This window comes from Rhinatrema bivittatum, chromosome 4, assembly GCF_901001135.1.
Source record: "Rhinatrema bivittatum chromosome 4, aRhiBiv1.1, whole genome shotgun sequence".
NCBI lineage: Eukaryota > Metazoa > Chordata > Amphibia > Gymnophiona > Rhinatrematidae > Rhinatrema > Rhinatrema bivittatum.
Window position 1 is genome coordinate 446,337,745 of NC_042618.1, and position 144,179 is coordinate 446,481,923.

The 144,179-nt window shown below is 43.5% G+C and overlaps 1 protein-coding gene across 1 annotated transcript; it reads left to right on the forward strand.

Moving 5' to 3' along the window:
- The first annotated feature begins 14,399 nt into the window (after positions 1 to 14,399).
- Positions 14,400 to 63,628, forward strand: EPYC (epiphycan). The gene is given in 7 exon segments (XM_029597619.1): positions 14,400 to 14,561; positions 37,155 to 37,314; positions 40,288 to 40,446; positions 43,985 to 44,187; positions 49,011 to 49,028; positions 49,030 to 49,107; positions 63,444 to 63,628. Coding segments are annotated over 7 exon segments (951 nt in total). The 3' UTR covers positions 63,615 to 63,628.
- The last annotated feature ends 80,551 nt before the right edge of the window (positions 63,629 to 144,179 follow it).

A 144,179-nucleotide genomic window follows, 5' to 3' on the forward strand; every position in this document is an offset into this window, starting at 1 on the left:
TGAAGAAATATTTCTGTCCAAGTGTTTTTCTTTATAAATCCGTCTTTATTACCAACTATATAGTTGAAATTACACATGCAATAAAAGATTGGGCTGTATAGTTACTAAAGATACAAAAAATGTATTAATTCTATGTTTAATAATACAGTATATAATAGTAGAGCACATAGATCAAGTGTACAAATACAAACATATTATGTAATTAAGATCAGCATATACACCTACATCATTAGGTAAAGGAGAGGAATTGCTGATGAGGCAATTTTTACATTTTATGAAAATGATTACTTAAACTGAATAAATTTTCTTAATTTTAATGTATCATTAAATATAAAAAAAAAAACCCCAAGGAAAATTTGAATGGAAGTGCATGTGAAAAAGCATAAAACTAATAGAGGGCTTGTTACAGTACTGCTGTACTTTCCTGTGGCATGTTGATGTTTGATATTGTAAGAATAAATATAGAGGGGCCTTTACCAATAAGTCCATGCACATAATACCATATGTTAACCTGCTATTGAAGAATGACAGCATTAAGTTAACCTGAAAAGAAGGTACTGTTTATTCACTGTCACAAATGTAAAGGAGAAAATAGAAAGAAAAATCCTACTGTGTTTATTCCCACAAACGGTTAACCATCTACCAATAAGTGATAAAGCAATTAATTACCACAGTTGGAATAAAACAGAACAGGTGATAAACTTAGTTCTCTTTTTTCTCAACCTTTTAATGCAACTAAGGTATTTCAAGTGATTTAACAATTTAATTGCATTGCACTGAGAATATTTCAATAAACAAATTCTACACCTAACCTGGTATTTAGCAACAAACATGGAAAATAAGCAGAGCTGAACGTTTATTCGTACAGCTGTCAATACTGTGTCTTTGTTTCAAGGAAGTACAGGAGCAAAATGAGTGCCTTGTTCTGTTCTGCAGCCCCAGAGGAATTTCATATCCCCCTGCCTAAATCTGAGGCAGAAAGAGCTTCTTTCAGTGACACAACATTTGACTTGTCTATCAGCATATTCCTATCCAAAGGAAAAATCTCATGAATTCATGATAAGTCATGTTACTGGCTGCAAATAATACAAATTAATACTTGAATAAGCAATATGTGCAGCAAAATAACTACATTCTCCTACATTGCTGTTTTGTATTTGCTAACTTCTGCATCTTTTCCAAAGAAATAAATAACGTTGCAACGCCCACTGGCTCCTTCTACCCTCGTCCCGGCATTTACCGCTCAACCTCAGAATTTCTCGTTAACAGCGGTCCTCCCATTATTAACTCAGTCTGACGCATTCTTTGGTAGATAAATGGCCACAGCTTTTATTTTAAACATACAAAATAACTCTCCTGGATAACCCGGGCTGGTGGCTTGTAAATCTCGCTGCCCGCCTCCGTAACCGAGCAAGGCAGCCTGTCTCAGTCCGCCCCCCGCCGTGCTCCTAGCAAGGGGGCCATCACTTTATGCCTTCCGACGCCACCGGCTACGTGCCCTTACGTGGTGACACCAGCACCCTGTTCCGATTCTTGCCCAACCGGCCCGGGTACCCGCCTCGCACAAAGCTGTGCCAAACATGTCATTATTGAACAACAATTCAACACGCTAACTAACAACGTACTCTGACTGATATGCATTTTTTTCTTTTTTTTTTTTTAACGAGTAACTACTGCTTGTACCCCTGCTTGTACCGCTCTTGGGTGGGTGGGTCTCGGTCGGGTGGGCGATCAAAAAGGCCGCGAGCCTGGCGTCGTGTCCCTTTAAAGTGGGACTGACGTCACGGGTGCGCCGCCGTCGCTCCTGGTGACGTCTCTCCTTCTGCCTCCTGGCCGTGCTCCTGTGCGGCGCCCCGTGTGGAAGCAGCAAGGTGAGTGGGGGCTGGGGGGGCTGTGTTGGGCGGTGCTGGTTCCCTGCCCTGGGCTGTGTGGACGCCTTCTCTTCCCTTTTTCCCCGGGACAGCGTCCTGAGCCGCCGGGGGTGCTGCCATTAAGGGCGGGCTTCGGGCATCCGCACCGGGCCCGCCTATTAACGTTGCAACGCCCACTGGCTCCTTCTACCCTCGTCCCGGCATTTACCGCTCAACCTCAGAATTTCTCGTTAACAGCGGTCCTCCCATTATTAACTCAGTCTGACGCATTCTTTGGTAGATAAATGGCCACAGCTTTTATTTTAAACATACAAAATAACTCTCCTGGATAACCCGGGCTGGTGGCTTGTAAATCTCGCTGCCCGCCTCCGTAACCGAGCAAGGCAGCCTGTCTCAGTCCGCCCCCCGCCGTGCTCCTAGCAAGGGGGCCATCACTTTACGCCTTCCGGCGCCACCGGCTACATGCCCTTATGTGGTGACACCAGCACCCTTTTCCCATTCTTGCCCAACTGGCCCGGGTACCCGCCAAAACACGAGGTAGGGAAACCCTTGCCTCGTGTCCCCCATAAAATATTAAGCTGTGACCGTTTTACTTAGCTAGCTCCTCTATGGCGTCCTGTAAGGTGACATTGAATATGTCGTATCCGATGTCAGATAAGTGTACCTTATCCGTCCGGAACAAGCCCGGGGACATCTCGTCTGCCCACGTATGCTTTATCTGTTTTCCCCCAACTTTTTGTATCCACACCCTGATTTGCCTGTTCACCTTTTTTCTCCCGCGGCCCCATAATTTGGAATCCTTGAATTTTGGCCTGGGAATAATATCTGACCAGCATACAACCGCCCTTGGGTATAATTCCATTATTTTTGCTATGTCAGATTTGACCCATCAAATCAATTGTATACCAGTTACTGTACTTAAGTCGTTGCCTCCCAGATGTAGGATGATAATGTCGGGCGGCGCCCACACTTGCTTCCGGTGCTGTATGAGCGGCAGCAATTGCTCCCAATGCATGCCTGGCGACCCTATCCATTCGATACGCCAATTCCTTAATGCCATGCCCAAGTGTATTCCGTAAGGCCGGTTACGAGCTCGCTTTGCCGCCCATCGGACGTATGAATGCCCGATAATCCATGCCGTATTTATTCCTTGCTGCTCTTCTGCAAGAAACAATCAACAATACATGTTAATGAGGCAATATCACGGCTTGTTTTCTGTCCCCACCTTGTCAAGGCAGACATATAAATTGACAGCGCTAGATTTCCACCGGCCAATTTTTTTTTATGGCTTCGGTTTGTAACCCTGCTGCGCCGCGCTTGTAGCGGCGCCGATCCTGAAGGAATGAGAGGTGAACTTTTTTGGGTCCAATTCCATCTCCACGACTGCTGCTCTTAATACCGCGGTGAATTGGAACCTGGTGAGTGGGGAACAATCCTCATGTATCATTAGGTGCGTTCCGCCCTTCGGCCGTATCCTCATATAGTTTTCTAAATTGCGTAATGGGCAGGTTGTGCACTTTGGTACTGCTGAAAGCGACAGCGATGTTCCTCGCCCTTCTTGATCCATTTTTGATCTTGGTATGGTGATTATTATTTTTTCTGGAGTGTATTGCACGCTATCTCGCCTTATACCGCTCCCTCCATTGTCTTTCTTGTTGTTAGCTACTAACTCGCTGATTTGGAATGCTCCGAAGAAAGCCAGTGAGAAGGCTAGGCGGAACAGTGCTACCTCGAACGGAGAGGAGCAGGCGGCCGGTAGCCATTTCAATAATGTCCTCAACATGTTGTGTGTAATGGGGTGCCTGTGATCCCTGGTTGGGACCGCTTGCCTGGCCCATCCTGACATTAACTTTTTGATGAGAAATGACTTAGTGGGTTCGCCCCACCCGCGCGCTTTGAAGAAGAATGCGAAACCCGCCATGCTTTTTGCCACCGCATTTCGTGTGATGCCGACCTCCTTGGACGCCACGATGAAGTTAACCATTAAGTCTCCGCTGACGGGTCCAGATTGCCATCCATTCTCCTTCAAGAACTTGGCCACAGTTTCGTATCCCCGGCGGTATGCGTTCCACGTGGATGTTGCCAGGGATCTGCGTATTAACTCTTGCGTACTTGGCGACCAATGTTCCATAAGCGTGTCGGCATCTCTGTTCCCACTTTGTCTGCTGTCGGTACCTGCTTGTGAAACAAATGCAACTTATCACGTGATAGGGAATCCGCTGCGCCGTTGTTTATACCTGGCACGTGCTTAGCGCGTAATGTAAAGTTATTCTGCAATGCTTCTAGTACGATTTCCCTTAATAAGGTGACTACGGCAGGGCACTTGGCCGATTGTGCGTTTAATACCTGGACGACGGCCTTGTTATCAGTCCAGAATATTATGTGTTTATTTCTGATCCTTTCGCACCAGAGCACTAGCGTCACCCAGATTGGAAAGAGTTCGAGAAAAGTGATGTTCCTCGTGAGGCCGCTCGCTATCCAATCTTCCGGCCACTTCTCTGCGCACCACCACTGTGGATCCCTAAAGGCTAGAGGATGGGAATAAATAAAAAAGCTTGGGGGTAACCTGCACGGAGCGGCAGTTACTACCTTGGGAAGCTTGCTGGGCAGACTAGATGGACCATTTTGGTCTTTTTCTGCTGTCATTACTATGTTACTATGTTAGTAAAGATTTGTTTTAGGGGTAATTTGTTCTCATACTGTCTTTATTTGAGATGCATTTATTATGTTGTTTTGTTTCCTGTATTCTCCTCAATTTCTGCTCCTCCTCTTATTTCTTGATCTTTAGAGTGAGAGTATGATTTTGTATATTTAGATTATTTTATCTTATTTTGATCTTGTTTCTTTACGACTCTCTCATTATTACTGTGCAAAGTTCATTCTTTATATATTTGAAAAATTTAATAAATACAAAGTATAAAAAAAAACTAAGCCAAGAAACAAATGCAAGCCGCCTGATCCAAGAAAACTGGTCCTTAAAGGAGCAACTTGGGAAGATGCCTCAGCCTTAGAAGATCATCCACCGACAGATTTACCAAGTCCACAAACCATGGGTGATGCAGCCACTCTGGAGTTATGAGAATCACTCTCCCCGGATGTATCTTGATACACAACATCCTATTAGTGGTCAAGGAGGAAAGATGTACTGCAGAATCCCGAATGACCACGGGAGAACTATATCATTGAGTTCCTTTGCTCCTTCTGCCTATGACTTAAAAAGCGGGAAGCTTTGGCTTTCCACTTCAATGCCAACAAGTCCAGCTGTGGAATGCCCCTCTGGAGCAAATGAGCATCATTGCCTCTTCTGCCAGCTCCCAGTATCCGGGGTCCAGCACCTGTCTAATTAGAATGTCTGTCTGAACATTGTCCACGCCGGTGACATGAAACGCCACCATGGCTGTATTCAAATGGGCCTCCAGAAAGACCATGAGACTCCTGTTCCCCCTTTGTCGGTAAACCTAAGCTACCATCGACACCTTGTCCAATAGGATTCTCAATGCTCAATCGTGTAACCATGGAAGAAAGAAGAGTAACACGTTTGCAAATTGTCCTCGTCTACAAATGGTTAACGACCACGACACCTCCTCTGCTGACCACTGGCCTTGTGCTGCTTGATCCTGGCAAATGGCTCCCCAACCTTTCAGACTGGCATTGATGGTCACTACCATCTAACCTGAGATATCCAAGTCTATACCCCATCCTTTGTGAGCCTAGTTTGGTACCAAAGCTGGCTCCTAAGCACTCCAGTGGCTGGGTCAAAACCAAGTTGCTTTTCGCCACAATCACAACCAACCCAGGATCTGTAACATCTGCAAAACATGTTGAAACAACTGCTGACCTAGGTCCTTTGACTTCATCAAAATTAGCCAGTCAAACAAATAAGGGAACACTAAAACACCTTCCTTTCATAGCGCTGTGGCCACTGCTATCATCACTTTGGTGAATGTATGTGGAACCATCATGAATCCAAACAGGAACAAGGGAAAACTGAAAATATTCTCCGTTCATCATGAAGTAAAGGAATTTCTGATGCTCATCTCTAATGAGAATATGCAGATGTCCTTCTGTGAGATCCAGAGAAACCAAGAACTCTCCTTTGCACATGCCACAATCACGAGCATAGAGTCTCTATTTGGAAATGTGGCACTCTCAGAGCCGGATTCACCTTTTCCCGATCTAGAATGGGCAAATAGCGTCCTTCTTTGGGAACATGAAATAGATGGAATACTGTCCTCTGCCCCACTCCTTTGGAGGCCTTGAGGTGTCATAGATGATTTAGTGCAGAATGAACCACCTCTCATTTAGTGTGGAAGGTACATGGGGAGTTCATGTAGGTCTTGGCGACTGAATGAACAAATTCTCAGGCATAGCTGTCTCTTATGACTATGAAGACCCGCTGGTCTGTTGTTATCCTGATCTGCCCCTGGCAAAAGAGGAACAACTGCCCCCCTTGACCTCTGGAGAAGAGTGGACCAGCCGCACTGCATACTCTTTCTTCCTCCTGCACCAGAATCTAAGTTGCCATGTGTGGGCCTGCCCATTACCCAAGGGCTTTTGGGCATGCTTATGCAATCCATGAAAGAACTGTATCTTACCAGACCCTTGCCTGGGAAGTTCCTTTTGTTAGGTTATTTTTTTGTTTCTTTTGGCTTATCCTTTGGCTTCAACTCGCTCCAATGCAAAGCCTGAATTGTGCTAGGCGATGCAGTTGTGTTCAGCTCTGCCACAGAGCACAGGAATGCCATCCATGAGTCCTTTCCACATCAACTGCTGAGTAACACTCAGCATGTGATCTATCAAGTATCTGCTGCAGGGAATCCACCCCTGGACCTGCCTTTGCAGGAACTTCTGCCCTCACCTCCTATATGCCCTGTAAGGACCCTAGTCTCCAAGCATCCCTGATGCAGCAGGAGAAGAGTGATAAAGGCCTTCAGTGGGCTGCCTCAGCTATAGTGTAGCTGTCCTCCACCTACTTGTCAGATCTCTCCCCCCACTCCACTGTTCTTGCCTTTGGAAACCTTCTTCCCGAAGCTGAACAAAAGCAACCTCGGGGGACTGGAAGAGAGGAAAAGGGAAAGGAAATGGCAGAAGGGAGATCTGAACACCCCTCAACTGCCCATGCGGCCTCTTGAAGATTGCCATTCACCTCTGCAAACTCCATGTGTCCAACGCTGCTATGTACCTAGTGTGCCACTGATCTAATCCCCTCAGCATGCCTTCAGCCCTCAAACTGGGTTGCTTGGCACAAGCAGACCTACCCTAGACCTCCCTGGGAACTTCTTAAGATCCGATGTGTATATGTGTATACATTTGTGCGTGCAACTCGGCGTGCACAAATGTATGCCCGATTTTATAACATGTGCAGGCAGCCGCGTGCATGTTATAAAATCCAGGGTCGGCGCGCGCAAGGGGATGCACAATTGTGCAACTTGCACGTGCCGAGCTGCACAGCCTTCCTCTGTTCCCTCCGAGGCCGCTCCGAAATCGGAGCGGCCTCAGAAGGAATTTTCCTTCTGTGCCCCTACCTTCCCTTCCCTAACCCGCCCCCCAGCCCTATCTAAACTTGCCCCCTGACCTTTGTAAAATAAGTTGCGCCTGCCTATGGGCAGGCGTAGGTTGCGCGCGCCAGCCGAGTGCCAGTGCGCGATCCCCCGGCACGGCCGCTGTGCTGGAGGCCTCGGTTCCACCCCTCCCCGCCCTCGGACCGCCCTGCCACTCCCCGCCCATTTTTTCAAGCCCCGGGACATACGCGCATTCCGGGGCTTGCACTTTCGCCAGACCTATGCAAAATAGGCTCGGCATGTGCAGGAGCGTGTATTCGGGGTTACGCATATAACCCTTTTAAAATCCGCCCCAATATATAAAGTATGGGGGATAAGTGGCATCCCTGTTGCACATCCCTATGGATAGAAACAGCTAAAGATTTACCACCGTCAGCCAGTATGTAGGATATCGGGTTATTCTATAAAAGAGATATGCTTCTAACAATGTCTCCTTGAAATCCAAATCATTTAAGAACTGAAAAAAGGTAGGCCAAGAAACCCGATTAAAAGCTTTTACCAAGTCAAAATTCACTGCTATAGATGGTGTTTGCTATAGGCTATTGCTGAAACTAATTTGATAATATCTAGTTATTTATTTTATTTAAAATCTTTTCTATACTGTCGTTAATTTAGATACCATCACAACGGTTTATATAAAGGCACAAATGGTTATATTCAATAAAGAACTGGGATATACGAGTATAATGGTGCCAAAAGGTTTCGGTTACAACAAATTTCAAAATAAAGACTATTTGATTGAGTGTCACAAATCTTGTTCTTTTCAAAAGTGTGTTGTATACTATTAATTAACATTAAAATTGAATGCTGACTGTTTGAAGTGTTACTGCCAGTTTTATTTCTCAACTTATTCTCCGTTTGTTTTGTAGAAAGCTTGTTTAAAAAGCCAGGTTTTTAAACTTGCTTTGAAAAGTTTGTAATTGTTCTGTAACCTTATTTCTGGGGGCATGCTATTCCATAGAGAAGGTCCTGCCAGGGACAGTGCTCTATCCCTCACTTGTGTAAGTCTTGCTATTTTTACAGAGGGGACAGTTAGGAGGGCTTTGTTGGCTGATCTGAGATTTCTTTGTGGGACGTGTACATGCAGTGCTGTGTTGAGTCACTCCGATTTTTCATTGTGAATTAGTTTATGTACTGTACAGAGTGCTTTGTATTGTACTCTTTGTTCAATGGGGAGCCAATGTAATTCTGCTAGAGTTCCATAAATATGATCTATTTTATGTTTTCCTGTAAGAATCAGTGCAGCAGAGTTTTGTAATAATTGAAGTGGTCTTATGGTGGTGTATGGTAGACCTAAGAACAGGGCATTACAGAAATCAGTGCTTGCAAATATCAGAGCTATGTATACCAGCCATTCAAGCCTTTACAAACCCCACTTGATTAAGAGAAATAATAGATGGGAACACTAAATTTAACCTATCAGTTAAAATTTTTGCATAGAGTTTTAAATCACAGTTTAATAATGAAATTAGTCTGTATAAGGATGGTTGGGAGGGATCCTTCCCAGGCTTTGCAAGACTGTTATATATGCCTTGTTAAAATCTTTTGGAAATGCTTCTTTGGCCAGAGCATCTGCGTAAAAAAGACTCATTCGTCCTATGATCTGATCCTGTAATATTTTGTAATAATCATATGAGAACCTGTCTGGGCCTGGGGCTTTGCCTTGTTTGCTTGCTCTGATAGCATTCATTATCTCAAAAGATTGAATTGGTCTGTTTAAATATGCCAGTTGTTGTGCTGTAATTTGTGGAATAGACAGGCTCTAGAAAATAACATCTTCCTCTACTATTCCCCGAGCCTATCATCAGATTACAGAGTCTCATAAAATTTTTTCAAGGTCTTGCAAATATACGGACGGTGAACTGCCCACATACCCTGAGGGGTTTTCAGTCTTTCTATATAAGTTTTACCTTGTCTAACCCTCATCACATTAGCAAGGAGTTTGCTTGCCTTGTTCCCATATTTGAAAAATGTATGCTCAGAGTATTGGAGCATTCTTTGTGCCCGCTGGTATAAATAGGCATGCAAACTAGCAAGAGTGGAATTATATTCTGATTTGGTCTCTGCGGAGAGCTGCCGGATCATGTTGTTTTTAGCCATTTTCAATTTGGATTTAGTTGGAGAATCATTCCATTCAGGCATTAATTTCTGCTTTTCAAATATTAAATTATTTCCCCCCTGAGAACAGCCATACTAGTTTCCCAAAAGAGACCCGAAGCAGAAGCATGTAGGTAGTTCTGAGAGGCAAATTGCACCCATTTGGACAGGAGAAATGACTGAAAGTCTTTATTCTGTCTCAAAAAGGACGGGAATCTGCACAAACGTTCTCCCCTTTCAGTATCCTCCATTTTAATATCTATCCATATAGGTGCATGATTGGAAACACTAGTCGTGCCGATGGTTGTGGCATGAATTTGAGAAAATAACTCTTGTGAACCTAAAACAAGGTCAATCTGTGATAAAGTATGCAACATTATCCAAAAATCCAATATCTGTAGTTGGTCAATACCTCTACTCCTAAGCGAGTAAAGTAATCTAACAATCGAGGGGTCATAGACCCAGTTAAAGTCACCCCAATTAACCAATCCTTCCTATGTACTGTAAGGAAATTCACCAATCTGTCAAAAAACTCATGACTGTATATATTAGGACCATATAAGTTACATAACGTGATATCTTTACCTTTCAGCTTTCCCACAAGGACCATTTATCTGCCCTCTGGGTCTAGAAATTCCTTTTCTAATAGGAAGGACAATTTCTTATGGAACAATATTGCTACTCCAGCTTTTTTTCCTACAGGGGAGGCATAGTGTAAAGACTCCACCTACTCATGCCTCAATTTTTTACTCTCTGCATCTGTTAAGTGGGTTTCTTGGATGCAAGCTATATCCACTTTGGACTGCTGAAGTGTCTGCAGTACTTTGGTTCATTTAATGGAACTACCCAGGCCATTGACCTAGGCCATTGACTGATGCTATCACCCAAAATCATATATTTCAGCAATGGTCCAGGATCACTTAATGTTCGTATTTTATGGGCCCCCAAGCCTGGGCCCACAACTTGTCCAAAATTGCCCTCATGTTTGTAATGAAAAAGGAACCTATCCTTTGTTATTTGACACCCCTCTACCTTCCAACCATCTGGAACCCTTAAGAGTGCATACACTCCTCTCTAACCCCATTCCCTCCATCCCCCATCTCTCTGCCCTACCCTTTCAACTATTCCCACAGTTGAGGACGCCTTGATAAGGAGCATGAAGCACATTTTAAATGTGTACAGGCACCATCCCCCCTGAAAGTGCTGATAGAGAAAAGACAGATAAGGAGAAAGAGGAGAGAGAGGAGAGAGGGAGAAAACCCTTCTCTCCTAAGTCATGAACCCGGTAAAAAGAAGAGATATAGGCCAGTAGAAGAAAGAGAAAGACACCGGAATTAAGAATGAAATGTGATGGCAAAACCAAACGACGGTATATAAAACTTGGTAAGTAAATAAATAAAATAAAAATAACAAAATAATAGAATGACCCAAGACCCAGTCCATCATTAAAGAAACTCTTGCGGCCTAACAGAAACTTCCAAAACACCTCACAGCATAACTAGGTCCAATAGTCCACATGAAATGCATCTCCAAAGGACTCGCTCAAAGGAGCCGCCTCCGCATGTCTCCACATAGGTCCAAAGTGAGATCTGGCATAAAAGGTGGACCCATAAGCAGGCTGCAAAGGGGCTGCAAACATTTTTTTTTGTTTGGCTTTGCCCAACGGAGACAGGAAACAGATGTTACATGCTCAGTAACACATCCTGTCTCACTGCCCAACTCTCCGGCTGATCCCAGGCACCCAGCAGGAATGATAGGGGTATCGCGCCAACAATTTGTCTGTTTTCAGAGGGTTCTTGACAATGACAGGCCCCATAATTTTGCAGAGGAAAACTGTTCCGGCGCAACCCCCTCACTTGTCCAATACTAGGACCTTGGTTCGCTGCCACAGAGACCGTGTGCGATCAGTCTCCTCTACTCTTCAAAAGTCACTGAGGCTAATGAAGCTCTTCAGGCCAATGCGAATGAACAGTGTCCCTGTGACTATGAGTGCAGTGAGGTGCCAACTGAAGCCCCCCTGTGCATGTTGCCAGTGGGCTGGACAACTTTATTAACATTGTTGAACAGGAACAAGAAACACTGGCTCAGCAGCCATTTTCAAACTTAGAATAAATAATAATGAGAAAATATAGCAGTAACTTACTGCTCATGGTAAGCCATCCACAAACACTTTCACATCTGCTGTTTCAACAAATGCATGTTCTTTACCAGCATGCCACATTCTGAGCTTACTACCAACAACCAAACCTCGGTTCCCCACCTTAGAAGATCATCAACTACTGACTATATGTAGGGAACTTCTCAATGTGTGGTTATGTGCGGGCAGGCTTTGACCCACATTACAGAGAAGATAAGTACCGATTTGAAGAAGCGCCATATGGGAGTCGGGGTGACCACCAGGGGGAGTAGAAATTAAGAATTAGATATAAACCAAATAAAATTAAATAAAATATTTGAAAAAATCATTTTGACAATAAAGACGGCAGCCATACAAAGAGATAAGCACATGGTGCTTATTTCATGTATATGGCTTCTGCACATAACCACACATTAAGAAGTTCCCTACATATAGTCAGTAGTTGATATTCTGAGCTTAGTCAGGTATTGTAGTTGAAATCACATCTGCTTTTGGTTGAGCTCTGCACAGATTGGGGTGAACAATTTGCAGCACTGCATGACATGTGAAGAAAAGACTTGAAATAATCTAATGGAAGCATCCTGCTAGGTTAACTCCCGCTTTTTCTGAAAAGCTTGCATCAGCTGTTGTTTATGAGGCCAGTTTCAGACCTTGGCTATGATAATGCGAGGCTGGTTAACTCTCTCTCATCTGTTCCCTAGTCGATGGGCTCTTTTGATATGCAATACCCTGGTGAGCTCCGTTAGGGCCAGGGCCTCAAGCAGCCATTTTTCTAAAAAGGATTCTAGATTCTTATCTTCTACAGACTCTGGCAGACCCATTATCCTTATGTTGCTGAGCAGTGACCTATTTTCTAAGTCATTGATTTTATCTGCCTGGATGCTCAGAGTCTTTTCAAGTGCTGCAATTTTATTTGTAATCACTAAGGAATCATTCTTGAGACTTGATAGTCAACATTCAGTGGTTTCCATTCGCAGGTGCAATTCAGAAATGGCACTTTTGAGATCTAGAAACTGCACCAATACATCTATAAATCTAGTGTCCAAAGCAATGACTGCATTTGTTACCTGTAGTGCAAGTTCAGCTAGAGTGTTGCTATTGAGGGAAGGAGAGGAAGGTTTCTCTGCAGCAGCAGCCATCTTGTCTGAGATGTCCTTCGCTTTTTCTTTCTCCTTTTTTCCCCCTTTCAAGGGCATAATACCTGGTGATTTTTGCATGTATTTGTCTATGGACATATGTCCAGTCTGCCAATCTATTAATAATTAGCAAAGGGTCACAAATGCCGGTGATATTGGATGAGAATGGGGGAATGGTGCCTGGAGCCTGACCCCACATGTCTGCCCAGGCTCACCACATCACATGACTCTTTTTTTTGAACTTTTTAAAACTTGCTTTAAAGTGACACTTTACCCTTACCCCAACAGGCAGTAAAACTAAATAGTCAAAAAAGATACTTCCCTAAAAGTACTTCTGGCACTGGGAAAAACTGGAGCTTCCACAGAAGGGAGGAACAGGCAGGGTTTGATAGAGCCAGCAAACCCTCCTGAAGATCCGGGCAGAAGCCAGAGAAGGGCCACCAACCCCCTACTCACCCTACTCTACCAGGGAGGGATGGCCCTAAATCAGGACCTAACACCCCTGGTTTTAATCTTTATCTCCACAGACTAACTACAGGTGTTTGCATTTCTACCATCTGCTGGAGATCAAGAAATATTGAGGGACTGCAGGTGACATGCTATCTTAAGTAGTACAATGTCAGTAAAGCTTTTCTTCTCTGTCTCCATCTACTGGTAGGGATAAAAAACCCATGCATTTGGATTGATCTGGGGTATGAACAGGAAAATAGTTTGGTAGCTAAATGCTATTGTAAGAATGGAAAGGTTGTACATTTTTCTTTCATGAGTCTCTGGAAAAATGTATAATCCAATCTTAAGGCATATATACACTTGATGAAATCAGAAAGTGTTTCTTTATTGTGTTTTGTTGAAGAAAAAAAGCTAAAGGCCAAGTACTTTAAATTATGTAATGAATATGAAATCAGGTATTATTATTAAATTATGCAGTTACCCAATTATTACTAAAATTATAAATATTCTATATCAGTAGTAAATTAAAAATGTATACAAAATTTAGGGACACATTTAAATTTTGGGAAAGAGTACAGGGAAAAAAAAAACCCAACGAAAAGCCCACAAGTCAGTTTGATTGCCCAATTTTGCAATAGCGTATCTTCTGGACAAGAACTGAACTTCCTGCAACTTTCTGGAAGGTAAACATTTTGACAGAAAAAAATGTCACTGAAGCAAAACTGTATGTAAAGCCCTATTGACCCTTCTACCTAATGTTTTTTTAGAGAAAAGCAGTGGTGTTTGTTATATTTTTGGCTGATAATGCTTTTTCCTGGAGCCCAGCAGATTCCTGCCATGCTCAGCTCTGTCACTATGCCGGCAAGATAGACCCCCACGGTGCTTTCTGTGGAAGGCTTTTCTTGCATAGCTTTTTTTGCTTTTTTTTCCCCCACAGACGGTTTCCCCTTCCTGAAACTGCAGGAAATTACATCCACGGGTTCAAGACGCACTATTTTAGAAATGTGTAGGCAAACTGACATGCAGACACTTTAGCACTTCATTTTTGCTGGAAACTTAAATATAAAAAGATTAGCAACTCAATATGAATTTGTGCTGACGTATTTATATCATTTATATTTTGTTTTATATAGCAAAGGATTGAAGAATGAAGACTTCTGCAATTTTTTTTCTGGGACTTATCTTTAAAGCTGTTGTGGCTGCACCTCCAACAGACTCCATAAGCTATGACTCTGAAACATACAATGTAAATTTAGAAGACTTTAACCTTTATGACTACGATGAAAATCTCACCGTTGACCAAGGAGAGGTACTCTGAATTTTAACATTTTACTTTCCCCACTATTTCTTATGGGCCCAGTATTCAAAGATATCCTCTTATCCAAGGCCTAAATTCATCATTTTGCTATAAATATAGCAAAAAATAGTGCCCGCAATAAAAAAGGGACATGGTTAGAATAATTGCCTGGTACCACACCTCATAGGTGTGTTATTGCAATGTGCATTAAATTTATCAGACACATTTTATTTTCCCATCACATGCTGTGTGTGAGAGAAAGAGAGAGAGAGAGAAAGAGTGAGGGAGAGCAAGAGCCTCTGTAGAGGCTCACCAAAAAGTTAACTATTTATACCACTGTAAGAGGGGGGACACTAGTAACTTGGGGTGAGGTTTGTGGGGTGAGTTGGGTTTTGGGCAGCAGTTTTACAAGCACAGTCATACGTATGAACAGCACAGTTACCATCAGTGAAGATTTAATGTGATTTGGGGTGTGAAAGGTGAAAGAAGAGTAGGTTTGCAGTTAGGTAGAGAGTGCATCAAGCAAGGTAGAGAGAGAACATGGTGCAAACCTACTCTTTTCACCTTTCATCACTCCAAATCACATTAAATTAAATTAAATCTTCACTGATGGTAACTGTGCTGTTCGTACATATGACTGTGTATGTAAAACTGCCCCCCAAAAACCAACTCACCCCCCAAACCTCACCCAAAGTACATAATGCCCCCTCTTACAGTGGTATAAAAAGTTCAGATATAAGTGAGCCGCCACAGAGGCTCTCTTTCCCTCCCTTCTCTCTTTCTCCCTCCTCTCCCTTCCCCCTCTCCTCTCCTCTCCCTCTTCCTTCTCCCCCTCCTCTCCCCCTCCCCTCCCTCCCTCGCTCCCTTCTCCCTTCCCGAACCACAATTTGTGATAAAAAAAATTTCGGCCGGTAGTTATTTCCAGCATTGCTGTGCGTTACTCTATCGCATGCCACACTAGCTGACCCTCATTTCCATTTACGCCACCCAAACTCCTCCCAAACCCCTCCCACTTGTATTATTTACTTATAAAATTTCTATCCCGCCCAATTATCTGAAAAACGTTCTAGGTGGTTTCCACAGTAACATACATAATCATAAAACAAACAGCATAAAACAATACAAAATATAGAACTAAAAAATTCAAAATATTCTTAAAACTAAGTTAATTAAAAGCTTCCTTAAATAGGTAAGCTTTAACCTGCTTCTGAAACAATTTATAATCTTCCATCTGCCGGATGCTTGTTGGAAGCTCTTTCCAGAGAGCAGGGGCCACCCATGAGGCTCTTCTTCCTTATCTCCTTCAACTTAGACCTTCTAACTTCTGGCACATTAATAAAAACATACCATCTGACCTCAATGCCTGCTGAGGTATGTACCAAAAAGCTAGACTTTTCAAATACCCTGGGCCCTCCCCATATAATACTTTAAATGTTACTGCTATCAATTTAAATTTAACGCTCTGAGTAAAAGGAGCCAGTGTAATTATATCAATACTGGGCTAATATGTTTTCTTAGGGGAGTCCTGGTAAGAAGGTGAGCGGCTGAATTCAATACTAATTGTAAAACTTGAAAATAACATTTAGGTAAACCTATATATAATGCATTACGGTAATCTAAAGTAAAGAATACAAACGTTTGAATAATCATCCTAAATTTGTTCCTATCCAACACATTTTGCAAGCACTGCAATTTCCCAAGTTTGAAAAACCCGGTTTACAGGCTTACAGCTCAGGCCAGAGAGAAAATTCTGCATCCAAATGCACACCCAGGTCCCTTTCATACTAACAACCAGAAAGGACACCCCACCTAAAATGAATTGCGAAGGCATATTATTTCCAGTCTCCCTTGTAATACCCAAGACCTCTGTCTTGGATACATTTAGTAACAATTAATTTCTACCCATCCAGTTTTTTTTTTAATAAAAACCTGCTGAATGAATTTAACTGTATCCGCAATTGCCCCCCTCAATTGAGAAAACCAACTGAATGTCATCTGTGTATACCATAAAATAGACACTCAGTTTTTGAAACAGCTGACAAAGAGGGAGCAGGAACAAATTAAAAAGTACTGGGAACAAACAGGAGCCCTAGGAACTCCTGCGGAGACCAAATTCTAAGTGGAATAATCCTCATCAATCCATACCTGTTGAAAGTGGCCTTCCAAAAAAAGAACTAAACCATCGGTGGACAGTACCTCAAAACCCTACCTCAGTTAGCCTTTGTTTTAAAATGTTGTGGCACAAAGAATCAAAAGCTGAAGGCATGTCGAGCACAACTACCACAAAGCAGAGTTGCTTACCTGTAACACGTGTTCTCTTAGGACAGCAGGATGTTAGTCTTCACAGATGGGTGACACCATCCGATGAAGCCCAGCACAGAAAACTTTTGTCAAAGTTTCTAGAACTTTGATTGGCACAATGAACATGCCTAGCATGCCACTATCCAGGCGTCCACATGAGGTCCCCCTTCAGTCTCGTAATATAGAATTCACGAGCAAAAAAATAAAATAACAAACCATAGGAGAACCGAACTCCACGAGCTGGCGGGTGGGTTTCCTGAGCACTAACATCCTGCTGTCCTAGAAGAACACCTGTTACAGGTAAGCAACACTGCTTTCTCCTAGGACTAGCAGGATGGTGGTCCCCACAGATGGGTGAATACCAAGCTACAGGCTGATTCCTGTAACAACCATGACCAACAGGCACCGAACCGGGTGCTAACAGGCACAAAAATAACTGTGGTGCTGTTGGTAACATAGGGAGACAGCCTGAACCCAAACAATGGGCCTTAGGCAGGGAGAAATGGGTTTAAGCCTGGAAGAGGTTGCAAAGGACAGATTGGCTGAAGCTCCTGTCATGATGATCATCCCAGTCCAAGCAGTAGTGAGCAACAAACATATGTAGGGAACTCCACGTTGCGGCCTTACAGATTTAGGCAATGGGAAATGCTCGTAAGTGGGCAACTAATGCCGCCATGGCTCTCACAGATTGAGCGGTTATGCGGCCTCCAAGCTGAAGGCCTGCCTGCGTGTAGCAGAAGGAGATAACAATCCGCCACTCAGTTGGACAGAGTTTGCTTGTCCACTGCAACATCTAGCCTGTTCCTGTCAAAGGATATAAAAGGTTGTGTGGACTGCCTGGGGTCTGCTGAGCGTTCAAGATAGAAAACTAAAGCCCTCTTGCAATCCAAACTATGCAGAGCCCATTCATCCTGGTGAGAATGGGGCCTTGGAAAAAAGGTGGACAGAATGACAGACTGATTAAGATGAAAATCAGTCACCTCCTTATGCAGGAACTTAGGGTGCGTATGCAGGACCACCCTATCATGAAAGAATTTTGTGTAGGGCGGATATATAACCAACGTCTGAAGTTCACTAACCCTGCACACTGATGTGACTGCCACCAGGAAGAGAACCATCCAGGTTAGGAACTTCAGATTACAGGAGTGCAAAGGCTCAAAAGGGTCATGCATGAGCTGCGCCAATACTACATTGAGGTTCCAGCACACAACAGAAGGCTAAAAGGGAGGCTTCAGTGGAAGCAAGCCCCGCAGAAATCACCCCACAGTGGGTTGCACAGAGATGGGCATACCACCAACTCCCTGATGGTAAGCGCTGATGGCACTCAGGTGCCCTCTGACCGAGTTGGTCTTTAACCCAGCTTCCAATTGGTGCCACAGATAGTCAAGCAACTTCAGAGAGGGGCAGGCAAAAGGATCCAAGCCATGACCCTTGCACCAGGTGGAGAACCTCCTCCATTTCAGTCGATAAGATTTCCTGGTGGAAGGCTTCCTGGAAGCTACCAACACCTGAGGCACGTCATCAGAGAGGTCTAGGGACTGCAGGACTAAGTGCTCAACATCCAGGCCGTCAAGGCTAACACCCGGAGGTTTGGATGGTGCAGTCTGCCCCGATCCTGTGTGATCAGATGAGGAGAGGTCCCCAGAAGGATGGGTTCTCTGACTGACAGGTCCTGAAGAAGCGGGAACCAGATCTGTTTGGGTCAATAAGGGGCCACAAGGATCATGGTCCCCTGGTCCTTCTGGAGCTTCAAGAGAGTCTTCATGACCAGCAGAAGAGGAGGATATGTGTACAGGAGATCCGTGTCCCAATATCAGGCAAAGGCATCCAAGGCTGGAAGACCATCTGCCCTGAACAAGGAGCAGAATTTGCTCACTTAACTGACTATTAAGAGAAAGAAGAGCTCTGCTAGCAGTACCTCCTGATGCGCTACCAGTCCCCAAAACAGGCATGGAGGGCAATTTGGTGGGATATCCAATAGGTTCAATTGATACCCTTGACAGATGATGGAAAGAACCCACCTGTCTGAGGTTACACTGGGCCACTGGTTCACAAAGAACCACAGCCTACCCCCGACCGGAGAGTCCACCATACTGGGTATGGGTGACTCACCTACGCTCCCTATGACTCAGTCAAAATCCTGTCTCTGGAGTTGACTGTAGCGCAAGCTGGGGCTTGGGGGCTCTCTGTTGCCTGGGACAGCCGTGGGAGCCCTGATGGTGTTGACGGGCGTGAGGAGGTGGAGGATAGTACTTATTTTGGTAAAAGAAAGACTTCCTCTGACCCTGCCTCACTGGCCTCCTAGAAGAGGAGGACGGGTCCAGATTGTAGGCGGAGAGTTGGAGGGTTTCATGGTAGTCCCAAAGTTTGCACACAGTGTCCCTTACCCTATCTCTGAAGAGATTCTCCCCAGTACACAGCAAGTTGGCGAGGAACAGAAATGGTAAGCTGAGGCTGGGAGTTGAAGCAGGGGCTGGAACTTGTAGAGCTTCACCATTGTAAAAGAGAGTTCACCAAACTAAAGAGCTTGATTAGCTTTCTAACTGCTGTGCACAGCTTCCTCATTCCTAGCACCCCATTTTAATCTGGCATTCGCCAATCTAGTTCACGGGAGAAATAGCCCTCATCTCTATTCTTGGCCTTTTATGGCCCCTTGATATCATTGCCTCCAGCTTGCCAGTAAGCATCAATGCTAAGGCTTCAGCCTCTCATCTCCCAGCCGTTGCCAGTTCTAATCCAGCTAGTCCCTTCTCTTAACATCACTTCCCTTTCCGGAGCAATCTCTGGGCACCTGGGATCTAGTTTCTGGTGGTATTTCTATGCGGTCTGGCATGTTGATATTCTCTTCTGGTTCCTATGAGCGTTCTTCTGGTCTATAATCTTCCCAAACAAATAAATATTGTAGTTTGCTTCTCACCCTTCTGGAATCTTGAATAATTTTGACCAGATATTCTTTATGGTCTTGGAGCAAGACTGGGAAAGGAGGCATCTGAGTATGCCCTGGAAAGGATTTCTCAACAAAAGGTTTTAACAGGGAAACGTGGAATAATCTATAAATTCCCAAGGAGTAAGGTAGTTCTAGCTCCAATGTAATTGGGGTGACTTGACGGACAATGGAATACAGACCTGAATTCTAAAGGAACTCAAATACAAAATTGCACAATCTGGTACTGGTAATACAATCTATCAATCAAATCTGCCTTTCTACTTGGGGACTGGAGAGTAGCCAATATACTGCCAATTTTCAAGAAAGGTTCCAGGGTGACCCAGGTTATTGCAGACCAGTAAGCCTGAAATAGGTATTGAGTAAAATGGTGTAAACTATTGCTAAGAATAAAATTACTGGTCACAAGGATAATCATGACCTATTGGGAATAGCCACCATACATTTAGCTAAGGGATGTTATGCCTTATTAATCTCCTAGAACTCTCTAAAGGTGGGAACAAGCATGGGGATAAAGATGAGCCAATCAATGCAGTGTACTTGTATTTTCAGAAGGTATTTGATAAATACCCTTATGAGAAATTCCTTGATAAATTAAAAAATCATGGGATAGGAGACTATATTTTACTCGGGACTAAAAGATAGGAAACACACAGTAGGAGTAACTGATCAATGTTTCCAGTGGAAAGAGGTAAATTGTGGTGTACCACAGGGATAGTATTGTTTAACTTAACGATCTGGAAAAGGGAGCTATTTATTTGTTTATTGATTGATTGATTTTTATATACCGACATTCGAGTACACACATCACATCGGTTTACAGTTGCTATCAAATGTACAAATTAAGAACATTTGCATTTCCAAAGAATAAATAGATGTAACTTCATAAAATTCATATAAAAACTATAAAAGAATTAAGATAAAAATTCTAAAAAGTGTTTAAAAGTAGCAGAAAGATATAAAAGTTATAAAAGAGAAACACAGTATCCAGTTTGTTGAAAGGCTTGTTGAAATAGCCATGTTTTAAGGTTTTTTTTAAATGTCAATATTTGTTTCAAGCCTAAGGTCTTGTGGCATTGAGTTCCACAGTTAAGGCCCAGCTATGACTGATCAAAGTTGCAGATGACACCAAAATATTCAAAGTAATCAAAACACAAACAAAGTATAAGCAACTGTGAAAGGAGCTTGCCAAACTGGGAAACTGGGTATCTAAATGGGAGATAAAATTTAATGTGGACAAGTGCAAAATGATGCACATAGAGAAAAATAATCATTTAGCATTTGTTTATATACCGAGGTATAGGAGACATTGCCTTCACTCTGGTTTACATTATAACAAACCAGTTACATTTAAATCCATAACAGTATAACAGTAAAAAATAGAATCAGAACAATAACTTAGTAATGGACAATAAATACATTAAATATTAGAAATATGATTGTATAAAAAATCTTGCAGGGGGACGGTTGATACCGTAACAAAGTGAGAAAGGTTTCTGTGAGTCAGGGCAGATGACGTAGGAGGGGGATTGCTCACGTAGAATGGAACGTACAGAGGATGAGATCAAAGATTTATGTTATGCTGTCATTGGGTGAGCAACCATTGCAGGACTGTGATAGTAGCCAGGTTTTAAGTTCTTTTTTAAAAGATTTAACGTTTACTTGTGAATTGAGGTGATGAGGTAATGAGTTCCATAATTTTGGGCCGACGATGGAGATGGCTCTATTTCTTGTGGAGGATAATTTGGCTTGTGGTAGTGAAGGAACATCCAGCTGAATTTTATATGTTGACCTTGTTGTACGTGAAGATTTATGTAAATGTATAATATTGTCCAGGGCGGTGTAATCTACTTTATGAATTGACTTGTGTAGGATTGTGAGGATTTTGTACTCTATTCTTTTTTCGACCGATAACCATTGTAAGTTGTAGAGTACTGGGGATATGTGGTCGGATTTTCTTTTGCCAGTTAGAATTCTGGCAGCTGCATTTTGGAGTAACTGCAGTGGTCTTAAGGTTGATTTAGGAAGGCCAATTAGAAGGGAGTTGCAGTAGTCCAAACTGGAGAAGATGAGGGCTTGAAGAACGGTTCTGAAGTCCTGGGGGTGAAGCAGTGGTTTTAGGTGTTTGAGAATTTGAATTTTGTGGAAGCCTTCTCTTGTTCTTGTTGTGATGTGTTTTTTGTAATTTAGCTCATTATCTAGCCAAATACCAAGGTCTTTAACGTTGTCTTTAAGATGAATTTGAATGTTGTCAAATTGGAAGGGTGGAGTGGATGTTGTACCAGAGGTTTTTCTTGTCATTAAAATACATTCTGTTTTGCTCATATTTAAGCATAATCTTAGCAATTTAGCAATTTAGCAATTTAGCAATTTTCGTATTGCATCGAGGTGTGAAACTGCTTTTGACAATGCGTCTTCTAAAGACGAAGTTATAGGAATGAGCAGTTGTATGTCATCAGCATACATGTAGAAAATGATGTTAAGGCTTGAGAGGAGTTGGCATAAAGGTAGAAGGTAGATATTAAAGAGAATAGGTGATAAAGCCGACCCTTGAGGAACTCCTGTTTCCAGGGGTATGGCCTCTGATGAAATGCTGTTGTAGGAGACTTTGAAAAACCTGTTATTGAGGAAAGAGGTAAACCAGTTACGGGTTTTTCCAGCGAGACCGATGGATTCCAGGCTAGAAATAAGCCTTTTGTGGTCCAATGTGTCAAAGGCTGCTGACAGATCGAGGAGGATCAGAAGGTGATCTAGTTTGTTATCGAAGCCTCTTAGTAAGGTATCAGAAAGATTGAGTAGAAGGGTTTCTGTACTGAGGTTTTTCCTAAAACCGTGTTGTGTGGGAAATAGTATATTGTGGTCGTCAAGATGTTCGTTTAGTTGTTTCAGAACCGCCTTCTCTGTTAGTTTAGCAAAGAGGGGTAAGTTTGAAATTGGGCGGTAATTGTTTAAATCTTCTGGGTTCAGGTTTTTTTTCTTTAGTAGTGGCGTGATTGTAGCAATTTTTAATTTGGTAGGAAGCTCGCCCTCTATAAGAGATTTGTTGATGATTGCTGCTATTGTTGGGGCAATGGGATGAGCGATTTCCTTTAACGTTCTGGTCGGGATGGTGTCCATGTCATGACGTGCAGGGTTTATTTTTTTCAGCATTTTCTCAGTTTCCATGTTGGAGATAGGATTGAATTCAAGCCAAGGACTTATGTTTGTTAATGTTTGCTTTTCTATGATAGATGGGGTGTTGAAGGCATCAGTTATTTTTGAAATTTTGTTCTTGAAAAAGATGGCTAAGTCTTGGCTCAAATTTTTGGTTACAGATGTATTGGGGTTGTTGTTATCGGCGATGATGTTGTTTACTAAGTTGAACAGGGATTTAGATTTGTTGGCGGAGTTATTTATTTTTTTACCGTAATAATAACGTTTCGTGTTCTGAATAGTTTTTTTGTAGGCGGCTAGTTGTGTGCGGTATTTCTGCTGTAATAAGGGCTGTTTGTTTTTTTGCCATTCTTTTTCGATTTTCCTGAGGGCCGTTTTCATGTTTTTTAGAGTGGTGTTATACCAAGGGTTTTTTTGTTCTCTTTTATTCTTTAAACGTTTGATTTTCTCTGGGTTAATATTGTTGGCGGTTTCTTCAGTAATTTGATGCCAGGATTGGATAGCATTATTTATGTTAGAAAGGTCGAGATTAGCCAGCTGATACCCCAGTTCTTGTAGGAGAAGATCAGATTGAAATGGAGGTCGGTATTTGAAGAAATTTTGTGTATCCTTGGTGTTAGTTAAATTGTAATTTATTTGAGTCTTACATAGTAGTAGATGGTGATCAGACCAGGGAACTGGACTATGGAAAATTGAGGTATTTGAGAAGTAGCTATTAGTGAATATTAGGTCCAATGTGTGACCTGCTTTGTGTGTGGGGTTGTGCACTTGTAGGAAGCAATTTAAGCTTGAGAGCATATCTAGAAAGGTTTTGGAGTTTTGAGATCTTGGGTTGGTATCTATATGGAGGTTGTAGTCGCCAAGAATGATTGTAGGTTTTTTCAAGTTAATGTAGGTAATAAGGAACTCAAGGAGTGGAGAGATGTTACTATCGAGAAGTTTAGGAGGGCAATAGACAAGGCAAATTTGTAGGTTTGGAGAGTCGAATAGTGCTACTTCAAATTGTTTTGGGAGATTATGTGAGATCATTTTCATTGAAAGATGTTTTTTGATAAGAAGGAGAAGACCGCCTCCTCTTCGGTAATTGCGAGGGATTGAGAAAGAGTCATAGGCATTGTTGTCAAGTTGGTTCAGTAAGGCTTGATCGGTGTTTTTGAACCAGGTTTCTGTAATGGCGATGAAGTCAGGGTTTTTTTCTTGTAGAATATCAGATATTAATATGAATTTTTTGGTTAATGATTGTGCATTGATGAGGAGGAAGGTGATGCAAAGTAAAAACAAAGTATAAAACATAAAAACTATAAAAGAATTAAGATAAAAATTCTAAAAAGTGTTTAAAAGTAGCAGAAAGAGATAAAAGTTATAAAAGAGAAACACAGTATCCAGTTTGATGAAAGGCTTGTTGAAATAGCCATGTTTTAAGGTTTTTTTTAAATGTCAATATTTGTTTCAAGCCTAAGGTCTTGTGGCATTGAGTTCCACAGTTAAGGCCCAGCTATGACTGATCAAAGTTGCAGATGACACCAAAATATTCAAAGTAATCAAAACACAAACAAAGTATAAGCAACTGTGAAAGGAGCTTGCCAAACTGGGAAACTGGGTATCTAAATGGGAGATAAAATTTAATGTGGACAAGTGCAAAATGATGCACATAGAGAAAAATAATCATAACTTTGTTGGTAATTTTCATATGGGTGTAAAATCTGCAGGTACTTTTTATCCACAGACTTTATAATAACTTTCAAGATGAAAGTATGTGTGTGATTTAGCTTTGAAAATTACCTAAGGAATAGTACTCGCACATATTTACAACTACTAATATGTGTAGGCAATTTTCTCAGATAAATTTAGCAGCATACAGAAGGGGAGTTAGGAGAAATCAAGGAATGAAATGGCACAGTGTTCCTTTCCTCTTTTGTAAGTATACAGGCCGCAGAATGACCAAGCCAAATGCAGGTGCAGAGGAGCATGTTAGTAGGTGGGTAGTGAAAAAAAGGCCAAACCAATGCTTACCTCATAAGCCCATGGACAGCTCCACTCAGTCTGTCCTCTCTGAAACCCTCTCCTGGACCTAGGTCTCTCCTTCCCAGCCACTATACCTCATTTCACTTCATGTGGTGTGCTGAGTTGGGGTTGCAGATTGGATCACCATTTTGACCCCATGTTGGGAATGCCTGGATCATGTGGTCATCTGCCACATTGTACCCTCGGCCATAGTATGTCACGGTTCTCAGTGTCTCAATTTTCACACTTCGGTGTGAGCATTAAAAATGGTCCATATTTTGATATACATTTTATGATTTTCATGAGAAGGATCTCCAAAAGTCAAAGGCAAGTCACAGGTTTCTCTAGACATCCTGGAAAAAAAAAATCACAAAGGTAGGATAAAAATGTGCAAAAAGCCTGTAAGTCAGTTTGCTTGGACAACATTGGAAACAGTCCATCATTTGCATACGGATTTAATTTCCTTCAACTTCTGTGTAGTTTGTCATAAAGAATATTGCAAACAGCCTTGGTCTGATCCCATATGGCAATCTTATGTTTTAACCAGACATAAAAAGCAAACCTAAAACTGGCCTATGTAGAAATAAAGTTTGTCTCAAACAAAACTGATGAGCTGCAGAACACAATCTATGAACCTTCTGATCTAAAATCACCACTTGTGAAGGATGGAGTGTGGTGCAAATCATTTTTTGTGCAATTAATTTACTTTTGGAATTCATGGAGATATACAGAGAGCACAAAGCAGTAAAGTCAAATTACCACTTGTTCAAAATCTGTGGTGTTTCATCCAATCAAAAAAGCACAAATTAAAAACCCGTGATTCATGAAATATGAATTTCAAGCTCCCAGCTAGTGAGCCACAGTTTATTTTTTGCTTTTGAAATCCTAGACAGTAATTTGCAGATTGTAATACAAAGATCGCTTTTGAAAGCTTTTAATTAACATGGAGTTATTTGTCCCATCTCTGTGCACAAACAGTGCTAGACAATATCATATCAGACCACAATTATCACCTGCAGTGGTATTTATTCAAGAACTGGGATTTAATTTCCAAATGAGAGGCACAGACTAGATGATCGTGCCAATTAAGCAGTATGTTCTCTGCCTACTGAGAAAATGAGTGCTTTTCACGAGCCTTCAAATGCCATTATAAATGCATGCACGCTAAGGTCTGTTTAGAAAGAGAGGAGTCCCAGAAGAGTCTGGGCACAGGCTTCACTTTCTGTTAGTGATTCACTAAGATGAAGCTGCCTGCTAGGAAGGACGTCACTTGGAAACCGCCTTCTGACTTCCTGCTGCACCTCTGAACCCCCTCTGAAAGGAGTTCACCATTTCATCTGTCAGACTGGACTAAGAAGAAACCTAACAGGAAGAGTGCGAAACCCCTGAGCTCATTCATTGGGGCAAGACTGGGAATAGAGAGAAAACCGTTCACAAACTTATTGTGCCACTTCCTTGAAAAGGGCTTCTTTTGTCTCATCATTCCCGGAGGAAACACAGAGATGCCAATTTAAAATCGATCTGATGACCCCTGCTGCTAACAGCAGGTAGATTTTATAACATGCATGCGTGCGTCCATGAGCACGTGGTTCCCAGCGCACACACATGGACGCGCCAATTTTATAACATGCGGTGCATGCAAAGAGGGGTGAATTTATGCAAAGTCCACACAGCAATACAATGGGGCCTTCCCCAGTTCCCTCTCAGTGCACCACTAGAGCTAACCTACCTTGGCTCAAATTTTTTATTTTATTACTTGCTGCTCCTTGGGAGCAGAAGTAATTTACGCATGCCAGCCGGCTGCCAGTGTGTGCTTCCCCGGGATTTACGCGCGCAGGCCTTTTAAAATCCGTCCTTAAGATAGCAGAAGCATGACCTAGTAGTAAGCATTCAAACAATTCAATGAGTGTTGGGGCTGCCTGAATGAATGGCAAACAGGGTAATATTAAATACTAGAAGTCCTAATAATAACACAGGCAACCACACAAGTGGATCTGACTGGCAGGCTGCGATGACAAAATGAACTAGCAGCTGGGTCTATCAGGCAGGCTAAAAGCACAGTAAATACATGAAGTCCTAGTGGAAACATAGGTGCTCATGTAACTGGCTCTTTCTGGCAGGCTACACAGAAGACTTAGGTCAGATGTTCGGGCAACAGCCATGCTAGTCAGGGACGTTTTAAGCCCTGGGCAAATTGTTCTGTGTATGCCTCCTTTTATCTTTTCCATATTGAGGCCACCATCCCTCTGCTCCCCAACTCTCCAACTCTAGCACTCATCTCCTTCCCTCTCCACCATTAATCTGGTGCTGCTGGCTCCTTGATGCAGCTTTCCTCTCCTGTGCTGGCTGGCGGGAAAATAACTGCATGCTGACTCCTCCTTGCAGAATATATGGGCAGATGCAAGTGCACCTCTGCTTTCTTCCAGCCCAAGTGGGCTGATACCTTGCCTCCTTCTGGCCCATGTGAGCCAACACAAGCATGCCTGTGCTGTGTGGTGGGAGACAGTTTCTTCCTTCTGACCTGTGCGGACTGGCGCAAGCATGATGCTAAGGGTCTTGTGTTGTGGGAAGGACCGGGACAAGGATATTGGGTGCCATAGGTGAACCTCAGCTGGCACAAATACAAACCAAACTTTCAATACCATTAAGGTAGAAAGTAGGGAATTTAAAACTGATGTTATCATCCATCTGGGGACCAATGACCTTGCTAGAAAAACAGCATCCAAACAGCAAAGAGAGATTTCCAGAAGCTGGGGAAGAAGCTTAGGCACATGGCTCAAACTATTCCCTTGTCAGAGGTATTACCTCTTCACAGAAAGGGAAGAGAAGGATTAGGTCTTCAATACGTAGCTCATAACCAGGTGTAAAGAAGAAGGTTTTGGATACAATAGAGATTGGGGCAGTTTATGGAATAATAAAAGTTTATACATCGAAGATGGTCTGCATCAGTCTGTAGTAGAAAAAAACGATCCTAAGTGAGAAACTCAGAACATATGTCATCATGCATTTAAACCGAAGGACTGGGGTGGCAACCCCAGCACATTGAAATACAGGAATTGGGTGGAGAAAAGAACAAAATTAGTCCACCTTTAGGAAAAAAGTGTTAAAAAAAAAAAAGGTGTCTGGGAAGAGCAGCAAACCAAGGGGAAAAAAAAAAACCGGAAAGCTGTGGGCACAAATGCTCACAGTCTGAGCAACAAAGTTCCAGATTTGCAGGCCCTAATGATGGAGGCGGACTTGGATATTGTTGCTATTACAGAGATATGGTTCAGTGAGTCTCATGAATGGGATACGGCTATAACCTGCTGAGGGAAGTCGGAAATGGCAAAAAAGGGGGAAGAGTATCTCTTTATCTTAAAAACAATATCTTAGTAACTGAAATGCAAGTGGGAATAAGAAAGAAGCACTCTGGGCTGTCTTAACATCAATGGTGGTGCTTCCATTTATACTGGTGTAGTCTATGGGCCTCCAAATCAGACAGAAGAACTGGACAGAGATCTGGCTGAAGACATCCAAAACGTGGGAAAAAGAGAGAAATGTTGCTCGTTGGTGATTTAGTGGTTAAGATGGAAAGAAGAAGTCAAATGAAGGTCAAAGTCATGGATTTCAGAAATAAAGACTTTGAAAAGATGAAGTACTTTGAGGAGGAGTTAGAAGGATGGAAGCCGATGAAAGAAGTAGGACAACAGTTGGCTAAATTAAAAGGGGCTATATTAAGTCAGGCAGCAAGTCTTTATGTAAAAAAAAGTAAAATAAGAGGAAAAGAAAACCAGTATGGTTCTCTAAAGAGGTGGCTGAAAAACTAAAGGCAAAAAATTCAGTGTTCAAAAAGTATAATGGAACACAAAAAGAAGCACACAAGGAAGAATATCTGGTGAAGAAAGGAGGAAGGCCAGAGATAACCTCTTCAATTTAGGGCCAGAATAAAAAGGGCCTTATAGTTCCCTAAGGCTAATCTCACTGTGTCCTGGCCCTCTAACTCTTGTCTCCATTCACCACACTGTTAGCTACTGGGGTGCCAGGCTTCCATCGGCTGAGAGGAAGACAAGCCTCCAGGGCCCTAAGTGCGCAGTTGGTGGGGATAAACACAGTCTCTCCACTCCCACTCGACCTTACCCACTGTGGTAGTTCTCACTCCAGTAGATCTCAGTAGGCTGGTTCTCCATTTCAGAAAGAACTGGAAAGAAGCATGAAGTGGTGTTCAAAACAAAATAAGTTTATGATAACTCCTAAAAACCTGATACAAAGCAAAAATAGGAACATCACAAAATAGAAAAATAAAAATCTTTGACTATAAATGAAATGAAACTCCAAGTGCCTTAGGGGTTCATTTTTAAAAGGATTTACATGCCTAAAACTGGGGTTTATATGTGTAAATGCACTTTATCCGTGTAAATGGGCTTTTGAAAACTGCTATAATAGTACGTTAAATTTACCCGTATAACTCCTTTGAAAATTACCTCCTTCATCTCTCTTTTTCTGATTCTGAGTCAATGTTCCTTCCTGATGACAGGAGAGCTTGAAATAATTTCTACTCCAGAAAGTGGGTAGGAAGATGGTGGTAAAAAGATTTCCTCTCAACTAAGAATAAAAGAAAAACGTCTCCAAAACAGTCCTTATGTGGGACCCAAGTGGCAATCCCTCATGGCTGGAGGCACAAACTTCGTCTGATTCCAGCCTTTTAAAATCACTTCTATCTTTATTTGGTAATTACAGCAAACAAATATTAGTAGACGGTCTTATCTTCAGAACAGTGTATTCTCATTACTCACAATTTAGTACTGCTTCCCTCAGTACTCACAGCTTCGTTACAGCTTAGTGTTTGGACAGCTTTATTCTACAGAAGCTGCCTTCCTCCTGGAGACCTAGGCCTGGTCAGACTATCCCCACCTGGATCCCAGCTCTTATTCCTCCCCTGCTGGGTCACGTCCACAGAGCGCTATCTCTCGCAAGTGGAACTAAGGTGGACCAGGCATCTAGCCTGCTCCTGCACAGGTTTAAGGGTGAAAATAAGGGCACTCCATCACACCTTACTTCTGACAACTATTGTCCCCACTTCAAATGAATGCAGGGCAAAGTAGCACTCTGTCCCAATCTCCTCAGGCAGGGTTGAAAAGCTCTTCTGAGCAGAGAGTAGGTCAAAAACAAAACCAACTCTCTCAAAAGGTAAAACCTCTCCTCTTCTCTTTCTCTCACAAAGGACAATCCCTTTTCCAGGTCTATAAAAGCAACTGGCAAGCAGGGAAAAGTCCTACCTCTCTGAAAAAGGTTGTGGGGTCTGATTTTGGGGAACCATCAAAACCACTCTTCACCCTTCAAAAGTAAAAAAAAACACAAAACAAAACACCCCACAGATTGCACATGCTCAACCCAGTTTATATAGGCACAGCTTGATCTATCCCAGCATACTGGGTGCAGAAAAATCTTAGGGATGGTCTTAGAAATGCAAAAGCCTTCTCCCTATACCTGGCCAAGGGCAAACAAGTGGAAAGAGAACAAAGTACTTTTTATATAAGATTGAAAGGAGACAATTATCATTGTGTGGAGAAAGATGGAGGCAGAAACATTAAACAAACACTTCATTTCAGTGTTTACTAAAGTGCTTGAGGAAGGACCATTTCTGGTGGATAACACCCTGCTGCCCCCTTTTTCGTCTTTGCATTTCCAACCCTTTCCTCTTACGATGCTATCCCACCCCATCCCTATCCTCAAGCACTACACCTCCGCAACCTGTTTACTCCAGCCCTTTACCTCCTATGAACACCGCAGATCGCTACTCCCCATCATGACCTCCCCATTCACCCAACTAATTGGCCTCACAACCTTCATGATCCTCCTCCTAAATGCACAGTCCATCGTCAAAAAAAGCTGTCTTACTTAATGACATCCTCACTGATGATAGCCCCGACATCTGCGCCATCACCGAAACTTGGCTCAAGAACTCCGACTCAGTCCTAATAAACCAACTCCCAACCGACCTATATAACATCTTCTCCATTCCCAGACTCAAGAAAAGAGGAGGAGGCCTCCTGCTTGCCGCTAAAAAGAAATTCAACTTTACTATTTCCCCCCCCCCTCCCACAGACTGGAAATTGGCTTATTTAAATCACCCACGCTCCAAATCTGCCTAATTTACGCCCCCTGGGCTCCTTGAAAACAACATGTCCCCCTTGATCGAATACATCACCAAATACCTAGATATAAACTCTACTGCGATTATCCTCGCAGATCTTAATCTCCATGTTGACCCTGTACCCCTATCATCCTCATGCGACTCCTTACTTTCATCCCTAAATGCCCTAGGCTTTAAGCAGATTATCTCTAACCCCACTCATAAGGCAGGCCACACCCTGGATCTCATCTTTACCAACTCCCTGATCCTACCCGACCCTCCCACTTGCCAACCCATCCCCTGGTCTGACCATTTCCGCATTGAAACTACCTGCTCCATTAAAGACACTCTCTCTCCCACACTCTCCAAGAAGACAACTCATTTCTGTAGACCTTGCAAAACAGATGACCTCATCGCAACCCTCTTCTGCGAACTCGCCAAACTGGACCTTACTGACGCCAAGTCCGCCCTTTCCTCATGGTATCAACTCACCAACACAGTAGCCAATTCTGTCTACCCTACACAATCCTGAGAAATCAACCCTGCAAATATTAAAAAACAACCATGGTACACCCCAGAGCTTAGAACCATGAAACTCAAACTCAGGAAACTTGAAAAAAGCTGGCGAAAAGAACAATCCCCCACCCTTCAAGCCATGTTCCGATCCCACCTCCACACTTACAGGATTGCCATCGATAAAACTAAAAGGGACTTCTACACCCAAAGGATCCATCAACTTCAGTTTAACGCCCGAGCCCTCTTTGAATTTGTTGCTACATTAACTAAAGCTACCCCCACCCCCTCCCCTGACACTGATTACAAAACTAAATGCGAAGAGCTTGCCCTATATTTTCACAAGAAAATAGAAAGAGTTATGGCACGTTTCCCCCCTTCTCCCACATGCCCCAATTCCCCTACTACAATCCCCTCCACTACCTCGCCCACGCCTACCACATCCCAAGCAATAAGCACCCTTGCCATACTCGAATCATTCGAGACCACCACACATGTTGAGATAGAATCCATCCTTAAGAGAATCAATCCTGCTGTGCATCCCTCTGATACCATTCCCACCAAAACCCTCCATACCATCCCTAACATTATCTCCAAGCCCATTGCTAATATCATCAACAGCTAAATATCCTCTGGCATTGTACCAAACCTACTTAAACAAGCCATAATAAAACCTATTCTAAAAAAACCCTCCTTGGACCCAACAGACCCGGCCAACTATCGTCCAATCTCTAACCTTCCCTTTATTTCAAAAATCCTATAAAAAATTAACAGGCAACTAACAAACTACCTAGATGATCACCACATCCTCTTCCCTTCCCAATTCGGTTTCCGCAGACACCATAGCACTGAAACCCTTCTCATCTCCCTTTCTGACTATATTCTGAAAGCCCTCGATAAAGGCCAATCATACATCCTTGCCATCCTGGATAGATCCGCCGCATTTGATACGGTTAACCACAACATTCTATTAGAGCGCCTAAGGGAAATTGGCATTTCCAGCTCCGCACTCTGCTGGTTTCAATCATACCTTACCAACAGACAATACAGAGTGAAAAGTGGGCTCTGTGAATCAAAACTCATTAACCTGCTGCAAGGTGTTCCCCAAGGTTCCTCCCTGTCCTCCACCCTCTTCAATATATACCTCCTTCCCCTCTGCCATCTCCTATCTGAGCTCGGTCTTCCGCACTTTATATATGAGGACGACGTTCAGATTCTCATTCCCATAACCGATACTCTACCTAATGACATGAAGACCTGGGAATCAGCCCTAGCAGCCATCAGCTCCCTGCTCTCCGACAACTACCTCATGCTCAATACCTCCAAAACAGAGCTCTTATACATCTCACCCCACCATAACAACCCCAACCCTCCCACACCTAACACACCACCCCCCACCATCTCCTTCTCCAAACACATTCGCAGCCTAGGCGTCACCCTGAACAACCACCACAACCTAAAAAAATTAATCAACTCTACCCTTAAAGATGGTTTCTTCAAGCTTCACATGCTAAAAAAACTGAAACCTCTACTTCATCTTAATGACTTTCGCACAATCCTCCAAGCCACCATACTATCCAAACTTGATTATTGCAATGCCATCCTCCTAGGCCTACCTAAAAATGCCCTCCAGCCCCTTCAGATGCTCCAGACCTCTGCGGCACATATCCTTACTAATGCCCACCGATATGATCACATCACCCCCGTCCTCAAACACCTACATTGGCTGCCTATCACATCATGGATTATATACAAATCCCTCACCATCATTCATAAATCCATTCATAATCACGTCCTGCCCTGGTTCAAAGAACACCTCCGATTTCGTACCCTTGGCAGACCTACCAGAACCCAACACTGTGTGACACTGCAAACACCCTCGCCTAAACTGACAAAACTTAAGTCTACCAAAGAATGTGCCCTCTCCATCGCTGGGCCTGCCCTTTGGAACAAGATGCCACCTAGTCTTTGCCAGGAACTGTGCCCAAAAAAATTCAAACAGCATCTCAAGACCTGGCTCTTTAAACAGGCATACACCTAACTGACCCTCTATACCCAGCCTGTTTCCTCTCCACCTCTTTGTAAATACCCCTGCATAATTTTCCTTAAATTACCCTCTTATCACTTCCGGTAATACATAATCCCTAAATCCCTTTAGTCCTCCTCCCTGTTTATACATCCCCGCCTTTTAGGTCTCAGTGAATTTCTCCTTAACATGTTCTATTTTCCTGTACATTTCCCCTGTACAGTTCCCCAGTACATCTCCCTTGCACATCTCCCTTCCAGGCCAATGCATCCCTTGCCACCCCCCTTGCTTGTAATATATACCCCTTCTACATTGTTAATTATTACTGTTGCTCTCTTAATCCTGTTACTACGTTGATACCTGTTCATTGTAAAGCCTCTTGCTGCATTAAGTTACCTGTAAACCAGGGTGATGTTCCCAACGTAACCCAGCATATAAAATGCTTAAATAAATAAATAAATACATGCAAAACCCAGACTTTACCAACACGGAATAAGGTACCACAAATTAGATATAAAAATGTTTAGGCAAAATCCGAATTCTTCTTTGATCTGCGGTTCATGTAAGAGCAGAGTGGATCTTCTTTTTTTGTTCCCCTTACTTTGCCTGCTCCAGACTCATGCCCCCTCTCTCCTGTTCCCTGCACGCTATATGGGAAAGGAGGGACTGGAGCAGCAAACAGAGGGCTGTCCTCTGCTCTCTTGAGATTTGGGGCCCAGGTCACCAGAGTCACTAGGGCAGAGTCCTATGTGCTCATGCAATGGCCCACTGCTATGCAGGACCCAGGGCAGCTGCCCATTTTGCCATAGGTAAAAGCAGCCCTAATGCTAGTATTTGTAGCTATTTAGATTATTATGCGTCCATTGATTCTGGTACTGTTCCTAACCCACTAAAACAAGCCATCCTTAAACCCACCCTAAAAAACCTAAACTTGACCCAGCTGAACTTACTAATTACCGCCCCATCTCCAATCTCCCATTTATTGCAAAAATATTAGAAAAAACAATTAACCGCCAGCTCACTATTTAGATGAACACCAAATCCTCTCCGCGTCTCAATTTGGTTTTCGGAAGTTACACAGCACGGAAACCCTTCTTCTTTCACTCTCTGATTACCTGATCAAAAGTCTTGATAAAGGGTTATCCCATCTACTAGTAATACTAGATATTTCAGCTGCATTTGACACCGTGAACCATCAGATCTTACTCAAACGACTTTTCGAAGTTGGAGTAACCGGTCTTGCACACAATTGGTTTAGCTCTTACCTTTGCAACAGAAACTATAAAGTCAAAATTGGCAACTACGAATCTCAGGAAATTCCCCTCTCACAGGGAGTCCCTCAAGGCTCCTTACTCTCATCTACTTTATTTAATATTTACCTGCTACCCCTCTGCCAGCTCCTCTCTAGCCTTAAGCTACCTCACTATTTGTACGCCGACGATGTACAAGTCCTTATTCCTATTACTGAATCTATACCCAAAGCTCTTGAAATCTGGCAAGCTACTCTCACCTCAATTAACAACCTCTTAAACTGTATTCAACTTGCCCTTAACACCACAAAAACGGAACTCATTGTTATATCACCTCCTACATCATTACATACTACGCCCATAACACCTACTATTCCGCCAAGCACACAATTCTCCTCCCAAGTCCGGGACCTAGGAGTCCTACTTGACGACCAAATGTCACTGAAAAAATTTATTAATGCAACACTCAAAGAAAGTTTTTTCAAGATCCACACACTCAAAAAACTCAAACCATTATTGCACTTTTCTGATTTCCGTACTGTGTTACAAGCCATGGTCTTTTCGAAAATTGACTATTGTAATGCTCTGCTATTAGGCCTACCCAAAAGCTCCTTACACCCGCTACAAATCCTGCAAAATACTGTGGCTCGTATCCTCACCAACACTACCTCAAAGGAGCACATCACCCCTATCCTTAAGGGGTTACACCGACTCCCTATTCACTCTCGCATACAATACAAGGCATTATCACTCATCCACAAAGCTCTCCACAATCCTGAAATTAACTGGTTCTCTAACTCATTACAATTTTATACATCTAACAGACCAACTAGAAATCAATACTTAGCCACCCTGCAAACCCCCTCTCCAAAAACATTTATTTATGCCTCCACTAAAGCCCGCGCCCTGTCTCTCGCTGGCCCCATGTTATGGAACTCCATGCCCTCTGAGTTGCGTCTAGAACTGTCCACCAAGTTATTTAAACACAAACTCAAGACATGGTTATTCACTCAAGCTTACACATGATTCCAATCTCCTCCTCCATAGCTTCCATCTGCCAATCCTCTCATTCTTTATCTTGCCTCTTTCACCCTATCTTTTCTTCTCCTTATAACCCTAGAGGTTCACATAGGTATCCACTATCCAGGGATATCTGTGCCACCCGCCTCTAATGATGCTTTCCTGTTTCACTTTTATCACCTCTCCTTACATGTAACGTCTGTCACAGCCTCTCTCTCCCAACTTTTTACTCTATCTCCTACCATCCCACTCCCCTACCTTCCCTTCATACTAAGTTATTTCCACCAATGTTAATTTTTAAGCTATTTTTAAGTAATATCCTAAGTTGTTTTATCTATTAATTACACTTTGCTATGCATATTTAATTAACTTAAGCCTTGTTTGCCTCCTCCACATTCTTGAGTTGTTCATTGTAATAGTTTAACTTTTTATTATTTTGTTTTATGTATAATGCTTTGGCGTATAGTTTATTAACCTTTACTATCTTATTCTATGTATAACGCTAAGGCATATGTTAATATGTTCTCTGTACACCGACGTGATATCTTGATAAGCGGCGGTATATAAAAACCAATAAATAAATAAATAATAAATCAATCAATATTATAAAGCTTTGCAGTTGGACATGGGAAGGGAGTGGTGCTGTTTGTGAATTAAGTGGAGGAACCTAGAAGCTCATCTGCCCGAGATGGTAAAGAACAAATTAGAAAGACAGCAAAAGCTGTCCTAGATAAGGAGATATTTCATTTATTTATTTATTTATTTATAGATTCTTTTATACCGCGGTACGTATAGTTATACATCACCTCGGTTTACAGTAAAACGATAAATTAGCAACAGGCTTTACATATAACAATTAAACAGATATATACCTTACAAGTCATCGCATTCTAGGGCTGGCACCTGGGATATATCATTGCAGCATGGACAGGAATAATTGGGCACACTGGATAGAATTGTTCTTTTTTTTCGCTCTCATATGGCACAACATTAAAAAAAGTCATATTTTTAAAATTTTGTTAAATTAGGCATGATAAAATGTGCAAACATTTTATTATATAAAAGGTCTGCCTGAGGTGCAAATTAAATTTTGAAAGCAATGATTTTGTAAATTGCAACACAAATTTAGTCAAAACAAAACAGTCTATCAGGGTACAGTATGTGTTCACATTTATGCTGTCAGTGACCTCCTGTGGTAGACATCAGTAAATGAAGCTCAAAAAAAAGGTACTAATATACAAGCAATAAAATATTTGCCTAATTATGTAATTGTATTCCTCAGATAGAGATTAGAACTGTATTGCCTACTGAGCACAGACAGATTCACTCTTCACAGCAGCTTCCGGAGGACTCAGATGAAGAAGAATCAACCCCAAAACTCATTGATGGTTCTACACAAGGGCCTACGACTCCTGGGGTTCTTGGGCCTCAAACAAATGCAGGTTAGTATTCTCAATGTTCTGTAGCTTCTGATGGTATCAATAGAACCAGCATGGCACCCACTGAATACTTATTTATTCTAAGGTAGACTTCAGTTTTCACAGAAATCAGCTGAACAACAATCTCAAATAGAGATGAGGAGAATTTTCAAAGAGATTTACCTGGATAGATTGGCCTGGCTGAAAATTGTAAGCTCTGACCACACCCTGGTCAGACCTTGATACAATGCATCAGGGATTGCTCTTAGGGTTGGTTGTGTTCAATAACTTTGATAGTGATACTGCAAAGAAGTTAAAGGGAAAGTTTTCCTTTTTTGGCAGATGACACTAAGAACTGCAACAAAGTGGATAACCCTGAAGGAAAAGACAGAATAAAAAGTGAACTAAAGAAGCTTGAGAAAGACCAATTCTCAAGCTTCTTTAGTTCACTTGGCACTTAAGAGTCAATGCCAAAAAAAAGTACAGTGATGCACTTGTGGTGCAGAAATTAATGGGGGTGTATGCAGTAGGTGATGTGAACCAACTAGGCAAGGGATGTTGGTGTAATAGTGTCAGATGATCTTCAAGGGAACGAAACAGTGTGATAAGGTGGTGGCCAGAGCCGGAAGGAAGCTTGGATGCTTCTTTAAAAGGTCATTAGTGAGGCCACGCTTGTTATGTTTTGGAGGCCATATTTCAGAAAGGATACAGAGAGGCTAGAAATTATCCAAAGAAGGGCAACCAAAATGTTGTAGGGTTTGTACCAAAAGCGCCCTGTGAGACGAGACTCAAGGAACTTATTATGTATACCCTAGGAGAGAGGTGAAACGGTGGAGGGGGAGATGATAGACATTTAAATACTTGAAAGGTGTTAATGCACAGGAAGCCAAGCTTTTTTTTCAATGGAAAGGAAGTTTAGAAACAGAAACATGACAGTAGAAAAACCATCACATGGCCCCTCTAGTCTCCCCATCCATCCAATTTATGTAGCCCCTTTACAATTCCCATCACTCCCTCAGAGATTTCCTACATTTATCCCATGCTCTCTTGAATTCATATATCGTTTTCATCTCCACTGGGAGGCTGTTCCATGCATCGACCACCCTCTCTGTAAAGAAATATTTCCTAAGATTATCTGCTGGGCAGGCCTTTTTGGTCTTTAGCTACCATCATTTACTATGTTATCTCAGGGGGTGGTTTTTAATAGCCCAGTGCTGAGAATACATACCTGATGCCTTGTGTGGGTGGGTAAGAAGGGTAACATAGTGAATAGTTGTGAAAATGTCATGTACGCATGCTGTTTTCCTCCCCTGACCTACACACACACACCCCTGTTAAATTGTTAGCATCCATCTCTCAACTAAGGCAATTTCAACAGATGATTAAAAATTGTAGGCCTGTATCTAATATTAATAAGGCACACTTGTCATTATCAGCATAAACACAATGAATATATGAAAATCATGTAATATGTTCACTTTTTTAGAACAACAAATATAAGGGGCCTGATGATATTCTTGAATGATTGTTTTCACAGGACATACATTTGTTTCTATTATGTATAATCATCAGTCTATAATAGCAATGGAATGTACAAGAGTGGTAACTTCTGCAAATTCCATTGACATAACTATGTCAATCAGTAGATACCCCATTTCTATTGACTGCCATAATCCATTGCAGAGCCTCATCTGCAGACAAACACCTGCCCAATAAATTTTCCTAACCTGATGCCACAGCTGCATTCTTCAACTTCTTTTGTGTTGCTAATGCTTAATAGTACACCACCACTTGTTTATAGGGAATTAAAACCAGAAACCCCTGTAACTTTATAATGGAGAGATAATAGTGATTTTGTGGAAAACATTTCATGTTAGTATAATTTGAGCTGTAATTATAACTTGCATAACTTTTAACACTTTTATATTTTTTTGCTCACCACTTCTGAGCCATTCACACACTAAATGGCACAATCATATGATTTACTGTTAATCTTTGTTCAAGGGTACTAGGTTTTGGAATGCATTCAGACACAAAATAAGCTTCTGAGGCTCATGTACTAACATCCATTTTATTTTTATTTCACAGGAGGGGCTACATTTAGGAAAAACATACAAAATCAGCTATTTTGCACATCTCCATAGTAAAACATTCATGCATAGTCCACTACATGTGAAAGTTTACTTAAATTCATAAATAACGAGTTGCTGCATGCTGGTTTTCCCAAAAAAATATAAACACATCTCAGGGAGCTGGCCTCAGAGCTCAGATTTATGTGGAAGATTTCTGCATGGCTAATTTGCATGTGTAGAAAATTTCCCCGTGATCAAGGCCTCTAAGCCATAGGAAATCCTACGGGTGTAATACATCAGCTTCATCCTGACACTATCTATCACAGCCGTACATGCTTCATTCCCAGTTGCCCCACCTACAGCACTTTAAAGAACGTAAACTGAATTTTACAAATTTTCTTCAAGAAATCAGTATTTTAAACTTGGGGAGGCCAATAGTATTTATCCAGCTAAGTAGATGGCTGGATATCTTGGGGGCAGGCATAGGGTGGATCAGGGAAGGACTACTTATATAGTTACCTTGACTGAATAAGTGCCGATATTCGCACTTATCCAGTTAAGTTAACCAAATATGTTATGCATAACAGTGCCACTGAATAGCCCTTCTAAGTTAGCCAGATAAGTTATATACCTGATTCACTAGGGTTTTTCCCATAGACACAAAATGTCCTTTACTTTTTTCTGTCCAAGTGCCATTGGAATGCTTCTGTCAATTTGTCAGGAGTTGCTGTAACAGAGGGGCTGAGTTACTAACACCAAGACAGAACAAAAATGCTTCTGTGCATGGCCAAAGGGCAAGATAAAACTTGCATCTGCTCTGCACGGTAAGATGGGAGAAAAGCCTTAATGAATCTGGCCCTTAGAAAGCTTGTTATCTTTGAATACTGGACCCACAGTAACTATCACATTCTATTTTATTTTCTAGGTCTTCCAACCTGCCTTCTTTGTACCTGTTTGGGAAACACAGTCTACTGCGATGATCACGAGCTGGCTGCTGTCCCTCCACTCCCTAAGCAAACTACTCACTTCTACTCCCGTTACAACAAAATCGGAAAGATAAACAAAAGTGACTTTGCAAACCTAAGTATGAACTCCAACACTGACAATACAGCTTTAGTTTTAAATATAGTTATAGTAGCTACTATTGGCCCATTCATCCTGCCCAGTTATTCCTGTTCACACTGCAAAGAATTCATCCTGGCTGATGGTCACAGAGGTTTAATTGTTTATAGGGTATCACTCCTTAGCCACTTCAGTTTTGCTGTCTTCCTCATTGCTTCATTACTATCATAGATAGATGGGCAGTATTTCAAAAAATGCAATCACCCACTCACCTAGTGTGCATTTTCTGGGCTGGTGAGACAGGCCAGGGAGCAGGAGGCAGCAGAAGCATATTGGCCTCAGAAAACAGCAGTGTCGAGATGAAAGGAGGTGTGGGGGTCTGGGAAGAGAGTGAGACGGCTGAGGGGAGAAGAGAGAGAGAAAATGAGTGATGGAGGAGGGAAGACACAAAAGAGTGAGGGGGATGAGAGAGAGCCAGCAGGGAAGACAGGAGGAGAGAGACTGAGACTGAGACTGAGGGACAGGAGAAAAAAAAGAGTGGGGAGGAGGAGACTGGACTGCAGTAGGGGAAGGAGAGGAAGCGAGATGGAGGGGGGACAGAAAATGAGAGAACTGCGCAGGTGGCTGGAGGAAAAGAGAGGATTGCATCCTGGATAGGATGGAGATAGGAAATAAGTGTGGGGTGGAGAGGGAGAGAGCTGAATTGGGGTGGAGTAGGAGGTATGTGCACTCACCAACGGGCCGAAACAGTACAGTGCGCTCCGGTGGAGCGCACTGTTAACCCGCATTTAGACGCGCGTTTTCGACGCGCTAGCTTTACCCCTTATTCAGTCGAAAACGCGCGGCCAACCCCCCCGAAACTATTAGCGCCTGCAACATGCAAATGCATGTTGATGGCCCTATTAGGTCGATTCAGTAAGTAAAATGTGCAGCCAAGCCACACATTTTACTTTCAGAAATTAGCGTCTACCCAAGGTAGGCGCTAATTTCTCCGGGCACCGGGAAAGTGTACAGAAAAGCAGTAAAAACTTAATATCATGGCGATATTAAGTCGGAGGTCCCAAAAGTAAAAAATAATTAAAAAAAAAAAATGTAAAATCAGCCCGCGGCTCGGGGGTTGAAAACCGGATGCTCAATTTTGCCGAGGTCCGGTTTCTGAACCCGTGGCTGTCAGCGGGTTTGAGAACAGACGCCGGCAAAATTGAACATCAGCTGTCAAACTCGCTGACAGCCACCGCTCCTGTCAAAAAAAAGGCGCTATGAAAACAAGAGTGTCTCATTGAGTGCAGCCAGGATTGCCTAAGCCACATGATAAGAGATTGGTAACCATTAACCAATAGACCAAGTAGGAAAACTCCTCTCTTTTTTTTTTAAAGTAAAAACATTTACCTTCCTGCTCAGGTCCCTGGGGAATTCTGTGTGGTGTAGGGATAGTTCAGGCACTGCGGGTTGAACAGCCATTTGGCTAGGCCCAGCTCTCAGGCTTCTTCCTTTTTGGCGTGTAGTAGGCCACAAGGATGATTGTGTGCGTTTTTCACTATGTGCCGTCGATGCATGCCTGTGCATCTCTAGTGTGCGACCTTTACAGACTGTGCATCCAAAGGTTTGGCGTCCATGTTTCTGGACGTACACCTTGGGTGCCTAGGGTGCAAGGGTCTGTAGAGCCTTGTAGGGATGTGAATCGTGTGATCGATGATCTTAACGATCGAATTTGGCTGGGGGGGGAGGGAAATCTGATCGTCATGGTTTTTTTTGTTAAAAAATCGTAAATCGGGGTAGGGCGGGAAAACCGGCACACCAAAACAACCCTAAAACCCACCCCGACCCTTTAAACAAAATCCCCCCACCCTCCCGAACCCCCCAAAATGTTTTAAATTACCTGGGGTCCAGTGGGGGGGTCCCGGCGCGATCTCCCGCGATCTCCCGCTCTCGGGCCTCTGCTGCGTTAATAGAAATGGCGCCGGTGGCCCTTTGCCCTTACCATATGACAGGGCAAAGGTAGCTCCGATGCCATTTTGGTTCCATTCACCTGACGTCACTAGTGCAGGAGATCGCTCCCGGACCCCCGCTGGACCCCCAGGGACATTTGGCCAGCTTGGGGGGGCCTCCTGACCCCCACAAGACTTGCCAAAAGTCCAGCGGGGGTCCGGGAGCGACCTCCTGCACTCGGGCCGTATTGCCAATATTCAAAATGGCGCCGGCGCTACTTTTGCCCTCACTATGTCATACGGGTCGTATGACATAGTGAGGGCAAAGGTAGCGCCGGGGGGGGGGGGGGGTTCGGGAGGGTGGGGGATTTGTTTTAAAGGGTCGGGGTGGGTTTTAGGGTTGTTTTGGTGTGCCGGTTTTCCCGCCCTCCCCCCTCCCCCGATTTACGATTTTTTGACGATAAATCGGGGGAATTGCTATTGTAACGCAGCTCTAACGATTTTTGACAATTTAAAATATATCTGATGATTGTTTTAAATCGTCAAAAAACTATTCACATCCCTAGAGCTTTGTAACACTGCCTGCCCCCCCCAAACCCACCCTGAGCTGAAAGTACCTTTCTTACAGTGGGAGATATATAGAGTGTCAGACTGTTTCTCTCTCTCTCTCGTGAGTATCGTGATAGGGATATTTTTAAATGATGCACGTGGATTTGCACGCACGATATAAATTCAACATATTTTTACTTGCATGCCCAAAATGTGCTTTTTATGGGCACATGTGTGCTCCTTTTAAAATGTACTTGTTAATAACTGTAGGAAGGAGGAGGCATAGCCTAGTGGTTAGAGCAGTGGACTATGAACCAGGAGACCAGCATTCAAGTCCTGCTGTTGCTCCTTGTGACCTTGGGCAAAGTCACTTTACTCTCCATTGCCTCAGGTACAAAAACTTAGATTATAAGCCCTCTGGGGATAGAGAAATACCTACAGTACCTGAATGTAAACTGGTGTGATATCTCAATTGAGACTGAATGTCAGCATATAAAAAAAATAATAAACTATATGAGAACTGAAAATTTTGTTCTTGAGCATTGAGAACTGAAAATTTTGTTCTTGAGCATTGTGAGGCTGTTATCAAAAATATCAATGTGAATGTCAAACTAGACCTAGCAGCATCAACCACATTTTTGTTCTGTATTGTAGGTTTCCAGTCCTCCATGGAACGTCTGCTACAAAAAGATAATTAATCAAGTCATGTTCTCCTGTAAAACATTTACTTGCAACTCACTATTATTTATTGCTAAGTTAAGAAAATTATAACATTGTAGAAACAAGAAAAGGTATCAGATTGGTGGGAAAATTATGCTTATAATTTTGAATTTCTAGTGCTTTTCACTTTTGATTTTGTTGAAAATTATGTGACTCTTAGCAAATCAAGGTCAATTTCAATAGGGTAAGTGCCAGGCCCATGCTCCATCTTTGCACCCAATCTGTGAATTCTCACCGATTGGGTGTCATGCTTCCAGATGGACAGATTGAATCGGGTTGAGATCAGATTGAGTTGCAAAGTGCTTTAAAAAAGAACCAAATATGTTCTGGCACTCTAATCTTCTGTTAACTTCATCTTGCCAGGCAAATTAAAGAAGATTGATTTGACATCGAATTTCATCTCAGAGATTGATGAGGATGCTTTTGGGGGGCTACCTCAACTAGAAGAACTGGTGCTTCAGGACAACAGAATAAGGCAGCTCCCTGAACTGCCTGACACCATGACGTTCATCGATGTCAGTCTCAACAAGTTAGGCAGCAAAGGAATCAAGCCCGAGGCTTTTAAGGTAAGGCCACAACTGTGCAACAAAAATAAGATGCTTTAGAAGCTTTTCTGTGGCAAAAGAAAAACTACTGAACTAAGACAGGGTCAACAATTGTTTTTGTCTGGTTCCCCAGAGAAACTGGTCTTATAAGATCGCCATATCTGTTGCTTATTCCTCCCCTGTGAATATGTCCCCCATTCCCCACTAACTTTTTAACTATTCATCCAATTTAATCCAACTTTCTGGCAAGTAGGCCGATGTAATAAAATGAGCCAGGTTGAGTGCACATTTTAACTGCTGTTTTTGCACACATTTTTGTGCGTAAGTTTACTCCAGATTTAATATGGATTTGAGGGTACACAGGATGAATTTTCAAAAGGATTTACAAGCATAAAACATGCCTGAAGAGGTTGTGCATGTAAAAGTACATGCAAAAGTCATTCTGTACATACTTTTCTGTGCAGCAGAAGAGGCATTCTGGGAGCAAAGTTGGGACGGGGATACCATTTATATTCTCACTTTGTACATGCAAACTTTAGCCTTCCACTGACACTGAAAATTACCCTCATAAAATGTGCACAAAAACAGTTAAAATGTGCGCACATATTAGCAGATATGTCCACTTATGCACGTCTGCTTTGAAAATTCTCTCAGCAATAAATATTATGCACACACAGTTGCACTTGCTATTTGGTGCACATTAGGTCTGCCGAGAGAATTTGCATGCATACTTTTTAAAATCAAAAAGTATGTGCACAAGTCCAACTCCTCCCAGACTCCACACCCTGGAATGCCTCTCCCCTATAGGGTAGATTTTAAAAGGAGTGCGCGCAGCGTACATGTGCGTGCGCTACCCGGCGTGCACACATGTACGCCGCATTTTATAGCTTGCTCGCGCAGGTGCGCACAAGTTATAAAATCAGGGATTGGCGTGCGCAAGCGGGTGCACATGGCAACAGCTTTTAGCTAATGTACTATATATTAGGGATGTGAATCGTGTCCTCGATCGTCTTAACGATCGATTTCGGCTGGGAGGGGGAGGGAATCGTATTGTTGCCGTTTGGGGGGGTAAAATATCGTGAAAAATCGTGAAAAATCGAAAAATCGCAAAACCGGCACATTAAAAACCCCCTAAAACCCACCCCCGACCCTTTAAATTAAATCCCCCACCCTCCCGAACCCCCCTCAAATGACTTAAATAACCTGCGGGTCCAGCGGCGGTCCGGAACGGCAGCGGTCCGGAACGGGCTCCTGCTCCTGAATCTTGTTGTCTTCAGCCGGCGCCATTTTCCAAAATGGCACCGAAAAATGGCGGCGGCCATAGACGAACACGATTGGACGGCAGGAGGTCCTTCCGGACCCCCGCTGGACTTTTGGCAAGTCTCGTGGGGGTCAGGAGGCCCCCCACAAGCTGGCCAAAAGTTCCTGGAGGTCCAGCGGGGGTCAGGGAGCGATTTCCCGCCGCGAATCGTTTTCGTACGGAAAATGGCGCCGGCAGGAGATCGACTGCAGGAGGTCGTTCAGCGAGGGTTCCGGCGCCTCGCTGAACAACCTCCTGCAGTCGATCTCCTGCCGGCGCCATTTTCCGTACGAAAACGATTCGCGGCGGGAAATCACTCCCTGACCCCCGCTGGACCTCCAGGAACTTTTGGCCAGCTTGTGGGGGGCCTCCTGACCCCCACGAGACTTGCCAAAAGTCCAGCGGGGGTCCGGAAGGACCTCCTGCCGTCCAATCGTGTTCGTCTATGGCCGCCGCCATTTTTCGGCGCCATTTTGGAAAATGGCGCCGGCTGAAGACAACAAGATTCAGGAGCAGGAGCCCGTTCCGGACCGCTGCCGTTCCGGACCGCCGCTGGACTCGCAGGTTATTTAAGTCATTGGGGGGGGGGGTTCGGGAGGGTGGGGGATTTAATTTAAAGGGTCGGGGGTGGGTTTTAGGGGGTTTTAGTGTGCCGGCTCACGATTCTAACGATTTATAACGATAAATCGTTAGAATCTCTATTGTATTGTGTTCCATATCGGTTTAAGACGATATTAAAATTATCGGACGATAATTTTAATCGTCCTAAAACGATTCACATCCCTACTATATATGCCACAGGATGTTCTAGTCCATCCTTCTCTTGGACTAAGACTGTTCCCAAGCCTTCTTCTGAAGCAATCTTTTTTGCATGTTTTTTTGGCAATATGATTTGGGTACTAAGAGTTGCTCAATCAATTCCCCCTCCATGCTTCCCTTTGTGACTCTGTAAAGTAGGTCCCCTTTCATTACAAAATAAAAAGTAATAGGGTCTGTAACCTGCATTCCAGGGCCTAGCTTTCTGTCCATCCTCTGTATATGCTCCCAGGCCCACTTGAAGGACTCATCCTCCCTCTGGGCCTGTCTGAAGCTTCTCAGGTCACCCCCGTTTTCCCACTTAAAGAGGCTAGTTATGGCACTCTGGGTTGCTGCTCTTCCCCTGACCCTTCCTACACAGTTGTCTCTAAATTTGCTGCATCACTGTATTTTTCTTCTCTATATTGCCTCTGGGATTTAGGAGTCATAGAGTCTTAAAGATCCAGACCTGTATCATATAAGGGGAAGAGCTCTGGAAATGTCAGTTCTTCATTGCTGGCCTGAGGTGAACCCAACGTGAACTAGTTTCACAGAATTTTGAAGTTCAGATAATCCTGTCCTATCACTATGGGGTAGGGAAGTCAAGGAAGAACTCTCATTTCTATTTGGGACTGGACGATTGGTGTTTTCAGCTGTACTTGGCTTGTAGGATACTACCATTGGTTGCCGTGGATAATGGCAGGGTCACAGTTTTCCCATAGTCAGTCTGGATGCACTTCACTAAGTCTCTTCATATGAGCATTTTCACACTCTAATTGTCCACTAATACTTGGATTGAAGAGTCCTCTAACTCAACAGGAATCACAAATGTAGAGACTTCCTGGTTGGCTGCATCCACAAAATTACAATAATGTGGGGCCATGAAATTAATGTCCATTGGCACATCTTCCCTGGGGTAACAGTCTCTAGCAAAATGGCCCCTTTCTCCACAACTGAAACATGGTGGGCCGGCTGAGGATTGCGAGTTAAGGTGAAAAGTCCTGCTGGATCTGCATACTGGTGGTTGGGGGCCTCTGGCTCATAGGACTTCGTCGTCCTCTACCTGGGTCAAGAGGCTTCTCTGGGGACTATGGCAACTCAGACCTGGTCTGGACCTGATAATAGGCCTTTGCTACTTTCAGTGCCTTCTCAAGTGTAAGATTTGGGTGTCGGTAGATCCACTATCACATAGGCCGTTCTAGGCTGTTTAGGAACCAGCAGAACTGCTTTGGCTATCTCCATCCTAGTCTTTCCTTCTAGGTAGAGCCATTTCCAAGCTACATCTTTTAGTCTGTGGAATAGATTCTGTGGGTTTTCCCTATCTTGCAGCACTCCCAGCGCTGTCGGTAAGCTTCTGGATTGAGTCCAGCTCTCTCTATAATGGCAGCCTTGACTTCCTAGTATATGGCCCTCCCTTCTGGACTGGCTATTTGGAAGGCTTCTTGACTATACCCAGTAAGTAGATTCTCCAGATAGGTAGTCCACCTATCTTCTGGCCAGCTTGTCAGTTGAGCTGTAAGTTCAAAGTTTTTCAAGAAACTGTTGGGGGTCTTCTCCATCATCTTAAGAAGCACTAGTGACAAGGGAGGGGGCCTGGTCACAGCGGTCTGTATGGCCTGTGCTACCTGAGTTAGCACTGTTTTGCTGCATAAATTTTTCTTGCAGCACCTACTGGTGGTCAGTTTGAATTTGTAGGGCATATAAAATTGCTGCTGCCCTGTAGCAAGGATCTGTATCACCTGCTTTATTTTTCCTGCTTCCGGAGGAAGGAGAGGGAAGAAAAAAAAAACCAAACAAACCTGCTGGCCTGTCCTGCCCTGACTCACTACTTGAACCCTGACTGCACAGGCAGGGCTAAGTCTCTTGGCCTATTGTAACTTATACTGGTTGAGTAGAATTGTGAGGCCCCAGGAAAAAAGAAACAAATTCTGTAGATTTTTTTTTCTGCTGTAGCTGTGGGCTTCTGTTTATGCTTCCTGCTTAGGCAAGAAAGTCCTCACTTCTGCCACCATAAGTGGTTACGTGGCCAGTCATGACTTAGGAAACAGCCACAAGGAATAAGGAGGCAGATGCTAGCTGTTCCTTAGGTGAAAATTTATTTACAGTGAGAAAACAAAACAGGAAACATATACAGCTCACCTTGCAGATCTGGTAGCACTCAGACAATACACATAGTAGGTCTTCTCATAAACTGGGTTCCTACGTGCTCCTCGGGACTTCTCTAGATCTTCTGGGTCCTGACTCCTTAAAGAATGGTAAGGGGAGCCTCCCTTGTGGGGTTGATCCTTAAGGAGGACTGGGCTAGATAGCTGTGGCCAGTCTCTTAAGGTAGTTTTTGGGAGTTTCCTATACACCCCGTTACAGCCAGTCAGTGAGGTTGAGTGAGATTCATCCTAAAAAACTGAGGACAATATGTTCAGTACTAAGTGTTTTCCCCCACTGACACAAAATGGTAGAAAATCTTTAGTATATCTGGCTCTTAGTTACCCAAAACCCATTAACCATTATATCAGAGTTGAGAGACAGGGATACTAACAGAGTGTTTTGCCAACAATACAGAAGATAATAGAATTGGAGGAAAATTGGCAGCATCAGAACAACACAGAGCACATACAGTGTACGCAGCCTGGAAATTATGTGTAACAATTTAGTGAACCGCTAGGCATCCAGACAGAAATGTGCTGACAATGAATCCACACTAAAACTGACATAACAACATTACATTGTCTTAATGTTTCTAATTTTATAGGATATGAAAAACCTTCATCAATCTCTATCTAACTGATAATAACCTGGACCACATTCCAATCCCACTCCCTGAGGCCCTTCAAGCTCTTCATCTCCAGGTAATTTCAATGACAGGGCGAGAGAAAAAGAGATCATCAATCCCATATAGTGCAGGAGATTTGGGCATCACTTTACTGTCTTGTTGGGTATGATTGGAGTCAAGCATGATGAGATGTGAACATTTATATTAGTAAAAATTAATTTATCAGTTAACAATATGGCCTAAGCGATATTCAAAATAAAACACTCAAATTACCAAAATGTGTGTACAAAAACAAATATACACAAATTACAGTAATATACAACACCAAAGATATGACATGACAACAACTCACTTTAATCTTAACAGCATCTCAGTAAAACAGAACTCATTGTTTCCCAGGGAGAGAGGGAAGGCATCTGCTGCTATTGCAGGAACCTCTGCTAGCTAGGGTTGCCAACTGGCTACAGATTTTCAGGACAGGCTGATCCGGTCCTGGTTTTACCCCATTGCCTGACATGCGAGGATAAACTTGTAGTCTTGTTTTTCTTAAGAAAATCATCAGGGACATCAGAACTACAAGCCCTTGCAGACAAATGGGTACTGGACATCATACGAGAAGGCTATGCTCTGGAATTTTGCCGCATCCCTTGGGACAAGTTCATGATATCACCTTGCCACTCCCAGCTCAAGAAACTGGCAGTGGAATCCACACTGATAAGGCACCTCAGTCTGAGGGCTATAACTCCGGTACACACACCTCAAGTAAATTCGGGGCGTTATTCCATCTATTTTATCGTGCCCAAGAAAAGAGGGCTCATTCTGACCCATTCTGGATCTCAAGAGCGTCAATATCATCTGCGGTTATTGCACTTCCACACGGAAACCCTCTGCACCACCATAATGGCAGTGCAACCAGGAGAGTTCTTAACCTCCCTGGACCTTCAAATTCCAGTCCTTCAAGACCACCAGCATTTCCTATGCTTTGCTGTACTGAGCCACCATTACCAGTGCTGGGCATTACCTTTCGGTCTGGCAACCATCCCCAGAATATTCTCCAAAATTATGGTGGTCGTTTGGGCAGCACTGAGGAAAGAAGGGATCCTGGTGCACCCCTACTTGGATGACTGGCAGATCCGGGCGAAGTTAGTGGAGGAGAGCCTCCAGGTGACTAGCAAGGTCAGGTCCCTCCGACAGGAACTCGGTTGGGTCGTGAACATGGAAAAGAGCAGCCTCAAGCCCTCCCAGTCCTTAGAATACCTGGGGGCCCAATTTGACACCAAGCAGAACAAGGTCTTCCTACCTCCCTGAGGAGGAGGAACCTGATGGACAAAGTATGCCGATTGACGACCACAAAGCTCCCCAAGGTGAGGGACTATTTTCAGGTCATCGGCCTCATGGTATCAACACTGGAAGTAGTATAATGGGCGAGGGCTCACATGTGGCCTCTCCAATGCTCCTTATTGTCACGCTGAAACCTACTGTCCCAAGACTACTGGATTCGCCTCCACCTACCAACGGAGGTATGCTCTCGGCTCCAGTGGTGGCTACAGGAAATCCACCTAATTAGGGGCGTAAGCCTATCCCCACCGTGCTGATCATCCTCATGACAGATGAGAGCCTCCGAGGGTGGGAAGCCCACTGTCAGGAGCTGACAGCCCAAGGAGAATGGACCAAGGAAGAGGTGAACTGAAACATAACCTCCTGGAAGCTCGAGCGGGTCAGACTAGCATGCCTGCAGTTCAGCCATAGGCTCCAGGGACAAGCGATCTGGGTGATATCAGACAATACAACAACGGTTGCCTACATCAACAGCCAGGGAGGAACCAAGAGCCATCAGGTGTCTCTGGAAATAGACCCCTTATGATATGGGCAGAGTTACACCTACAAGGGATCTCGGCCTCCCACATAGCAGGAAAAGCCAATGTCACAGCAGAATTCCTCAGCAGGGAAAGCTTGGACCTGGGGGAATGGATGCTGTCGACCAAAGACTTTCAGCTTCTAGTAAATCGCTGGGGCCTCCCGGCCGAAGATCTACTGGCCACATCTCACAATGTGAAAGTCCCCTGTTCTTCAGTCACAGACGAGATCAGTGAACCCAAGGGATCAACGCCCTCATAGAGACCTGGCCAGAGGAGGACTGGCTATTAGAGATGTGAATCGGAACTGGAATCGGTTTGGATTCTGGTTCCGATTCACATATGGGTTTTTTTTCATCGGGCCCGATCGCGGTTTTGTTTATTGGCTGCGCCCGAGCCGATAAACAAAAAACCCACCCCGACCCTTTAAAACGAATCCCTTTGCTTCCCTCACCCTCCTGACCCCCCCCAAAAACATTTTACAGGTACCTGGTGGTCCAGTGGGGGTCCCGGGAGCGATCTCCCGCTCTTGGGCCGTCGGCTGCCACTAATCAAAATGGCGCCGATGGCCTTTGCCCTTACCATGTGACAGGGTATCCGTGCCATTGGCCAGCCCTATCACATGGAGGGAGCACTGGATGGCCGGCGCCATCTTTAAAAATGCAAAGGCTCCTCGTGGGGAGTCCTCTGGGCCTCTCCCCACACCGGGACCTTCTCCAGCAGGGCCCGATTCTTCACAAAGATCCGTCTCAATTTTCTCTTACGATCTGGCCCTTGTGAGGGCTCACCTGAAGAAGCGTGATTACTCAGCGGCCATGATCGCCACCTTGCTTCACTCTCAGAAGTTCTCGTCTCTGGCATACATATGGATCTGGAGAATATTTGAGCCTAGTGTGAGGGCCACGGGGTGCCCCTGCGAATGGCCAAGATCCCATTGATTCTGGAATTTTTACAGGATGGCCTGAAGAAAGGGTTGTCCCTCAACTCCCTCAAGGTCCAGGTAGCAGCCCTCTCCTGCTTCAGGGCCAAGGTGAATGGAAACCATCTATTGGCACATCCAGACTTAGCCCATTTCCTAAAAGGGGTTAAACAACTCCGACCACCCTTAAAGTGACTGGTCCCCCTATGAAACCTCAATCTAGAATTGGATTTCCTAGCAGGACCTTCCTTCAGACCGATGCACAGCCTGTCACTACGCCTATTAACACTAAGACAGTATTCTTGGTGACAATATGCTTGGCCCGTCACATCTCAGAACTAACAGGCACTATCCTATCGGGAATCATTCCTTCAATTTACTCCAGGAACATTTAGCTTCTCACGTCACCTGCTTCTTAACAAAGGTGGTCTTGGAGTTTCACTTGAATCAATCCATCTCCTTGCCTTCTCTGGAGGGACACAAGGACACAGAAGACTCCCGACTTCTTCACCATCTAAACGTTGGCAGACTCCTAGTGTGGTACCTGGAGCACTCGGAACCAGTGCATAAGACAGATCACTTGTTTATTCTTCATGGCAGGAAGAAACAGGGAGAAGCGGCCTCGCGAGCTTTATAGTTTGCTAAGATCAAGGAAGTAATCAAGGCAGCTTACGTAGAGGCAGGGAAGCCTTTACCCCTCCAGGTCAAAGCTCATTCTACTAGGGCCCAGGCAGTATCCTGGGTGGAGGCTAAGCTATTATCGCCCGCTGACATCTGTCGAGCAGCGACGTGGTCTTCCCTATATACCTTCTCCAGGTTTTACCGCCAGGATGTCCAGGCTCGAGAGGATGCAGCCTTTACAAGGGCAGTGCTAACAGGACCATGGGCAGCCTCCTGCCCTGTTTGGGAGTAGCTTTTGTACATCCCACTAGTCCTGAGTCCATCTGGCTACATGCTAGGAAATGGAGAAATTACTTACTTGATAATTTTGTTTTCCTTAGTGTAGACAGATGGACTCAGCATCCCACCCATGGCTGCCCAGGAGAGGCGCCAATGAAATATCCTATGAGGCGAACCTCAATTCCATATGAATAGGGGTAAGCTGGTTCAGGGCATCCACAGCATGGCTGGTTTCAGCGGCTTATGTTGGTTTAGTACACTGGCAGTCTCCAGTTTTTAATCAAGTTGTTTAATCAAGTTTTGTTAACCAAGGTTTAATCAAGTTGTATCCAAATTCGAATCAAGCTCTTCGATATATATGTCCACAATGCTTTTCGAAGAGAAGACTGAAGAGCTGAGGTCACTACAGGGGTATATCTAGGATGAATGTTAGCTTTGAAACCTGACTCCGTCTCTCATCTGCTAGCAGAGGAACACATAACCCATTAGTCCCTGAGTCCATCTGTCTACACTAAGGAAAAAGAAATTATCTGGTAAGTAATTTCTCCATAATTTTATATAGTTCTAATCCTGAAGGAATTTCACCATCCTCAAGAGAGTCAGGATTAGCATCATCATCGTGCCATCCGGATCTCCATCAAAAGATCCTGCTGCTGCCCTAGGAGTACTTCCGGCACTTAACAGAAGGTCCAGGCAAGGTTGCTACATGCACCTCTGCTTTGGGAGCATTGGACAAGGTTGAAAATTGCGCCTGAAGAAAAGATTGCAACCCCTGGAAAAATTCTACCCATGAAAAAGTAGAAGTATCCAAACCAGGAGGCACCTGAGGCATACTCATTGAACTATTGTGCCCCGTTGAGGAACCAGTTAGGGGTGTTCCAAATTCACGCACCCCAACTCAGTTGTCTTTGCCCAGACCTACATCTGGCTGGGAATAACCAGGTTTAGTGAAATCAGAGGAAGATAATTCTCCCTGAGCCTCCAAACAGCACTGGCACAAGTTAGCAGACACTCCTGGCTGAGACACCCTAATTTGACAGGCAGTGCAAAGAGAAAGGCACTTAGGCTTCTTAGGTTTAGGTGCCATTATGGCCGACAGTGTGCTGAAAGGAGGCCTGAGGCGTGCGTCTAGCTTGTTATATATATATATATATATATATATAAATTATATATATATATATATATATATGCGTTCAACTTAGGTGCCCAAAAATTAGGCATCCAAGACTTAGGTGACTAACTAGGGGCCTCATTTTCTAAAGTATCACAGGCCTGCAATACTTTAGAAGATGAGGGCTGGGGGGCCGAAATGCGGGCGGGCCTGCGCTAGCCCGGCAGCCATCGCATCGTCGCGGTGCGATCGCTTCCGTTTTCGCCCCAATAGCGCCACAATAGGAGGTGTAGCTATTGGGAGCAAAATAGGCAGCGAAAAGGCACTTACCCTTTTCGCTGTGCACGCTGTTGTCGTGGAGTCGGCCCCGGTGATGCCCTGACTCCTCCTCTTCTGGGGCCGACTCCGCCCCCATTTTGGTATCGCATTCGAAAAGGGACATTTCGCGTGCGAAACTTCCCTTACCGCATGCGATACGTTTGGAAAATAAGGCCCTAGGTGACCCAAAAATAAGCACCCCAAAAAATTTAAGTGCACAGAACTTGTGCACACAGGTAAGCTTGTGGTCACTAGGTCGCTACTTAACTGGGACGCACAGTCTATAAGGCTCAATTATGCATCCAAAAGCTTGCTGCACAACCTGGACACACAGGTAGATGCACACGCCGAACTGACAATGCTGTAAAGGGCAGCCTGAGAAAGCGCACAAAATGCCATTGCTGCCTACCACATGGTGCACAGCAAAAAAGCCGCAGAGTGGGCCTAGTCTAAGGAGGCTACTCAGCCCACCAGGCTGCCCACGTCCCTCGATCTTCCATGGAGTAGGATCAATGTTGGAATGGTGCGCCAAGCATGGAGACTGGAGGAAGGAGGAAGCCATACACAACAAAAGCTTCCTTGTAAGTCTTTGAATTACTTTTAACTTATCAGAGCTCAGCCTTACCTGGTCGAGTACACAGATGGTCTCCAGCTGCAGGGTGGGGACAGCATGTGCCATCACCACCGAGCTCTGTTTCCTGCACCACTGCCTTTCAGCTGATTAAGCAGTTAAGTCCACGCTGGCTGAAACCAGCTACTGGACCATATAAATAAAATCACCTCAGGATTTCTCAAATGTGGGAGGGACCATTTGGTATCACCTCAGGAGAGCAGAGCAAATTTATTTCCTTAATTCTCCTTCTCAAAATGAAGTAATCTCCAGTAGGGAGATGCATGTCCACCATCTGCAGGAAATGGAGAATACTAGGAGGCTGATGTCATTGCAGGGGTAAATATACTGTAACATCAATTTGTTCCACTCTATCTTCTGGTAGAGGTGCATAACCCACTTGTTCTAGATTCATCTGACTGGACACTAAGAAACTGGGACTTGGGCATAGCTGCTCAATAATTGAAAGCATGCTGCATTAGCTTCTTGGAAGATATTGTTTGCCCCTTTTGGGAACTTTTGAGTACTATAATCTTCAAATAGCAAAAATATGCATAATGTGAAGGCCACAATTTATAGGGGCAATTTTGAACAACCTGTGTTGAATGCAATGTATATGGACACTTTTAATTCCTAGTGTTCGCACTGAGGCAAATTTCCACAAGGAAGCCACGTGTGTGGTGTGAAATTTAGCAGCTCTATAAGAACATAAGAACATGCCATGCTGGGTCAGACCAAGGGTCCATCAAGCCCAGCATCCTGTTTCCAACAGTGGCCAATCCAGGCCATAAGAACCTGGCAAGTACCCCCAAAACTAGTTTATTCCATGTTACTATTGCTAGTAATAACAGTGGCTATATTCTAAGTCAACTTAATTAATAGCAGGTAATGGACTTCTCCTCCAAGAACTTATCCAATCCTTTTTTAAACACAGCTATACTAACTGCACTAACCACATCCCCAGGCAACAAATTCCAGAGTTTAATTGTGCTTTCAGTGAAAAAGAACTTTCTCCGATTAGTTTTAAATGTGGCCACATGCTAACTTCATGGAGTGCCCCCTAGTCTTTCTATTATCCGAAAGAGTAAATAACCGATTCACATCTACCCGTTCTGGACCTCTCATGATTTTTTTTTCAATTTTCTCATATAATTACAAAGTACAACTTTGCACAGAAAACAGAAACAACATACTCAAGAAAATTAATTCCATTACATTTAGAAATAAAAACATTATTTACCTGGACCACAATACGCTGAGAGTGGAAAAAGAAGAGTAGTCTAATATATAGGAGCTAGTTGAAGAAATATTTTTAAACCAAACAATCGCGATGGCTAACTCCAACCTAATTCTTCATGCCTGAGTAATAGGGCTTACTTGAGGAGAGGAGGGAGAGAGCATTCTTTTACGAGAATCTATAAACATTTTTAATTGTTCAGGAAAAAATAAACATACACCTCATTATTCAGTTTAAAAATGCATTTACAAGGGAGTCCCCCTAGTCTTTCTATTATCTGAAAGACTAAATAACCAATTCACATCTACCCATTGTAGACATCTAATGATTTTAAAGTATTCAAGGTGTGGTCTCACCATGGCGCGATACAGAGGCATTATGACATTTTCCGTTTTATTCACCATTCCCTTTCTAATAATTCCCAACATTCTGTTTGATTTTTGACTGCCGCAGCACACTGAACCGACGATTTCAATGTGTTATCCACTATGACACCTAGATCTCTTTCTTGGGTGGTAGTACCTAATATGGAACCTAACATTGTGTAACTATAGCATGGGTTATTTTTCCCTATATGCACCACCTTTCACTGTGATTTGGTTCAGTCCATCTGAATCATTACCCATGAAAACCTTCTCCAGTACGGGTACCTCCCCAACATCCTCTTCAGTAAATACCGAAGCAAAGAAATCATTTAATCTTTTCACGATGGCCTTATCTTCTCTAAGTGCCCCTTTAACCCCTCGATCATCTAATGGTCCAACTGACTCCCTCACAGGCTTTCTGCTTCGGATATATTTTAAAAAGTTTTTACTGTGAGTTTTTGCCTCTATGGCCAACTTCTTTTCAAATTCTCTCTTAGCCATCGTGGAAAGATTAAATGATTTCTTTGCTTCAGTGTTTACTGAAGAGGATGTTGGGTAGATACACATACTGGAGAAGGTTTTCATGGGTAATGATTCAGAGGGACTGAATCAAATCACGGTGAACCTAGAAGATGTGGTAGACCTGATTGATAAACTGAAGAGTAGTAAATCACCTGGACTGGATGGTATACACCCCAAAGTTCTGAAGGAACTAAAAAATGGAATTTCAGACCTTTTAGTAAAAGTTTGTAACCTATCATTAAAATCATCCATTGTACCTGAAGACTGGAGGATAGCTAATGTAACCCCAATGTTTAAAATCATGAGAGGTCTAGAATGGGTAGATGTGGATCGGTTATTTACTCTTTCGGATAGTAGAAAGACTAGGGGGCACTCCATGAAGTTAGCATGGGGCACATTTATAGAAACATAGAAACATAGAAATGACGGCAGAAGAAGACCAAACGGCCCATCCAGTCTGCCCAGCAAGCTTCACATACTTTTTTCTCTCATACTTATCTGTTTCTCTTAGCTCTTGGTTCTATTTCCCTTCCACCCCCACCATTAATGTAGAAAGCAGTGATGGAGCTGCATCCAAGTGAAATATCTAGCTTGATAAGTTAGGGGTAGTAGGGGTAGTAACCGCCGCAATAAGCAAGCTACACCCATGCTTATTTGTTTTACTCAGACTATGTTATACAGCCCTTATTGGTTGTTTTTCTTCTCCCCTGCCATTGAAGCAGGGAGCTATGCTGGATATGCTTGAAGTATCAGTTTATTCTTCTCCCATGCTGTTGAAGCAGAGAGTCATGCTGGATATGCATCGAAAGTGAAGTATCAGGCACATTTGGTTTGGGGTAGTAACTGCCGTAACAAGCCAGCTACTCCCCGCTTTGTGAGTGCGAACCCTTTTTTCTTCTCCCCTGCCATTTAAGCAGAGAGCTCTGCCGGATGTGTGTAGTATCAGTTTTTTCTTCTCCCCTGCCGTTGAAGCAGAGAACTATGCTGTATATGCATAGAAATTGAAGTAACAGGCTTATTTGGTTTGGGGTAGTAACCGCCGTAACAAGCCAGCTACTGCCCCCTTTGTGAGTGCAGATCCTTTATTCCACATTTCCTCTTGCTGTTGAAGCTAGAACGATGTTGGAGTCACAGTAAGCATGTGTACGTTTATTGAATAAGGGTATTGTCTCCAGGCAGTAGCCTTCATTCTGGCGAGTCACCCACTCTTCATTGGCGGCCTCTTGACTTTATGGATCCACAGTGTTTATCACACGCCCCTTTGAAGTCCTTCACAGTTCTGGTCTTCACCACATCCTCCGGAAGGGCATTCCAGGCATCCACCACCCTCTCCGTGAAGAAATACTTCCTAACATTGGTTCTGAATCTTTCTCCCTGGAGCTTCAAATCGTGACCCCTGGTTCTGCTGATTTTTTTCCTATGGAAAAGGTTTGTCGTTGTCTTTGGATCATTAAAACCTTTCAAGTATCTGAAAGTCTGTATCATATCGCCTCTGCTCCTCCTTTCCTCCAGGGTGTACATATTTAGATTCTTCAATCTGAAAGTTCTTTTTTACTCAACGCACAATTAAACTCTGGAATTTGTTGCCAGAGAATGTGGTTAGTGCAGTTAGTATAGCTGTGTTTAAAAAAGGATTGGATAAGTTCTTGGAGGAGAAGTCCATTACCTGCTATTAAGTTCACTTAGAGAATAGCCACTGCCATTAGCAATGGTTACATGGAATAGACTTAGTTTTTGGGTACTTGCCAGGTTCTTATGGCCTGGATTTGCCACTGTTGGAAACAGGATGCTGGGCTTGATGGACCCTTGGTCTGACCCAGTATGGCATTTTCTTATGTTCTTAAGGGCTCCAGGGGTGATCCGGGAAACTACAGACCGGTTTGCTTGACTTCAGTGCCAGGAAAAATAGTGGAAAGTGTTCTAAACATCAAAATCACAGACCATATAGAAAGACATGGTTTAATGGAACAAAGTTAGCATGGCTTTACCCAAGGCAAGTCTTTCCTCACAAATCTGCTTCACTTTTTTGAAGGAGTTAATTAACATGTGAATAAAGGTGAACCGGTAAATGTAGTGTACTTGGATTTTCAGAAGGTGTTTGACAAAGTTCCTCATGAGAGGCTTCTAGGAAAAGTAAAAAGTCATGGGATACCTGTCGATGTCCTTCTGTGGATTACAAACTGGCTAAAAGACAGGAAACAGAGAGTAGGATTAAATGGACAATTTTCTCAGTGGAAGGGAGTGGGCAGTGGAGTGCCTCAGGGATCTGTATTGGGACCCTTACTTTTCAATATATTTATAAATGATCTGGAAAGAAATATGACGAGTGAGGTAATTAAATTTGCAGATGACAGAAAATTGTTAAGAGTAGTTAAATCACAAGCAGATTGTGATAAATTGCAGGAAGACCTTGTGAGACTGGAAAATTGGGCATCAAAATGGCAGATGAAATTTAATGTGGATAAGTGCAAGGTGATGCATATAGGGAAAAATAACCCATGCTATAGTTACACAATGTTAGGTTCCATATTATGTGCTACCACCCAAGAAAGAGATCTAGGTGTCATAGTGGATAACACATTGAAATCGTAGGTTCAGTGTGATGCGGCAGTCAAAAAAGCAAACAGAATGTTGGGAATTATTAGAAAGGGAATGGTGAATAAAATGGAAAATGTTATAATGCCTCTGTATCGCTCCTTGGTGAGACTGCACCCTGAATACTATGTACAATTCTGGTCGCTGCATCTCAAAAAAGATATAATTGTGATGGAGAAGGTACAGAGAAGGGCTACCAAAATGATAGGGGGAATGGAACATCTCCCCTATGAGGAAAGACTAAAGAGGTTAGGACTTTTCAGCTTGGAGAAGAGACGGCTGAGGGGGGATATGATAGAGGTGTTTAAAATCATGAGAGGTCGAGAACGGGTAGATGTGAATTGGTTATTTACTCTTTCGGATAATAGAAAGACTAGGGGTCACTCCATGAAGTTAGCATGTGGCACATTTAAAACTAATCGGAGAAAGTTATTTTTTACTCAACGCACAATTAAACTCTGGAATTTGTTGCCAGATTATGTGGTTAGTGCAGGTAGTATAGCTGTGTTTAAAAAAGGATTGGATAAGTTCTTCGAGGAGAGGTCTATTGCCTATTATTAATTAAGGTGACTTAGAAAATAGTCACTTCTATTACTAGCAACGGTAACATGGAATAGACTTAGTTTTTGGGTACTTGCCAGGTTCTTATGGCCTGGATTGGCCACTGTTGGAAACCAGATGCTGGGCTTGATGGACCCTTGGTTTGAACCTGTATGGCATGTTCTTATGTTCTTATGTTCTTAGCCTGTCTTATCAATGTCTTACTTTTAACTTGCCAATGCTTATGCTTTATCCTATTTTCTTCTGCTAGATCCTTCTTCCAATTTTTGAATGAAGATCTTTTGGCTAAATAGCTTCTTTCACCTCCCCTTTTAACCATGCCGGTAATCGTTTTGTCTTCTTTCCACCTTTCTTAATGTGTGGAATACTTCTGGACTGTTCTTCAAGGATGGTATTTTTTAACAGTGACCATGCCTCTTGTACATTTTTTACCTTTGTAGCTACTCCTTTCAGTTTTTTTCTAACAATTTTTCTCATTTTATCAAAATTTCCCTTTTGAAAGTTTAGCACGAGAGCCGTGGATTTTCTTACTGTTCCTCTTCCAGTCATTAATTCAAATTTGATCATATTATGATCATTATTGCCAAGCGGCCCCACCACCGTTACCTTTCTCACCAAATCCTGTGCTCCACTGAGAATTAGATCTAAAATTGCTCCCTCTCTTGTCGGTTCCTGAACCACTCGCACTTGTTATTTGTGCAGGCAGCCAAGAGGGTCCAAAATAGCACATATTCTTGAAAATGCGACGTGCACATGCTGCTTTCCTTCCCCAACCTAAATAAACCCCAGGAATGCCTCTATTTAGCCAGCAAAAGAGTATGAGCACTCTGAAAGCCCATGCATGCCTTTAACCAGCCAAAAGAGGGCAATTTTACCTGACTAAAATGTTTTGAAAATTGTCCTTCCCATGATGTTAAATGCATTTGCATTTTATACCTGCACACCGCTATGAGTTTCCATTTCTAATGTACCTACACTGCGGAGTTTGAACTTGAAGTCCTTTAAATACTATAATAAATGTGCCAACTTTAGCCCATATCACAAGACTTGTTAAAGTGCATTTGAAGGGTATAAGGAGCAGAAACTGAAATCCATTTGTACCAAGTCGCAATGAAAAAACTAGACTTGACCTTGGAATTAGTGGACCCTGCACTTGAAATAGAAAGTTCAAGGGGGTTCGTTTACGAATTCTTAACACCAGCATTAAGGAACTGGCACTAGCATTAACAGCAAGAGATATTTATACATTTTAGAAATAGATTTTCAAAATGTTTACGTTCGGGAGTTAGCTGGTTAAACCTAACTGATTCAAATCCTGTCTCCCCCCCCCCCCCCCTCCCGATTTGCTAAATGTGCAGGGCATATACATTTATCCAGTTAGTAAAGGAGCAGGACCAGAGGTGTGGCTAGGTTGGGGCATAATTTAGCCAGTTAGTGCTGATTTCAGTGCTAGCACAGATAAGCCACCCCCGTTAACTTGGGTGCTCAGAATAGCAGATCTAAACCTAGCCATTCAAAGTTTATCCAGCTAGATTTAGGAGAATTCTCAGCCCAAAACCTACAGTTAGGTACAGCTGAAAATCTGGCTAAAGATGATTAGGAAAAATTACTCATTTTTTTGACATTGAACCCAATAGCTTAGTACTAAAAACAATGCACAATCTTCAAGTGAAGGCATAGCCAAAATTCTGTTTGCCATAAGCAAATGAAGATGTATACAATTCAAATGGCATTAAAATAAACTGCAGAGAGGACAGTTCCATAAGATTTACAAACTAAAACTCCTGAGATGTTCTGAGGTCCAAATTTACTAGTCCTGAAAAGGAGGAGCACGTTTGATCTCATTATTTTCATATAGTTCCTCAACTTTGAAGATTTTTCATTTTATAAGTTTGATGGCTGCCTTACTAAAATACTCAGATTGCAACGGTTATGCAGGCTTCTTATCTGTCTTGATGAGATAAAGCTCTAACTAGCATGACTGAAGCCAAAGCCTAGGTCTTTTTCAACAATTAATGAATTATGCTGTGATTTTCAGAGGATAGAACTTTTCTATTGAAGCGAGTCAATGCATATTTTGAAGTCCACATTGCTCATTTAGACTGCTTATAGGGTGGTGTGGTCACTGGTGAAAATTTCCATCCTGAATGCTCAGGAAGATAATAAACAGTAGAGATGTGAATCGTGTCCTCGATCGTCTTAACGATCGATTTCGGCTGGGAGGGGGAGGGAATCGTATTGTTGCCGTTTGGGTTTTAAAAATATCGAGAAAATTCGTTAAAATCATGAGCCAACCCCCTAAAACCCACCCCCGACCCTTTAAATTAAATCCCCCACCCTCCCGAACCCCCCCCCCCAATGCTTTAAATTACCTGGGGATCCAGCGGTGGTCCAGAACGGCGGCGGTCCGGAACGGCCCCCTCAATTGAATCCTTTTGTCTTCAGCCGGCGCCATTTTGCAAAATGGCCACCGCAAAATGGCGGCGGCCATAGACAAAAACGATTCAACACAGGAGGTTGTTCCGGACCCCCGCTGGACTTTTGGCAAGTCTTGTGGGGGTCAGGAGGCCCCCCCAAGCTGGCCAAAAGTTTCTGGGAGTCCAGCGGGGTTCAGGAAGCGATTTCTTGCCGCGAATCGTTTTCCGTACGGAAAATGGCGCCGGCAGGAGATCGACTGCAGGAGGTCGTTCAGCGGGGGTGTCATAGTGAGGGCAAAGGCGATTGGCGCCATTTTGAGTATTGGCATCGTAAGGCCGGTGTGCAAGGAGGTCGCTCCTGGACCCCCGCTGGACTTTTGGCAAGTCTTGTGGGGGTCAGGAGCCCCCTCCCCCAAGCTGTCCAAAAGTCCCTGTGGGTCCAAGGGGGTCCCGAAGCGACCTGCCGTCCGATGCCAGGACTCAAAATGGCGCCGATAGCCTTTGCCAATACTATGTCACAGGGGCTACCGGTGCCATTGGTCAGCCCCTGTCACATGGTAGGAGCACAAGATGGCACCGCTGACCATGTGACAGGGGCTTTCCAATGGCACTGGTAGCCCCTGTGACACAGGCTATCGGCGCCATGATGAAACCAGCACCGAGGGTGTGAGAGTGCAAGGAATGGCTCCCGGACTCCCCGCTGGACCACCAGGGAGTTTTGGTAAGTCTTGGGGGGGGGGGGGTCTGGAGGGGGGGGGGGTTAAATTTTTATTTAGGATGCCGAATAAAACAGAAATATGTTTAATACGTGGGGAGTCGCAATGCGTTTCACCTCCCCACGTAGTTAACAGATAGCAAAAAATAAGTTGTGGATTACAAATACGTGGAAAACGGATGCACACCTCTATGCAACATTACACAGGTTCTCTCAAGATATTTCAAAGAGAAAGAAATACAGCTTGCAACATTCAATTTTTTCAATTTTTGTTTTCCTTTTTTAGAATAACAATATTCAGGAGCTGCATCAGGATACATTCTGCAATACTAAAGATGTTACTTATGCCCGACGTGCTCTGGAAGACATCAGGCTGGATGGCAATCCTGTTAACTTGAGCAAAACCCCCCAAGCTTTCATGTGTCTACCTCGTTTACCTATTGGCAGGCTCATCTAAGGCTGAGAAACAGTTCATACTGTAAGACAAAAATAAATAATGCTTATAAGAACTAGAGATGTGAATCGTGTCCTCGATCGTCTTAACGATTGATTTCGGCTGGAAGGGGGAGGGAATCGTATTGTTGCCGTTTGGGTGTGTAAACTATCATGAAAAATCGTTAAAATCGTGAGCCAACCCCCTAAAACCCACCCCGACCCTTTAAATTAAATCCCCCACCCTCCCAAACCCCCCCCAAATGCTTTAAATTACCTGGGGATCCAGCGGTGGTCCAGAACGGCGGCAGTCCGGAACGGCCCCCTCAATTGAATCCTGTTGTCTTCAGCCGGCGCCATTTTGCAAAATGGCCGCCGCAAAATGGCGGCGGCCATAGACAAAAACGATTCAACGCAGGAGGTCGTTCTGGACCCCCGCTGGACTTTTGGCAAGTCTTGTGGGGGTCAGGAGGCCCCCCCAAGCTGGCCAAAAGTTTCTGGGAGTCCAGTGGGGTTCAGGAAGCGATTTCTTGCCGCGAATCGTTTTCCGTACGGAAAATGGCGCCGGCAGGAGATCGACTGCAGGAGGTCGTTCAGCGGGGGTTCCGGACCTGCGTCGAATCGTTTTTGTCTATGGCTTTGTCTATGGCTTTAGGTTTTCCTGCCCTCCCCCTTCCCCCGATTTACAATTTTTTAACGATAAATCGGGGGAATTGGTATTGTATCGTGGCCCTAACGATTTTTGACGATTTAAAATATATCGGACGATATTTTAAATCGTCAAAAAATGATTCACATCCCTAATAAGAACAGAATATTTATTATTCCTACACAGACCACAGTATGTCTAACTTCAAACCTCACTAATCTGTTGAATATTCTCCCTCAATAACATATGAGAGAGACATAAGGAAACAGAATGAAAAGCATGACTTTTAGCACAATACAGAGTTTACCATGTTCTGAAACAGTTTTTGCAAATATAGGAAAGCGTCTTATATTAGGGGGAAATTTTCAAATCCATTTACACTCAGGAAACCTGCTTTTATTTGTATAAATGGCTGTTCTAAATTTGACTCGGGCTCAGATGTGTGTGCATACCAGGCCAATTACCTGAGTATCTTCCAAAGAAAGGACATTCCTAAGTTTGCTTTGAAAATACTCGGTAAAATCTGTGTGTGCAAAATGCCAATATGTGGGCTGTTTGAAAATTAACTACCCCATACAGTTTATGAACAGGAAGAACTTGACACAGTTGGAAAGGATAGAAATTTCACACGAAAATGAAAAGATACTTAAAACTTAGATTAAAGGCTGCTAAAGAAAGCTGCACTGCATGTTAGCCCAGTAAATACAACTGCTGAAGGATTACTAACAGACACCATCGCCAAAACACTGGCGGACATCATCAACTGTTCTCTCTCCCACGGTTCCTTCCCAGAAGACCTCAAACAGGCCTCACTCAAACCACTCCTAAAAAAAACCCAATTTGGAACCAAATGACCCCAGCAACTACCGCCCAATAGCCAATCTCCCCTTCAACACTAAGATTATGGAAAGGCTTGTGAACTCTCAACTATCAGACTACATCGAAGATAACAAACTTCTATCTGCCTTGCAATATGGATTCCGCAAAAATTTAGGCACAGAATCCCTCCTTACTTCCCTTACAGATTTCCTCATCCTAGGTCTCGACAAAGGTCAATCTTTTCTATTGGTCCTTCTAGATCTTTCAGCAGCCTTTGATACCGTCAACCACTCCATCCTCATCAACCAGTTAGCTGCGATAGGAATTTCCGGCGCTGCTCTCTCCTTGTTCAAATCCTTCCTCACCAACAGAAGTTATAAGGTCAAAATCCAGAACAAAGAATCATTACGCCACGACTCATCCATCGGAGTCCCACAAGGCTCCTCTTTATCCCCTACACTCTTTAATATTTACCTCCTACCACTTTGCCAACTCCTCACCAACCTCAACTTAAAACACTTTCTCTATGCAGAAGATATCCAGATCCTGATCCCCATCAAAGATTCATACTCAAAAACCCTCGACTACTGGGAGTCCTGTCACCTAGAAATCAAACGCCTCCTCAACAGCCTAAATCTACTACTAAACTCCTCCAAAACCGAAATATTACTCATAACTCCTGAAAACAGCAATCTCACCACCCATCATCCAAACACCCACAAACCACTCAAGTGAGAGATCTAGGTGTGCTAATCGACAATAAGCTGAACTTCAAAGCCTCCATCAATAGAACCACCAAAGACTGTTTCTACAAACTGCAAGTTTTAAAAAGGATAAGACCCCTCTTCCATGCCAAAGACTTCAGAACCATCCTCCAAGCTCTCATTTTCTCTAAATTAGACTACTGCAACTCTACTTTACTTGGTCTCCCTTCCACATATACCAAACCGCTCCAAATGGTTCAAAACGCAGCAGCCCGTCTACTTACAAACACCAGAAAAAGAGACCATATCTCCCCAGTCCTAAAAGACCTTCACTGGTTACCAATCCATTTCAGAGTTATCTACAAATCCATCACCTTGATATACAAAATTATTCACCAACATACCACAATCGACCTACAAATTCCCCTCCGCTTACACAAATCTACAAGACCAACCAGAGAAGCATACAAAGGATCCCTCCAAGTTCCCCCTACCAAAACACTAATCACAGCACCTTAAGAGACTGAGCCTTCTCCACAGCAGGCCCACCTTTATGGAACTCCATCTCCCCAGACCTCAGAAATGAGTCATGCCTCCTAACCTTTAGGAAACGACTCAAGACATGGCTGTTTAGGCAAGCATTCCCGAACTCCAACTAATACGCCTCACCAGCAAAATATCCTACACAGTAGCTGCATATATTATACTGTATTCTGTATATATTGTATACCTGTATATAATTAACTTCTTCTATCTCTTTTTATTTCCTCCACCCCAGTTCAATAGTCTGTTAATTGTAACTGCATCTCTTCTTCACGTTTATCTAGGTTCTTTGTTATTTTCATTGCACCCCTTTTTTATGTAAACCGACATGATGTGAACACTTCATGAATGCCGGTAAAAAAAAACCTTAAATAAATAAATAAACTCATCTGTCTGAAAAAAAACAGAGAAGAGTCTATATGGCTCCAAATCTGGGAGAATGTCCCCTTCCTCACTGAGAGCCACCACCATCATCATTGGCATCATCATGATCCACCTGCATTCGAGCTTTGTCAAATCACACTGCGCCATGGCAATTGACTGTGAAGAAAGGCTGAGGAGCCTCATAGTGCACGGAACTACCTTAGTAGGTACTGCCAATTCAGAAGAACAGCTCTGTAGAAAGTCTGCAATCCCTGGAAGAATTCCACCCAGGAAAAAGAGGACAGGTCCATTCCAGGCCCCATAGGCCTGAACCTGATGTCCTGAGAGCCAGTGTCTCCTGCGGACTCAACCTGTGGATCAATCAAGGGAGGGAACACCCACACTGTGTCTCCCTCAGTCCCACTCCCCTCAGACTTAGGAGATGGACCAACGCCGGCAAATTCAGGAAGAGGTAAATCTCCCCTAGCATCCAGGCGGCACTGACATAGGCTTAAAGAAAGCTCTGGCTGAACGGCCATGATATAGCATGCAGCACAAAATAGATAGGCACTTGGGTTTCTTTGCTGCGGGCGCCATGGCTGTAAGCATGCAGAACGATAAAGACTGGCACCTAGATTACCCGCACGTATAAGCCGCATCCAAGAACATGCACCTAGGCCACTTGTAACTGGATGCCCCAACTGGACCGATGCCTAAGCTAGACACACATCTTGTGCGTCCAGAAGGAAGAACGTCCACACTGGACACACAAATGAAAACAGATGCACACATGGACGTGCAGGCGCGAGACAGTGCGCAGCAAAAAAAAACCCTGCAAAACTACCCCGTGGCCTACCACTCACTAAAATGGAGAAGCATGGGGGGCAGGGCTTAGCCAAATGGCAGCTCGACCCGCCGGGCCTGTACACTCTCTCCTCACAGAACTCCCCAAAGCCATGAGCCCAACACACAGGAAACAGCCCCTTTCTCCTGCTTCTTCCTTTTCGCTGTTTTTTTTTTTTTTTAAAGTAAAAAACTTTTACTTGAGCTCAGCCCTCACTGGCTAAGAGCAGGAATGGGTCCCAGCTACACAGGGAGAGGGCTAAAGCCTTCTCCGCTAAGCCTCTCTCAGCCTGCAACTGTTAATTCGAATTTAGGTCCACAACATTCAAGGCTACCGGACTGAAGGCACTCTGCTGAGGGAGGGGCCACACAGTATGAGCCCAGGAGGCAAGCGGTGCTGAATTGATATCTTGTCTTTCCGATATCTTCTTTCCAACTTCTTTCTTCTTTTTTTTTTTTTTTTCTCACAGGAAATCCCCCGAAGGGAAATGCACGTCCACCATCTGCTGGAGATGGAGAATACAGGAGAGCCGATGGATGGTGGGGGAGGGGGGGGGGGGTGTGTTGTAATAAAGTAAATTTGAAGGATTGGGGTGTTTTGTTTTGTTTTTAAAATAAATGTGCCCCCCCCCCCCCCCCGCACTAACCTGAAAAACAAAGTTCAGGGAAAATCCATTTCGGGGTTCGGGTCCCCTGAACCAGGACTAATTAGGCAATTTTGTTGAACGAATGCACATCTGTAAAAATAACCCTTGCTTTAGTTACACAGTGTTAGGTTCTATCTTAGGAGTTACCACCTAGGAAAAAGATCTAGGTGTCATAGTGGATAATTGGATAATACATTGAAATTGTCGGCTCAGTGCGCTGTGGTGATCAAAAAAGCAAACAGATGTTAGAAATTATTAAGAAGGGGATGGAAAGTAAAATGGGGTATGTCATAATGCCTCTGTATCGCTCCATGGTGAGACTGCACCTTGAATACTGGGTGCGGTTCTGATCACTGCATCTCAAAAAGGATATAACTGCACTGGAGAAAGTGCAGAGAAGGGCAACTAAAATCGTATGGGGAATGGAACAGCTCTCCCACAAGGAAAGCCTAAAGAAGTTAAGGCTGTTCAGTTTGGAGAAGAGACGACTGAGGGGGGATATGATAGAAGTCTACAAAATCATGAAAGGACTTGAATAAGTTCATGTAAATTGGTTATTTACTAAGTCAAATAATAGAAGGACCAGGGGGCACTCCATGAAGTTAGTAGGTAGCTCATTTAAAACAAATCAAATAAAATCTTTTCCACTCACGCATAGTTAAGCTCTGGAATTCATTGCCAGAAGATGTGGTTATAGCAGTTAGTGTAACTGGGTTTAAAAAAGGTTTGGATAAGTTCCTAGAGGATAAATCCATAAAATGGTATGGCAGTAATTAATAAGTAATAGTAGCTTATGATCTAGCTAATGTTTGAGTGCTTGTCAGGTACTTGTGACATGGATTGGCCACTGTTGGAAACAGGATGCTGGGCTTGATGGACCCTTGGTCTGACCCAATATGGCATAGCTTATGTTCTTATGTAGGAACAAAAGGAACTAGGAACACAAGAACCAAACAGAAGACAGGAATGCAGGAGCAATACACACAGCTGGAATGCAGGAGACCCATTGCTGAGGCTCCTCTTGCTCCTCCAAGGAAGCTTTATATACCGGATGGCCTGTGATGTCATCAAACGGCACCGAGGCTGGGTTCCTGCCCTAGGGAGGGCTGGAGGAGAGGTGACATGTTATACCAGGTGTGGCGTTCATGCTGTGAAGACTTGCCAGCAGTCCCGTGGTGAGGCGGCTTGTGGGGCCATCCCGTAGACTGCCAAATTTATCAGTGATAACACTGGGCAACAAATTTTCACAAAAGTCATGTTACGGAAATGAAATTAGTCAATTCTTATAAATTTCCATGTGCTAAACATGAATGTGACTGTGAAAATGCAAAATTGGCTCTAGTTTTTTTGTAAAATGTAATAATATAATTACATCTTGAACTGTATGCCAATAGCTCACTGGGCAACACATTTTCACAAAAGTCATGTTACTGAAATGAAATTAGTCAATTCTTATAAATTTCCATGTGCTAAACATGAATGTGACTGTGAAAATGCAAAATTGGCTCTAGTTTTTTTGTAATATGCAATAATATAATTACATCTTGAATTGTATGCCAATAGTAGGAGACCTACGGTTAATACCGTTTGAAAAATGAAGTCATAGACTCCGTCTTAGATTTCTTTGCTTGTCTCTTGTACACCTGTTCGGGAGCATCTCTGCGGAGTGTCCAGCAGTAGTCAGCCAGCATGAATATTTCAAATGCTCACCCTTTCTGACTGGGCTTCATATAGTACACTGCTGACGTCAGCTTACTCAGCAGCAGCATGGCAGTAGAACTGCATTGCATCAGAAAATGATGTAATAAACTCTGGATGATGTGTGCATGATGGTATTATGCAATATTACATCATTCTAGGCTTATTTAGGATGTTGTTACAGTCCTACTGGATAAATTTACACGACTAAACATAGAAAGTGAACTATATTAAATATCTTCAAAACGAGAGCCAATAAAAACTTTTCATGGTCATATTCGTGTTCAGCACATCAAGATACTACAGAGTAGGACCTTTTTAGGTCAGTAACACTTTCATTGTTGCCCAGTGTAATATGGTAACATTGTAAATGATCACAGATAAAAACCAAAATGGCTCCACACAGTCTGTCCATTTGAGATTCATCCACTTTGGATAGCTGCACTACAAACACCAATATGCAATCCTATAGCAGCTACCACCATCACTATTTCCAAGCATGCCAAATTTTTTGACAAAGTGATGGCCTCCATCATCTCTACTAGCAGGCCAACCTAGGTCCTGTCATCACTAATCCTACCTCCCAAAGATCAACATCTAAGTCAACAACTAGGTCCCTTTCCATGTCCTAGTAAAGTGTGTAATAATCCCCACAGCTGTAAAATAAAAAAAAAAAATTAATGGCCTTTCCATGCTTATAGAATTTCTAATTTTAACCATGGTTTCTCAAGGCAGATTACCACAGCCCTTTTGGAAAAACTGATGTTGTTGTACCACTACTGCAGAGGACTGAAACCACCATTCCATGTAGGCTACCCCAATGTTTTCTTGGAAGCCCAATGCAATCATACCATTCCTGTTTACGGTTAACTGCCACTCCATGCAGGTTACCTCATGCCTTCTTGGAAGCACAGTGAAATCATCTCACTGCTGTTCTGAGCTGTAAACACTGCTCTGTACAGGTTATAAAACCTATAATCAGTTTTGATTAAGAGTTATATTTTGCACTGGGCTCACATTTTTCATGCCACTTCTATACATGTGTCTGAAACCAACAATGTGTGGGGAATTGTACCCCTATGTTATCATGGAGGTCTCCTGCTCCACCCTTCAATGAATCAGACCTGTTTAACATGCTCTCTTCTGTTCACTTTCCAGATGCTCTCATTTTGCTATCTCTCATTACTGTATTCTAAAATTCTGGGCATGACAGAAATCTACCGCTTTTTTTTTTTAAGCCTGGCATTTTCCTCTTGTTCCTTTGAGCTTCCAGCTCAAAGGTATCTAGCAGTGTTGACGATATGTTTTGGTATTTTTGTTTTAGATGTTGTTTGGTATATACATATATTTTTATTGTATATAGTATATTTTGTAAACTGCTATGATGTATGGAGTAGAGGTATAAAAAAAAAAAGCTTTTTAAAATAAATAAGTAAATCTGCCATCATGAGCTTTCATTCAAAACTATCCGGAGATTGTTTTCCTTATTTTGTATTCCCTCCCAACTCAGCCCAGCCATTGCAATGTCTGTCCTCGGACAGGGACCCCACACACCAGGTCTCATTCTGGAACTCTATGACTGTGGGCCTAATTCCGTGCAATAGGTATTTCTGCTGTACAATGAATGTGACCCCAATGTCTCCACAGAATCTCCAGTCTCAGCTAACCTAGGAATTAAACCCAGGTCCTCTGCGTGCACAGCACTGTCACTGCCCAAGTCCATGCCTTTTTAATGTTAGATTAGTACTTTGCAGCACGAGAAAAAGGACCATACCTATTACTTACTTTGTGTTACCTTTAACAGACCACCTACCACACCACTACCACCACTCCCTGTGATATTTCCATTTGCTTAACATGCTCACCCAATTTACTTTCTTAACAAAAACAATAGTGTTTTTCATCACCACAAGAACTGGCAACAGATTGTTATGATTACAAGCTCTGCAGTCCCTCTGTTTATAGTGGAAACCCTCTCTGCCAGATGATTACAGAGCAACAATGGAGGCGCCATTATGGATTATGGTGACATTTACAGACCATTAAGGCGTCTGTATTTTGCTATGAAAACATTTGTTAAATAATGTAAATGCTCTGCACTAAATTCAATTTTCTGTGGGATCTCAGTTTCATTTTCCTATTCCACTGCAATGGTTGCATAATCAATATTGCAAGAGAGATAAACAGATTAAAAACTAAGCAAATATGTATCTCAAACCTCCAAATTTAAGAAAACCCCAAATCATCAAAAATGATTGCCACAGCCATCTTGCCCAAGTACTTTTGAAAATAAGAAAGTCTTATAGCGAAAAGACTTACACAGAAAGCTCAAACTACAACAGGTCTGATATCATTTTGCTTTGTCTCCATCTGAATACAAAAGTTCAAGACGATTCAATCACAAGCTGACATTAAACAACAAAATGATTACTGATTAATGTCATTTTGAGAAAGAATGATCCAAAACTTACTACTGTAATTATTGCACAGCAACCAAACATGTAAAAAATCATTTTTATTCACCAAAACTGAGTGCATCTGTCCTGAAGGCCATACCACACTCATAAGTGGATGTTTTTACAAAATGCTTTTCCCTGAAGGCCCACTATAGAACCTTAATCCTTTGCAATCTGAACAGCCCTGGCATTCCAGAGGCCTCCGCTTATCCATGACAGATTTATGAGCTGCCATGCACAAAGTTATGCAAAGACAGCAATTAACAAATTCTTCTATCTCATCTTATCCTTCCAAGTTACAATTGAGGTATTGAGGTACTGAGGCGATGGGGACCATCTGAAAATGAATGGCTTTGAAGCAAATTCGTTGTACTGTGCATATTTTACAAGGATCTACTGCCACCAAGTGTTGGTGGAAGATTAAAGTTATTGTTAAAAGGAAAACCTCTCTCGTCTGAATGAACCTCCTGAGATGACCTTGGATTCCGTACGCTCCTTTCTGGAGCTACAAAAACAGTAAACAAGGTATATTTTCAAACTAAGGAGCCAACATAAAGTGCGCCAAAATACGCCATTCGTGCTTGCCACCACAGTGTATGATCGCATGTACTAACAGCCATTATTAAAGAGATGCAAATGAGCCCTGCATTCTGCAGATGGTAAAGTATGCACATACATGCAGAGGGTATCAAAAAAAATCAACCACGTCTTCCTAAGTTGTAGTTCAGTTTTTTGCTTTAATGCACCTGCAAAACATTCTGCATACATTTACTTTCAGTGCGCTAATAGGTAATGATTCTTATTACCTCATGAACATAGATCTCACTTGAACACTATGGCAAGCGAGTTCACACGTGTTAAGGATATGAATTAGCTTGCGCACATTAACAGCGCTTTTAACAGACATTAACCGCTTGTGATAGTGTTAACACACATTAGTACCCTGACCCCGTAATAATGAAAACTTAAAATGACGAACTCCAATTGAACATTTTAAAGTCCATATTCAAAAGATTTGGATGAGTAGCTCCAGGACAAAAATGGTTTCAAAACTCCCCCTTCCCCCTTCCCTCTCCCCCCCCCCCCCCCCCCACACTCTCTGATAAAATTTCGACTTGGTAACTTACCCACACTAAATTTAGCCAAATTAAAACAATGCCAGTGATGGGGCGTTCCGGAGGTGAGGCTCATCAGTTAGTGCTGATATTCAGCGCTATCTGGATAAGGTGATCCATAAGTCTGTTCATGCCAGAGGGCTACCCTAAAGCTATCCAGATAACTTATCTGTTTATGTTTTGTTGAATATCCAAGTAAAGATACCTAGGTGCGAAGCGGTGTGTATGTTAGACATGGATATCGGCCCCATTCCCCAACTTTACTCGATACGGACCTCTTTATCTTCTAGAAGTTTGATTTCTTTAAAACAGCAGTGATTCCTATTTGCTGCAAAAAAAAAAAAACAAACCAAAAAAAAACAACCAGATGCCGAAACTAGGAAAAAACAGGAAAGGCCAGGATCCTATTTTCTTAATTTCAGTTTAATTAGAAACGAAGAAAGAGAAATTGGCTGCTGCTTGCAATCACTCATTTAGTAGCCAGGCGCACAGAAAGATGAACACACGTACCAAGGAGGCGCCAGACACTCCACTGACCTTTTGCTAGGGGTGCCAGTTAATTGATAAGTGTAAATAGTTTATTATTTTGCTAGTCATTATAGTTGGATTCAGTGCCAATTTCACCATATGAGGTGTTGCTTTCTTCACCACATATCTCCGATGATTCATTCATTACTGTACTTGAAGGCTGCTCGTCTCTTCTGCTGAGATGGCTGCAGATCATGCAGATTTGCTGTGACTGTTCCACCTATGTCAGATTGAACAAGAACTAAGGACAGTAATTTTGTAACAACCCACTTAACTTATGCGTTGCCAAAGCGCACAAGCTGCACCAAGTTTCAAAGTGAACTTAAGCGCACAAGTTTGCTTAGAACGTTATTGCTAAGAATGAGCACAAACTGACCTGCACGAAGTTAAACATGCAGGGTGCGGTTAATATACGTGCTTACCTTTTTAAATCAGAAGTATGCGCATAAATCCCCGCTCTGCCCCCCCCCCCCCCCCGAACACCTATTTTTACTTATAAAGGGCTATGAAAATGACCTCCTAAAAGCAGAGGTCAACCATAAATTAGTGCAAACTGAGAATTTCCTCTGACATTTCTGTCATCTCATACTACGTACAAAGATATGCACACGTCTTCCAGAGCCCCTGCTGACAGCAGCAGCTTCTTGGAGAAAGCCTAATGGCCGAATTTTAAATTGGCTATGCACGTAAAAATCAATCGCCACCTACACGTGTGGCCGGGCCCACACGCGTAAGAGGCAATACGCGCACAAGTGCCGGGCCCTGAAAAAGGGATGGGCCGGCAGCCTGATATGCTAAAAATAAATAAATAAAAAGCTTTTACTGGTAACAGCAATAAAGTCCCCTACCAATTTCAAATCAATCCCCTAACAACACAGGGCTCTACAGTGATCTGAAAATGCATGTGCATCCTGAATCAAATGTGAAAGGGAGCACTTTTTTAAAATCAGTACCCACTAGCCTGCAAGCACATTTCGAAGGGAAACTTCTTGTAGGGCCACAATATAAAAATTACAGCAAATGCTTAAATCAAATGTTTTGGGTTCTCAACATGGTTGCCTAAATATACAGACCAAGATGAGAAATTACTATTAGGGTACATCACATCTTATACAAAGAGACTAAAAGTGTATACTGAAGGGATCACTCCATAATGTCAGGCATTTCCTCACCTAGAGGCCAACATACTAAGATGCACTGCACTGCCAAAACTGTTAAACTAAAAACGTCAAGTAAAGCATGCGCTTTTAGCCAGTATTTTCATGCATTATTTAGCGCTTGCTAACTACAAACTGTAGGTAAAATCAGTAATGAGCTGCATGAATTATGCAAAACAGCTCATTACCTATGTTCACATAGGTAAATATTGTAGAAAAAAACATGTTTTTGTGCAAATTTTAACTACACTTTGGGAGCTGTAGCTAAGGTTTCTGTGATAAAGACTACAATTTTTGGACAAAGTGTACCACAAAATAAAGGGCACAAATATAATTTCCACAATATGCAAATGCCCCGGGATTGAGAAAAAGATCTTATTTTATCAGGCCATCCCTGCAGAACCCTCTGTGGGTTAGTGCATCAATCTCTCTGGAAAGCTTTGAACTAGTTCTACTGATAATGTACAGAAGTTGTTTGTGAAGTTGTCTTCTGATGAAAAGCATAATCACATAAATGTAGTAGTATTATATGGCACTACAGCAAGTTTGCTTACCATACATTGGGTTCTCCAAAGACAGTAGGATGAATTAGCTATGACACATGGGTGATGTGATCCGATGGCGCCAAACGGACCAATCTCTTTAGCTCCATAAAGTTATAATACTGAGCATGCGCATGAGTTCCCCCACACTGCCTCATGAGCCTCTCAGTCAATTGTAGAGAGCTTAGTTTTAGCAAGGGAGTCGATTATACAGGGAGTAGGGCAGCTATTAAGTATGGATAATTCATTCTGTGGTCTACGGAGAATCTCGTTTATGGTGAGCAAACTCACTTTCTCCGTTGGCAAGCAAGGTCAAATTAGCTGCGACACATAGGGTGTCCCAAACTGAGGGCTGCATAGCAGAGCACTAACTGAAAAGCAATCTGGCTCCCCCATGCGGAGTGGACTACTGGGTGAACAGGCTGTGCAGAACTGCTTGTCCAAAGCTACTGTCACTTCATGAGAGATTTCCAGACAGTAGTGGGATGTAAATGTGTGTACAGACAATTTGCAGCTTTGCAGACATCTTCAATGGAGTCAGTTCTTAGATGAGCAACAGAAGTAGCCATGGCTTTCACTTGATGAGCCTTGAGAGAGAGCCTGAAATGTGAAAGTCAGCCAACATGTAACAATGCGTGATGCAGTCTGCGAGCTAGTTGGAAAGAGTACTTTTGGAAACTGTCCATTTTGTTGGGATCACAGAATAAAAAACAGTTGAGAAGCCTGATGATTTGGTTACATTCTTTTCAGGTAACAGGCTAGGCTTTTTTCCTTTATACACATGTGGTCTTGGAAAGAAAGTGGGCAAAACAAGGCCTCTACAGAGACATACACGCCTAGCTGACCTTGTGGTCAGATATACTGAATTTTAATTTGGTAGCCATTTTCTTCTGTATTTCCTGTGTTTCTTCACGCTTTGAAATCTCTCTATATTTTTCCTAGCTATATAGTTATAATTCAGTCACCTTCCCAGACTCCTCAGCTTCAGACACTCACTGCGCGGCAGGGAGCTGCCATTGCAAGCTCTGATGCTCATATTACTAGGACCCGGCAAAGAGATGCATAGGGCGTGCATATCTGCACACATGATTCTGCACATTCTGGTGCGAGTCGGATAGTTGCCCCGATAATGATGTCACATGCTCAAGACTACTTAGCCTGCCTGGAGTTGGGCTTCTTTCTTTGCCAACAGGTTCCTTGGCTTGTTCTGCTCCCAGATGCTGCTTCTACCTGTTTACTGCACATGTTGACCTTGCACTGTTCTGGATTCTGCTTGCTCAATAGGGATGTGAATCGTTTTAGGACGATTAAAATTATCGTCCGATAATTTTAATATCATCTTAAACCGTTATGGAACACAATACAATACAGATTCTAACGATTTATCGTTATAAATCGTTAGAATCGTGAGCCGGCACACTAAAACCCCCTAAAACCCACCCCCGACCCTTTAAATTAAATCCCCCACCCTCCCGAACCCCCCCCCCCAAATAACTTAAATAACCTGCGGGTCCAGCGGCGGTCCGGAACGGCAGCGGTCCGGAACGGGCTCCTGCTCTGAATCTTGTCGTCTTCAGCCGGCGCCATTTTCCAAAATGGCGCCGAAAAATGGCGGCGGCCATAGACGAAAAAGATTGGACGGCAGGAGGTCCTTCCGGACCCCCGCTGGACTTTTGGCAAGTCTCGTGGGGGTCAGGAGGCCCCCCACAAGCTGGCCAAAAGTTCCTGGAGGTCCAGCGGGGGTCAGGGAGCGATTTCCCGCCGCGAATCGTTTTCGTACGGAAAATGGCGCCGGCAGGAGATCGACTGCAGGAGGTCGTTCAGCGAGGGTGCCTGGAGAGGCAAGCACAGAAGTCGCACGTCAAACAGAAGAAGCTTTGAATAAGTTCACTGCCATGCTGTGAAATCCTGTATAGGACACGGCATATTCTCCCATAGTCCCTGAAGCAGGCACCTTGTGCTGAAACATGGCCCGTGTCAGACGTGCAGCTTCGTACCCATGAGACACCACTAGAGGCGACGACCCTGATAAGTATTAAATGAAATAGTAGTGGGACGGAAAAGCAGCAGGGGAGAAGGGATTTTAAGAAAAATTGAAATATTATAAAAAAGAGTAACTTCAGAGACATTGTTCAACTTAATAAAAGAATAATAGACGGAGGCGAAGGAGAGGATAACTGAAAATCGGTTACCCTCATTGAATAACCTCCGGACAAGATTACCACCGAACAAGTATTCCCTTGTATGTTACAGTTGGTGTATTAATTGCATCAGTAGCATGGGATCTTCTTGGAGTTTGGGTACTTGCCAGGTTCTTGTGGCCTGGTTTGGACTCTGTTGGAAACAGGATGCTAGGCTTGATTGACCTTTGGTCTGACCCAGTATGGCAATTTCTTATGTTCTTAACTTGCGAGCGCAGAGTAAAGTGGCAATCACCACTGAGGAATAACCACGCTTTAAAAGTCGAACCCTCTCAAGGGCCAACCCATAAGACAGAATCGAGTCAGATCCTCATGAAGAACTGGTCCCTGCTGTAACACCCTGCTAAGAAAGTCTGCTATTATATTGCCTTTTCCTGCAATGTGAGAGGCCAAGATCATCTGCAGATGACCTTCCGCCCATTCCATCAGCTGGTCTATTTCCTGAGACACTTGCTGGCTCTTGGTTCCTTCCTGGCAATTGATTATAGGCAACCATTGTTGCGTTGTCTGAAATCATGTGAACCACTTGATTCCACAGACTGTGGCTGAACTGCAAGCATGCCAGCATACCTCTCAGGCCTCCAGGCGAATGATGTTCCAGTGGGACTCTTCGGCAGTGCAGCACTCCTGGCCTGTTAACTCCACCTCCCTTTTCTATCCCACTGCATCCCAAAGCCACACACCTACCTCTGTAAACATTCTAGTTCATTGTTTGCCTATGTATATATGTAAATATTATTCTACTGCATTGTTCACCTATGTATATATGTTATTCAACCATCATATTATCGTCAATTATGCATTATAGTTCCTCCCCTGTTTTTTGGATTCCCGCTAATATTATTACCCGTATTAAGTGTTCCATGTAAAGCCTGTTGCTGCATTATTTTCTCTGTAAACCGATAAGATGTTCCCAACGATTGTCAGTGTATATAAAAAGCTTAAACAAATAAATAAATAAATACACTCCAGACAGTGAGCTCCCCAATTGTGGAAACTTGCATCTGTTGTGAGTACCAACCAGGCTGGAGAGAACAAGGGAACTCCCTTCCTCAGATGATGCCCCTGCAACCACCAGTGGAGTTGGGAGCAGATGTCCATTGGCAAGTGGAGCCGAATGCATAATCCTGAGACTTTGGGTTCCAATGAGATAGCAGACAGCGCTAAAGAGGACGTATATGTGCCCTTCCCCATGGCACCACTTCTAGGGTAGTCGCCATCAAGCCAAGTACCTGGAGGCAGGACCACACTGTCAGGCATATGGTGTCCATCAACTGACATACTTGAGACATCAATCTCTGGACCCGAACCTCCGGTAGGAAACCTCTGTCTTGTCCCGTATCGAACCGGACCCCCAGATACTCCAACAACTGGGCTGGTTGATGATTGCTCTTGGTCAGGTTCACCAGCCAACTGAGCTCCTGCAATTAAGATCACCTTTGGTGCCACCAGGTGGCTCTCTTCCTGAGACTTGGCTCGAATCAGCTGGTCATCCAAATACGGGTGCACCAGGATTCTCTCTTTTCACAAGGCTGCTGCTACTACCACCGTAATCTTGGAAAACGTTCCAGGAGTGGTGGCTAGACCAAAAAGGCAGTGCCCGAAACTGATAATGGCGCCCCAACACCGCAAAGCAAAGAAAGCATTGGTGTTCCAATCGGATGGGAATATGAAGGTAAGCCTCTGACAGATCCAAGGAGGTCAGAAATTACCCCGATTGCATCACCATTATCACAGATCGTAAGGTTTCCATTCGAAAAAGAGTCACCTTCAAGTGACGGTTGACCCTCTTGAGATCCAGGATGCGACAAAAGGAGCCCTCCTTCTTGGGCACAATAAAATAAATGGAATATCACCCCATATTTTCTTGAGACAAGGGCAATGGAACCACAGCCCTCAGTCTGAGGAGCCTTTGAAGCGTGAACTCCACTGCCTGTTTCTTCTGCAGGGGGACACCCTGTCCCAAGGAATACTGTGAAATTCCAGTGCATACCCTTTGTGTATCACCTCCAGGATCCACTGACCCAACGTGATCTCAACCCACCTCCAATAAAAGAGAGAAAGAGACATCACTCTATTTCCTGTTCCAGAAAGTGGGTCGACAAACGTTCATTGGGAAGCTCGAGAAGGTCCACCCCCCAAGCCCACTATTCTCTTAAACTGTCAGGGTCAAAAGGACTGAGACCTACCAAAAGGCCGTTTCCACTGAAAATGCCTTAACCCCAGAAATGACCCCTAATACCAAAGGGATGCTCTGTTTCTTATCCTCTGGCAACCAAGGTACCAGAGACTCGCCCCACTTACTGGCCAGGTTCTCCAACTCACTCCCAAACAAGAGTGAGCCTTTAAAAGGCATCTTGGTAAGACTGGCTTTGGAAGCTGCGTCAACTGACCAATTTCACAACCAGAGTTGACGTCTGGCCGCTAACATAGAAGCAACTCCTTTGGCCGAGATCCAGACCAAATCACAGCCTGTGCCTGCAAAAAAGGCAGCAGACTCATAACTGCTCTGGAATTCCCTCCAGACTCTTTATCCTTTTGAGAAGCAGACAAGATCTTGCCACTAGGGTACAATAGGAGGCAATCTGTAAATTAATCGCCACTGCCTCAAGGCTTGCTTAAGAATAGCCTCAATCCTATCATGTACATCCTTCAAGGACACTCCTCCATGTTCAGGGGGTAGTTGTTCACTTAGAAATGGCACATACCAGAGCATCCACTTTGGGAAAATGCATAACACTTTTTCGGCTCCAGGGGGTACAGGCCTTCCAAGATCCAACTCCCTTTAAAATTTACCTCTGGGTCATCCCATTCCAGATCAATCAATTCCTGAATGGCATCCATCTCAGAGAAAAAACATGAGGCTTTACGTAAGGAAACCAAAAATGGGATTCTTCCTCGGCTCTTACAAAGCATCAAAACCAGGGGCACCCAGCTGTTTCAAGGTCTGGGAAATCAAGGCCAGCAGTTCATCTCTATGAAAGAAATACAACATGGTTCAATATGGTTCCAGCCCTGGAGGAATTTCCCTTCTTCCAGGGAATCAGGATCAACTTCATCATCAGTGCCATCCAGATTCCTGACAGGAACCCCCACAGGGAGCTGAGGTGAGCCCTGACACTTAAGCATAGGACTGGAAGAGGGAGGAGCCACCGGCTGAGGGTCTGACCAGACAGAAATGGGAGAAGTGGAGAACTGTGCCTGAAGAAAGGTTTGTAAGCCTTAAAAAAATTCCGCCCACTAAAAAGCATCCAGAACTGGAGCTGGTCCTACAGAACTGCCCTCGCCAGCAGAGCAGCCAGTCAAGGGAGAACCAAGAGGTAGTCCAAAAGCCTCAGTATGGGGCAAGGCCTTCCTGTGGGCACCAAGAGGAGAACCTTTTCCACTTTGCCTGATACGATCTCTGCGTGGAAGGCTTTCTCGAAGCTACTAGGACCCGCAAGACATTATCAGAAAAGGTTGAAGGACCATAATATTAGCCTTTCAACATCCAGGCTGTTATGGACGCAGCCTGCCCTGATCCTGCATGATGAGGTCAGGCGAGGTGCCCACGCGAAGGGTTGCAGAGAATGGGAAAGCAGACCTGATGCAGACCTGATGCGGCCAATGCAGGGCTGTGAGGATCATGGCACTCGGTCCTGCTGTAGCTTCACAAGAGTCTTGAATTTAGCAGAATCGGAGGGTACGCATATAGGAGGCCTACACTCCAGGAGTGGGTGAAGGCATCCACGACCGGTCTTTCTCGGTCCCCATGCAGGGAGCAGAACTGGTCCACCTTATGGTTCTGCGAGGACGTAAAGAGATCTACATTCGTCTGACCCCACCAGTGGAAGATCCTGTCCATTACACAGGGGTTCAGGGACCATTCGTGGGGCTGGAATGTCCAGCTGAGCTGGTACGCTACTACATTCTCGGTGCCTGCTAGGTAGATGGCTCGCAGGAGCATGGCACGCAGCAGGGCCCAGGCCCAAATCTGTGCCGCCTCTTGGCAGAGCAGATAGGAGCCTGTGCCCCCCTGTTTGTTTACGTACCACATGGCTACCTGGTTGTCCGACTTTGTTGGACAGTCCTGGAATGTGTAGAGGGCATACCGCATCGCCCAGAGTTCCAGGAAGTTGATCTGGCAGGCCGCCTCGGCTCTCGACCAGACCCCTTGTGTCCTTATGCCATAGACATGGGCTCCCTAGCCTAGGTTGGAGGCATCCGTGGTCAAGGTCACCTGAGCATTTGGGGTCTCAAAGGTAAGTCCCTTGCACAAGTTGGATTCTTAAGCCCACCAGACGAGGGAGAGCTGAAGTGGGTTGGTTATCTGGACGAGTGCTGAGAGTTTCTGAGTGGCTTGGTGCTACTGAGACCACAGGGTCCACTGTGTGACACTCATGGGAAGGTGGGCCTTTGGGGTGCTATGCATCACCAATGCCATGTGACCCAGCAACTTCAGGAGCAGGTGGGTGGAGGCCATCCACCGGTGGGGATGGGTTTGGCTAGGCTGGCCAGAGTGCCTATGCGTTCGCTGGGGAGGAACACCTTAGCCACTGTGGTGTCCAGGTCTGCTCCTATGAAATCCCAGCTAACTCAATCCCAGCTGGGATTGAGTTAGCTGGGATTTCGGGTAGTTGACAAGAAACACCAGTGACTGGAGGAGGCGTAAAGTCATGCTGAGGGACTGAAGGGCCGCTTCTCTTGACAAATTCTTAATGAGCCAATCGTTCAGATATGGGCACACATGTACCCCATTCCAGCACAAATGTGCTCCCACCACTGCCAAGAACTTCGTGAAACCCCAGGCACGGAGGTTAGCTCAAAGGGTAGAACCCTGTACTGAAAGTGTTGGTGGCCAACTACAAAGTGCAGATATTTGCAATGAGGTGGAAAAATCGAAATGTGCGCATAAGCAGCCTGTAAATCCAGAGAGCAGAGCCATTCCCCTTGATGCAGAAGTGGAAGCAGGGTGCCCAAGGACACCATTCTGAACCGTTCTTTGCGAAGGGACCTGTTTAAGGCTCAAAGATTGAGGATGGGAGGGAGGGCGTCTGTCTTTTTTGGGATGAGAAAATATCAGGAGTAGAACCCCTGCCCCCGCTGAGCCTGAGGGACCGGTTCCACGGCTTTGGACTGTAGCAGGGCCAAGAGTTCTAACTCGAGGGTCTCCACGTGTTCCACCAGGATCCACGCCGGGGAGGGTGGGGAGTCTGAAGAAACAGCGAGGAGATTCAGGTGGTAACCGTGAGCTACGATGGACAATACCCATCAGTCGGTGGTTACTGGGAACCAATGGTTAACGAAGTGGCAGAGACGACCTCCCACAGGTGGGCCGGACAATGTGGGCAGAGGGGACTGGTTTAAGCTCTCTGGATGCCAGTCAAAACCCAGCTGCAGGACCAGGCTGGGGAGCTGGCAGAGCTCTTGGTGCTCTTTGGCGAGGGTGCCCTCTTTGGGAGGACCGAGCTACATGAGGATGAGAGGCCAGAGAGTAGTATCTCCATTGCTTGTAAGAGCAAGTTTGCTTACCGTAAATGGTGTTTTCCGTAGATAGGAAATGAATTAGCCCTGCTGTCTGGGTATGTCCTCCATGCCACTAGGTGGCAGAGTTCTCAAAGAACACCAAAGTAGTTTTTGTGAGGTCATCCCTCCTGTATCCTCCTCAGTTCCTCCAAGTTTCCTCAGTCTTTATTCAAGCAAGACAAGATGTAACGGAGGAACTGTCCGAAGAAGCGGGCGGGCCAGCAGGGCTAATTCATTTGCTATCTACGGAAAACACCATTTACAGTAAGCAAACTTGCTCTTTTCCTGTAGATAAGCAGCATGAATTAGCCATGCTGTTTGGGAGTCCCCAGCTGCAGTATTGAGCGTTCTTTAGTAATGTGTTGTATTGAGAGTAACACGCTCAATACGATAAGAAAAACATAGGCGGACAGTTCTTCTTAATAGCTTTTGTGATGAGAAGTGGAGGTGCTTTCCTGAAGAATAGTCCGACCGATGTGTACGTCATCCAAAGTCTGTTTATCTAAACAGTAGTGGGATGTGAAGTTATGCAGTGAGGACCAAGTGGCTGCCTTACAAATGTCCAAGATAGGAACTTCGTGGAGGAGGGCAATTGAAGCAGCCATCGCATGTACCTGATGCGCCTTGAGTGAAGCAGGTAGCATCTCTGAACGTTTTTGGTAACAAAACTGAATGCAGTTAGAGATCCAGGACGAAAGTGTTCTCTTGGATATTGGTAGTCCTGCTGCATATGGGTTAAAGGATAAAAAGAGCTGAGAGGGTCTCTGAGCAGAATGCATGCGTTGTTTATAATAGGTGAGGGCTCGTTTACAGTCTAATGAATGTAGTCGTCACTCGCTGTCATTGCGTGAGGTCTTGGAAAGAAAGTAGGGAGGCTTATGGTCTGGTTTAAGTGGAATGCCGAAACCACCTTCGTTAGGAAGTTAGTGTGGGTACACAGTGTAAAATTGTTGTGGTAAAACTAAAGGTAGGGTGGATAGTGAACTAAAGCTTGTAATTCAAGGATACATCTCACAGAGGTCAAGGTAACTAAGAAGAGTACTTTCCAGAAAAGGTACCTGGGGTGACAAGTTTCTAATGGTTCGAAAGGCGGGTAGCATTACATTTATGTCCTATGGTACTGCAGGTTTTTTAGTTGGGGGCTAAAGATGTAGGACACCCTTCATGAATCTGGAGACCAATACGTGACAAGAAATAGGTTCTCCGTTGAGAGACGTGTGGTAAGCCGCTATGGCGCTGAGGGGTACTCGAAGCAAAGCCATAGCCAGACCTTCCCTGTAGAGTAGATGGAGATAATTTTTGTAGGAGCTCTGGTGGACAGGTGAGTGGATCTTCTCCCTCGACCGTACACCAGGATGTGTAACGTGACCATTTTCATTCATAACTGAGTCTAGTTGATGGTTTTCTCGAGGAGAGTAGAATATCATGGAGATGAGAAGGGATGTTTAGGTTTTGGAATAGGAGCCTTTCAACCTCCAGGCAGTGTGATTCAGGGATGAATGCAGTGGGTGCAATAGAGATTCCCACCTCCTGGGTAAGCAGTTGAGGGCTGTTGCCTAGGGGGATTGGTTGGTGGGTGGACATTTGAATGAGGTAGATGTACCAGGGTTAACGAGCCCATGCTGGGGCAATGAGAATTAAATCTGCATTGTCTTCGATGCATCACTAGACTGTGCGAGAGATGAGAGATACTGGAGGGAACATGTAGAGTAGGTCCTGGGACCAATCGATGAGGAACGCATCCTGTGCCAGTCGGAGCAGGCTGGGGTATACTGAGCAAAAAAGCTTGAGCTTACTTAAGCTCGGGCAGTGCTCCTAAGCATGGCCTTTGCAAAGGTCTCCTCGGTTCCCTGTTCCCTGTTTCAACGGCAGGGGGAATGAAGAAAAGATGTTTTATATTCAGACATATTCCAACAAGGACTGAATTACGTAGTCTGGGTAAAACAAATAAGCATGGGTGTAGCTTGCTTGTTACAGCAGTTACTACCCCAAATCAAGCCTGATACTTCACTTAGAATACATATCCAGCACAGCCCACTGCTTCAACGGCAGGGGGAATGAAAGGAGGATTTATATTCAAACAACCAACAAAGACTGAATTCACAGGCTGGATAAACAAGCGTGGGAGAAGCTGGCTTATTACAGCAGTTACTACCCCAAACCAATTAGCTGGATACTTCACTCAGATGCAGCTCCAGCACTGCTATCTACGATGGTGGGGGTGGAAGGGAAATAGAACCAAAAAAGTTATTTAAAGGGACAAGAGTAACAGAAAAGTATGAAAAAAAAAGTGTGAAAGCTTGCTGGGCAGACTGGATGGACCCTTTGATCTTCTTCTGCCGTCGTTTCTCTATTTCTAATATTCCACACTACAGTGCTGACCTATGCCACACATTTATAAAAACACTTTTTGGCTAAAAGTTAAGATTTCAAGGAATTGTCAAACACTTAACTGAAGTTCCCGTGCTCAAGCAGAGGCAGCCTACAAATTGTAAAAGTTTTTATTTTTAAAATTTTTAATTTTTAAAAGTTAATTGTATATGCATGAATTATGGGAGCAGAGGGAAGTTTGCCTAGGGTGCCCAGTAGTCTTGTACTTGCCGTGTATGCATACGTTTACCTGCATTTTGGGCAGCAAATTTTTTAATAAGCTATCTCCATGGGTAAAGCACTGTTTTACCCGAAGCAATGCCTTTGAAAATTACCTTGCCTGTTCCTGTTAATCTTAAAGAGGATAATTTAAAAAGCCATTTCCAGACAGGTCAAAACAATTCTTTACCTGCGTTCTTTTACTTGCAGTATGGTGAGGCATTTCCGGGAGAGGCTGGGAGAGAGGTTCTAACTCACACACATGCTTTTGAGTTTGCAAAAATATGCGGGGATTTTTTGCACAAAAATAAAAATCACCCATACAGATTAGCAGGTGTAAATGTGTGCAGGTAGTTTTCCTGGAAAAATTTTGAAAGTGAAAGTTATGTACACCCTTTCACTTTGAAAATTAGTACAGAGTTCACCTGCAGAATATACACTCATGTGGCCAGTTGTAAATTTACTCCCAAAGTCCATACAAGCCAGATCAAACAATAGATCATGTTCTCTTAATAACTCATGTGATAATTACTTATTCAGATTGAATTTTTGGTTTTATTTTGTTTGTGTATTGAATGTTTTACTAATGAGTTATGTCACTGATTTGTAATTGCCCCTAGAATACTTCTCTAGATAGGGCAGAATATAACAAATGTTGAAGAAATAAAGAAATAAAATTCAAATAGGCTTTAAAAATTCTCTTCCAGTAACAAGAGACTAGGTAAATTAAGTCATTTATCAATTAGTAGATCCTCTGTTATGGCTACATCATCTTGTGCACTAATAATGCTATGGAAAGCAGATGTGGAAAAAAGAGAAACTATATTTTTTAAAAATGAACTATTTGAACTGTCCGTGCAGTGCAGTATGTCCCCTCTGTGTGGCAGTGTTTCCCAATAAAACCTGTGTTTGCTTCTGTGGCAGCATGTGGAATTTACATTCATTTAATATTCTGGTGGCGGGGGAGGGGTTTCTGTCAATATTGTTAAAATGTATGCTACAATTATATAGAGAGAATGTTGATACTGTTCATTGTGTTATTTGATTTAACACAAAAGTGGTGTCCATAAGAAGAGCATGATTAATGAAGATCTGTTTCAGATTATGCAAGACTAGTATTTTACTTCTGTTAGCTTTTTCTTTGGGGCAATGCCACTATGCATACAAAATATGTCAAAATACAATTTAAAACTATATGAAAATTAGCAATTATGTAGCAGAGCGGCTAGTAAAGTTGGCCTGATATACCTATCTAGCTAAATTCAGTGGTACTCCCTCCTCTGGACTGCCCCCAAATTTTGTAGCTAAATTCTAGTTTTCACTTATCCTTTTGAATGGCATCTGCATATTGGCCTCCAATAAAAATATTATATTTGCGGCATAACATACAGTATAGTACCAGTAACAAAGAAACGGAGAGTGGTTTGCATGTGAGAAATGTTGTATATTGGGTAGACCTACATCTTGACTTCATGATTGTGCGCTAACAGCCCCAATTTTAAAAAGGCCATGCATGTAAATAACAGGGGTTAAGCATGTGACTGGGCCATGTGTGCACCGCGCGCATTTTCGGAAGGACTTGGGGGCGGGGTCTGGGAGAGGAGGAGCGGGGATGGGCCGGGACAGCACAATTCAATGCTGTTGTCCTGGGGAAGCGTGCGCCGGCAGCAGGCTAGTGCACGTAACTTTACTTCTGCTCATCAAAGCAGGTAAGTTTTATTTTATTTATTTATTTATTTATTTATTTGACAGCTTTTAATATACCGACGTTCGTAGGACATATCACGCCGGTTTACAAATAACTCAAAGAAGGAGGAATTACAATGAACAGGGGGCAGGGGATGGGAGCAGGCGAGAAAAGGGAGAGGGGTAGGGGAGATAAGAGAAGAAGGAGAGAAATTAAGGTAGAGCGAGAGAGAGAAAACCAACCATAAATGTAGAGTGGAACTTATTTACAACATATCGTTATATTGCTACGGGTTAGGGGATAATAAGAAGGGGGGGGAGGAAGGGCAACAGGTTCAGTGGCTTGTTTTCTGGGAAGCATAGGGAGGAATGGAGTGGGTAGGGGAGGTGTCTAGAGGGGGGTAGCATGGGGTGGAGATAGGGGGGGGGAGGCAGTGGGGGTGACTGGTGGGGGGGGGGGGGGGTTATCTAGGTTTGGCTAGCATCAGGGTAGGCCTTTCTGAACAGCCAGGTCTTGATGCCTTTTTTGAAGGTGAGCAGGCAGGGCTCAAGACGGGGATGGGTGGGAAGTGAATTCCAGAGGGTAGGGCCTGCAATGGTGAAAGCCCTTTCTCTGGTGGTGGTGAGGTGGGCGATTTTGAGGGAGGGGGGTGTGCAGGATGCCGGTTGGACGATTGGTTACACGGGAATGAGGCGTATCTTTGAGCCAGGGGCTGTTTTATAAAGCAGGTTGTGAAGGGTGGTAAGAGTTTTATACTGTACACGGAAGGGGATGGGTAGCCAGTGCAGGTCCTTAAGTATCGGGGTGATGTGGTCTCTTCTACGGGTGTCTGTTTAGATTCTCGCCATGGCATTCTGTAGAATTTGTAGGGGTTTAATGTTCGAGTATGGAGGCCTAGGAGAAGGGAGTTGCAGTAGTCCACTTTGGAGAGTATGGTGGTCTGCAAGACTAGGCGGAAGGAAATCTTGAGTGTGGAGCAATGGCTTAAGCTTTTTAAGAATGTGGAGTTTGTAAAAGCCCCCCTTTAGCAGGGACTTAATATGAGCTTTGAAGTTGAGGTGCTGGTCCAGTTCGATTCCCAGGTCTCTCACAGAGGGGGATCGGGAGAAGGTAGAGGAAGTGGGGGGGATGGTGGTGGGAGGTGTGTGTTCAGGTTGATTAGATATAATGAGTATCTCAGTGTTAGCTGCATTTAGAGCAAGGTGGAGGTTGCAGAACAAAAAAAAAAATAGGGTAGGTAGGTAGGGGTTAGGGGTCGCGGTGGAGAGAGGAAAGGGGAGGAAGGTCAATTAGGGAGGGACGTTTTCTCCCAGTCCGTTCCTTAATTCTTAATAATGGGAGAGTGAAAATATGCTATTGGAATGGACATGTTGATCTGGTTTTAAGAATATCTCTGGTGAATATACATATTTCTGCTCCTTAACTGGAGTGAACTGGGAGGGAACCGAAAAAAAATGCAAGCGGATATTAAAATCCAGCACGCATGTGCGCGTGACGCACACGCACGGGTCTTAAAACCAACCCAAAAGGATCTATCTTATTTTGGATATATGGGAAAATTCCTAGTATATATGGCTCTTTTCATGTGTGGTGAAAAAGATATAGTCAATGAATATCCCATGAAGATCCAACTGAGAAAAATAACTGTATAATAAGAAATACATAATAATGGGAGAGTGAAAATATGCTATTGAATGGAAATGTTGATCTGGAGTTAAGAATATCCCTGGTGAATATACATATTTCCATGGATTAATATGTTTCTTAAAACCAACTTAAACATGTTTGAGTTATACTTGCATATTAGAGATATCCTGAAAACCAATTAAGGAATCCCAAGGACCAGTTGAAACGCTACTGGTTTAGCAGTACAGGAAAGCATTATTGATCATTTCTATGTGTTTTTCTATTGATTGTGTGGCAGTGGTTTTCCAGTCAGACTTGAGAAGCTCTGGTGCCCTAAAATTACAAGAATATATTTAGAAAAATGCATAATAAAAAATTACTCAAAATGCCCGCAGAAGTAAAAGATACCCAGGTACATCTAGAATTTGATTTTAAAGTTTAATATAGTAAAAGTTAAATATTAACAAACACACTTTTAGACTATGAAAACAAAATTAGTCAGTATCAAAGCTAGGAAAACAAACGGAGTCTTCATGTTTTATGCTTGAAGATTTTATAATAGAATGATGGCATCATTTAATTTCTACCTAGGATTTCAAACATTCTGAAATCAGCAACAGCATAATGGTGTCTCTTGGGAGTACAGCTGAGATGGATTATTTGAAGGGGATGGGCCCATTGATTTCTCTCAACATGCCTGGATCCAGTGATAGAATGCAAAACTCATGATTATTTTTTGAGAAGATGCCACTGTTTATTTTATTTATTTATTTATTTTTATATACGGACGTTCATAGGGAACATCACATCGGTTTACAATAAAGTCAAATACACAATTAAAATACAAATAGAATACAATATTATAATCATAAAATTTAAATACCTAAGTTTCATGGTAAAACAACTTAATCACAATAAAAGTACAATAAAAGTAGTTATAAAAATCATAAAAAAAATATATCATTTGAGATTAGAAATAAGAAAAAGCTTGTTGAAAGAGCCAGGTTTTAACACCTTCCTTAAATGTTCTGATATTAGACTCGAGTCTTAAACATGGTGGTAAGGAGTTCCATAATTGAGGCCCAGCAATTGATAAAGTTCTTTCTCTCATGGTGTTTAGATGTGCTGTCTTGGGAAATGGGATAGGTAATGTTATCAGACAATAGAACACAGGTGCCCACTATTTATCATTTCTAAAGTGCTACTAGAAATATGCAATGCTGTTACAGATACTACATAAGAGAATGTCCCCTTGTCCCTGCTCCATTGAGTTTATAGTCTGGTTTAAGACACACATTGATTAAAATCAATAAGACTATACTGAGGGAAAGCCAGAGTTAAGATACAAAAATAGCCTCAAAAAGATGGGATTTTAGTATTGGATTTGATTTTGGATTTAGTGTGGGATTTTAGGCTGGATTTGAGTATGGCTAGAAAGGAAGCATGAGACACCCAAATCAGGAGGTCTATTGCAGCCATACTGTGTAGCAAAGTGGAAAGCATGAAGCCAGGAGTTAATGATGGCGAAAAAGGACCCAGGTTGAATGTCTTGCCCAAAGAACAGGGTTCACAAGGAAGGGTATGTCATGTGTAGTGAGAGAAAGATTAACAAGAAGCTGCAGAATGAATGCATTTGTAACATTCAGGCCGATACTGAAAAACGCACGGGAGAAGCTGGCGAGCGTCTGCTCTCCCGGCGCTGTGCACAGGCCACTCTCCTGGGCGCGTGATTCAGGAGGGTGGTCTATGCAAATTAGGGCCCGTGGTAAAAGGAGGCGCTAGGAACACTAGTGTGTCCCTAGCGCCTCCTTTTTGACAGGAGCGGCGGCTGTCAGCGGGTTTGACAGCCGACGCTCAATTTTTCCGGCGTTGGTTCTCAAAACCCGCTGACATCTATGGGTTCGGAAAAACGGGATGCCGGCCATAATTGAGAATCTGTCTTCTGACCGCGGGCCGCGGGCCTATTTTTAATTTTTTTAACTTTTGGGGCCTCTGACTTAATATCGCTATGATATTAAGTCGGAGGGTGTACAGAAATGCAGTTTTTTCTGCTTTTCTGTACACTTCCCTGGTGCCGGCCGAAATTAATGCCAGCCTTGGGCAGGCGTTAATTTCTGAAAGTAAAATGTGCGGCTTGGCTGCACATTTTACTTTCTGTATCGTGCGGGAATAAACTAATAGGTCCATCAACATGCATTTGCATGGTTGCGGGCGCTGTTAGTTTTGGATGGGTTGGACGCGCATTTTCGACACGCTATTACCCCTTACTGAATAAGGGGTAAAGCTAGCGCATCGAAAACGCGCGTCCAAACTTGGGCTAACAGTGCGCTCCGGTGGTACTGTATCTGCCTGGGAATAAGATAAAGTGTATTTGAAAGTGAATTGAGGAGACAATGTAGTATCTAGATAAGACAGTTTACATGGTCATAGCAAACAGTGGAGGAAAATTCATCATGTAACTAAATTTTGAATATAAACTGTAGTGAGAGAGATGGTTCAGTGGAAAGGACCCCTGTTGTGAAAACAGATTGCAGTAGTCTTAAGTGTAATGTGATCAGAGAGTGAGTAAGGGTTTTGGCAGCATGCTCAGAAATGACAGGACGATTTTAGCAATACTGTAGAGGAGGAAACAACATGTTTCAGCAGCAATTTTAGATGGGTGTAAAGGAGCATGAGGAATAAAAAATGATGCCCCACATTATGGGTTGATGGGACTGGAAGGATGACAGTGTTATCCACAGAGATTGAAATAGAGGGAAGTAGGTTTGAGGGAAAAGATAAGTTCTGTCATGGCCATATAAAGTTTAAGGTGGTAATGGGGCATCCAGGTGGTGGTCAGACGTGCAAGCTGAGATTTGGTATTTGAATCTTTGTGAACTTTCTGATGCAGAGAGGTAGATCTTTTAGTCATCAGCATAAAGATGGTAGAGATGTGATTCGGCCGGACCTTTTGGTTCGGCCTTTGTTATTGGCCCCGCCGCGGGAAACTTCATTTTCCCGTAGTTCAGACCGATTTTTTTTTTTGGCTGCCCCAAGACGAAAACCCAAACCCATCCCAAATTGGCGCCGGTGGTTCTTTCCCATTACCATGTGACAGGGACAGAACCAATGGCACTGGTAGCCCCCTGTCACATGGTAAGGGCAAAGAGCCACCGGTGCCATTTTGATTATTGGCAGCCGACGGCCAGAGAGGGGGAGATCGCTCCCGGGACCCTCGCTGGACCACCAGGGACTTTCGGCAAGACCTTGGGGGGGTCAGGATGGTGAGGGGTTGTAATTAATTAAATTTGAAGGGTTGGGGTGGGTTTGGGGTTTCTTTTTTTAAAAATGTGCCCTTTCTCTCCCCCCCCAAAAAAAAAAACAATAAGTAAATCACACAAAATTTTGTGGGTTTTCCTTTCGTTTTTTCAGCCCCCCCCCTCCCTGAAATGCAACAAAATAGGAAATATCGTCTTTATTTTCTATTTTCTTGCAAACGAATGCACATCCCTAAAATATGAACTGAAAGCCATGGGTAGAATTCAGAGCATCAAGGGAATAAGTTCATGTTTATGTTTAGAATTATAGTAGATTGATTTTATGCTTTATGTGAAATGTTTGTGAAATATTTTATATATGTTGATTATCTCTGTTGAACAAAATTGGTAATCATGGAATCCCAAAATAAATAAATAAATGTGTGGGAATAAAGAGAAGAGGATCCAGGAAAAAGCTTTGAGGAGGGACACTAATTGATAGCATGATAGCAGAGATAGATCTTCCAAAGATACTCTAAGGCCCCGGGTTTTAAAAGGCCTATGCGCCACCGGACCTATTTTAAAAAGGCCCGGCCACGCGTGTAAATCCCTGGGATGCATGTAAGTCTCGGGGCTTCGAGGAGAGGGAGGGGTGGGGCTAGAGGCCTCCGGCACAGCGGCCATTTGCCGTTGTGTTGGAGGATCAAGTGCTTCGAGCAGGAGCAAGAGGTAAGTTAAACTTTTGTGGGGGGCTAGATTAGGTCTAGGGGCGGGAAGGTTAGGGGGTAGGGAAGATTAGAGGGTAGGGAAGTTCCCTCCCAGGCCAATCCTAAATTGGAGCTACTGGGAGGGAACAGGGAAGGCCACGGGCATCGGTGGTGCAAATTGCACTAATGTGCAACCCCTTGTGTACGCCAACCCCCAATTTTATAACATGCCTGGGGTAGTGTGCAACCTTTTAAAATCCACCCCTAAAAGTATATTGGGAGAAGTAAAATAAAAGACGAGACAGAAAGAATCCCAAAATACAAGTGATGACAGTGTGTCAAGGAGTAGATGGTGAACAATGGTGTCAAAAGAAGTGGATAGGTCAAAAACAATGGTTTAGGAAAGGCTGTAAAGGGGTCACTGGAAATTTTGGCACGGGCAGTTTTTGTGAACTGTAGAGGGTAAATCAAGAATGGCTAGAGATGAAAGAAAGGTGAATAGCACATTTGAGTAGTTTGGATGCAAAAAGAAGAAGAGAGATGGGACAGTAGTTAATACAGGGTCCAGTGAAGGCTTTTTAAGGAGTGGTGTGATCAGTGCATGGTTGGTGGGAATAGGAACAGTCACAGCAACAAGTGGTCAGTTAAACATGTAGCAGATGACTGCAGGTGAGATGGAACAGAGGAGACTTGTGGGGAACTGAGTCAGAAAGAGCAATTAGTGAGTTTGAGGAGCAGAGCAATGGGTAGATTTCTCGTATGATTTCATAAAAGCAAGATAGGTTTGGCACTAGCAAAGGAATAAAAGATGAATGAAGTAGGAGAGAAAGAGATGACCTGGGGGACAATTAAATATTAATCTTGTGACTCCTTTCTTGGAAAAAGTCAGCCATAGACTGGGCAGAAAGTGAACAGTGGGGGAGGTGGGAATGGTAGAGGCAGTATGAGCAAAAAGATGAATATGGGAGAGAGACAACAAGGAATGGAGACAAAGATGTTTGTCAGATGTGAACAACAGGATTGCTTGGCAATTATAATTATAGATGGGGAAGGAGGTGAGCATAAATATGAAATTATGAAGTCAGTAATGTGATCAGGATTTTAGCCAGACATAACTCTGCGGGATGGGTGCAGGAACATAGGAAGCAAACCTAGAGGTGAATCAAGGTTGGGTTTTGTTTGAGAACATAAGACGTTACCATACAGGGTCAGACCAAGGGTCTATGAAGCCCAGCATCCTGTTTCCAACAGTGGCCAATCCAGTATACAAGTATCTGCCAAGAACCCAAACATTAAATAATCCCATGCTATTAATGCCGGTATAGCAGTGGCTATTCCCTAAGTCAAACTTAACTAATAGCAGTTTATGGACTTCTCCTCCAGGAATTTGTCCAAAACCTTTTTTTTAAACCCAGTTAAGCTAACTGCCTTAACTAATTCCAGAGCTTAATAGTGCATTGAGTGAAAAAGAATGTTTTCTGATTTGTTTTAAATGTGTTACTTGCTAACCTCATGGAGTGCCCCATAGTCATCCTGTTATCTGAAAGAGTAACAACCAATTCACACTTACCCATGCAAGTCCTCTTCATGATTTTGTAGATCTCCATCATATCCCCCCCCCTCAGCCATCTCTTTTTCCAAGCTGAACAGCCTAACCTCTTTAGCCTTTCCTCATAGGGGAAGCTGTTCCATCCCCCTTTATCATTTGTTTGCCCTCTCTCTGTACTCTTTTTTGAGAAGTGGTGACCAGAATGAACACAGTACTCAAAGTGCGATCTCACCATGGAATGATACAAAGGCATTATGACATTCTTCATTATATTCACCATTCCCTTCCTAATAATTCCTAACATTCTGTTTGCTTTTTTGACAACCGCAGCACACTGAACCAATAATTTAAATGTATTGTTCACTATGAAGCCTAGATCTTTTTTCTGGGTGGTAATTCCTAACATGAAACATGACATCATGTAACTATAGCATGGGTTATTTTTCCCTATGTGCATCACCTTGCATTTGTCCACATTAAATTTCATCTGCCATTTGGTCGTCCAATCTTCCAGTTTCAGAAAGTCCTCCTGCAATTTATCACTATACATTTGTGATTTAACTACTCTGAATAATTTTGTGTCATAGGCAAATTTGATCACCTCGTTCATTGTTCCCCTTTCCAGATTATTTATAAATATATTAAAAAGCTGCAGTCCAAGTATAGATCCCTTAAGGCACTCCACTTTACCTCTCTGCACTGAGAAAACTGACCATTTATCCTACTGTCTGTTTCCTATCTTTCAGTCAGTTTGCTGTCCACAAAAGTACATTGCCTCCTATCCCATGACATTTTCAAAGGTGAAGGGGAGAAATATGTAGAGGCTGATGATGAGGAAAAAGCAAAATTGCTTAACAAATATTTCTGTTCAGTGTTTACTGTGGAAGGGCCTGCAACAGGACCACATAAAACAAAGACAAATAAGATAGGAAGTGAGGTAAACCTCAATTGATTTTCAGAACAGTGTGTTCATGAGGAGCAAACTAAACTTAAAGTAGATAAAGCAGTGGTGCCGGATGGGATACATATTAGAATATTAAGAGAGCTTACAGATATATTGGTAACTGTGATGGCTGACCTTTTCAATGCTTCTTTAGAGTCTGGAATAGTTCTGGAAGACTGGAAAAGTGCATATGTGGCTCCTATCATAAAAGTAGAAGTAAGCAGGAGGCTGGGAACTAGGGATGTGCAGAGGGACCACATACGTTACATTCGGTATTCGTATTCGTGGGGGGGCAGATACGTTGCATTCGGCAAGGGGGGGCCCCGATCCGTTCATGCATTCCATTCTTATTTGTTTCCCGGCTAAAATTTAATTAACTACAACCCCCCACCCTCCTGACCCTCCCAAGACTTGCCAAAACTCCCTGGTGGTCCAGCGGGGGTCCGGGAGCCATCTACTGCACTCACGTCGTCGGATGCCGGTATTCAAAATGGCGCCAATAGCTTTTGACCTTACTATGTCACAGGGGCTACCAGTGCCATTGGTCGGCCCCTGTCACATGGTAGGAGCAATGGACGGCTGGCACCATCTTGTACTCCTACCATGTGATAGGGGCCAACAATGGCACCGGTAGCCCCTGTGACATAGTAAGGGCAAAAGCTATCAGCGCCATTTTGAATGCTGGCAGCCGATGGCCCGAGTGCAGGAGATGGCTCCAGGACCCCCGCTGGACCACCAGGGACTTTTGGCAAGTCTTGGGGAGGTCAGGAGGGTGGGGGTTGTAGTTAATTAAATTTTGCCGAGAAACGAATAAGAATGGAACTCATGAATGGATCAGGGCCCCACCTTGCCGAATGCAACATATCTGCCCCCCCCATGAATATGAATACAGAATGTAACGTATGCTGGTCCCTCTGCACATCTCTAGTTCCCAGCCTCCTTCTTACTTCTACTTTTATGATAGGAGAGTCCCCTCCAAGAGTTGCCAAAAGTCCCTGGTGGTCCAGCGGGGGTCCTGGAGCCCATCTCCTACACTCGGGCCTTCAGCTGCCAGAATTCAAATTGGCGCCGATAGCCTTTGCCCCTTACTATGTCACAGGGGCTATCGGTGCCATTGGTCGGCCCCTGTGATATAGTAAGGGCAAAGGCTATCGGCGCCATTTAATACTGGCAGTTCAACAGCCAAGTGCAGGAGATTGCTTTGCGACCCCCGCTGGACCACCAGGGACTTTTGGCAAGTCTTGTGGGGGTCAGGATGGTCCCCCAAGACTTGCCCAAAAGTCCCTGGGGTCCAGCGGGGGTCCGGAAGCGATCTCTTGTGGGGTCAGGATGGTCCCCCAAGTCTTGCCAAAAGTCCCTGGTGGTCCAGCGGGGGTCTGGAAGTGATCTCCTGCACTCAGGCTGTCAGCTGCCAGTATTCAAAATGGCGCCGATAGCCTTTTGCCCCTTACTATGTCACAGGGGCCGACCAATGGCACGGTAGCCCCTGTGACATGGTAAGGGCACAAGGCTTCGGCACCAATTTTAATATTGGCAGCTGAAGGCCCCAGTGCAGGCTCCAGGACCCCCGCTGGACCACCAGAGGACTTTTGGCAAGTATTGGGGGACCATCCTGACCCCCCCAAAAGTCCCTGGTGGTCCAGCGAGGTTTGTCCCTGGAGCCATCTCCTGCACTCGGGCTGTCGGCTGCCAGCATTCAAAATGGCGCCGATAGCTTTTTGCCCTACTATGTCACAGGAGCTAACCAGTCGCCATTGAGTTTGGCCCCTGTCACATGGTAGGAGCACAAGATGGTGCCCAGCCGTCCATTGGTCCTACCATGTGGGGGGTCAGGATAGTTCCCCAAGACTTGCCAAAGTCCCTGGTGGACCAGCGGGGGTCCGGGAGCGATCTCCTGCACGCGGGCTGTCGGCTGCCAGTAATCAAAATAGTGCCGATAGCCTTTGCACTTACTATGTCACAGGGGCTATCGGTGCCAATTTTGAATACCGGCAGCCGACGTCCTGAGTGTAGGAGATTGCTCCCGGACCCCCGCTGGACCACCAGGGACTTTTGGCAAGTCTTGTGGGGGTCAGGAGGGTGGGGGTTTTTGGTTTAAATTTGCTCCTTTAGACGGCCCAAATAATTCGGTGAAGATTCGTTGTATCGTGGGAATCGCGATACGTTTCGCTTCCCCCACGAACACAACAAATATGGCCCTATACGTTGCAGATTGCCAATACATTGCAACGAATGCACCACCCCTCTGGGAACTACAGGCCAGTTAGTCTGACCCCTGTGATAAGCAAACTAATGGAATCACTGCTAAAACAGCAGATAGTTGCAATTTTGGTTTCCAATGGATTACAAGATCTGAGCAGCATGGTTTTATCAGAGGTTAAATCTGTCAATGAATCTGATCTAGTTCTTTGACTGGCTGACCAGGGAAGTTGGATCAAGGAAAAGCAGTAAGAAGTAGAAGTGTATAAATATATTGTGCACCCTTGTTTATGATCCTAGAATGACTCACGGGTTAGATAGAAACTGGCTGAGTTGGAGATGTCAAAGGGTACGGTAGGTAAATGGAGTTTCTTTCTTCCTTCTGAGGAGGGGTTTGTTAGTAGCAGTAGTGCCTCAAGGATCGTCCCTTGGACTGGTTATTTTCAAACATTTTTTGTGAGCGACATAACGAAAGGTTGTTCGGAATTATTTGTCTTCTGGCCGATGATACCCAAAATGGTGAACCTGTGGAGGACAGCCGGAAGGTAGTTTTGGGAAAAAAAACATGAGGAGGGATCTAGCAAAGCTTGAGGAATGGTCTAAGGTCTGATAGCTAGATTTTAATGCTAAGAAATGCAAGTAATGCATTTAGGATGCAAAATCCCAAGAGAAAGGTACAGTATTGGAAGTGAAATTCTTCTAAACACAAAAGAAGAAATGAGATCTGGGGGTAATTTTGGCTAATGATCTTAAGGTGGCCAAACAGGTGGATAAAGTGATGATGAAAACCAAACACATGCTTGTCCGCATAGGGAGAGGAATGGCCAGCAGAAAAAAGGGAGGTAATATTGCACCTGTATGGGTCCCTGGTGAGACCTCATTTGGAATACTATGTACAATTCTGGAGACTGCACCTTCAAAAGGATATAAACAGGATGAAGTCCGATCCAGAGGGTAGCTACTAAACTGGTCAGTGATCTTCATTCTAAAGCATTAGCATATGGGGAATAGATTTAAAGATCTAAACATGAATAGGAGATAGAGCAGCTTTTAAACTAGAACAAAGGGGAAAGCCGACAGTCGCTCAGCAGCGCATGGTTCGGAGAGAGGTATCTTTAAAGGATACTAATGATGCATTAGAATTAGGGCATCCCGACAGTGAGGTTCCAATAATTAGAAAAGTAGTCCAAGTGCCTGTAACTAAAACTCACCTGAGCTAAAAAAATTCTAACTTATCCCTATCAATTAAAAAGCAGAATAAAAATACAAACAAAAAACAAACTTTGAAATGTTTGTATGCTAATGCCAGAAGTCTAGAAGTAAGATGGGAGAGAATTAGAATGTATAGCAGTAAATGATGACATAGACTTAATTGGCATCTCAGAGACATGGTGGAAAGAGGATAACCAATGGGACAGTGCTATACTGGGGTACAATTATATCGCAATGACAGAGAGGAGCAGTCGGGAGGAGCTGTGGCGCTTTATGTCCGGGATGGCATAGAGTCCAACAGGATAAACATCCTGCATGAGACTAAATACAAAATTGAATCTTTATGGGTAGAAATCCCTTGTGTGTCAGGAAGACTACAGTGATAGGGGTATACTACCGTCCACCTGGTCAAGATGGTGAGATGGACAGTGAAATGCTAAGAGAAATTAGGGAAGCTAACCAAATTGGTAGTGCAGTCATAATGGGAGACTTCAATTACCCCAATATAGACTGGGTAAATGTATCATCGGGTCACGCTAGAGAGATAACGTTCCTGGATGGAATAAATGATAGCTTTATGGAGCAATTGGTTCAGGAACCGACGAGAGAGGGAGCAATTTTAGATCTAATTCTCAGTGGAGCACAGGACTTGGTGAGAGAGGTAACGGTGGTGGGGCAGCTTGGCAATAGTGATCATAATATGATCAAATTTGATTTAATGACTGGAAAAGGAACAGTGTGCAAATCCAAGGCTCTCATGCTAAACTTTCAAAAGGGAAACTTTGATAAAATGAGAAAAATTGTTAGAAAAAAACTGAAAGGAGCAGCTACAAAAGTAAAAAATGTCCAAGAGGCGTGGTCATTGTTTAAAAAATACCTTTCTAGAAGCACAGTCCAGATGTATTCCACACATTAAGAAAGGTGGAAAGAAGGCAAAACGATTACCGGCATGGTTAAAAGGGGAGGTGAAAGAAGCTATTTTAGCCAAAAGATCTTCATTCAAAAATTGGAAGAAGGATCCAACAGAAGAAAATAAGATAAAGCATAAACATTGGCAAGTTAAATGTAAGACATTGATAAGACAGGCTAAGAGAGAATTTGAAAAGAAGTTGGCTGTAGAGGCAAAAACTCACAGTAAAAACTTTTTTAAATATATCCGAAGCAGAAAGCCTGTGAGGGAGTCAGTTGGACCGTTAGATGATCGAGGAGTTAAAGGGGCACTTAGAGAAGATAAGGCCATCGCGGAAAGATTAAATGATTTCTTTGCTTCGGTGTTTACTGAAGAGGATGTTGGGGAGGTACCCGTAATGGAGAAGGTTTTCATGGGTAATGATTCAGATGGACTGAATCAAATCACGGTGAACCTAGAAGATGTGGTAGGCCTGATTGACAAATTGAAGAGTAGTAAATCACCTGGACCGGATGGTATACACCCCAGAGTACTGAAGGAACTAAAAAATGAAATTTCAGACCTATTAGTAAAAATTTGTAACTTATCATTAAAATCATCCATTGTACCTGAAGACTGGAGGATAGCAAATGTAACCCCAATATTTAAAAAGGGCTCCAGGGGCGATCCGGGAAACTACAGACCGGTTAGCCTGACTTCAGTGCCAGGAAAAATAGTGGAAAGTGTTCTAAACATCAAAATCACAGAACATATAGAAAGACATGGTTTAATGGAACAAAGTCAGCATGGCTTTACCCAGGGCAAGTCTTGCCTCACAAATCTGCTTTACTTTTTTGAAGGAGTTAATAAACATGTGGATAAAGGTGAACCGGTAGATATAGTATACTTGGATTTTCAGAAGGTGTTTGACAAAGTTCCTTATGAGAGGCTTCTAGGAAAAGTAAAAAGTCATGGGATAGGTGGCGATGTCCTTTTGTGGATTGCAAACTGGCTAAAGACAGGAAAGAGAGTAGGATTAAATGGGCAATTTCTCAGTGGAAGGGAGTGGACAGTGGAGTGCCTCAGGGATCTGTATTGGGACCCTTACTGTTCAATATATTTATAAATGATCTGGAAAGAAATACGACGAGTGAAATAATCAAATTTGCAGATGACACAAAATTGTTCAGAGTAGTTAAATCACAAGCAGATTGTGATAAATTGCAGGAAGACCTTGTGAGACTGGAAAATTGGGCATCCAAATGGCAGATGAAATTTAATGTGGAAAAGTGCAAGGTGATGCATATAGGGAAAAATAACCCATGCTATAATTACACAATGTTGGGTTCCATATTAGGTGCTACAACCCAAGAAAGAGATCTAGGTGTCATAGTGGATAACACATTGAAATCGTCGGTGCAGTGTGCTGCGGCAGTCAAAAAAGCAAACAGAATGTTGGGAATTATTAGAAAAGGAATGATGAATAAAACGGAAAATGTCATAATGCCTCTGTATCGCTCCATGGTGAGACCGCACCTTGAATACTGTGAACAATTCTGGTCACCGCATCTCAAAAAAGATATAATTGCGATGGAGAAGGTACAGAGAAGGGCTACCAAAATGATAAGGGGAATGGAACAACTCCCCTATGAGGAAAGACTAAAGAGGTTAGGACTTTTCAGCTTGGAGAAGAGACGACTGAGGGGGGATATGATAGAGGTGTTTAAAATCATGAGAGGTCTAGAACGGGTAGATGTGAATCGGTTATTTACTCTTTCGGATAGTAGAAAGACTAGGGGGCACTCCATGAAGTTAGCATGGGGCACATTTAAAACTAATCGGAGAAAGTTCTTTTTTACTCAACGCACAATTAAACTCTGGAATTTGTTGCCAGAGAATGTGGTTCGTGCAGTTAGTATAGCTGTGTTTAAAAAAGGATTGGATAAGTTGTTGGAGGAGAAGTCCATTACCTGCTATTAAGTTCACTTAGAGAATAACCACTGCCATTAGCAATGGTTACATGGAATAGACTTAGTTTTTGGGTACTTGCCAGGTTCTTATGGCCTGGATTGGCCACTGTTGGAAACAGGATGCTGGGCTTGATGGACCCTTGGTCTGACCCAGTATGGCATTTTCTTATGTTCTTATGTTCTAATACCTTAGAGGAAAGGCGAGATAGGCAAGATATGATAAAGACTTTCAAATATACCACAGGTTTCCATGCACAGGAGGTGAGCCTTTTTTCAATGGAAAGAAGACTCTAGAACGAGGGGTCATGAGATGAGATTGAAAGGGAGTAAACATAGGAGTAATCTTAGGAAATGTTTCTGTACAGGGAGGGTAGGGAATGTGTGGAACAGCCTCCCAGTGGAAGTGGTGGAGACAAAAATAGTATCTTAATTCAAAAAACATGGGATAATTACAGGGGATCTCTAAGGAAGTGATGAGAATAAAAATGCTAAATTAATTGGAAGGATGGGCAGAATGGATGGGCCATGTTGCCATTTTTCTATGTTTTTAGTTTTCTTAGAAGCCTCTCATGAGGGACTTTGTCAAATGCCTTCTGAAAATCCAAACACACTACATCTACCGGCTCACCTTTATCCACATGTTTATTAACCCCTTCAAAAAAATGTAGAAGATTTGTGAGGTAAGGCTTCCCTTATATAAATCCATGTTGGTTATGTCCCATTAAACCGTGTCAATCTATATGTTCTGTGATTTTGTTCTTTAGAAGAGTTTCCATGATTTTTCATGGATTGAAGTCAGACTTACTGGTCTATAGTTTCCTCAGTCACCCCTGGAGCCCTTTTTAAATATTGGGGTAAAATTGGCCACCTTCCAGTCATCAGGTACAATGGACAATTTTAATGACAAGTTTCAAATTACTAGTAATAGATCTGAAATTTTATTTTTGAATTCTTTCAGAACCCATGTGATCTGGGCAATTTGCTACTCTTCAGTTTGTTCTTCTAACCTACTAAATCTTCCAGGTTCACCATGGTTTGGTTTAGTTCATCTGAATCATCACCTGTGCACTATGCTGGCTGATGGAGGCAGCAAAATCAAATGATAAAATCATTACTATATTTATACAATAAAGTGTACACCACTATTCTGTTAATTAGTCCTCCATTTGATATGTAGTTATTGAAAATTAATTTCAACTGCATCTCAGGATATTTAGTCTACCGTCCTATATTTAATGAGGAACTGAATCAAAAGCTCCAACTGGTATTGCATTATAGCCTACTGAAATTGCATTTTTGCTTAAGGAATACACAGATTATATATAGTAAGAGGGGAAAAAAGATGAATCCACAGGAGACCGAAATTTGTAAGGTATTAGCAACAGCAGGCACAAATAAGAAACACCCTGCTTGACATAAGTGCAACTTCTCTTTCACGATGTACGTGTTCCAACCAGTCAGCATCTCCATAGAAAATCAGGTAAGCCATTGTCTGGTGTATAGTGACAGATTAAGTACAGATGGCAATTCAGAACCTGGTACAGGCACGATATCCTCTTACAGATGGTAACTTACATATCGGAAGTGTCTCAGTAGCCTCCTTTTTGGGTAAAAGACAGCCGCAGACCCAGTTTATTAACTCTTTTAGCCAATTCCATGGATAGACAGTGCTTTACCCACAGAAATAGCCTGTTATGTTTTATGGTTTATTTGGTTTTCTATACCGTCGTATCAGTGGGAACCTTCACAACGGTTTACAATCATTTAACAAGAAAAGTACAATAATGAAATAGTAAAAGAATGATAACATTTATCATATTATATATATAATTGCCCACCCTTAATGCAAGTAGATATATGTTTATATAGCCTATATACATGTAAGTTTACATGAAGTGAGCAGTGGTATTCCCATAGGTGGAACTGGGGAGAGGTTTACATTTAGGTACACGCTTTTGCATTTTGAATGAAATTGGATGACTGGCTCAAAAGTTATTAGGAGGGGACAGAAAGACAGGCATGATGAACTTCCTGTTTTAGCTCAAAAGCTCTTATTTATTTTTTGTTATATGTCTTGGCTAGATTGAAAGCTCCAAGGAGTAGGGTCTCTGTTTAGCACCATGTACATCTGGTATGTGCTTGGCAAATGATAATAATTTTATGTCTTGTTTCTCTGTAGGAAATTATGTTAATAATAGTAAACTCATTTTGTTCTTCCCTTAATTACTTTATTTCAGTAAATATTTTGTGAATGTTATGGCCACAAAATGTTACTGATAGGCCCAGTGAAATGTACAGCCACCTCTTTAGATCATTTTAGTATGCAACATGCTAAGTTCTTTATATGGTCATTTTGATATATTTCTAAAGAAAGGCATTGTTTAAAGGAGAAACATGAGCCAAAGTACAGAACTCATGTCCTTGACTCCTTTTACATGTTCTGGTGGGCTGATGGAGCAAAAAATTTGCATCACAAAAAATATATATTTTAAAGTCACGTACGTCACAGAAAATGCAGTCTTCCTAGCTCCATTGATGACTGTATGTAGAGCATCTATAAGGCATAAAAATTCTATGCATGATCACTGCTGTGCTGAACGAATGTTAGCTAATAGGGATGTGAATCGTTTTAGGACGATTAAAATTATCGTCCGATAATTTTAATATCGTCTTAAACCGTTATGGAACACAATACAATAGAGATTCTAACGATTTATCGTTATAAATCGTTAGAATCGTGAGCCGGCACACTAAAACCCCCTAAAACCCACCCCCGACCCTTTAAATTAAATCCCCCACCCTCCCGAACCCCCCCCAAATGAGTTAAATAACCTGCGGGTCCAGCGGCGGTCCGGAACGGCAGCGGTCCGGAACGGGCTCCTGCTCCTGAATCTTGTTGTCTTCAGCCGGCGCCATTTTCCAAAATGGCGCCGAAAAATGGCGGCGGCCATAGACGAACACGATTGGACGGCAGGAGGTCCTTCCGGACCCCCGCTGGACTTTTGGCAAGTCTCGTGGGGGTCAGGAGGCCCCCCACAAGCTGGCCAAAAGTTCCTGGAGGTCCAGCGGGGGTCAGGGAGCGATTTCCCGCCGCGAATCGTTTTCGTACGGAAAATGGCGCCAGCAGGAGATCGACTGCAGGAGGTCGTTCAGCGAGGGTTCCGGCGCCTCGCTGAACGACCTCCTGCAGTCGATCTCCTGCCGGCGCCATTTTCCGTACGAAAACGATTCGCGGCGGGAAATCGCTCCCTGACCCCCGCTGGACCTCCAGGAACTTTTGGCCAGCTTGTGGGGGGCCTCCTGACCCCCACGAGACTTGCCAAAAGTCCAGCGGGGGTCCGGAAGGACCTCCTGCCGTCCAATCGTGTTCGTCTATGGCCGCCGCCATTTTTCGGCGCCATTTTGGAAAATGGCGCCGGCTGAAGACAACAAGATTCAGGAGCAGGATCCCGTTCCGGACCGCTGCCGTTCCGGACCGCCGCTGGACCCGCAGGTTATTTAACTCATTTGGGGGGGGTTCGGGAGGGTGGGGGATTTAATTTAAAGGGTCGGGGGTGGGTTTTAGGGGGTTTTAATGTGCCGGTTTTGCGATTTTTAGATTTTTAGATTTTTCACGATTTTTCACGATATTTTACCCCCCCAAACGGCAACAATACGATTCCCTCCCCCTCCCAGCCGAAATCGATCGTTAAGACGATCGAGGACACGATTCACATCCCTATTAGCTAATAATACCTTAATCTTAATCAATAGAGAGACTGCAGCTTATGGAGTCTTCTGATAGGGAGAGGCGAAGAAAACATATTAAAATAGAAGAGGTAAAAAGAAAGAGGTGAAAACATGCAGGTAAGATAAGGGGAGGAGATTAAAGCAAGTTAAAGGAGAGGCTATAAAAATCAGACATAGATAAATGGATGGAGCTTAAAAAGGATAAACAGAAGTTAAAACCCAAAACAGAAATATAGAAGTAAATCTAGCCCGAAAATACAGAAAACATTTAAAAGAATAAGAGAATGCAAGGAAAGTACATAGAGGCAGGGTGAAAGGAAGTCAAAAGATATGAAGGAATAGGGCAGATGGATTAAAAGAGGTTGTAGGGACCCAGTGAATAGAATGATGCTGGAAATAAAGGTTAAAAAATGCTTATATACCTGAAAATAACAATATAGAAACAACAGAATAAAGCTTCTGAGTAGAAATGGATGTTGTTTTGACATTTGATAAACATATTGCTAGAACAATGAAAATGTATTTTTACTTTATAAGGCAGTTAAAAAGGATTTGTCAGTTTTTTAAACAGACTGATTTTGTGAGGTTATTATATGCTGTTGTTATGTTCCCATCCTGACCATCATAATTCTTTATTTCTGGGGGTTACCTGGATGCTCTATTAATAGAATCCAACGTATCCAAAATGCTGTGGCTACCTAGTTGCTAAAGTGGGCAGATGATGTCTTGCCAGTATTTTGAGAACTGCATTGGTCACCTATTATTCAGTGAGCTTCTTTCAAAATATTGGTGTCGATGTTTAAAGCTCAGCAAGAGATGAATTCAGAGTATAAGAAAAGAAAATGCCATACTGGGTCAGACCAAGGGTCCATCAAGCCCAGCATCCTGTTTCCAACAGTGGCCAATCCAGGCCATAAGAACCTGGCAAGTACCCAAAAACTGCTAATGGCAGTGGCTATTCTCTAAGGGGTAGATTTTAAAAAGCATTTACTCGAGCAAAACTGGTTTTTGCTCGAGTAAATACACTTTACTCAAGTAAGTGGGCTTTTCAAAATTGCTATATATATGCCATTGAATTGTCCATAGGATTTACTCAAGTAAGTGCACTTTACTCGAGTAAATAGCTTTTGAAAATTGCTACGATAGTATGTCACATTTACATGCGTAACTCCTTTGAAAATGACCCCCTAAGTGAACTTAATAGCAGGTAATGGACTTCTCCTCCAAGAACCTATCCAATCCTTTTTTAAACACAGCTATATTAACTGCACTAACCACATCCTCCGGCAACAAATTCCAGAGTCTAATTGTACGTTGAGTAAAAAAGAACTTTCTCTGATTAGTTTTAAATGTGCCCCATGCTAACTTCATGGAGTGCCCCCTAGTCTTTCTACTATCCGAAAGAGTAAATAACCGATTCACATCTACCCGTTCTAGACCTCTCATGATTTTAAACACCTCTATCATATCCCCCCTCAGTCGTCTCTTCTCCAAGCTGAAAAGTCCTAACCTCTTTAGTCTTTCCTCATAGGAGAGTTGTTCCATTCCCCTTATCATTTTGGTAGCCCTTCTCTGTACCTTCTCCATCGCAATTATATCTTTTTTGAGATGCGGCGACCAGAATTGTACACAGTATTCAAGGTGCGGTCTCACCATGGAGCGATACAGAGGCATTATGACATTTTCCGTTTTATTCACCATTCCCTTTCTAATAATTCCCAACATTCTGTTTGCTTTTTTGACTGCTGCAGCACACTGTACCGACAGTTGATTGAATACCGACAGTTGATTGAATACCAGTCTAGTTGCTTGTTATGTTCTCAAACAAGCAATTGCCTAGTAGATCCAGCTATGTGCCAGATTAGTCATGTTGAGGTGCAGGTTTTTGAATGCAAGACTTCACAAAGATGGAATAAACTTCTGATTGAATTCCTTCAACTGCGTGATTTGAAGCTTTTCGGGCGAAAGTTGAAAACCTCTTTATTTTTGGTGACATATGGCTAACTTGTATAAGGAGGAGAGATTGGGGAGTCCGGGGAGGGGGGGGGGGGTTAAAATTGTGGGTATTGTTTTTGTTTTAAACAGGGGGTTTTAAGAGTTACATTTTGAGGCCTGGGTGTGACCGCACGTCTGCATGCATTTGCTGGCGCGCGTACATGGACGCTGATTTTATAACATATGCGTGTGTTATAAAATCAGCTGTACGCGTGTACAAGTGTGCACGATTTTATATTGATGTGCGCATATGCGTGCAAATGCTGCCGCGCATGCGTGAGTGGAATTTTAGTAGCTATGTGCACTGACGCATTAGCCCTTTTTCCCAATTCACTCCAAGTGCGCCCCAGGAAAGGAGACGACCTTCCTAATCCACCTGGCTAACTTGCCTCCCTTTTACCCTATCACCCCCGACCCTTAAAACCCTGCTGACTAGCCTAGTTTTTTTGTTACAAGACTTGGACGCTGTCCATACGAGTCCTTACGAGTAAAGTTAGGCAGTAGGGGATCCCAGCACATGCTTGTGCACGTAAATCCTTACATGCAGACTTCATGGTGCAGTCCCGGCCCGCCCAGGCTCCGCCCAGACCACCCTGGCTCCCTGCCCCTTTTTATGAAAATGTTTTGTATGCGCGTACCGGGAAATACGCACGTACTCATGCGGTTTTTAAAACCACGTCGCGCCGAGTGTCACGCGGATCTCCCGGCTTTGGGGCGCGTAGGGCTTTTAAAATCCACCATTAAGTGTTTCTGATTTTTATGTTTGTTTTATTGTGAATGTGTCCTTGTAATCCGTTCTGAGTGATTTATGAGAGGAAGGGATAAAAAAACTAATTAAAGAAAGAAAATGGGGATGGTAGGACCTTAAAGTACATCTGGTCTTCTTAAATTCATTAGTTGTGCAGTGCCATAAACCCCAGCTGACCTTTGGCTTCCCCCTGGCCTCTTCATAACCAGGAATCCTCTGTGTATAATCCCATGCTTGCTTGGATTCTGTCACTGTTTCTGTTTCAACCACCTCCCCTGGGGGGGAAAAAAAATAAAACCTATGTAATGTATCAGGTCTCTCCCAGGAAGAAGCTGTTGCTTCCCGGCTCCTGCCATGCTTACCAGCAGCAATGCTTCCTCACCTGTGTGGTGACCCCAAGTTCATGTCACCTCAGTCCCTATGTAAAATTAAAGAAAAAGAAAAACTTGTACTGCCACTACTGCTGCTTTAGGCAAAAATTAACTGGATTTAGGATTAAAAAAGAAAAAGATCTTTCATCTTCTGCTTTGGATGGAGAATACCAGACTTGAAAGAATTTGCTAGTGCCTAAGGCCTGAAGCATCAAGCTTTAATTTATTTTTTTTTTATTAAACAACAAACATGAGCCTCCTAGGGCTGAGACTAAGTATGAATTATTACCTTACCTTTAAAAACAAGACAAACTGCTGCTGAAGCATGTTTCTTCCATAAACACTGAGCCTGTCCTAAAAAAAAAACAACTCAGAAATGTATGGATTTTAGAAAACGGGAAGGGTACTTTTTAACAGATCTCTTAGGGCTGGAGTCTGCGTGTAAAAAGTGCATGAGGACATCAACAATCTTCAGTCTCCTTCTCTTTTTATGCCCTTGATGGGTAGCCTGGATTTTCCTCCAGGCCACCTCAACCATTTTCTTTTCGATGCCTGGTTACAGAAAGGTTTGGCGTTCATTTTCCACTTTTATGATAATGACTCGCCAACAGTGCGCGATTTTGCATCTTTGGCTAAAGATTCTGACTTACCAGGTAAACATTTCTATGCTTACTTGCAGACCCGTCATTATCTCCAATCCTTTCACTGGACTGAGGAGTCCTATCGTCAGTAGGGATGTGAATCGTTTTAGGACGATTAAAATTATCGTCCGATAATTTTAATATCGTCTTAAACCGTTATGGAACACAATACAATACAGATTCTAACGATTTATCGTTATAAATCGTTAGAATCGTGAGCCGGCACACTAAAACCCCCTAAAACCCACCCCCGACCCTTTAAATTAAATCCCCCACCCTCCCGAACCCCCCCCCAATAACTTAAATAACCTGCGGGTCCAGCGGCGGTCCGGAACGGCAGCGGTCCGGAACGGGCTCCTGCTCCTGAATCTTGTCGTCTTCAGCCGGCGCCATTTTCCAAAATGGCGCCGAAAAATGGCGGCGGCCATAGACGAAAAATATTGGATGGCAGGAGGTCCTTCCGGACCCCCGCTGGACTTTTGGCAAGTCTCGTGGGGGTCAGGAGGCCCCCCACAAGCTGGCCAAAAGTTCCTGGAGGTCCAGCGGGGGTCAGGGACCGATTTCCCGCCGCGAATCGTTTTCGTACGGAAAATGGCGCCGGCAGGAGATCGACTGCAGGAGGTCATTCAGCGAGGGTTCCGGCGCCTCGCTGAACGACCTCCTGCAGTCGATCTCCTGCCGGCGCCATTTTCCGTACGAAAACGATTCGCGGCGGGAAATCGCTCCCTGACCCCCGCTGGACCTCCAGGAACTTTTGGCCAGCTTGTGGGGGGCCTCCTGACCCCCACGAGACTTGCCAAAAGTCCAGCGGGGGTCCGGAAGGACCTCCTGCCGTCCAACCTTTTTCGTCTATGGCCGCCGCCATTTTTCGGCGCCATTTTGGAAAATGGCGCCGGCTGAAGACGACAAGATTCAGGAGCAGGAGCCCGTTCCGGACCGCTGCCGTTCCGGACCGCCGCTGGACCCGCAGGTTATTTATGTTATTGGGGGGGGGGGGTTCGGGAGGGTGGGGGATTTAATTTAAAGGGTCGGGGGTGGGTTTTAGGGGGTTTTAATGTGCCGGTTTTTCGATTTTTCGATTTTTAACGATTTTTAACGATTTTTCACGATATTTTACCCCCCCAAACGGCAACAATACGATTCCCTCCCCCTCCCAGCCGAAATCGATCGTTAAGACGATCGAGGACACGATTCACATCCCTAATCGTCAGGAGTCAGCTTTCGCACAACGTTTCTTTGATAGGGCCATAAAGTGTAACTCCATCAAAGGCTGGTGTAAGTTCGGTAGATCATATCGCTCTGTGCCGCATGTGGCCTCTTTAGCCAGGTATTGGACAGAGGCATGGGCCATGGATATCTCTACTCCATACGTGCTTTCATGTTTCCAGCTTATGCCTAAAAGCCTACCGGACCTCTCTCTTCGACAGTTACAATTCAAGATTTTTCACCATATCTTTTGCGATGACATTCGCCGCTGCCGGATGGGGAGGGCATCTTCCCCTAAATGTATTAAATGTCATCAAGTGACGGGCACTCCGGCGCATAGGTTGTTTGCTTGCCCTGTTTTGAGAGCCTTTTGGACGAAAATGCTTGCAGTAGTTGCTCAATGTACAGGCTCCTCTATTGGGTGGACAGGCAAGTTACTTCTTTCTGGATTAAGGGGTGCCTCATCTTGTCGTCTTCGGCCGGCGCCATTTTCCAAATGGCGCCGAAAAATGGCGGCGGCCATAGACGAAAAAGATTGGACGGCAGGAGGTCCTTCCGGACCCCCGCTGGACTTTTGGCAAGTCTCGTGGGGGTCAGGAGGCCCCCCACAAGCTGGCCAAAAGTTCCTGGAGGTCCAGCGGGGGTCAGGGAGCGATTTCCCGCCGCGAATCGTTTTCGTACGGAAAATGGCGCCGGCAGGAGATCGACTGGGGGGGGGGGGGGGGGGGGGGGGGGGGGGGGGGGGGGGGGGGGGGGGGGGGGGGGGGGGTGGGGGTCGTTCAGCGAGGGTTCCGGCGCCTCGCTGAACGACCTCCTGCAGTCGATCTCCTGCCGGCGCCATTTTCCGTACGAAAACGATTCGCGGCGGGAAATCGCTCCCTGACCCCCGCTGGACCTCCAGGAACTTTTGGCCAGCTTGTGGGGGGCCCTCTTCTTATAAGTTGTCTTGGATAAATTTGGCCACACTGCAATATTGTTGGCATGCCGAACGATCTTAGCTGACTGGATAACACCGGATGCGCCACCCAATTTGCGGGCCTGGTTTGGACGATTGGCATGTACAATGCAAATGGAGTGGCTGGTCGCCCTGAATAATGAGAGGGCACAGGACTCGATCTACCAGGCGTGCTGGTCTACTTGTTATGACCTTTTGCCGTCGGTCCTTCAAACTACTCTAACTGCCACCGGATATCATCCTTCTTGAAATGATTGGACCTTTAGCAATGTCTTGTGCTTTGCCAATTAATCAGAGATCAGTGTATGTTATGATGGGGACCGAACTTGGTTGGGGCCTTTGCAATATGGGGCGGATTTTCAGAGCCCTGCTCGCCTAAATCCGCCCAAAACCGGGCGGATTTAGGCGAGCAGGGCCCTGCGCGCCGGTAAGCCTATTTTACATAGGCCTACCGGCGCGCGCAGAGCCCCGGGACTCGCGTAAGTCCCGGGGTTCTCCGAGGGGGCGTGTCGGGGGCGTGTCGGGGGCGTGTCGGGGGCGGTCCCGGTCGTCGCGGCGTTTTCTGGGCGTGTCGGCAGCGTTTTGGGGGCGGGTACGGGGGCGTGGCTACGGCCCGGGGTGGTCTGGGGGCGTGGCCGCGCCCTCTGTACCCGCCCCCAGGTCGCGGCCCGGCGCGCAGGAGGCCCGCTGGCGCGCGGGGATTTACGCCTCCCTCCGGGAGGCGTAAATCCCCCAACAAAGGTAAGGGGGGGTATAGAAAAAGCCGGGCGGGTGGGTTAGGTAGAGGAAGGGAGGGGAAGGTGAGGGGAGGGAGTTAGAGGATTCCCTCCAAGGCCGCTCCGATTTCGGAGCGGCCTCGGAGGGAACGGGGGTAGGCTGCGCGGCTCGGCGCGCGCCGGCTATACAAAATCGATAGCCTTGCGCGCGCCGATCCAGGTTTTTTAGTAGATACGCGCGGCTCCGCGCGTATCTACTAAAATCCAGCGTACTTTTGTTTGCGCCTGGAGCGCAAACAAAAGTAGGCCTATTCGCGCTCCTTTTAAAATCCGCCCCTATCTTTCTCTGCAAAAGTTTGATAATGTTTGTTAAGGAGGGGATGTCTCCCAGGGTAGGCTAGGGGGAGGGGGTTATGGGTAGTGTGCGGAATGTCTGTGGATGTCTGTGATGTGACTGGGTGGTGGGTTATGGTTTGAGTATACTCTGTTTATTTTGGTCCATAGGACCTCAAAAGGAGAGTACACGGGGGGTTGAGACAGTTGTCTTTACTATGTTGGGGGATCGTTCTTGTGGAGAACAATGGGGTTACTTTTGACACATACTGTGTTTTTCTTCCCCAAAGTCTGGTTTTGATTATCCTTGTGTTACTCTTTAATAAAAATGATTTTCACAAAAAAAAAAAAAAAAAAATCTTCAAGGTGGACTTAGCGTGTGTACGTCCGCTCTGAAAACGAGTGGGTTGGGGGAGGAACCCTGCGTGGCCTCCGTGTGCACATTTATACCCGCCTGGGAGCAGGCGTAAAGGTGCACACATACAGTCATGCACATCCATTTGAGAATTGAAAGTATATGTGTACAAATACAACGCGCTCCTTCCCCAGGCAATTTTTGAAAGCCCATTTATATGCGTAAAACTGGGGTTTACGAGTATAAATCCTTTTGAAAAGCAGGCCTTAAATGCATGGATACATTCAGTAAACACCAATCGTACAACAAAAATGCATACAGTCCTAATCTGAATGTGTATGTTGTGTATATTTACTGCTTTTCAACAGGTTTTATTTTTTTGTAATGACAATATTCTTCATTCTCCTGTTGTGGCCAGATTCCAAATGGTTTCATGTCCTCGATGGGGGTCGGGTTGGCAGGGCATTAACGGGTTGTCAGTCTCAGATGAAATCCAGTACATGACCATCCTCAGCTTACGGCTCAGACTTTACGTTTGATCTTAGCAAACAAGAAGAAGAGAAGTGCCATTAGATTCATCATCCCATTTTTCTTCTTCTTCCCAATGTATAATCCTTTCCTCCCCAGACAGTCTGTCCAGGCTACGTGAGATCCTTCGCTGACCGAGGGTTGGTGGGGAAGTCACCTCCAAGACTAACTCTCAGCCCCTTTCATGCCTCCCTCACTGGAACAAAAAGCATTTCCTGGCTGCTACATGCCTCCACTTTGTCATACTGGAGACTCAGACTTGAATTTCTTGCACTGCAGAACTATGGCCAAGGAACAGGGCTGGCCAATATTTGCAATCCTTTGTCAAAAACTGTTGTTTCTTAAGACTTGTTCCTACCGCCAAATGTAATCCATTCTCCTGGATCCCTTTAGACGTAAAAAAATATTTTAAATTCAAGTTTTGCAAATAAACTTCAAAAGGAACACTATAAGCTAAATAGGTAATTAATTAATAATGAGATCCGAATATGGATTGCAAATGAAAACCTACCTAAAGTGCATGTGTAAATTGTTTATGGCTTGTCTGAAAGATAATCCCTCAGACTGCATATGTTTCTCAATTATTCATGTGAGCAAACACTTTAGGAAAAAAAAAGGTACTGTAAAAAAAAAAAAAAGTACTGTAAATATCAAACAGTTTTATACCTGTTCGAGTCCAGAAAATCTGTATGCAATGTTGGTCATACTAAGGGGCAGATTTTCAAAGGTGTACGCGCATAAGATACGCGCGTAACCCCCGAAAAGCTGCCCCTTCCACCCTCTGCGCGTGCCGAGCCTATGTTGCATAGACTCAGCGGTGCACGTAAGCCCCGGGACACACATAAGTCCCGGGGCTTCCCTGGGGGGAGCGTGTCGGGGGCGTGTCGCGGCTGGCGCATCATCGGGGGGCATTCCGGGGGCAGGGCCGCGGGCGTGATTCCAGCCCAGGAGTGTTCCAGGAGCGTGGACACGGCCTCCGGACTAGCCCCCGGACCGGAACATGTGGGGGGTGAGATAGGTAGGGGAAGGTGGGGGGAGGCGGAGGGAACAGAGGCAGGCTGCACGCCGACCCCGGATTTTAATGGATACGCGCGGCTACGCGCGTATCCATTAAAATCCCGCATAATCTTGATTGCGCCTGGTGCGTGAACAAAAGTACGTGCGGGCGCAGATTTATAAAATCTACCCCATTGAGTGTCCGGCTGAGCACTATAAAGAATCAATCTTTCTCTCTCTCTCCGCATAAGATATGCATGTAAAGGCTGCAAACAAGAGTATTTTAAAACCTACGCATGCACGCACAGGGGGGAGTGAATTTTAGTAAATTATGCACGGCAACGCAATCAGGCCTCCCTCAGTTCCCTCCCAGTCCGCTGTCCCGGCCGGCCTCCGTCCTGCCCTGTCCCTCCCCACCCAGACCCCGCCCCTTTTTCAAGGGCTGGCACTTGTGCACGTATCGGGTCTTACGTGCATGGAGGGTCCCTTTGGAAAATGCGAGCAGTGCGCGCAAGGCCCGGCCATGCACATAAATCCCAATTTTTACGCGCAGGGCCATTTGAAAATTTGCCCTCTACTTTATAAAATAGCGCATTCATGGGAGCACATGCGGTCCTTTTAAAATCTACCCAATTGTTATTAGCTACGTGCACCACTGTAAAAAAAATAAAATTTAAAAAACCCCTAAAAGCTTTTAAGGAAAGTGATTATTTTACATTTTTTACTTTGTTAACCATCCCAAACGGCAATTTGTAGGAGGCAGGATATAAGTTCTGATAGATAGACAAATAAATAAAAGTTAATAAGTTTGGAACAGTCTTAAGCATTTTGCAATTTAATGCTTTGGATGAGATGATTAATCTTGTATGGCTTCTAGTGAGAGGACACAGTGCTTTATCTTTTTCTTGCTTAATTACTCATGTCAATTCCACATGCAAGATTTTCTGCTAATGAATGTTTAAATGCCATGCAATATGTAGATTTACAGTTTTAATGGCTCCATGAGTCGTCTTGTGACCCATTCTGAGTTGTACGTAAAAATTTCTGGGAACCCATTGATTTTAATGTAACTACCAAGATGAAAATATTCTTGAATGTCAGAGCTGATATTTATTCAGCATCACTAGATTTTATAACAGCAAGCAATTTACATAGTGCAAGATACAGAAATTCCTGGCATGCTTATTCATTTTTAAAAATATTTTTGTGACTTGGAAACTGTGAAATGTTTTCTAAAAATTATTATGAGGGAGTATACCGGAAACTCTCCCAGACTACCTTAAAGATCCAGGCACAGCTGTCTCGCCCAGTCCTCTTAAAATGCAAACCCACAGGGAATCCTGGGTGAAGCGAAGAGCCCCTCAGCAGAGTTTAAGAATTTAGGGCATGGAATGTTCAGAGAGGCCCTTGGGAGCAGGCAGGAACCTGGAATATGCTAAGACCTGCTATGTGTAATATCCAGTATTTGTGAGATACCTGAATTGCAAGGTGAGCTGCCTAATTTGTTTGTTTTGCTTTGAACTGTGCTTTGTTTTCACTATAAATAAACTGCACTTAAGGAACAGCTACAGTTTGCCTCCTTTTTGCCTCTGGCTGTTTCCAAGCCGATATGGTGGAAGCAGTGGGATATCTTGCCTAAGCAAGAAGTACAGACAAGAACTCACAGCCACAGCAGCAAAGGAAAAGAGAAGGAAAAAACCCTACAAAGTTTTTTTTTCCTATTTTTTCTGGGGCCTCCCAGTTCCACTCACCCAGCTTTTACACAACAGGCCAAGGAGGCTATCCCCGCCTGTACAGTCAGCAGTCAAACAGTGAGTAAAGGCCAAACAGGGCAGGAGGTTTTTTTTTTCCCCATTTTCCAATCCCTGGAGAGGTACATAGGGCCGGGTTTTAAAACATATGCACGCGGCCTACATGTTCACCTTGTGTGCGCCGAGCCCTATCTGAGCCCAGATGCCTTCCTCTGTTCCCTCCCAGGCTGCTCCGAAATTGGAGCGGCCTCAGAGGGAACTTCCTTACACCCCCACCCCACCTTCCCTTCCCCTACCTCCCCTGCCCTTTCCCCCCTTCCTTTGTTGCTTTCTTTTTTATGTTTTAAAACTTACTTCAACCCTGGGGCTGAAGTAAGTTGCGCACGCCAGCCCAGCGGCCATGAAGAGGCCTCTGGCCACGCCCCACCATGCCCCTGCCCTGCCCACATACCGCCCCTTTTGTAAAGCCCTGGGACTTACATGTGTCCCGGGGCTTTATGCGCGTCGCCGGGCCTTTTGAAAATAGGCCTGGCGCACGTTACCTTTTGAAAATCCGGCCCATAGTTTGGAGGCAGCTCATAAGCAAGGGAGATGGAGCAGATGATCCAGGTCCTTGCTACAGGGCAGCAACAATTACAAAATGCCCTGCAAACACAAATTGATCAGCATCAGGCATTGTGAGAGCACGTGGTGTAGCAACAAATGGTGCTAACGCAGATATCCCAAGCTGTGCAGATGACCATAACCGGTCCACCTCCCGTGTCACCGACACTAGTTAAGATGACCCCCAGAGAAGACTCCAATGATTTCTTCAAAATCTTTGAACAAACAGCACAACTGACAGACTGGCCAGAGGACAGGTGGGCTACCTATCTGGGGAATCTTCTCACTGGGACTAGTCAAGATGCCTTGCAAACAATAATCCGGAAGGGAAGGCTAACTACCAGAAAGTCAAGGTGGCCATTGTCAAGAGAGCGGGACTTAACCCAGAAGCCTACCAACAACAATTTTGGCAGGGAGTTCTGCAGGCTGGAGAAAATCCAAGGAACTTATTCCACAGGATTAAAGATGTCGTCTGGAAGTGGTTGCAACCGGAAAGGAAAACCAAAGTAGAGATAGCCAAGGCAGTTCTGCTGGATCAGTTCCTAGACAGCCTGAACAACCCATGTGGCACTGGGTTTCCTGAAACCCAAGCCTTACAGTTGGAAAAGCCCTGGAAGTAGCAGAGATCTATTATCAAAGGCAGCCCATGCCCGAGTCACCATGATTCTGAGAGAAGCCCCTAGATCCGTATAGAGGAAGATGGAGTCCTAAGAATCAGAGATTTCGACCATCAGTAGTGCAGATCCGGCCAGACCTCTCACCTCACCTGCAAATCTCAGTTGGACCACCATGCTTCAACTATGTAGAAAGGGGCTATGTTGCAGAGATTGTGCCCGCAGGGGAGATGAGCCAATGGACATTAATACTGTGACCCCACATTTTTGTAATTTTGTGGATGTCTCTAACCAGGGATTTTCTACTTTTGGGATTTCAATGTAGCTAGATGGCATTACAACCCAAGCATTTGTGAACTCTGGGAGTGTGAAAACACTCATTTGAAGAGAGTTGGTGAAGTGAGTCTAAATTGACTATGATTGAATAGTAACTCTGGCATGCATCCACGGGGACCATCGGCAGTATCCCATGAGTGGGGTACAACTGAAGACCCCAGCCAGCCAAGATAAAATTGAGGTGGGAGTTCTTCCTTGGCTACCCTACCCCATGATCATAGAATGGGATAGTCCAAACTACAAGAGTCTCTGGAAACAGCTTACAACTGGTTCATCCAGTCACAACCATGAAAAGCTGGACTTTCCAGAACTCTTTCCCTTGGATGACCCTGATTTCTTTCATTAAGACAGGAAGTAATGCTAAGAGGAAAAATACACCTATGCTGCTAATTTAGAGGCAGCTGGGGAGGAGGGTTCAGAGTCAGGAAAAGAACAAGCACCCACCCAGAATGTCTTACCTGGCTCCTTTGAGTGGGAAAACAGGTATGACCTGGGGAGGTTTAAGTGGGCCCAGGAGCATATACAAAGAGTGGATGGAAAGAAAGTCCCTGGAGTGCAGCTTATAGACCCTGTTCTTCCCTATTTTGTAATGAAAGAGGATTTACTTTACTGATTCACAAAGGGAAGTGTGGAAGGGGAAGTTATAGAACTCCTAGTTCCCAAGTCCTATCATTAGAAGGTCATACAAAATTAGCACATAGCAACCTTCTAGGGGAGGAAAAGACCCGGAAAAAGATATTGGCACAATTCTATTGGCCAGGCCTACATAAACAGGTTCAGTTGTATTGCCAGTCCTGCCCTAGCTGCCAACTTACATAGCCTGATGGCATAAGGGTGGCACCTCTCATAATCAAGACCCCTTTTGACAGGGTGGGCATGGATCTTGTGGAGCACTAAAGAGATCTACTTGAGGAAATATACATTTTTGTCATACTTGACTATGCCACACGATATATCCAGAGGCAGTGCCACTATGAAATATGAAGACCCCGAAGGTAGCCACCGCCCTAATGGAGGTTTTGTTCTTGACTTGGGCTGCCCAAGGAGATCCTGACGATCAGGGCACCCCTTTCATCTCCAAGTTAATGAAACAACTCTGCACCGTGCTCAAGGTAAAAGCTCTACATACCTCAGTGTATCACCTGCAGACCTATGGCCTGGTCGAGTGCTTCAATCAGACACTCAAACAAATGTTGAGGATGAATATGGCAAGAATTGGGATGCATTGCTACCCTATGTGCTGTTCACAATCCACGAAGTACCACAGAACTCGATGAGGTTTTCCCCTTTTGAGTTACTGCTAAGACCTGCTATTTGTGAGATACCTGAACCTCAAGGTGAGTTGTCTAATTTGTTTGTTTTGCTTTGCACTGCACTTTGTTTTCACTGTAAATAAGCTGCATTGAAGGAACAGCCAAAGTCTGCCACCCTTTTTCCCCTGGCTGTTTCCAAACCGCTACTGCTTGAGTTACCACAATTATATATTATTCCTGGAATTGCTAAACCAATTATCTTTACAGGACAGTCCTCCTTTACCTTTCTTTGACATGAGTTTTGCAATATTTTCCATTTGGGTTTCTTGCACGTTTGATCTAGTATGGTTTAAACTCTAATGGAATGTATTTCAGACTTATTGGGAGACTGCACTGTCCTATTTTACCCTGATAAGTATAGAGAGGAGTAGAAATTGTATAAAATGGAGGCAGATATATAGCAGAAAATCTCGGAAGCTTGAAATTAATGTTTTATTTCTTATCAGTTAGCATGGAGCAAGACAATTTGGTGTGATGCCTTACTTGCATATCTTTAAAAATAAAGATAAATAAAAACAAATTATGCAGTAGAGCACTAAAATAAGAGAGAATCTTTATGCCTCAAGACCAATATCTGTTCAGAAATGATTCAATAAGGAATATGAAAATGATGCATCAGTTGGATTTATATGTATAATATGGAAAGTTACATTTACATGAAATATTGTTATAAAAGACCTAATATTGTAGAAGATGTTGGCCCACCCAGTCTTCCCAGTTGCCCCTGCCTACTAGGACATTGCAGACCCTAATCAATCACCATTCATGTCCCTCCTTCCCCTTTCCTCTTCCCTCTGTATTTGTCCCAAGCACCCTTTAATTCTGTCACTGTTTCAGTTACTGCCACCCCTGCTAGCAGGCAACTCTGGATATTCACTACTTCCTGGTAAAGAATTATTTCCTCCCATTTCCTCTGAGTCTCCCTCTTTCCAACTTTGTATCATGGCCCTTTGTCTTTGAACTTCTTTTCTTGTGGAAGGTGCTAATTTTTTTGTATCGTACGGAAGCCTGGACAGATGTTTTTATTTTTAATGGATTTAAGCATATCCTCCTGGCCCTGCTTTCTTCTAAATTGTTCTAATCTGCCAATTAACCCCCTTGAATATAGCTTCCCTTTGAAATGCATTTAGACAATTTCCAAGTTTGAAAGCTGAGCTAGAAATAACAACAGCAATGAGTCATGATGGACAATTTTAAATATTTATTAGTATATGGTCTCTTTGATTAAATATTACTGTAAGACCTTGACAGGCTGCCAAGCATAGCAAAGGATTGCTTTGTTGACTTTGTAAAGCTTGCTTGGGATATCATTATCTTCTGTTTCCACCCCCATTCTGGTTGAAAATTGTTGTTCAGATCTTTCAGTATAGAAATATATTGCTTTAATGTAATCTTTGATATAGAAATGTTTCGGACCCTTTGAGATACATGCAGTAAGCCATTTTTTTCAAAGGCTAACAGTTCTTGGGTATGTTAATTATCTGAAATGAGACAATCTGGGTGGAAATTACTGATAACCAGTTTGGACATCTGTACTCTTTTTGGAGTACTGAGAAGTTCCAAATGCATTCTTTGTGATCAAGAGCCAGCTCCCTAATGCATAAGCATTCTGGGCTTTGCAACAGGGAGCTTGGGACTATGATAAGAATGCAAGTTTTGTAGAGGAAATGTCAAGGCCATAGTCAGAGACCACATTCTGTTGGGTGCCCAAAGCTGTCCATATACTGAAATGATGTTCTTTCTTGCTTCACTATGTGGTCAGGCATTTTGCGGTTGATTTTCACAAAGATTTCAAAAACCCTGTTTTACGTGCATAAATGCCCTTTTGAAAATCAACTGGGTGCCCACGTGCACAAAGGTGTTCGTGAAATACAATTTTGCACATCCCTTTGTGCGCAGATTCCCGAAGGGAGAGAGGTGGCGCAGAGAAACCATTTGTGCACATTTTATTTATTTATTTAAAGCATTTTTTTTTTATACCGACATTCGAAGGATATCACACTTTGTTTTCGAAAGTATGCACATAAATCTCTATGCACAAAGTTACATCTGTTTGGGAGCAAGTGTAACTGACTGTGTCCACGTACAGGAACGGTAACGTTCAAAAGGGTGCACGGGCACGCTTGATGCATCGACTCGTGCCCAGGGACACAGCAATGTTATAACATACGCGCACATATGCATGTTGAGTGCCGGGGCCTCAAAAGGAGGTGTTCCGGGGGGCAGGGTGGAGCAGGGTGGCCCGGAACAGTGCCATTCCTTGCTATTCCGGAGCCTCGGGCGCCGGTGAGCGCAAGTTGCTTCAGGTCAGATACTTGCAAAATAAAAGGTACAAAAATTTAAAAATGGGTTTTAGGGGGTGGGGAGGAGAGGGGGAGGGGAAGGGGAAGGAAGGTTAGGGTAGGGGGTAGGAAAGTTCCCTCCTAGTCTGCTCCTCTATAGGAGCAGACGGGGAGGAAAGGGGAAAGGGAAGGCCCCGATGCATCGCTGTGCGAATGTTGCCAAAATCAACCCCCCCCTTTGCGCATACCACCCCCGATTTTATAACATGCGCGCACCAGTGTGCGCATGTTATAAAATTGGGCGGCCATGTGTGCTCGCCGGGTAGCGCGTACACATATACGCACGTGCGTATTTTTTAAAATCTAGTCCAAATTTACTTTGAGCTAACTTCTGCGGTAAAAAGTACCCGCAGGCTTTGGCACTACGTGGGCTGTATGCAAATTATTCTGAATGCATGCTTTATTTCTTCCACAAAGAACTCATAATAATTGCCCTATGCAGGTTTGGATATTTGTATATATTAATGGACGTTCTTCAGAATTACCCATATAGCATATGACTGCGGAGATTTTGTTAGTTTCTATCAGTATAACCTAGAAATGCCAGAAATCTAAACTTCTTATTGTTATCATTGTTATTATCAATAATAGTAGACTATAATTTAAAATGCTAGCAAGATTTTAACTAGGTATTCTTTGGCTCTGAGAGGATGGGGGAGTTACATTATTTACTCATACCACTGTGCAATCTTGTTTTGTCCTGGTCCAATCCTTCAGTCAACAGAGATCCTATGATTTTGTCTAGTAGAAGTAAGCAGTACTTCAGAAAGATAGATAATTTCTGTTAGCTGAATATAAACCTAAAGTAGTCACCTGAGATCTCTACAGGTTTCTGTACCCTTGGACACTTTTCAGTGGGAAAGGATGTGCATAATTTGTCTTTGAAAATGTGGTACTAGGTCTACAGATATTGCCGTGGGCAGGCTCTTTAGAAATTGCCTCCCAAATTATTTATTTATTTATTTATTTATTTATTTATTTACAAGTTTTATATACCGCACAATGGGGTAGAGATCTATCCGTCTAGGCGGTTCACATAATCACACTACATAATTTAAAATCCATACATAAATTACAAACAATTTAAAAGACTTCTCAAATTGACATTGTAATAACAGATATAATGTAATGTGATAAATCTTAATATAAGTTATATGCGCAAGGTATAAAGGTGAGTCTTTAATTAATAACAGGTGGCATGAGTTTATCCTGCTACATTGATTACCTTTTGCCATTCATTCATCAATGCAAAATGTAAAATTCAGTGAGAGAAATTAGCCAGTGTCTTGACTCTTGTATAGGATTTCACCCCCAAGTCCTATTAAACTAAAGTGCTTATTGCTTGCAAGTAATGGCATCTGTCTGGAAATGTGTATCCAGTTTTCCTCCTTTATGAAAAATATAGAGATTTGGATGTTCCCCTTTCTCATCCAGTATTTTCTCTTTAATTAATCTGATTTTACAAGAACATCATAGGTTGGCCAGGTCTGCCCTGTGAAAGGGAAACTAATTTAATTAAGAAGATTGTTTTCCTATCATTACTACACCCTTTGTCTTTATCTACAGCAGACTTGTTACTTAGAACAAGGTGCATTTTGACAGTTCTTTCTAATATGAACTAGCTGCTGGACTGAGAAAATATCATGCGTATTGTTACTCAGAATGAGAATCTAGCAGTTCTGATTGGACGGGCCCCACAGCACATCTCTACTGCCCCGTATTTCTTTACTGAATGTTCTCTTATAGCCGAGGTCTGGTTGGTCAGGTTTTCATGCTTCTGGCTACGATACTGCACATTCTCAGAATATGTGAAGGTCCCCCTGAAGGATATAATAAAGAGACAAAAACTCATTGATTCTTTACAAATGCTTTGGACAGATGAGAGCATTTACAAATGAAGACAAAGCAAGAAGGTTCTTTCCCTCTCTATTTCTGAATTTGCTGGTTTAGCGGATAAACCTTTGACTAGGTCCCCAGCAGTCTATCAATATTCAGAATGCTGTTAGACTTGAATATATGCTGCAGCTAAACTGATTGCAAGGGACGGGAGACAATTCAAGGTCTTCCAATAGCATGCAGTTACTGAATCATGGTTAACCCAGTTATGGGCTCATCTAGTCTAAGCCCTTGTCTCTAAACCGTTAAAAGGCATTTATGGCCTGATTCACGCAATGTTTTTTCCCCTATAGAAACAGAATAGGAGAAAAGCCCTACAGATAAATGTTCAAAGGAGTTAATGCGTGTAAATATTACATACTATTCTAGCAATTTTCAAAAACCATTTCTGCACATAGGGCCTTATTGTGAAAAGTATTTACACACTTAAAATTGGGTTTTAAACTGTAAGTGCACTTTACCTGTGTAAGTGTGCTTTTGAAAATTGCTGCAATATATACCATTGAATTGTCTATAGGATAATTCACATGTATGTGCACTTTGGGGTAGATTTTAAAACATTGAGCGTGTGCATCCATGTGCACACGCACTACCCGTCCCCGATGTGCACACACACAAGCGCTGGCACACGCAAGGGGGGGAAGACATATGCACTTACATGCGGCGATGCATTGGGGTCTTCCTCAGTTCCCTCCCAGTCCGCTCCAATTAAGGAGCGGACTGGGAGGGAACTTCACAACCCCCTAGCCTGACCTCCCTTCCCCTTCCCCTATCCTGCCCTCCCCTATCCCTATCCTAAATCCCCCCAAATTCCTTGTCCTACCTTTTGCTCCTGCTTCTGAGCAGGAGCAAGTTGCGCGCGCTGGCAAATGGCCGCAGTGCTGGGCACCTCTAGCCCCGCCCTGCCCCCTGGACCGCCCCACCCCCAGACCGCCCCTTGCGCTAACCCTTGGACTTACACGCGTGGCTGAGCCTTTGAAAATTGGCCCGGTGCGTGTAAGGCCCGGAAGTGCCAGGGTTAGCGAAAGGGGCAGTCCGGGAGCGGGGCAGGGCTAGAGGTGCCCAGCACTGCGGCCATTTGCCAGAGTGCAGGCGTGCGTAACTTGCTCGCTCACGTAAATGTTTTAAAATCTGACCCTTTATGGTGAGTAAATGGCTTTTTAAAATTGCTATGATAGTAGATACAGTTACAAGTGTAACTCCTTTTAAAATTACCTCCTTACATGTGTAAGTTTGCTTTGAAAATTGGTTTAATTAATGCAGACGTTTGATGTAAGATTTATGCAGGCTGTTACAAAACTGATCCCCAAAGTTTTGAGATAAGAAAGAGCCTGAAATGATGAGCTTCATCTCTTACTCAAGACCCAGATTTTAGATGTTGAGGGGCCGATGCAATACAGTGCACTCAGCCTAGCACAAGGCTTGACACCCCATTGGATGTGCTAGAAATAACTCCCAACGCAGTAATGGGATTAGTGTGTCCAAAACACGCATCCAAACAAGCACATAGCTAATAGCGCTCATCACATGAAAATGCCACGTAGATGAGGCTATTAGCTATTACCCCCAATGCAAAAAAATCACTGTGTGCCCAACACGCACTTTTTAACATGGAAAATTTTATGCCTGCCTCAGAGCAGGTGTAAAGTCTTGCCTTGTGTCAAGGGCTCAACTAAAACCAAAAAAATACTGCTTTTCTGTGGTTCCTCCTACCTAGTATCGTTGCGATAGTAAGTCGGAGAAACCACAGAAAGCAGCACCATTACAAAATTAAGAAGGCTTGCCTGAAAAAAAAAAATTCTGGGGGCCCAGTATACATTCTCCAGGCCATGCATATTGTGTGGTCACTTAGCTGCCGCAGGATAAAACGAATGCTTGTATTGAGCATCCGATTTCCTAACCTACACACAGCCATGTCTCCTGGTTGCCCAATGTCAAGGATGCATTAGGGATGCACAGTTTCCCTTAGTGCGTCCTTTTTAACATGGCAGTTCATTAGCATTTTGCATCGCACAATTATATTGCTTTGGCCTGTGAAAGTATTACTAACTCCAGTCGAAGTGCATCAGCACCAAGCACAAATTGCTGTTTTAACAACAAATAATGGGGACAAACTGCATTAAAGGTAATGCAAGCATTAACACTGATTAAATACCTGCATTATCTAACACAAATATTTAATGCGCATTAGCACTGTTAACACATGCAAACTAGCTTGCATTGGCATTAATGCAAAATCAATGTTAATGAGGTAATGAGATGTAAAAGTATGCTAAATACGAATTACCTATTGGTGCAGTGAAAAATAACTCACCTTAAAATGCACAAAACTACACCATGCATACTTTAATTTGCCTATTTTAGTGTCTGCATTAATGCATTCCTTATTTGCATTTCATTAACATTGGCCATTAGGACAAGTATTAAAAACCTCATAATGTGTGTTAATAGCCAATGTTAGTGTAGTTTAGTACAATGGCCCCCAGATTTTGATTTGCTCGCTGCTGTTTGCCATCTGACAACCTTGTAATGCAAAGAGAAAGTGCCTATTTATAATAGAGGTTGTTATATCCCACCCCTTCATTGCTGGCTGCAGCTCATCTCTTGTCATCAGTATACTTACCTCTTTTTAAGAGAAAAAAGATTCTCAATGTTGGAGACTATTTTCAGCTGAAAAAAAAACAAACAAACAAAAAACCGTGAATGGTTGCTCTCAGTACTAGATCTGAATTATCTATAGATTGCATTCTTCACAGGTACGGGAATGAGGGTCTGGGGGGCCCAGCTTCAAAGCTGACTTTTGTCAGAGTGTAATCAATCCCTTAAATCACAGGAATTATCTTATCAATGGCGGATGATGATAGCTGTGTGACTTGCAATAATTCACAAAGAATCTCGTGCAAGTTTATCTGATGTCTAGCTGAAATAGCTATGTTTCATTTCACTGCACACAATAAATGGAATGATTTCTCACCGTTCTGAAGTACTGTCATGGTAGTTTAATACCAAGAGATACCATAGGTAGTTTTAGCTGTTGAATCATCAGCAATTTACAGAGTATGGAATTTATTGCAGTTCCTTTGCTTTTTGTTACCAAGGGTTCAGGTGACTTTTTTATTAAGTCTCTCCAGTCACACATGACATGGTTTACCTTATGTTAGGTAGCGCAAGTGAAAGTTATTGTCTCTATTGTCACAGTGCTTATGTTATTTATATTATATTACATAAGTAGTAAGGACTCCAGTTCACCCGCATTCCTTTTTTGGCCCCGGGAAGATGAATGGTGGAAAATACTAAAATAGCAACATTGTAAAAATAATGATATTCCTAATACATTTGGATAGCCCCCCAAATATTTATCACAACCTGAATCAAGGTATTCAGAGCATGTAGATGAAACCACCCTAGATAAGCCATTTACAACCTTCATTCCTTCCACAGACATGCTCCTATATCGGTTTAGGACTGAATTTTCAAAGTCTTTTATGTGCATAAACGTTTGTTTTATGTGTGTATTACAGAAGAGCCCGGGGCTCAGTGTACATACAAGTGTGCCTGTAAACTAGTTTTGTGTCTAGATTTGGCGGGGAAGGGTATCCCGGGGGCAGAGTTAAAACTCATGCACATACCTTTTGATTTTAGAAAGTATGCACATAAATTAGCCCACACCAGTTATGCCTTCTGAAGGAGCAGGAGCCCTTTGTGCAAAATATGCTGTGCACATACCAGGCCAATGACCTGACTTCAAAGTGAGCCAGTGCGCATACGTTTGTTCTGAAAATTCAGAGTAAAGTTTTTGTGTAAAAGGTATGCATGGACATTACCTGTCCACGCACAGGTATAAAATGTATCCTCTGAAACGCATATACATCTTTCATTCTCCTCTAGCAGACCTTAAACCTGAAAGCACCCACTTCCTCTTGATGCTGGCATAATAGAGATGTGCTACCATTTTTAAAAATGACAGAGAAATGCCATTTGGCATTGTTTCCAGTATGAAATGGCTCAAAAAAACAACATTTTTGTTTTGTTTCATTTTTGTCATATTCACACGCACTAATAAAGGTGAATTTTCAAAGAGTGGTGCACGTAATAAATTAGCACATGTGCATGCAAGTAGTGCATATTCGCATAAGTGCTATTTTATAATCCTCAAACATACACGTGCAAGTAACGGTGGGTGAATACATTTGCTCGTATAAAAAAGGGGCAGACTAGGGCAGGGCCGGGGTATTCTGGGGCAGAGCCAAAATGTACGCATATAAGTTGCTATTTTATAACCTGGGAAAGTGCCGCACATAAAACTGTTACCAGCGCATATTTACACCTGCTAATTTTCTGATATAAGAGTATAAAGAATTTTTATCCTTATACTGACTGGGTGAGGAATCTGGGTAAAGTACTACCCACGCTTATTTACTTCGGCTCTTGATGAGGCGTAAGTCTGAGGAAAACTCATTTCAGACCTAAAACAACTGGGTGAGGGGACTGGGTAAACAGGGGGATCTGGATGACCAAGAGATAAGCTGGGCAAACTGGTGGACTAATTGGTAAAACTGGTAATTTCCTTCATATTCGCCTGTTTTAATATTTGATAATTTACACTCGTAAAAGATGACAAGTGCTAAGGAAAATGCATGAGTTACATTTTTTAATGTAAATGATTAAAATTAGGAGAACAAAAACGTGTGCATAGCAGATGTCCGCTACTTATCCGGATAAATTTTGTCTTAAAAAGTGCTACGTAGCTGGAAAAGTAAGATAGCCAGATTAGTCTACAAATGCTAGTTGTCAGTCTATCTTACCTGTCCAGTTAAGTAGCACTTTTATTTTATTTATCCAGCTATCTTACTTACCTCCTAGATTCATCAAAATGCTATATCATCACCAGCATAATGCTTGCAGTAAGAGAAAGGGGCGTTTAGGGTAATTTTTATGCAAATTGTGTTTGCTCTCATAACTGCTTAAAATTAGGAGCATATGTACACGCATCAGGTGTATTTTAAATCATTTTCGTGCATTTTACGCGTTCCTACGCACAGTGCGGTAACATAGCGCTTCGCATAGGTAATATTGTGTGGTGCAGTAAAGTTTGTGCACCCTACGATACTTCTATTTCATAGCTTGGGGAGAGAGAGACTATTTATAAAGGGTTCATAGTATTCAACTAGTTATATGCCTATAGGAGGGCCAGCTAATAGCTCGAGGCGAGGTGGTGGTGGTGGTTTAGAGTTTAGGGGCCAGTTTTACATGCAGAGTGAGACGTATGAACTGCCCAGTACACCTCGGTGAAGATTTGATATCATTTAGAGTGAGGATAGTATCACAAAGATGAGATTTCTCCTTTGCTGGCCCTCCTATAGGCATATAACTAGTTGACTACTATGAAGATCTTATAAATAGGCTCTCTCTGAAAAGCAATTTGCGTTAGGGCCCCCTGGACCACCCCTCCCCGCCCCCCTCTGCCGAGGCCCAGCTCTTGTGCGCGTAACAGGGGTTACGCGTGCGGCCAGGCCCCTTTTAAAATGCAGGTGCAAGGCCGTCCACGCGCGTAACCCATTTTTTTTTTGCGCACTTGGGCTGTTAAAAATTGGGCTGCCTACCTCTAAGTCATTAAGACCCCCTGGTTCTTCAGCCTGTACTCCCCCCATTTTGCCCAAACCATGCACTGAGTCATTTTAGGCCTGAAATTAGTTTTCCTCGGACTTGCACCTCATCAAGAGCAGAAGTAAATAAGTGAGGGTAACAGCTCAGTGGGCGTGGGATTTAAAATCCGTATTTATGCGCATAAAGGTTGGCCCCCACCCTGAAACACCCCTGACATGTCCTAACTCCAGGCTTTCTCCTGCCTATTGGGTTGCGTGTGTATGCATATATACACGTGTAATTGGGCCATTTTAAAATACGAATTGCTTGCACTCTGTCCAGAAACTCACATATATGGAACTTTTAATTCAAGCAACTCTTAAAATTCATCCCAAATTGCACTTATACTTGTATAACCTATGGACAATTCAATGGCATATATTATAGCAATTTTCAAAAGCCCACTTGCATGGGTAAAGTGCATTTAAACATGTAAAATCCAATTTTAAGCATGTAAATGCTTTTGAAAATTACCCCTAAAATGAAAGCCCAAAGGAAAAGAACATTTATTGCACCCTTAGCTCTATGGCACCAGCTCAGCTATATGCTTTTCTCATATAGCCCTTACGCCCATGTAAAAGTAGGAGGTCAAACAGCAGCAACACTTCATTTAGTCTATTTTTAATTTTTTTTAAAGGATATGTAATATTTCTCAAGCAAAATCTTCTTAGAAAGGACCTACGGTCTCTTTTCCAGGCTGGATTTCAAGCACACGCCTTTAAAAAATGACTTGCCTTTTCCAACACCTATATTATGATAAACAACATACTCAATATCTGTTTTACTCTGGGCTGAGTCACTTTCACTACGTTCACATCTTTATTCCCTCAACCAAGAATATAACAATATTCCAGATACTTATAAACAGTGAAGAATACAAGAGACATACGCATCCTCGGTATTTTAGCCAATGTATGCAACACTCTCTATGCTTACATAGTGTGATGTAATATAAAAAAGTCTCACAAAAGGCTTTTCCTGTGCATATTATATTCATGGCACCAGGTGGTACTATAAACTAAAATACTACGAGTTATAGCCAAAATTTGTGTGGACACCCCTTGGTCTGGACTATGAATTACCCCTATGCTTGGATTGGGGAGTACCACATGAGAAATTATATTGACTAATAAGATTTATCTTCAGGTTCATAGCCAGACTGGGGAATAAAACAGGGTCCCAGTCACCCCGATACCACAATTCTGTGCCCTTCCCAAACAACCTCTCACTTGTGGCACCACAGACGAGATAAAATCATCACACCAGACTAAAACAGTGATTAACCCTTTTACTAGTTTTGCTAAGTAGACAGTAAATCCAACCAGAACATTAAATGGGAAAAGTACAGTAGTGAAGTACAACATAAACTTGCAGTTTTCTTATTTTAAATCAAACAATGCAAAAATAACACTGGGTGTGGCCTGTTAGCCAAGACAACCAACATTCTCATATGGATAGTAAAAAAAAAAAAATATATATATATATATAAGGAACGGTAATAGAGAAAGCATGAGGGGGAAAAGCAGTGAAGTATACAGCTTTCAAAAATTGTCTTTACCCCTGAGTACTCAAAAAGGGGGAGGGGAACAGATCCACCTAAATGTCACCAGTTTGTAAAAGGTCTACCCTGTCCCAAATGCAAAATTGGGTGGAAAACAAAACAAGTCCCTTTTGATGGTGGAGCTGGCTAGATGACAAACCAAATAGATGAGCACTGCAGTGTATGAAATTTCTCTCTCTTCTGGGGAGCTTCCCCAAATGGTTTACTTGGTATAAAGTACAGAAAGCTGGCCTGCTTTCAGTTCTTACAGAAATACCACAATCCATCATCTGCTCTGTGCCAGCCCTATCTTGTATGTCTGTACCTGCCAGCAAGGGTTTATGCTTGACTTCGGCCGAAAGGCTGAAGCTGTTAAGATGAGGTATTGAATTTGTGACAGAAGGCAAGGAAATAAACTTTCTCCCTTCTCTGCTAAGATTCTCTGTATGCAAAGTTTAGATTTCTTTACTCAGTCTCATAGGAAGGTGATCCATTCATGTGCTCCTGGGCCTGGATTATTTTGGAAAGAAAATCTTTCAGTCTCTCAGCTCCTGGCTTCTCTGTCCCTTGTTGGTATTTTAAATGTAGCACAGTTATGAAGCAAGAACAGCTGTCTGTCTCTCTATTTCCTGCAGATTCTGTCACTCCCTCTCAATAATTAGCTCTTCAGGAGAAGAACTGATTACAGGGCTGTCAGATGCACTCATGTCTTCCTGCCTCCTGACCGTCCCCGCCCCTCACACACAGACAGAGCCAGCCAAATTGCACCTTTTCTACCTTAAATGGTTTCCCAGCATTCCTTTGGCTTCTTCCTCTGCTGGCTATATAGTACAGTTAACTGGGAAGGGTAAACAGTAGAGATGTGAATCGGTTCCGATTCCGGTTCCGATTCACATCGTGAATTTTTTTTCGTGCGGCCCCGATCGGTTTTTTTTTTATCTGCTGCGCCCGAGCCGATAAACAAAAAACCCACCCCGACACTTCAAAACAGCTCCCTTAGCTTCCCCCACCCTCCCAACCCCCCCCCCCCCCAAAAAATCTTTTTAAATTACCTGGTAGTCCAGTGGTCCAGTGGTCCAGTGGTGGTCCTGGGAGCGATCTCCCGCCCTTGGGCCATCGGCTGCCACTAATAAAAATGGCACTGATGGCCCTTTGCCCTTACCATGTAGCAGGGTATCCGTGCCATTGGCCGGCCCCTGTCACATGGTAGGAGCACTGGATGGCCCGCGCCATGTTTTAAAGGGTCGGGGTGGGTTTAGGGATTATTTTTGTGTGCCATTTTTCCCGCCCTCCCCCAAACCCCCAAAACGATAAGAGAACTCCCACGAACAATTTCGTGGGGTTTTCCTATCGGTTTCGGGGAGCCCCCGATTTCTGACAACTTTGAAAATATCGTATGATATTTTCAATCGTATGATATTTTCAATCGTCAGAAATACGATTCACATCCCTAGTAAACAGTACAGCCCTTTTTGCAACTTAACACTGTGATTGTTGGATGCTGGTTCTTGCAGAACATTTGTCATTCACAGGAGAACACATTTCACATATTTTTATATTCCTTCACCTTGGCTGCAGTGGCTTGCAGTCTCTGTAGGTAGATAGTAGGGGTGTGCATTCGGATTGACCGCATTAGTAAAACGCAACTCATATTTTTTTTTTACTTAAAAAATTGATTCGACATAAACGATCGGATTTCCCACATATCGAACATAGATATGTTCGATATGTGGGAAATCGCGATTGTTGAGCCAAAATAAAAATATAACCCCCCTCTCCCTCCTTAATCCCCCCCCCCCCCCGACTTACCACAACTCCCTGGTGATGGAGCGAGGAGTGAGGACGCCATTTCTGCAATCCTTGGCGAGAAGCATGTGACGTCGGCGGCACGTCGAGTGACGCCGGCGTCACGTGATTCCCGGCTCGTTCGCGCCGGACGGCTCGTTCGGCCCAAAAAGAACTTTTGGCCAGCTTGGGGGGGCCTCCTGACCCCCCCAAGCTGGCCAAAAGTTCTTTTTGGGCCGAACGAGCCATCCGGCGCGAACGAGCCGGGAATCACATGGCGCCGCGTCACTCAGACGCGACGTCACGTGATTCCCGGCAAGTTCGCGCCGGACGGCTCGTTCGGCGCGAACAAGCCGGGAATCACGTGACGCCGACGTCACGTGATTCCCGGCTTGATTCCACGGCTTGATTCCCGGCTTGATTCCACGTGATTCCTCGCTGAACGACCTCCTGACCCCCTTGAGGGGGTCAGGAGGTCGTTCAGCGAGGCGCCGGAACCCTCGCTGAACGACCTCCTGCAGTCGATCTCCTGCCGGCGCCATTTTCCGTACGGAAAACGATTTGCGGCGGGAAATCGCTCCCTGACCCCCGCTGGACCTCCAGGAACTTTTGGCCAGCTTGGGGGGGAGGCCTCCTGACCCCCACAAGACTTGCCAAAAGTCCAGCGGGGGTCCGGAAGGACCTCCTGCCGTCGAATCCTGTTGGTCTATGGCCGCCGCCATTTTTCGGCGCCATTTTGGAAAATGGCGCCGGCTGAAGACAACAAGATTCAATAGCAGGAGCCCGTTCCGGACCGCTGCCGTTCCGGACCGCCGCTGGACCACCAGGTAATTTAAGTTATTTGGGGGGGGGTTCGGGAGGGTGGGGGATTTAATTTAAAGGGTCGGGGGTGGGTTTTAGCGGGTTTTAGTGTGCCGGCTCACGATTCTAACGATTTATAACGATAAATCGTTAGAATCTCTATTGTATTGTGTTTCATAACGGTTTAAGACGATATTAAAATTATCGGACGATAATTTTAATCATCGTAAAACGATTCACATCCCTATATTTTAACGTTATGAGTTTACTACCTGAAACTGTGGTTTGAGACATGGCTTCTGGTACCTTTATATGGGTGCAACCAGCCCAGTGATTACATATTCATTGTAGATATCCAAAAAACCTGGCCTGTTTATGACTCTTGAAGACCGAAGTTAGCCACTCCTGGTCTTTATAGCTCCTGTGTGCAGACAAACATTGCAAAGCTACACTCCTCTTTTCCTCCTGTTTTACCTAAACAAAAGGAGACACATCTCTTCGTGAAGCCAAAACACAATCCTGGGTGGAAAATTACAGTGACCTTGTCCAGAGTACATGCAACATAACCCATGATTGACAGGGGTGACATCTCCTGTGATTGTGAGAGACATGTTGACAAACAGGTTAAAGATATTAAAGAAGGAGACATTTCAGAAGCGCTGCCATCATCACCATCATAACCATAATGAAGCAAACATGGGTGCAGACCAATCACCTGACCTCCCGACCATCTACAAGAAATAATTTGGCCAATTACCAGTATATCCTAATATATTGCTTGCAAGAAAAATAATCAGCAAAGCCTTGCTTTCTGTTTGCATATTATATCTCTAAATATCCCTAGTGAATGCAAAATATCTACATTTCTGTATAATCATATGATATAATCTGGTTAGTGCGATAATTTGTGGTATTTTCTGCTCTCCAAAAATAATTTGGGGTAGATTTTCAAACAAGGCGCGTTGGCGTACTTTTGTTGGTGCTCCAGGCGCAAACAAAAGTACGCGGGATTTTAGTAGATACGCGCGTATCCGCACGTATCCGCTAAAATCCTGGATCGGCGCGCGCAAGGCTATCAATTACGTATAGCCGGCATGCGCCGAGCCGCGCAGCCTACCCCCGTTCCCTCCGAGGCCGCTCCGAAATCGGAGCGGCCTCGGAGGGAACTTTCCTTTGCCCTCCCCTCACCTTCCCCTACCTAACCCACCCGCCCGGCCCTGTCTAAACCCCCCCCTTACCTTTGTCGGGGGATTTACGCCTCCCGGAGGGAGGCGTAAATCCCTCCGGACCCACCCCCAGGTCGCGTCCCTCCCGGAGGGACGCGACCTGGGGGCGGGTCCGGAGGCGTTGTCGGGGCGTGTCGGGAGCGTTCCGGGGGCGGGCCCGGGGGCGAGCAGGGCTCTTAAAATCCGCCCCTTTGATTTCATTTGCAAGTCTGATTACATATTTTGGCATTGCTACCACACTTAAAATTAATTCCCTTTACAAAACTGATAACAAATCTACTTTCACAAAAAGCAGGTGCAAACATTTGTGAGTTCTTTTTACCCACTGGAAACATACAAAATAGAAAATTTCAGAATTTTCCCGTAAATCTGTTAATCTATACGATGCCACCACCTCTATGTCATTTTTGCTAGTATCCCTCTGGAAGTTTTATATATGTAAACAAACAAGTGAATTTTCAAAGAAGTTATGCATGTAAATATAACGTACATTTTTCCGTGTTAAGTGCACTTAATGCATGTAAAACCTATTGACAAATCAATGGCATATATTAGGTAGCAATTTTCAAAAGCCCATTTACACAGGTAAAGTGCATTTAAACATGTGAAACCCAGTTTAATGTTTTTGAAAATCGGGTCAATAGTGAAACTAATAAAATCAATTTGTTATTGAAATGTCGTTTTCTTTCTATGCTGCATGTGAAGAGAACTTTTGTTTCCTCCTGGGCAGTGCTTATGGGATCTGCAGAGCCCATCAGAATGTAAATGCTTGCAGTGATTATCTTGATAGGATCAGCAGAGGGCAGACAGTTACATGGCACCAGAAGTTATGACTCTCAATTGTGGACTAAATTAATTTAAAAAATATATTTTCCCTTCTAGGGTTCCCTGAATTATTTCTTAGCCCACTTCACTCTCCTGAAGCATTTCAATATAGTGGACCATTTTTATGTTGGTTTAACTATCAGGGAGGGCAGCAGACATTCAAATATTCAATAAAAATATTACAACACCAAAATGACTGGACTAACTAAGCAGGAAGGTTTAACAAAAATTTCAAGAACTTAATATATCTCAGAAAATAAATAAAAATCACAAACCTAATGATTCTGTTTGTGCCAACTACTGACTGACATGATATTTTTTTTGGTAGCATTACTGTTTTATGTGCATGGCACGTATTTTTGTGATGTCCTGCCAAGCTCCATTTTATGACTCTTTTTATGGTTCTTTTGCAGCATCCAATCCATATATTTTCACAGAGAAGGCACACAGTTTTTTGTTTTTTTTAAGGCAATGAATAGAATAGCATGACACTCATGAGAAAGTTGCAGGTTACATTCCCAGTTCTAGCATCTGTAGTCACCCAGGGAAGCAATGCTCAGCCAAGGAATTAAAGGGGTTTGTAACCGTAACAACCTATCCTTTGTTTCTTTTCATAAACTATTTCTTTTGCGGTTTGCTGAACTTTTCATGATGCTAGACAAATGACGGTTATGTCAAATTTATTTATCCTGCTACTCCACCAAGTCAGCTGTGCTCCGTGGTCTTAGAACTACTTACCTGCTCATTTGCTGTGGAACTTTCAGTCTGCAACACAAATTACATTACATTTACGTGTCACACAGCTATGTCATATATCTTGATGATCTTTTTGATCAATGCTTTAAAATTCACAGTTTAAAAACAAGATAAATTCTTCAGTTATCTTGAAATATTTAGTCAAAATGAAAAACGGATTCTGGAAAGTATTTCTAAGGAAGATTATAAAGATCACTTTTCAACCTGCTCTTTGTTATTCAGTCAGACATGCTACTCAGCACTTATCAAATTGATGTTCAATTGGATTAACGCAGAATGCCATCCTTCTCACTAAAAATATACTTTCTATCAATCATAATTAGAAGGTTCTAATTAAGAATGTGTAACCCTTTGCTGGGAAAGGGGGGAGGGGTGTGCTGCTACTTCCCCAGGGCTTTATAAATATTTGTTATCCGGGGCTACTCTTTCCTTACTATTCCCTCTCGTTTCAGATCCCGGGGGAGTTCTTGCTGTGGGGGGAAAAAGAAATCCTTCTTGGCCCAGGCGATGGAGTGTTTCTTCTTAAGTGTGTGTATCTGTCTAGTATGTCATTTTCCTCAGGGACAGACTGGGTGTTCAAATAAAATGTACTGATTACCTTCAAAATATCTATCAGAGGGAGACCACGTGAGCAGTGAGAGGGCTAGGATGTGATCTCTGCTCTTGGCGCTCCTATCCACCTGTTATCGCCCCCATCTGCATGTTTTGGAGATTCAAACTGCATCAGTTTCCTTTACTAGCTTATCTATTCACCAGGGAGTGCTGTATTTGAAAGACATGACCACAAGACAAAGCAAGAAAGACAAAGATTGTGAAAAAACGAAGATGCCCAAGCCCAATATGGCAGTTGAAGCTATCATTTCCAGGTCGGCCCCAATATCTCTTACCCTAATGGTGACCAAATTGCAATATGTAGAGGTGAAGACGCTGGAACCAGAATTCCAAAAACTTTGCGATAAATTGGAAGAAGTATAAAATGCAATGACTGGCTTTGAACGGCATGTAGCGGAAGCAGAACAACGAATCTCAGACAACCAAGATGGCCTAGTGGCCACACGGACAGAGATACAAACTCTGTAAGCTATGATACAAAAGCATGAGGAAAAACTCGATGATATGGAGAATCGCTCCTGATGTGATAATCTTCGTTTCATAGGTCTCCCGGAAACATTAAAAGATCAGGACTTGTCGACATTTTTAGAATCGTGGATCACTTTGGAACTCAAACAGCACAACATGGAAAATTCTGTATAGCGCATGTGCAGCGAGTTGGGCCCAGGAAAAACTAAGTAAACAGGCCATGCATGGTAATCGCCAAATTACTAAATTTCGCACATAAAGTGGAAATACTACAAGCATTACGCTCTGGGAAACAGTTGTTATATGAAAATCAAAAGATTTTGGTGTTCTCAGACTACTCCGCAGAACTCTCAGCGATTCGATGGTCCTTCACTCCGGTATGCTCTCAATTGCAAAAACTTGGCCTGCATGCTAACCTGTTATATCCAGCAAAATTAAGAGTTGCAATCCCAGCAGGAATATGATGGTTCACCCGGATATCGACAGCACAAGAATTTGCAAAGGAGTGGAAAGCACTAGGCTCCGAGGAAAGGGGTCACACATCGGAGATAACAGGAAAGACCTGACACCAAGATGACATCGGAATTTCATCCATTTTCACAACAAGCACTGGGAACTGTCTTAAGTATGGAACTGGTTGGATTATGATTATTACAATTTTTTCATAATGCAGTTTGGATAAAGTGTCCTAATTGTTTTACTGTTTGGGATGGGGAGGGGGGGTGTGTGTGTCAGAGTTAGCCATTGCTCTTAAGTGATCTCCACAATAGTAATCAATGGGTTTGGGGGGATTTTTTACAGGGGGGAGGGGAGGGTGGAGGGTATTTCTACTTTTTTTTTAGGTAATTATAGAGCTTAAGTCACTGATTATGGGTCAGAGATGTTATTCAAGGGTTCAATTGATTGGTTACAAGGGAGATCTGAGATGGGCAAGATCTTCCATACCTTGGGTTTCTTGTATTTATCTTATTGGTTTTTTTCCCTACTTAAACTACCATGAGCAGCAACCCCGTGCCATTAAGATTTATAGTTGGAATGTATGTGGTATTCACTCTGTGGTTAAAAGATATAAAATTCTAACTTACTTAAGAAAACACGCTACCTCCATTGCATTTTTGCAAGAAACACACCTCACAGACTCTGAACACCTCAAACTTCAGAGAGATTGGGTTGGGAAGGTTCACTTTGCTTTGGCATCTACTAAATAATTGGGAGTAGCCATTTTAATTCATTAGAATATTCCCCTCATTTTCCATAAGGAAATTAAGAACCCCAATGGGCGCTTTTTAATTTTAGTAGCATCCATGTATAATAAATCGCTAACACTATGTAATGTATATGCCCCTAATACTTGTGACCCAAAATTTTTTAAAGAATTATATTGTCAATTAATACCTTATGCATGCAAGGGATTGGGATTTTAATTTGGTTCATGACCCTCTTATGGATAAATCACATCCAGGAGGGGTAGATAAGTTATCCCACCCCAGGGGCACATACTTTTTGGAAGCTATACTATGTCTTATTGACATTTGGTGGATGTTACACCCGACTGAAAAATACTTTACCTATCTGTCTTGGGCTCACTCCACTTTCTCTACACTGGATTATTTTTTAATTAGTCATGATCTTTTTTCTAAGACCATTGAAGCTCATATTGAAGAAATAGTTATTTCTGATCATGCTCCAGTTGGGGGCAGTATTGCCTATCATTCAGATGAGCTTTTAATAAGAAATTGGTCATATCCCTATTACCTAGCAAATAATGCATCCTTTCAGGGATTCTTGAGATCTAAATGGAAGGATTATGAGTTTCACATTAAAGAGCATGTATCTGACCCCATTTTATATTGGAACACTGCCAAAACAATATGCTGGGGGGAATTAATTGCTTATGTTACCCATAGGAGATGAGCCCTAGACAGACGAGTTTTGGAACTGGAATCCCAATTATGTAAAGCTAAGACACAGCTGTGGAAAAGGAATACCCTGCATCATAAAGAGGAATATTTGGCAGTACTTTACTTCATCAACACGCTTTTAAAAGTGTACTCTATTATCAACTCCAATACGGAAAGAAAACTGTGAAATTAATGGCCAATTTAGTTAAAATAAGCAGAGGTTCTAAATTTGTTTCAACCTTATGAACTGATTCAGGGGATATTACAAATTCGACTGAGAAGATCCTTCACTGCTTTAAAAATGTTTACACTCAATTATACTCCTCCAATAGCTAGGATGAATTTAAATGTAAACATTTCTGTGCCGCAATAAGTCTTCCCAAGGTTTCTGCAGAACAGTTACACTGGTTAAATAGTCCTATTACTAGTGAAGAGATCACCACCAGTTTTTATCAAGCCAAGCGCTTTAAAGCTCCAGGCCTGGATGGGTATAGCTCAGAGATTTTTTTTTTTATTATTTTTAATCATTTATAATTACAGAGCAAGTCAAACAACTCACTTACAGAGAAAATAGAAATGCTTTTATACATCCAAATCAAAAAGGAAATAAAACCTAATAACAACATATTATATCTTATCATTTACAGTATAAAGCATTCCCCTTATTAAGAAATCAAAATCAGGGGGCAGAATATAGGAAGATAATAATACAACTAAACATTTGCAGAAATAGCCTTTAATGTAGATTAATGACCCTCAGAGATTTTTAAAACCCTCACAAAGTCTATAACAAGTCCATTAAGAACAATGTTCAATGCCTTGATAGCCCAAGGACAATTTTTTCGGCTGTCCCGAACTGAAACCTCCCCACACCCCAACCCTTTAGATTTAATTAATTACAATCCTGCACCCTCCCGACCCCCCCCCCCCCCCCACCAAAAAAAAATTGCCTAAAGTCCCTGGTGGTCCAGTGGGGGTCCCGGGAGCGATCTCCTGCTCTCGGGCCATCGGCTGCCACTAATCAAAATGGCACCAATGGCCCTTTGCCCTTACTATGTGATGGGGCTATCAGTGTCATTAGCCGGCCTCTGTCACATGGTAGGAGCAATGGATGGCCCATGCCATTTTTTAATCACATCCGTTTCCTCCAGTCATGTCCATTTTTTTCGCAAAATGCTGTCTACTCATAAACTCTTATAGCAATAATGCAAATTATCATTTAGATATGCTGAATATGCAAAAAGATAATTAATGTGCAGAAAGACATGCTGAATACACAAAAAGAAATATATAACCAATAGGAAGACTGCTTATGAAACAGTTTAAAACTGCTGATGTCGGCATTTTATGGCTATATAAACAGCATGAAAACTGATGGCAACATTCAGTCGTTCAAGAGGCTTAGAAGTCACAGCAAATTTAATTCTGTTAAATATGTTTTTATTGAATATGTCATCCAACACTCGAATAGTTCGTGGACAGTGCCGGAATGATCCTGATATATTCTGTTACATTTGTCATTGTTTTACAACACCCAAAGGACAAATATATCTGACTTTGTACGAAAAGCTTATCATGCATATTTCAGGGTTAAACTGGGTGACCAGGACAAACCTTGGGCATCACATAAAGTGTTCAGGACATGTGTTGAAAACCTGAGACCGTGGACTAAAGGTCAGAGAAAAAGTCTCAGCTTCGGAGTTCCAATGGTGTGGAGAGAGCCCCAAAACCATGTTGATGACTGCTACTTCTGCATGGTAATTAGTTACAGGCATAAACACAAAGACAAAATCTTCCATCTAGTACCCAAATCTCCCCTCAGCTATAAGACTGGTTGCTCACTGCGATGAAGTCCCTGTACCTATCTTCAGTACTTTGGAAAGTTCCGACAATGATTAATTCTGTCATTCCAATTTTTCCAAAGACTCCAATGATGAAGATTTTGTGGCCTCAGAAGTTGATGCCAGAATGTGCCAGCCATTCACTCAAGCTGAGTTGAATGACTTGGTATGAGATCCTGATCTGCCGAAGTCATCAGCAGAGTTACTGGGTTCAAGGTTAAAGGAAAATAACCTGTTGGCTCCCGGATGATACATTTATGTATCGTAACAGAGAGAAAGATCTTCTGAAATATTTCCATATGGACGAGGAGCTTGTATACTGCATCAACGTCAAAGAACTTATTGAGTCAATAGGATGTGATAGTTATGTAGCTGACGAATGGAAGCTTTTTATTGACAGTTCAAAGAGAAGTCTAAAGTGTGTGTTGCTTCACAATGGCAATAAATTAACTTCCATTCCTATTGCTCACTCGGTAAATATGAAAGAAACTTATGAATCCATGAGAACCATTCTCGAAAAAATCAAATATAATGATCATTGCTGGATTTTATGTGGTGATCTTTAGGTTATATCGATGCTTCCTGGACAACAAAGTGGTTACCCAAACTTTCCTTGCTTCTTGTATCTTTGGGATAGCCAAGCAAAGGCAGAACACTATACAAGGAAAGAATGGCCTGCTAGAGAGAAATTAAAGATCGGTGAAAAGAATATTAAGAATGAACCACTTGTTAATCCTCAGAAAGGGGTAGATTTTAAAAAAATGCGTGTTCACGTACTTTTGTTGGCGCACCAGTCGCAAACAAAAGTACGCTGGATTTTAGTAGATACGCGCGTAGCCGCACGTATCTGCTAAAATCCAGGATCGGCGCACGCAAGGCTGCCGATTTTGGGCAGCTGAGCTGCGCAGCCTGCCTCCGTTCCCTCCGAGGCCGCTCCGAAATCGGAGCGACCTCGGAGGGAACTCTCTTTCGCCCTCCCCTCACCTTCCCCTCCCTTCCTCTACCTAACCCACCCCCCCGGCCCTATCTAAACCCCCCCTACCTTTGTCCAGGGATTTACGCCTCCCAGAGGGAGGCGTAAATCCACGCGCGCCAGCGGGCCGCTGACGCACCGAGACGTGACCCGGGGGCGGGTCACATCTCGGTGCACCCTCGGACCGCCCCGGCCGAAACCACACCCCCGGGCCCGCCCCCGAAATGCCGCGTCCCGCCCCCAAAATGCCGCGTCGATCGGCCCCGCCCCCCGACACGCCCCCAACAAAAAACCCCGGGACTTACGTGAGTCCCGGGGCTCTGCGCGCGCCGGCAGGCCTATGGAAAATAGGTGCGCCGGCGCGTAAGGCCCTGCTCGCGTAAATCCGCCCGGATTTACGCGAGCAGGGCTTTTAAAATCCGCCCCAAAATGTTGCATATAAAATTGTGACTCATGAAATAGTTTGTTAGGGCTTTGGATCAAGATGGTGAGTGCTTCAAGTACCTGTGTACCAAATTTCCTGCTCTTTCACATGAGAAGTTGAAAGCTGGCATATTTGTTGGCCGGCAAATTAGGCTTCTAATCAAAAACAGAGAATTCCTCAATATCTTGAAAACCATAGAAAAGGATGCTTGGTCTGCTTTTTCTGATGTGATTACAGACTTTCTTGGCAACTTCAGGGCTGAAAATTATAACCTTTTAGTTCAAAATGTGTTGATTGCTTTTCAAAGACTGGGAGCAAACATGAGTGTCAAATTGCATTTCCTTGATAGCCACCTGAACTACTTCCCCTCAAATCTTCGAGCTATGAGTGAAGAACATAGATATTAGGGATGTGAATCGTTTTTTGACGATTTAAAATATCGCTTCCACCAAAACATCAAGACCATGGAACATAGATATTAGGGATGTGAATCATTTTTTGACGATTTAAAATATTGTCCGATATATTTTAAATCGTCAAAAATCGTTAGAGGCGCGATACTATAGGAATTCCCCCAATTTATTGTCAAAAATCGTAAATCGGGGGAGGGGGGAGGGGAAGGGGGAGGGCAGGAAAACCGGCACACTAAAACAACCCTAAAACCCACCCCGACCCTTTAAAATAAATCCCCCACCCTCCCGAACCCCCCCCCCCCCCAAAATGTTTTAAATTACCTGGGGTCCAGTGGTGGGTCCTGGTGTGATCTTCCACTCTCGGGCCACGGCTGCGTTAATAGAAATGGCGCCGGCGCTACCTTTGTCCTGTCATATGACAGGGCAAAGGTAGCACCGGTGCCATTTTGGTTCCTGTCCCCCGACGTCACGAGCGCAGGAGATCGCTCCCGGACCCCCGCTGGACCCCCATGGACTTTTGGCCAGCTTGGGGGGCCTCCTGACCCCACAAGACTTGCCAAAAGTCCAGCAGGGGTCCGGGAGCGACCTCCTGCACTTGGGCCATATTACAAAATGGCGCCGGCCGTATGGCCGTATTGCCATATTGCAAAATGGCGCCGGCCGTATGGCCCCCGATTTACGATTTAAACGATTTAAAAAAAAAAAAACAAAACCACGACGATCAGATTCCCTCCCCCCCCCAGCCAAAATCGATCGTTAAGACGATCGATCACACGATTCACATTTCTAATAGATATCAAGGCAGATGGAACACAAACATGATGGTAGACTACTGCTGGTGTTTACAGCGTGACAACCCTGATCATAACTATTCCAGAGCATCCAAAAAGAGAAAATCTCTCCCTAACAATTAAAATTTGCACAATTATTGCTCTCTTGATTAGTTGATAGAGTCGTTTTTTGCATGAAACAAATATATTACGTGCTAATGCTTCTTCAGAACTTATATATAGAAGCCTCTCATTCAATTGTTCTTTGACCCTGTTACTTGGCACCAAGTTATCTTATACCTGTTAAATGTAAAAGCATTCTTACATGCTAGTTTATGTTATAATGTAAACCGAAGTGATTTGTAATTTTCTACATGAATTTCGGTATATAAAAGTGTTAAATAAATAAATATTATCCTTGATATTCAACTTTATGATCTTTAATCAAACATTTCTCATTTGTGAAAAAATTTGACGTATTCCATATTTTTTTACTTCATATTTGGAATCAGTACCTTTCATTTTGGTAAAATCAGCAAAAATAATTAGGTCAACAGAAAACGTTTTTTTCAAATGTAGACCAGTGTATACTCAATCCATTCAACCTTCCTTTTACCCCTCCCTGCAATGAAGTCACTTAATCCCTCCCTTCCCTCTCTTTATTGTCATTTTCTTACTGCCGACCCTTCCCTCCCACCCATTCACTCAAGCTGCCACCAAGAGGAAAAAAGAATGGGGCCATCTTCCTCTACCACCTTGGCCTACATGATGCAGGAACAGAGAATGCACAGAGCAATGTGCATA